Raw genomic sequence first — 144,179 nt, 5'->3', positions numbered from 1 at the left:
GTCCAAGAGATCCTTCTTCACGAATCCACACCAGTTCACGAAGAGACTCATTGAGAAAAGCAATGGAGAACTTAGTGTCCCACAGAAAGAGCTAGAGGACCATTTGAAGGAAACCTATTCGGACCAGTAACGTCAGATACCAATGCCTAACATCGCAGGTTTAGTGAAGCCAACTCAACCAGGCGTTAAGTTTGAACTTGCGCAACCAAAACTTGATGAAGTTGATAAGTTCATCAGCAAAGCTAGATCAGCTTCTGCACCTGGCCCAAATGGAGTTCCATACAAAGTCTACAAGAAATGTTGTGAACTTAGAAAATTCCTGTGGCGGTTGCTTAGAGTTTTCTGGAGACAGGATGGGGTCCCTTTGTCATGGAGTACTGCAGAAGGTGTTAACATCCCAGAGGAGGAATGCTCCAGTACATTAAGCCAGTTCCGTCCCATCTCGCTGCTGAAAGTAGAAGGAAAGATGTTTGGAATCTTAGCAGAGAGAATTTCGTCATTTGTGCTTGAGAACAGTTTCGTCAATACAACAGTATGAAAGATTGGAATGCCAAGGTTCCCAGGGTGCTTAGAGCACACCAGTATGATACGGCATACCATACAGGTATCCAAGAAATTGAGAAGGGATCCGAGTGTTGTATGTCTTGATCTGGCAAATGCTTAAGGTTCTGTTCCGCATGCGCTGATTGAGTTTTGCCATGGAATTCACGTGGATTCCCGAGAAGGTGAGAAACTTCATCATGCAGTATTACAGTATTTCCGTATGCGACTTTCAACAACACAGTACACAACCACATGGCAGAGGTTGGAAGTTGGAATACCAATGGGCTGCGCAATTTCTCCAATCCTGTTTGTGCTAGCAATGGAAGTTGTGATTAGAGCTACAGAGAAAGCAGGACCTGGTGTGGAATTGGAAGGTGCAGAAGAACTACCACCAATACGAGCATTCATGGATGACCTTACACTCCTTAATCCAATTACAGAGGCAGTAGAAGGTAAGCTGGAGCAGCTTATGGAATCGGGAAGGATGAAGTTTAAGACCAGGAAGTCGGGGAGCCTCTATACTCAGACGAGGAAAAGCTGACCGACTTCCATTTCACTCTTTGTGGAGAGGAGATTCCAACTGTTCAGGAACAACCAGTGAAAAGTCTTGGGCGCTGGTACACAGAGGAATTGAAGGACACGATAAGAGTCAAAGAGACAGAACAGCAAGTCAATGAAGGTCTGGATACCATCGGCCAGGAAAGTTGAAACTGTGGTGCTTGCAATATGGTATCATACCACGAATCATGTGGCCACTCAGTCTACGAGGTAGCAATAACTCATGTGGAAGCAAAGGAGTGGAAGATCAACAACTTGCAGCACTAAGTTGACTGTTCCAGTGTGTTCTCTTGTTGCAGAGTTCAAGGTGGCCAAGGCAAGATCATTTATGACCCTGAGAGACTCAAAGAACCCGTAATAAAGAATACCCAGTCAGATGTTAGATCAGGGAGAAAGTGGACAGCGAACTTGGCAGTTGAGGAGGCAGAGGCAAGACTTAAGCACAAGGAGATGGTTGGTGCAGGATGGTGCTACCCAGCTAGGCCGTCAGGGGCTTGGTTGGACTACGCACAAATGGAGGTCCTCTTCTTCCGACTAGGAATGCTGAGTGCTGGTTTCGCACGAGATCAGACAGTCAGAAGAGAAGAGACTGGCTACAGTGACCAACTATTCAGAATTGAGAGCAGATGCAAGGATAGAGGGCGGAAGGCTTCTTGCTACTCCTTCGAAGTTGGCTGCCGTGGTTTTGTTGCACTCTCTCCGAAGTGGTTGCGAGATCTAGGCTTCAACAGAAAAAAGATAAAGTCAGTTAGAAGGGCAGCATCAGCGGCTGCAGAATCATGATAATCGTGGGTGTGTTTCAAGTACATTCAGAGTAGATAATCTGAAAGTGAAGTGCATCAGCAGTATCCTCAGCCAGATCAGCGAGCCACATCAGTCAATTTAAATAAGGATAGGATTGCACCAACTTGCATGTTTCGTTGCCTAGGTAACACAGCAAAATAGGTCAAGATCAATAGGCCTCAATGGTACTTGACCTATTTTACTGTGTTTTACCTAGGTAACGAAGCATCCTATATGGTGCAATCATATCCTTAATTGAATTGTTTTATAAAAACGAACAATTTGACACCTCTTTTGGCAAAATCTGAGCCCTTCGATGTTTTTGACCCCCAGAGCCAAAAACGTGACCTTTTCGGCTATAACTCAAGAACGGTACGTCCTAGATAGGTCAAACTATACATGTGAGCCTGAGGATGTCAGGCTCACATACTAACTAACCTATTCCACTACCCCAACACCCTATCCCACCACACCCTGACCCCACCTCATGTACTACGGTACCCTACCCCCATTCCTAAGGCCCTACCAACCACTACTCCACAGAACCTCTGGCTGTTATGTCCCCGGTTATGTCACTATAACCCATATGGATCTCCAGATAATCTGCTCACGAGTTAGCTTGATACTCACAAATTATGCAAATTAGCTTCTTCATTCGCATATTTTACGTTGAAAATCTAAAATTTGGCTACACTATCCCCAACAAGTTACGTGACTGTAATCCATACGGAACTCCAGATAATCTGTTCACTAGCTTATCTAGTCCAAGTTGAGACCCTCTGGTCATGTTACCCCTACCAAATTTCATCATAGCATACAGTTTTCAAGTTAACTTGTCCACAAGCTTTTAACCAATACACAGACATGAAATTATGCAAATGATCTACTTCATTAGCATATTTTGCATTGAAAATCTAATCAGATCAAGACCCTCTGATCATGCTACCTCCTACCAAGTTTCGTCATTTCACTTACGGTTCTTATGAGAACTTGTTCACAAGCTTTTATATGCCGAACGCACACCCCATACACCATTGTGACTTTTAAGTCTCCATCTGATTGTACATTATGGTTTTAAATGGAAGTAATTGAATTAACGTACTTTAAACCGAATCAGTGTCGTAACCATCATGCAATAGAATAAAAACATTCTCCAACCTTTATTATTATTTATATATCCTTCTTTATTCTTCATTTGTAAATAATTTGGCAAAAATCTATAATTTTTACATTAACAATTTCAAAACATACACATGATTTAACAAAAACAACACTTCGATAATACAATTAAGGCATTTAACATGATTAAGTCACACATACAAATCTAGAATTAACATAATTTTGTCACAATACTAGTTCAGGTAGCACCACCTAGCAAATAACCCCCTAAAACAGGGCATCCCAACCTTTCTTGCCACGCCCCAAATTTCTTGAGAAAAATAAGCTGTGACCCACAATATACAAATGTTGTTAGTTACTGAAACCATTATGTGATAAAAAATATGTGACGTGTCATGTCAAAAGGAGACACTTTTGGGCAGGTTATCAATTTTGAGGTTTTTGCATATCTTAAATATAGAGATATTTTGTTCCATAATACCGTTTTCCCCAATGAAATCGGACATTCCTAAAGCGAAGATATTGAGTTTGTAAGTTATAGTATTATAAAATTGGAAACTGAGATATCGGCCTTTAAAAAAATATTATTGACAATGTTGAGAATAGGAATTACTTAGAAAAATGTCTCAAAAAATACAAGATGCCAGTTATATTCCGGTTTAAAACTATCAGACAATATTTTAAACATTAATAATATCACAAATTTGCAACAAACCCAAATTGTGAAAAAATCTCCCCGGGCAGATTTTTGGCTATTTCTCCATTTACGATCCTGCCCAAAAGTGTCTCCTTTTGACATGACACATCACATATGTGCCTGTTTATTGATGTGCTTCCAAAAATAAGAAAGCGGACCCATATTTAGCCTATGCCAATTTTCCAAGAAAATTGAACCCATTTTATACCTGAGGCCCAGATTTTTGGCGAAATGTTTCAAAATTTCACGATAATTTTACACGTTTCAAACAAATTTTGAAACTTGGGCTACAGTCAGGTGAAAATGTGGCATTTATTTTTCAACAATTTGAGAAAATTACTCATTTTATACCAAAATTGACCCAGAAAAGGTCATTTGTTTTCTTTTAATGGATGCAATAAAGGGGTGCAATAAAGGGGTGCAAAATAACAAACAAGTCAAATTTTTCAAATGCACTTTTTTAATTGATAATAATTATGCCAAAACATTCATCATTTTGTGCTTACAAGTAATCTTGAAAACTTGACTCTGTTTTCTTGTCAGCTTTTCACACTGATTTCAATTTATTTTGGGCAAAACTTAGACCATGGGTACTACAAAAGATCTATAGTTTTCCTACGTCAGCAATCCCGCTCCAGTCCTGCACCCTCCCCCAAACTCAATCCTGGTAATGCTCCTATTGATGGATCCCTGTGACGGATCTGCAGCAAAAACAGGAATTTTAAAAGGGACACATATTTGTGACTTGAAGCATTATGTTACCATACATTCTGACTCTAAAATAAAAATAACAAAAAAATGTAATTGCTTTAGGTTTTCAGTCCACCTACAGGAGACAAACCTCATTGTTTTTAGCCTATCATACTTGCCTGGAAACTTACTTGTTCTGTAACATGTTTCTTCATTCCCCTTAAAATTTAATATACACAAGTCATATTGTCTACATGTGACACCATCGATCTGTTCCTACCACACCAAAGAGAGGCAATTGATAAAAATTTAGGTATCATCAACTTACATGTACATGCACTGTGCACATAATATTAAAAGTTGTGTGACCATATCACCAGCCTTGTCCCCCTCCCCCATCGAAACTTGAGAATTTGGTATCAGAAGTGGGCTCATATTTTTCTCATTGCAGTGAAGTTGATCGCTAGAGACATGTTTTGGAATAGACGGTGTGAACAAAAACCTGGTATAAAGTGGTAACCACCAACACCTCGAGTATGTCAATCCTATGGGGCACTGTTACCCAGGTTTTTGTTTCTCACCCAAACCGCTGGAGCAATTTTGTACATTGGTTGTTTCATGGTAAAGTTTGTTTGGTTATATAAGGTGGAAATTATTCGACTTTTTTTTACTGCGCGCGTCAATGAAGTCCCAACTCATGCTCCCTTATATTCACATTTCGTGTGTGCTAGTCACGCATTATGCAACGCATCTAGCGTAAGCACTGCACCCAACAGCGTGCACACCACTCTATATCAATTAAAAGTCTTATTTTTACCACCTTATATAAGCCAAACAAATTACTTTGGGCCTCAATAAGGTAGAAAACATGTTATCAAGAAGTCGCACCACCCACCGTTCATGAATTTCTCCCATCCATAAACATCATCAATTGTATACTTGGAAAAGTGCAAAGTTTTGAGCTTTTTATAATGCCACTTTTCCTACCTACAGGTACATGTACTTGGTTTTTGCTGAATGCTTAGTTCTTTGTCTGACTTTATTTTATAAAGAATCTTTTTTAATAATTCCCAGAATCAAAGTTGATGCGAATATACTTCAGTCATAGTCACTGCGTAGGAACCATGCCCAAATCGACATTAAATAAGTAACTTCAGGCTTTCGGGCAGGCCTTTAGTTTGATTGGCTCAGATATTGTATCACATGTACAAATAGTTCACATGCTTCCGACAAGCTTGAATTCCACAAACAAAATAATCTTGAATTTGTATGTTACCTATATGTCACCATGCCTACATGTACTATAACACTAACACCACACACACTAATCCAAGCAAGGCAATCAAAATAGAACAGTAAATTTGCACATATAAAAATAATATTATACACAAATCTTCACCACAATTTTCTGTCTTCCTCATAATACCAATTTCATGTAGTGATTTATGCAAAAGTAATCTATCTTTAGAGAAGTATTTTCACAACCAGTTTTATCAAGCCAAAATCTTGTATATTATGTAATTGTCCTTTAATGAAGTGGGCTTTTCATGCATTATAATCTCGATTTCAAAATGACAAACAGGCTATACAGTGTAATCATATATTATTGTGATCACAGAACATTGCCAAATAGTATGCAACTATTAACCATCTGTGGCAGAATCCCTTAAAACAGAGAACGACATTATTGATTTTTTTACCAGGCAAAACCATTTTTGCCTTGGTCAATTCTTGCGCACGCCATATCACGTAATGCACTTCACATGCTTAGATAAGGACGGTTTATAGCAAACTGCTATTTGGCACTATGCAGAATGGATTAGTGCCAGAATGCCCTATCTACATAGCTGCCCTGTAGACATTTGACAATTTCTGCAGTATATTATACACAATCTAAAAATATGACATCTGGCAGCTATTGCAGATAGGGCATTCTTGCCCTAAACCCTGATATGATGTGCCCTTACTTTTGTTTGCTGTATGGTCAGACAAAACTCTCTTTGACATTCAGGTTAAGAATCAACTTTCTGCAATCAACATAATCTTCTGTCACTAGAGATAGAGTACCAATGCATTAATTTTTATTACACAATGTAGGCCAAGAAAAGAAGGTTTGACTCAAATCCACAAGCTATTCTAGTGTGTACCCCATGTGCTGTGCATTTTTTACAGGTTTTTTTTTATTAATTTTTTTATTTAAAAGAAAAAAGTAAGAAATTAAAGTAGCCATGTAACGGCATAAAATAAGAAGTGGGTTAAAAACACAAACATACACAAAATCCCACGTAGCACTTAGCTTGTTTTTCTAACTAAACAAAAAAAAAATAAAAACAAAGTAAAGCACATAGCTTTTTGCAAAATGTTTGAGAGTCAAACCTTTTATTTTGGCTTTAAGGGGTACTACACCCCCTGATAAATTTTGGGACTAATTTTGCATTTTTCTCAAAAAAAACTACACACTGGACACAAAAGTTATGTATAGGTGCAAGGAATCTTTACTTCACTGAAATTCCAGTGATTCAAGGCAAGTGGTTCATTATATGTGTTAAGAAATGAGGTACATTCTAGCGGTACCTCTTTTATTATCATAAATTTAACGTACCGCTTGTCTTGATTCACTGGAATTCAAGTGTAGTAACTGGATTCCTTGCCCCTATTATACATAGCTTTTGTTACCAGTGTGTAATTATTTTTTGAGAAAAATGCAAAAATAGTCACAAATTTATCAAGGGGTGTAGTACCATCTTAACAGTATATATTTTATGATATAGCTTTGTTTTTATTTATAGATTGTCTGAGTATAACCTTCAGTATATATAATAAGTACATCACTCATTATAAATAATTTAACATTTACTTGTATCACTGTTCATGTTAGGCAAAGTTACCTAAAAAACAAGACACAATGCGACAGATTTACATATTACACAATAAATTGAGGCCCACACTCATCCCTGCACTCCATGTAATTGCCAATGCACATGTTTGTCCCCAATTTAAAAAGAGGGTATTTTCAGATTAATATAGGACTTGCAAAACAAAACATAATTTTTCAAATAAAATTTTTTTTCAATTATTGAAAAAATAAAAGGGCATTTTTCATCCAAGAGTCAGGTGAAATTTAATTAATAATAATAGAAAGCTTGCAATTTCCGAACGTGTCATCTATTCAAAATCCCGCCACAGGAGAGTGCTTTTGAATAGATTCCATGTACATGTACATTCGATATGTACATTAGGAAATCGCAATCTCTCTACTATCACCCCCGAGTTCTTACTTGACAAAAGAATGCTTTGCCCTGTAAATTTTTTTGAGGGTAAATTATTACATGTATTCAACTTGTCTGCATTGACCAGTACTTCGCGATGGAGGACATATGTGACGTGTCATGTCAAAAGGAGACACTTTTGGGCAGGTTATCAATTTTGAGGTTTTTACATATCTAAAATATAACGATATTTTGCAACACAACGCCGTTTCCCCCAATTAAATCGGACATTCCTGAACAAAGATATTGAGTTCGTAAGTTATGGTATTATAAAATTGGAAATCAAAATATCGGCCTTTAAAAATATAATTGACAATGTTGAGAATAGGAATTACCTTGAAAAATGTCTCAAATAATACAAGATGTCAGTTATATTCCGGTCTAAAACTATCAGACTATATTTTTAACATTAATAACATCACAAATTCGCAACAAACCCAAATTGTTGAAAAATCACCCCGGGTAGATTTTTTGGCAATTTCTCCATTTACGATTCTGCCCAAAAGTGTCTCCTTTTGACATGACACGTCACATATTATCATAATTTTAATAATAATATGTCGAACTTTGCTCTGTTGACCTACAAAGACAACAAATTTGGCTCCCTTTGATTCCATTTGATTTGATTCCATTTAGGTACAAGTTGGGACATGTGTAAACATTACAAATATGCAAAAAAATCAGGTTTTAAAAAAATTAACCAATTTCATATTACACATAAGATCGTACATTATGGCTTTAACTCCCCTGTGTGACTGATTAATGTCTTCCATTGGGTGTAAATGGAAAGGGACATCTGGGGGGGGAAGCAGATATTGTATCACATGTACAAATAGTTCACATGCTTCCGACAAGCTTGAATTCCACAAACAAAATAATCTTGAATTTGTATGTTACCTATATGTCACCATGCCTACATGTACTATAACACTAACACCACACACACTAATCCAAGCAAGGCAATCAAAATAGAACAGTAAATTTGCACATATAAAAATAATATTATACACAAATCTTCACCACAATTTTCTGTCTTCCTCATAATACCAATTTCATGTAGTGATTTATGCAAAAGTAATCTATCTTTAGAGAAGTATTTTCACAACCAGTTTTATCAAGCCAAAATCTTGTATATTATGTAATTGTCCTTTAATGAAGTGGGCTTTTCATGCATTATAATCTCGATTTCAAAATGACAAACAGGCTATACAGTGTAATCATATATTATTGTGATCACAGAACATTGCCAAATAGTATGCAACTATTAACCATCTGTGGCAGAATCCCTTAAAACAGAGAACGACATTATTGATTTTTTTACCAGGCAAAACCATTTTTGCCTTGGTCAATTCTTGCGCACGCCATATCACGTAATGCACTTCACATGCTTAGATAAGGACGGTTTATAGCAAACTGCTATTTGGCACTATGCAGAATGGATTAGTGCCAGAATGCCCTATCTACATAGCTGCCCTGTAGACATTTGACAATTTCTGCAGTATATTATACACAATCTAAAAAGATGACATCTGGCAGCTATTGCAGATAGGGCATTCTTGCCCTAAACCCTGATATGATGTGCCCTTACTTTTGTTTGCTGTATGGTCAGACAAAACTCTCTTTGACATTCAGGTTAAGAATCAACTTTCTGCAATCAACATAATCTTCTGTCACTAGAGATAAAGTACCAACGCATTAATTATTATTACACAATGTAGGCCAAGAAAAGAAGGTTTGACTCTCAAATCCACATGCTGAAGTTGGTGTAAGCTATTCTAGTGTGTACCCCTATGTGCTGGGCCTTTTTACAGTTTTTTTTAGTTTTTTTTTTTCTTTATAAAAAAGGAAGAAAGTGGCCATATCGCGGCATAAAACAAGGTTAAAAACACAAAATCCTATGTCTTAGCTTCTTTTTCTAACAAAAAAAAAAGGACAAAAATAAAAATAAAAGAATAGCATATGACTTTTTTGCAAAATGTACATTTGAGAGACAAACCTTTTAGGGGCTGTGCAATAATTATGAGCCCTGGGGAGGGTAAAATGGGGGGGCAAGAATTTTTATGAGCCAAGAAAGGGGGGGGGCATGTATCTAGACCATTTGAGGTTTGAAAATTGTGATCCCCAAAATTTGGCATGCACAAGGGGAGGCAAAGAATTTTTGGCGGGCCGAGAGGGGGGGGGCAAGCAATTTTGGGCGAGGGGGGGGGCAAGCGATTTTTTGGCCCGTTCAAAAATTGGGGACTCATAATTATTGGACAGCCCCTTATTTGGCCTTTACAGTATATATTTTATGATATTTTGTTTTTATTCATAGATTGTCTGAGTATGACCTTCAGTATATATAATAAGTACATCACTCATTATAAATAATTTAACATTTACATGATATTGTATCACTGTTCATTGTAGGCAAAGTTACCTACAAAACAAGACACAATGCAACAAATGTACATATTACACCATAAATTGAGACCCAAACTCATCCCTGCACTCCATGTAATTGCCAATGCACATGCTTGTCCCCAATTTCAAAAAAGAGGGTATTTTCAGATTAATAGGACTTGCAAAACAAAACATAATTTTTCAAAAACGATATTGGTTTCATTATTGAATAAATAAAAGGGTATTTTTCATCCAAGAGTCGGGTGAAATTAATAATGATATCACCCCTGAGTTCTTACTTGACAAAAGAATGCTTTGCCCTGTAAATCTTTTTGAGGGTAAATTATTACATGTATTCAACTATTGTCTACATTGACCAGTACTTCTTGATGCAACATCCATGTATTGTATTATTTTCATTGGGCTATTCCAGCTCAAATCCACAACCCCTGTGGAAGACATGGCCTTAATCTCCCACATAGGGGGTGTAGATTTCAAATGGAATCGCCCATTCAGGTAGCCTCATTTGAAATATACACTTAACTCCCCTGTGTCACTGATTAAGGTCATGTCTTCCATTGGGGGTAAATGGAAAGGGGCATCTTTCAAACAGTGCTTTGTATTTTAGGTGAAGGGGTATTGTTAACAGGAAAAATCATCAAATCAGCCAAATTTGCTACATTGTAAAAACAGGGCGTTTATCACCAAACTTTTTGCAAAATGAGATTTGTTTTCAAAGTTCAGGAATAAGTATGTGTACCCACAACTACATGGTATGCAGGAACAGGGACTCAAACATGCCTATTAATTAACATCTTTTACAATATACAAACTTTTAACAAATACATGCAAGACTTCCTTGCTTATGATCATTATTGATCAACATGTATACACTCAATAAAGGTGGTCCTTTACCTGCTATAAAACAGCAGGTCAAGTGGTCGCACTTATTTTCTGGAATTCTGTCAATTTTATACATACATTTTGTAAATGCTCATATCTTTTCTCAGTTTGCATGTAGTTGGGCAGGAAAAAGTTCCTATGTGTCATTGGCCCCTGAACAGGTATAAAACAAAACCTCTTATGTTACCTCTTGGCAGTTTTGTTTTAAGCATGTTCAAGGGCCACAAGTACATATGAGGTGTTTCCTGCGCAACGACATGTATTGCATATTCAAAGATCACCCTGTTGATACAACAGAAGAACATTTAATTTTACACGAGAGGGAAGATGTGTAGCTGTATTTTGTTTTTCCAAACTCTCCTGCATGGTATTAGAACACAAATCTGGTTTGAGCCAAGAGAATTTTGTAATTACACATCCAAAAATACCATGTTACACTAGCTTTCAGAAAACATTGACACTCTCTTGTTCAGATTTATGTATGCGACCTATATAAAATGAGTGACATACATACATAGAGCTTCATGAGTGCCGCTCTGCGTATCTTTGACACATAATCGGCCAATCAGAATACCAGTCTGTTGCTATAATTGCGCGATGATAGAATCAGCCAATCAGAACTTAGCTTCTGTGTTTACAACTTTACACAATGTACGCTCACTACAAACATGAGAGTGCCGTTCTTCTCTGAAAGCTAGTGTAGGTTTTGCACTTATTTATACTGTACACATTTTTTTTTCAATTTCTGTTATCCATTTCCATTTCATTTCAATTTGAAAATTGAGCTTAGGTTTTTTTTTTTCACTTGTGTACTAAAGATGAATTCAATTCTGTTCAATGATTGAGCAACCCACTTTTCAGTTCAAGTATAGAGGTTTTTTTCCGTAAATAAACTCCTGCAATTGCCTGAAGTACAAAAAAATGTAAATAACCCATGTTTCATAATAAAAACAGTCATATTAAAAGGCAACCACTTATGTTTATGCTATTAGTATTTGAGAGAGGAAGCCCTACAGTACCAAAGCAGTTCTTCTGGAGTGAAAGGTGCTAATTGATGCAATAATATTAAAACATCAATTAGCATGTGTAAAATTCAGAGATAACCTTTTCACTGCTTAATATGATAACCAAGCAGGTGTGGTTCACCCCAGAAGAACTACTCTGGCAGGGCTTCCTCTATAAGTAAATGTTTATGTTTCCTCAAATTCAAACCTGAAAGATGAGTTGGTCAATTCTTGTACATGCAGGAGGCTGACCTTACACATTTGACCCAAGTCTGAAATCTACCTTCTGAATATATTATTACTCCAAGGTCTTGGAATTTTTCAAAGCTGATGTATTCATCTACCACCACATTTCTGAACTATAGCTTCTCCAGTACAAATTACGCCACGGTCTTGGTACCTTGCGAATCTTAAATCCCGATAGCACCCAATTGTTATCATGCAGACCAACCTGACAACCGACAGCATCTTCATCCAACGCAAAACAACACGTCCAGTATCTTCTCCCAATATGTCCATTCTTGTAATAGATTTTTGGATGCCACCGACAAAGCGATACATCTCCGCGGGCATCGCGTATCTTCCCGCATTGATAGCATGGATCGTCCCGGTATCCATCCGATTCCAACCACCGCGAGTCGTTACCGACTATATTATAGCGTTCAATCAACCATCTAAAGTCTTTGCATGTGCATTTCAGGGCGGCAAGGTCACGGGTGCATAAATAACCAAATATCTGTGACACAATATACGTTGGTAGATATCCTAAAGGATAGTCTTGAATCACTTCTCCATTCTCATCTAGCTCAACATCACTTTCCTCATCGTCGCTGATATCAACATCACACATCACCAATGGAGATTGAAGAATCAAATAACGTAAGGTCCCAACTTTAGCTCGGTCTAAATACATGCGGTTTGTGCGACTCACCGTCTTCTCGTTGCTTTTGTTGGATGCCCAGCTAGACCTGTATTTCCCTTCCTCCCCATTTTCTTCTTTGCTTGTCTCCTCTTCTGATGATGCAATTGATGGTGGTGGAGTAAGATTTATATCGGCACCGCTTAAGTAAACAGTTTGTGTTGGTTTCTCCCCAAACACTTCTCCATCACACAAAAACATGTATTGCTCTTCTTTCATCGGATCTTGATTCTCGTCACTGGCAGAGCATCCTGATTTGTCTTCCGGAGAAGCAGCAGCTCCACCATCAGCAGATAAACTCTCCATACATTCATGCTCACCATTTCTCTCATCCTCAACTATTAAGCCAGCGATATCTTCCTTTTGTTTGACCTCATCTTGCTGTGATGGTGTATCAGTGATAGCACTGCAGGTTGGTGGAGGCAACAGCAAGTCTCCAACAGGCAAAGATTCTGAGGCGCAAGCAAGATTCACTTTCACACAATTTTCAAAGATGACAGCTTGCAGTGGTAGGTCTGGAGGTCCATGCTGACAGGACGAGTCATCCGTACTCCTTAATGATACTTGCTCTTTTCTCACATCACTAACTGGTGGTATCTTCTCACTACACTTAGGTTTCACACTAGGCACAAGCAAAACTTTACTTTCTCTCTCATTGACATCAGCAGCATCTCCAGATGCCAGCAATGAAGGTGCCCGCTTTGTGATCACCTCCGTTGTTTCTTCCAATACCACTTCTGCAACTAACTTATGTGTTAACTCTTTACACATGGCACCAATACTGTTCTTTTTCGCTCCTGCAGACGGTACAGATATCATAGGTGATGCAACAGAAGCGACTCTGATATCGATACCTGATGCCGATTTGTTACCTTCTACGGAGGCACAAGTTGCTTCTTCCAACTCGCATTTTGGATGGCTTGTGCTGGCATTCTCTGGCAAGCTGTTAACATCTTTATCACTGATGGGGACTTCTTCCATGCCTGACAGGTGCACCTCACCCACCTTGCTCTGATGGTGTTCAACTTCAAAATATTCATCACCAGATGGCATTTGACCATTTGGGTTTGTCGGTGAATCGAGTGGTTCTACAACATAGGGATCTTCATGTCCATTATCTGTATCTGTTGCTGTATCAATTTCTTTGTTTGTTTCTTGGTCACTTTGGCAGTCCTCACCCTGTGAACGTGCAAGCGCCACCACACATTTATCTAAAACTTGCGTAGATGTGCTGTCAAGTGGCACTTGTTGTTCTGAATCTTGCATACATTTTATATCTGCTTGTGACGATTTCGTCACCTTTTGTGAAGATTTCGTCACCTTTTGTGTAGAGTTTCTTTCAACATTCAATACATTAATATCATTTATATTCGGAGTACATTCTGTGTCACTTTCTGATGCTTCCTCGGCAAGTTCTTTTTCATTTTGTGTTAGTTCATGATCTACAGTTTGCACCCGTTCTTTGTTAGTTTGAGTAACTACTTCATTATTCAGAGTTGTGATATCCATAGCACCATATCTACCCATATTATTTTGAGGAATGTTTGTTTCACTTTCTTCAACATTTCTAGCTATATTCTCCTTGCTCCTAGTTAAAGCACTGAAGCAACTAGGACCGTTCAGTTTGATATCCTGATCATTACCTACAGAAGTGAGTTCTTTACATGTAGCACCTAATAACTCGCTAAATTGTGGAGTTGCGTCATCAACATCGTTTACCAGATGTTCCTCTCCTTCTGTTTCTCCGCTTACATGGAGATACACTGATGAACGCTTAATTTCTTTACAAACTTCAGTCTCTTCTTTCATTTCTAGTTCCTCTTTTGTAGAGTCTATTGCATTATCAGTTGGATTATCGGTTACAATGTTAGTTTGAGATTTTGTCTCTCTCTTGCAGACGTCTGCTTCTTTCAATGGGTGTGGTCCCTGCGTAACCCGATAATCTTGACTGACAATGTTGGTACTCACAAGTTTCTTTCCTGCAACTACTTCTTTCACAGAGTTGTACTTTTCTACTTTGCTTATTTCGATAGCACCATTTATACCTTGCTTTGATTGAACGCTCAACCTGAAGGAATGTTCGGAGTTGCCAACTTGCTGAAAATACGCACCAGGCTTGTCAAAGTCTTTCGCATACTTCTGTCGATCACCGTGTAAGCTATTGAAAGCTTTCTGCACAGATCCAGCGGATGGTGCCGAGTCTGCCAGCGAGTTATTTTGAACAGTTTGCTTTTGTTTGTTCACATTCAAGTGTGCTTCGTTGACTGCTCGTTTACGAAACGTCTGATTGCCTATGCTTTCTGGACCACTATGATATATGGAATGATTTTGATGCATGGAATGAGAATTTTCTGATGCCATATATGACATGCTACCAAATCGATCTTGAGCCCGTTGCAAATTTATCCCTGGTGGTGACAAGAATTGGCTTCTTTCATGGTTGTCATTATAACTGCTGTAATGGGATGAGGGCGCTCTTGAAGGCGGCTCATGGCTACAGCCATGTTGACATCTGTTTGGGTAAACCGATGGACCAGATTCAAATTTAGATGGCACCCAGCTGCACCCAGGAAAATAACGTGCTACAGGTGGTTTCCGGCAACACTGGCAAGAATCTGCTGGCATGTTGGCATTGCGGAGATGAGAGGGAAGAGGAGGGGGTGGTGGAGGAGGTGGTGGTGGTGGAGGGGAGGAGCGTAGTGGGGAAATGGCATCGGAAGGAAACTGGCTTGGGCATGGTCGCACCTGTTGAAGCTTTCAAACACCGAAGCACCAGGAGGAGCAGAGTGTCTCGACTGTTGGTCCCTCTTTCTGGAATGTTGGCAACAGGTGGGGGCAGATGTATGGCAAAAGTGTGCAGCGGAGTGTGATTCTGTGTGATGACGAGGCCCACATCTGTTGCAGTTTGGTTGATCTGGTATCCTGCATCTGCATGATGATGAAGGGAACATATTTGCTTGCTGTAAACCAAATTGAGATGGTAACTGGTATCCTGGTTCCGGCTGATGTCTTTGTTGGCTGCTGTTTGAGCAACGGCACGGAGCATTGTCGTCCGCTGTACAGCATCTTTCCAATGCCGGATGATGATTACCGCAACTCTGCTCACGATGTGGTGCATTTCCATTCGCATCCGCATTGCTCAATTCATCATTATTTCTACCCGAGCAACTACAATCACAATGTTGGTGCTGCCCATTCCAATATTGATGATACTGTGAAAACTGCTGGATAGAAGCTACGTACTCCCACAAACCAATCAGGCTGAGTACCCCTGGATGAACCCACTGTTTATCACCGCTACATGTACAGTTCTGACATTGATTCGCTGGTGGTGCATCGCCAGCTGCGGATGAGTGGGGCAGCCATTTTGATGGAATGGATTAAAACCTCCACTGGCAACACTATGGGCATATTGTAACCATGGTAACACATGAGGGGGTGGAGGTGGTGGAGGGGGAGGAGGTGGGTACATGGACATGAAACTTGGTGGCCTTCCAAACCCGCTATTATTCGACGAACAGCATCGTTTACTTCTGTCCACACCATGAGGCACGCCTTGCTGCCGCAGATACCAGTCCATTGGTTCCTTGTTGCATGGTTGGGCAGGAGGAAGCTTCTGTCCATCATTATCATTTCTGGTCTTTGGCACACAGGCAATGCTATCTGCTCTAACTATTGCACTAACATTTGGCCCAGCACCAGTTTTGTCTGGTTCAGACACCGTTACTTGCCGACTAGTACCTTCACCCTCCATCTGTCGCTGCCCTTCAGCATCCATCTTGTGAGTCTGGTATATATTTGTGACTTCTTGGCTAGGCTTAGTTTCACATCTTAGTCTTCAATTACCGACTCATCTCATGTTAATCTGCAAAGAATCAGAACAGGTTAAACTGTTGTTAATAAAATGTCTGTATCTTTTCAATCATTATATATGAGGGTCATTCAAAAAGTTCTACCTCCACTCTCATATCTCACTAATCTCAGCTTCTGCAAATAATAGCCATAGTATCTTGCATAATTTGTGAACAAATTTAGTCTCAATAACTTTCTTCAACTGTTGTACATTGTAGCCAAAGTAAATTGAAATCAGGATTCAGTGCCACAGAAATGGAGAAAATCTGTAAATGCACATATATCTACAAGGAAAACATAGGTACTGATAGACCAATTTGAAGTGACCATAAAATACCAATTGATCACTTCAGATGGCTTAAATTGAAGCTAAGGGTTGGCACCATCCTGTAAAAAAATGTAGGTTTGACTCCTTTACTTTACCTTTTTTTAAGTATTTCGAATACATTAGTTGCCATCAAAAGAACATGAGTCTACCCTGTTGTAAACTATAGAAAAAATATTAAATTTGTGGACATCGTGGAACATTCAACTACGCTTGTTACTCCGCGACTAATCATGCTAACTACACGCCAAGCATACAACGCTACTCTCGGCGTCCATATAATAGCGAGGCTATCTGCGTACAACTGCTTACTACGCACAGCCACGCAAAGAGTATGTTCCATGATGTCCACAAATTTGATAATTTTTCTACAGTAAATACAGGAACTAGTGTAGAGACCCATTTGCAATAGCTGCCTGGTAGACATTTTGAATTCTTGTACACATCTCAAAATATGACACTTGGCAGCTATTGCAGATATATAGGGCCTTTTTGTAGGCTTGGGCATCGTTAGTCTTTCGCATATCATGGCCAAATCACGAATTCACCATATCAAAAGTTCACTGAATATCACTGTTATATACGGGTGCAAAATGGCTCGGCAACTGCAGCAAGCAGTGATGAAGGAATTGTACACAAATAAACAAGTACAAAACATACTTATTCAATCCACTGCCGTTGTTCAAAACAGGTTCTATATCCAAAATGTTATTAAAACCAGTATGAATCCATTTGCGTATTGTACACTTGCCATATTTGTAAATGTAATCGGCAGCACTTGCGAGATTTCACCACAAGCGCCCCCATTATTGTGCATAGTTTCCGCTATTATATTGCATTGCATGATGGGTAATGAACATTAAGGTGGTTCTATACCCCCTGATTACATTTTTCTCAAAAAATAACTACATACTGGTAACAAAAGTTATAATGCATATTAACAGGGCCAAGGTATTAGAGGGGCAAAGAATCCAATTACTTCACTGAAATTTCAGTGATTCAAGACAAGTGGTTCATTATATATGTTAACAAATGAGGTACATTCTAGCGGTACCTCTTTTCTTATCATAAATAACGTACCGCTTGTCTTGAGTCACTGAAATTCCAGTTCCTTGCCCCTATACACATAACTTTTGTTACCAGTGTGTCATTATTTTTTGAGAAAAATGCAAAAATAGTCACAAATTTTATCAAGGGGTGTATTACCACCTTAAGTCCGTTGTGGCCAGATGCTGGATGGGCGACCAATGAACATTAAAGCCATATTATAACATTTTCATACAAAATAGATTAGCATTTCTTTGCCATAAAATGTTAGTTTTTACTGTCAGATATATCCCCTTTTATTTTTGAGCCGACCAACTACGGCAAAGAAAATAAAATTGGAATTACTACCAGCGCATATGTCGCCAATACGTACCACTCCTTCGGTCATGTTATGGTACGACCCTTTGTTGTGTAGATCACCGCCCCGCACGCTCTGTACGTACTGTGTGTTAATTTCATGTTAAGCGTACACTTACAGTCCCACAGAGGGTCAAAATTAGAAGTCCTTAAATTCATAAAATTTTTTTAGAACTTCATGATGTACCAAATTCAATTCCAAAATATCAGAGCGTGGGATCATCAATAACATTGTTAAATTCATCACTAAAGTTTCAATGGGAAAATGCATGGCGTCTGGAGAGGACATTTTGTTTAACAAATGGGTCGAAATTATTTGCATTGTTCATCAGATGATAATACACAACTTCGGACCGGGCCCCTTACATGTACATTCTGGACCCGTGATAGCGGACCCCTTAAATTTGGGTTTTGCATGGCTTTTAAAAGGGTCCGGAAAAAAACAATACTGGACCCTTAACTTAAAGGCTTAATATTTTTGAGCTCGCGCTACCCCTGCCCAGAGAAGATGACAGACAGACACCCATGATATTAGGACGCAAAGGTGGAGTGTTTCTCACTAGCCCGACCAAGAGAATGTGCATACATGTATATATGAAAAAGTCCAGAGGAGGGCCATTAGATTTGTGAAGAACGACTATAGACGCACCAGCAGTGTTATGCATTTATCAAGTCTTTCCCGGCCCTGGGGACCGGGACATAGCGGGGAACATGCGGGACGTAGCCGGGATGTACACAAAATCATTGCCCATGGCCGGGAAGTTAGCCGATTTGGCGGGGATGTACAGTAGATCGTCCCCGCTATGCCGGGCCAATCATTCATGTTAGCAGGGCTTTTGCTGGGGTGTACAATTTTTTTCCCCACACTGCCGGGATATAGCGGGGACTTTCACGAAGAAGTCACACCATTAAACAACATCAGTACCCGGTACCGTATACCAAGAACTGCCGATTTTGACATGCATACTCTTCTGTAATGCACTATTCTCACGATTGTGGCGCTACAAAGCAAACTGAGGAGTGGGGTAATTACTTGCTATAAGTAACCAATATTATATTTTAAAAACCAATTTCGTGCATCTATAAATGAAAGTCTACTTTTTTTAAAACACTTTATTTTGTTTAAATCCTTGCGTCTGAGGCTTAAACATGTCGATGTCTTTTAAATTATCGGCATGCACTATTAAATCGGCCGTGTTGTGTACGATCACTGCTATCCAAATAATCCAATCAATCTTTTTTTTATTAGGCCTACAATGTCGTTCATTCAATAATCGACACAGGTATATTAAACTCTGCAAGATGGGCTGGAGCATAGCCGGGATTGTACATTGTTTTAACGCAAGTCCCGGCCCATGGGGTCGGGGATTTTGCCGGGATTGGCACACTGTAGCCCGGTTAGCGGGGCCGAGTCATAGCGGGGATGTACAGAAAATTTATGCCCGTGAGGCGGGACTTTAACGGGTCAGTGCCGGGATGTCACGCTGGCAAAATGTACTTCCCCGGCTAAGTCCCCGCTAGTCCCGGGTCCCCCAGGGCAGGGGAAAGACTTGATAAGTGCATTACGGACTTCATGATCTGAAATGGGACACACTTCAAGACAGAAGGGAAAAGGCTCGCCTCATAACTATACTAGAAACCCACAAGTTTACACCATCTAAGTTCTAACATCAGTCATCACCTGACCTAGTCCGAATAATCAGACCCAGAACAAAATATTAACTTCTGACATGATCCTGTTCTGGGTCTGAACTGTTTCCATATGAAATCTTGATGGCAAATTGGACAATAGAAGAAGCACATGGTTCTACATGACAGCTTTTAAATCCCTATTCATGTTACGTGAATCACGCTATTGTGGACCATCCTTCTGATACTTGAGTGTTTGGACAAGCGGAACGGTTTTTTGTCTACCTCTCTGTTTGTAAACAAACCAGGAGGTCGAAATCGTCCTCCTCGCCGAATACGAAAGTCAGTGTAATAGTACGGCACTACACCTGACCTGACCAAGAACACTACAGCCAGACGCAGTGGAACTCGCTGCCATCTACCACCAAAACAGCTCCTGATGTGGCCTCTTTCAAATTCAAGAACTTGATCAGCGGTAAGGAAATTGAAATTGAGAAGAAAATTTAAGTTATAAATCAACTTCTACATGTTCTATCAACAGGGTCTTAGCTAGAAATTGAGGGTTGCCCGTCATACGCGTCATTTGAATAAAACTGCCTGTCCTAATTTGACCTTCAAAACATTTATCAGACATCTATAGCCCATTGGGGGTTCAAATAGTTCAAATATGTGCTGATATGGCTTTCTCCTACAAATTTGGTCTACTTAAAAGGTCAATTAGCTTCTCAAAACATAAAATTTATAATATACCATCTGTCAAACTTTAGGCATTAATTTTGCCTGTCCCAGGAGCAAACTCCCCGTCTGAAATGACGGCCAGACGGGTGGCTAGCTAAGACCCTGTCTATCAAGCGAATCGATGCATGATCTGTACGCTGATAGCCACACCAGGCGTTTTGTGCAGTAGCAGACAAGACAAGACAAGACAAGACATGTACATGATTAATGCATGAATAAAAATAAGCTGACAAATTAAATATGACATGATTTTTTTTCATGATTTAATAAGCTTACTAAAATGAACTGTATTCAACCCCTTTACATTTAATTACAAAACATAAGATTTTCATATATGTTACATCGGGGATCTTCGCCTTAAACTGTACCTTCAAAACAAGAAACTGATAGCTTTCAGAGGTATTTTATGCAATTTCAGCATCGACAAACTGGCACTATTCAGCAATCTGCAGTTCACTCAGCAGGAACACTTCGCACTTCCTGTGTACAGAATATTGTTGTATACGTTTGAAGAATACGGTTTAATGTAGCTTTATATCCAGCAATTGTAGACGTAATAGTAAAAATTACATTCTTTAATCTTAATATTTTTTATTTAAATTTAAACTTAATGCAAATTTACTCTGTAAATGACGCAAAGAACAAGTTTTTGGAAATGTTCTGGGCATTGATAAAAAGAAGAAATTACTATAATAGTGATGAGCAAACTCTCAACCACCAAACCCAATTTATAGTGAGCGTATCGAAATAAATGAATTATTTGTGCCCTTCAGCCCACAGCTTCCAGCCCATAATTGATTGCATGATTGATCTGTCCATCATGCAGTTATGCACACAACACAGGGGCACTCACTGCACAATAGGCAATTGACCCCTACTGGTAGCGCTGTGTTGTAGATATAGGAGTGAACTAGTTAGCGTCATATAGGCTTATCAAAAAGTAGGCCATAGCAATTTATAGTAGGGTCTACTTGCTTTATGTTTTAATTACTTATCAATTCATGATGCAGTCATGTCTACAGTAGAATTCACCACGACCTTTGCAGGACTAAACCCCATTAAATAAAAGCTACCGTATTGAAAACAGCTCAACTGAAATCAGATTTTCTCTGGTACTAGGCCTACACATGTTTCTGTTTTACCTGTGCGGTATTGCAATGAGCTGGTAGGCTATTGATAGTTTCAGTATTAAAAAGTAACCGATTATAAAGCAAACGCAAGGTAACAATAGGCCTACTATGTGGGCTTTTGTTTAAGAAATGAGACGATAGTCTGCTTATTGTTAATAGTGAGGGAGTGAGAGCCCTAGATAGGGTGTCTGCTGGAATTAATTCCTCAATCGACAATTTTTGTACTGGTAGACGTGGCTTTAAATATTCAATCACATATCCAAAATCGGCCAAAATCCACCCTGGGCAAAAAAATCTACAGGCATTTGAAAATCACTATTTTACAGTAAAAATACACAAATCACGAACGTTTCCGACTATTAAGCCGCATTTACGCAAACATGGTTAACGCGTCCACGCTTACTGTTTTGTATTTGCGTTCGCGCAACAAGTGAGCGTGTTGGCGTTGCATACTGCGTAAACCAGAGCGTCACATCACACAACACGCGAAGTCAGTGTGTCTAATTGATCGTCATTCTTGAAAATGAGAAACATAACCTAATGATTGTAGACTTAACACGGTTTGGAAATAATTTCTTCATATTTTTTGGTGTTATCTGTCGTTTACATATCCTTCCTAAAACACAAAAGTGCGAATATTTCCAAACACCTAAATTAGCTACAAATTTAGGACATGTTACAAAACTATATTTTCTAGAATTTCAGAGAATACTTTAAATATTGGCCGGTTATTTTTCACACAGTGACGTTAACTAGGCAATCGCCTACGGTATACTTCTAACATAGTGTATGTATTTGTATAGATGGTCACGCGTCAATGGTGAGTACCGGGTAATGTGTAGGCCCTATAGGAAAACGGACATATATATATCACTGCAAAAACAGCAGAGCAACACTTAATAAACACTTTAACACTTCATAAACACTTGTTTGTACAGTGAAGGTATAGGGATGTTAATTTATAAACACCAAAACACGTTTAGAAATATGAAGATGTTTATGTTTTTTAACACAAGATAGTGTTTAAAAACATATTTTAAACACTATCTTGTGTTAAAAAACATAAACATCTTCACATATGCATATTTCTAAACGTGTTTTGGTGTTTATAAATTAACATCCCTATACCTTCACTGTACAAACAAGTGTTTATGAAGTGTTAAAGTGTTTATTAAGTGTTGCTCTGTTGTTTTTGCAGTGAGTAGGCCTATGTTCTTTTCAAAATATCTGAATTTTCAACACGGTACAAGCTTTTTAAAATCGGGGGACCATACATTTGTATGAGAAAGAAATCCTACCATCTGATGATCTGTCCAAAGGCTCCCGTGTTATTCCAATGCACACTTTGCTTCACCGGGCAGCCCTGGCTTGGTCGTATTTGGAAGATTGGTGTCACGAAACCGTAATAGGTACAAATTTAGTACGGTACTTTCTGTGAATCAAGTATGGCTTATTCTCTACATGTCAATCTTGAAATCATTAGCATAGTCCTTATAATAACGGGGGACCGCCTTGATGAGTAAATGACAGCAAAATACCCAAAACTCGGTCAGTGGACGGTGGAGCTCCGTCCATACATCATCCAATAGCAATTACATTATCGATTGGATTAGTCGACCGTGGCGGACAATTCGATCGCTCATATTGGTTTAATATTATCACGTGGTAATATTTGCATTGGACAATAGATTACTATAATGGTTTAGTACTGCATATATCGGTTCAGTAATCTTCACTAAGCGAGTTTATGGCTGGAAAGGTCACGGTGAATTTGCCGTGGACATAACTGCACTATGCCGGGGATTTATCAGATTGATTACTTCGTATACCATGTTTACTTGAATAAGATTGATTTTAAATTTTATTAACTGTGAAAGAATATGTTGTCTTGATTAAATAGGCTATATGTATTTTCTCTTTGATTTAGGGGCTGTGCAAGCTGAGAAGGGGGGGGGTAAGTTTGTTTTGACTATACCGGTATATCTTTAATGTTTTTAACTAAATGGTGTTAAAATTATTTGCTCGGACCTGTGATTCAAGATGCCGTTCTCACAAATTTCGTTTGCTGGGTGCCAATAGGGCTGTGGATGTGGTCCAGGAAGCTGTTCCATATTATTGTTATTTCACTCCAGAAAATTGATTTCAATTCTATTCAAATTCAATTCTTTCTATACCTGGAGTCTTCCTATTCAATTCCAATTCAATCCACCTTGCTTTAGAATTAATTCAATTCGATTCCAATTCAATTTGTCAATTTCAAAATCATTTCAATTCAATTCCAATCCAATGCAGTGAAATTAACAGCTAATCCATTTCAATTCAATTCTGAGCATTCATTTCAATTCCAATTCAATTCCAATTCCAATACAGTTGCAGTTTGTGTTAATTGACCAAAGGCACACTGCAAAATTGTGTCTAGAGATTGAACACTTTTTTGTCCTCGATTTGTAAACACATGTAAAATCTAAACACAAATGTCAAACTTCAAAACATTAAGTGTTTAATATCTAAACACAAGGCATCAAAATCAAATTACTAAACATGTTTAGCAGATAGCAATGTTTACAAATCGAGGACAAGATGGTGTCTAGAATGGTGTTTAATATTTAGACGCTGTTTTTGCAGTGCATGTTTTTAATGTTATACCAATTTTATAACACTTTAGTCAGCAACACAAAGTCAAAGTCAACAGAAGATACTTTATTGTAACTCACTTTTCACATTCAAACAATGCGAGTGATCCTTGACCTCTGGGTCCTATTTTATGAAACTTTGGAACTTCTTAGATAGGTGACTGACTTCCTAATATTTGTCTTAACTTCTTGTCCACCATGCACATCATTTTCTAAACTTAAGGTGTGTGGTATGATTGATAATGGGACCCTGTCCCCACACTGACCTCAAAGATGTCAAAAATCAAGGTTTTGATACTATTACCGGCATAGCCCCTACTTGTTACACCCAAAATCCTTGTACTTTTGAAAAGTGTGAAAAAAGCTGTCAAAGATATAGGCCTAAGCATTTTCTTTAATGGTTTTCTCAAAATTTGTTCAAATGTACAATGACATTTGAGCATAAAAATTAGGAGCTTGAGAAAATAAGGGCTTTATGATCAGTGCCAAAAGTTTGAGATCTTTGGCAAGTTGGGGGTCTCATACTCACATTATCGATCATATCAAGCAATTTAAAAGATTGGGAATGCTAAGAATCAATTTGCATCATGTTAGAAGATATTAGTGTCTTTATGAACATAGAACCTATAATTTTCCACATGACAAGAGAGACAGTTGATATTCTTCTAAAGAAAGATTAAGAAGAACTCCAAAAAAGTCTCAAAAAGTTGAACTATACCTGTGTATGAGAAATGATATCATATACTTTTAATTTTCTTCAATATAATTATGTGTATTTTATGCTATCATTTTTAAATGAAAGCTTTTCAGATTACTTACTTGCAATATGTTTTGTAACAATTTATGTTTATGTTTTGTACCAGTTTATGGTGACCACTGTTTCTTTTTATTTATCATGTTTAGTGAAAACAGTTTGCTTGTTTAAACAGAGCAGAACTTCATGGGGGAAGGGTACTTTTTACAGGTGGAATGATCTGGAATCACAGACATCTGCTTGTGAATTGAAATGCTGAATTGAAATCAAAGCTGAATTTCATTTCAATTCCACTTCATTCTTCATCACTCAACTTGATTTCAATTCCAATCCAATTCAATTCTTCATTGCTCACGATGATTTCAATTCCAATCCAATTCAATTCATGCCCAAGCCCACTCATTTCGATTCCAATTCAATTCCAATGCATTGAAATGAAAATCACCCAAATTTCATTTCAATTCAATTCGATTTCAATGCATTGAATTAACATTATTCCATATCAGTGCATTTTGCTATTGTGTAGAGTATTGAGGCAATCCTGTGTGTAATTTTGGTTAATTTTGATGGACAGGATTTTAAGATATGACCTTGTAAAAAATTCTGAGTTTCTTTTTTGGCTTAGTGTAGGCCTATATTGCTGCATGGTTGACTGTGTGTGTAATCAGTGGCGTCGATTTGTGGATGAAGAGGTCTCTCTGGAATGGGTTACGTTTTTGGCATCGAGAAAACTAAGAGGGGGGTGGTTACAGGACTTTGGCAGTTTTTTCATAGGGCATTATGTAATTATTTATTGTTACATTTTCAGAGATGGAACCGAACCGAGACTCTTCACTCTTATATGACAATTTTATGGCAATGATAAACCATTTTATTTTTTTACATTCGTTCAAGTTGGGATCAATATGAAAAAGTTTGGCCACAATATGAGCAGAAAAGTAGTAGCACAAAGAGCAATATTTGTTTACTACACGACCTTGTATTAGGCAAGCATGGGAAAACCCATTGTTCTCCCCATTGTTCACTCGTTATGGCTGATTGATTTCCATTGTTAGGAATTCCCCTGCACATCGAAAAAATGAGTTTTGATGATATTTATTATTATTTTGGATCAAAAAGTGCCACCTTTTTCTATCCACTAATAAACATGAATTTTATATCATCATAAAGATAAATTTCTCAAGAGTTTATTGCAATGCGAAGACAAAATTTAGCATGTTCTAGTGAAATGTTCTGAAATTATTTATCAAAAAATTTGCTCAAAAAACTTGAAAAATGCCTCATTTCCCATTGAAAATTGAAAAATATACAATTTTCCAAGTAAAAAGAGCCACCTTTTCCCAAAACTAAATGGATTCATAATTTATATTATTTGAAAGTAGATATATCAAAGTTTTTTTAATCGAACGAAGATATTTAAAAACATTTTTTCATTTTCCTGTAGTGGTTGAAGAAAGGTAGAAAACTCGACATTTTTTAAATAAAATTTCCTGTGTTAAAAAGACCTCGCTTTCCAAAAGTCTTCCCCAGGCCCCATACCCCCACCACCAATTTTAATCTCCCATAGAGGTCATAATTACCCGCATAATTTAATATTGCACAGCCTTTTCCAATCAATCATCATAAAATGTTAGTATTTTTCATTTCAAAAATGAAATTTTAAGGATAAATTCAGGAGAAGTTTGGCGTACATCAGGTCTGGCAACGGGGAAATATATATCAAACTGGCAACCCAAAACAATAGGCGATCACTGACGTGTGTTATGAAAAATAGCTGATACGGAAACATACATGGGTCGGTCAAAACAGTGGAATATTTCAATTTATGTATTCATTTGAGAGTATATATTTAAGTTCACAATAAGGTAAGTACAAGAGCTTCGTTTAGAACTTCGAATGGTGTTTATTACTGTTTTATTTGCCCATAACAAATGCTTTAATCTGCCGGTTGTCTGACCGCAAGATTGAACATGTTGCTGCTGTTGTTGATCAACATGGAAGATTTCCGGTACCCGGGAGTTTTATGCCCTTCGGAACTCGGGTTTTGCACTAAATTTGTCATGTATGTCCAAGCATGATCAATGTAAATGAAGTGGGAGCCGCTTTTAGCTTTTACCAGTCATGGATTCATTTAGAAAATAAACAGATAGCACCCTGCATGCCTGTAGGCTGTAATCTATATCCGTGAAGCTCATGAGCTGCAAATAAAACATGAAAATGTGGGTGAATCAACATCATGAACATGATCAATGAAGAATCAATAGGCCTAATTAATGCACAATGGCATGTTGAATGTAAATTGTAAACACATTAGGCTAATGAAGGTCAATGTTATGTTTAGCGTCACCCGCCCGCGTTTGGATTTTCTGGCCGCGTTTGTGATGCCAAAATCCCAAAACAGTTCATTATTTTGTATTTTGTACACAATTAGTTTCCAGTGGGGACACAAGCACAAATGCCAATGATAAATCAACCTATTCCAACATAAAAAAGAACTAAAAACAAGATTCTGTTATCAAATTGAACTATAATTGGCCATTACCCCAAGGAGGGCTGGTTTGGGACCAATAATGTGGACAGTCATTTAACAATTTATGGCCTTTTAAGTGAAAGCTGGTATAAATACCTGGATGGTGAAAAATATTTTTAATACAAATTTGTTGCTTCATATGCCTTCAAAAAAGGCCTACTGTTGATTAGAGTTGTTTTAATAGAATATTGGAGGGTATATAGTGCGACAAGTGTTGATGAAGTGGCTGCTATTTTGTAATTAATGAAACGTTGCAAAATAATGAATAATGAATAATGAAAAAGTTGCCTCATTGTGGTTTGAAAAAAATGTTACGCTAAACATAACATTGACTTTCATTAGCCTTAGTCTGCAAGGTAAACTTTAAAAAAACCGGGCAAAACAGAATTAACAGATGTGTCATTTATCAGTATGACATTTTCGTTATTGATGCTGCCATATTTTAACGTAATGCAGCTGTACTAATTTAGTAATTGCACCAGTTCCAATAATCCGGCCGGGAGTTCCAACAGGCATGACAGGTGCTGTGTATGTGTTTAAGGTGGTACTACACCCCCTGATAAAATTTTGTGACTAATTAGTAATTTTGCGTTTTTCTCAAAAATTAACTACACACTGGTAACAAAAGTTATGTATAGGGGCAAGGAATCCATTTACTTCACTGAAATTTCAGTGATTCAAGAAGAGTGGTTCATTTTAAAGGAATGAGATACATTTTAGCGGTACCTCTTTTCTTATCATAAATACCGCTTGTCTTGATTCACAGAAATTCCAGTGTAGTAATTGGATTCCGTGCCCCTGTCACTACCAGTGTGTTATTATTTTTTGAGAAAAATAGTTTCAATTTATCAAGGGGTGTACATGTAGTAGTCACCTTATTGTGCATTCACCTATCCTGTAGGGTTTTTTCCAACCGCCCTGACGACTGAATTCTTGGCCTATTTGAGTAAAAGTGGTCCTAGAACTGTGTCTTGGGGTACTCCAGAGTCCAGATCTAGTCCACAACAGTGCTGTACGGTGCAAAAGCTGATTGAGGAGCCAATGGCTCCTAACTTTAAAAATTTTCTTATTTAATGATAAAATATGTCCATGTTGAGACTAAGTTATTTGTCACATTTGCACTCAACTCATTACTTTTAATCTATGCCTAACACTACATCTTATTGACAACAAATAACAATACGGTACTCAATTTATTTTTATATAATTTGCATATTTTACAAGTACCGGAAGAAATTATGGAAGGTGTGGGTTTTCATTGCTCACTAGTGCATTTTTCTGAAAAGCGGCTTGTCAAATTCAAAACTTTTTTTATAAAAAAGGACTTGATGAGACAAAAAAATATGCTGAATAATTCATTGAAAATTGTGTGTTACTGTTTATGAGCTTTCTGTATTACTTTTAATATTTGACTGACTATATGAGTTTTTGCCACTTTGCTGGCAAAAACCGTATGTATACCCTAGCCAGGTGGGTGCGTAAATCTATATTTACGCACCGTATACCCTAGCCAGGTGGGTGCGTAAATCTATATATTTTCTTAATTAATGATGTATTTAATAAATAAATAAATAAATCATAAAATAAAAAAAATTCTAAATGGATTGTCGTAAATATTTCAGTTTTTAATATCATACAAAGTTACATGGCGAGAATCCATGGATTCTTGCAAAATTCCACTGGGATAATTTAAGGATTCTTGCACTTGGTTGCAAATTTCTAACCCTCTAACCCTGTCTGTAGCTTGGATCAAGTTGCACCCAGTCACCTACCCACCAAGTTTGAGGGCATGTGAACTGAGTACCTCCAAGAATGCAGTGACAGATCATGCCTCTATACCGGTATATGTATATGTACATGTAGATGAAATAAATATGACACCAAAATGGAGGATGTATTTTGACCCATATGGTTTGTAGTTTTGGAAAAAGTTTTTTTGCAAGTTTTTTTAGAAATGACTTGACTTGACCCAATGACACTGCAACTTATGACAATTTAAATTAGTTGAAATTCCTAAAATCCTTTTCAAACATTTTTAAAATGTCTTCATGCCTGCTGTAGGTACGGTACATAAAAATTGAAACATCTACAATCAAAATGGCGGAAGGTGGTTTTGATCCGTGTGAATGTATTTGGGGTCATGAATCGGCAATGAGACGACTCATAGACATGGTAAGTGATACACAAATGTTCTTCACCTTTGTTCCACATGTCTAATGCTTGATTCTCTGTTTTTGTCTCACTTTTAAAGATGGCTGAAGGGGGTTTTGATCCGTGTGAGTGTATATGCTCACACGAGGGTGCAATGAGGAGACTTATTAGCATGGTGAGTGGGTTGGATCAGAAACGATATCTTACACTTCCCACAAGGCATTCCTTCCATTTCATTTTCAATTGTTTGTATTGATTGTTATAAAATAGTGCAACATGGGTTGATGGTGAAAAAATGTACAATGAACAGAGCACAATCTTGCAAAATGTACTTATTTCATAACTATCGACCCATTTTTGGCCAGTCTGATCTCAAAATGGAAACAAAGGGAACCTGTAAAAATGTGTCGTTTGATGATATGAGGTGATACATGTACATCTTTTTGCAAAGGATTCTGGGAAGGGTAAGATATCTTCTCTGGGGTTTGATTATACCAGGGACCGTGTATAAAGGGACTGGAAACAGGTTATTGATAGCTATTGTCAAGCTATTGTTATCAGATTATCTTTTCGACCTTCGATTGTATGCGAGTTGCGCCGAGGGCGCTGTTTCAATTTTATTATTTACTCATGTTGCCCTACTAAATATAAAAAAACCATCAAAATATTCCAATATCTTTTTAAGTTTATGTAAAATTGTGTAAAATGTCTATCCTTTGTCGAACACAATTTCTGTGTAGCATGGAAAATCATTTAACATAGGATTTTGAAGGCAAAATGTGATAATTTTGTGGAGACAGAATGCTAGAACAAACAAAATTATATTTTTTCTGGAATGTGTACACCGCACGCTTGGTATTCCTGATTTCGATACTGAAATAATTCTTAAGATAATGTTCTTTGAAGATTTATGTTGGCATTTCTAGAGTCTGTCATTATAGACAACATGTAGGCTCATTTCGCAATGTACAAGACAAGCCACACGCTGTGTTGTAACTGTGCTTGGATTCGTACCAGGGTCTTTTGATCAACGTATTATTCATGCTTGCTCAACTGAGGATAATTTGTAAACCAGCAACTCCCATGGTACAATGGGTGGAAGCCATTTCCAGTCCCTCCATACAAGGTCCCTGATTATACTCTATATCTGTCCTTATTGAAGTATGAAGTGAGGCACGTTGTAACTTTTTATTGGATGAGTATTAGCCTTAAAAACATTCACTGTTGTAATGTGATTGGAGATTTGCCACTTAGTCTATAAGGTGGTACTACACCACTGGATAAATTTTGTGACTAGTTTTGCATTTTTCTCAAAAAATAACTACACACTGGTAACAAAAGTTATATACATGTATATATAGGGGCAAGGAATCCAATTACTTCACTGAAATTTCAGTGATTCAAGACAAATGGTTCATTAACTTCATTATATGTTTTTTAAAGGAATGAGTTACATTCTACTAGGACATTCTAGCGGTACCTCTTCCCTTATCAGAAATAACATGTATACCGCTTGTCTTGAGTCACTGAAATCCCAGTGTAGTAACTGGATTCCTTGCCCCTGTACATAAGTTTTGTTACCGGTACTATATTGATATTATTTTTGGAGAAGAATGCAATAGTCACAAATTTATCAAGGGGTGTAGTTCCGCATTAATTGCCTCTTGTTTTAATTCCCATTTGGTCTAATTAGTGGAATTAAAAGTTAGACCAAATGGGATTGGACCAAGTGGCATTTGCCTGAATAGGAATAAACTAAATGATTTACTCTGCTTAAATTTGATTTCATACTTCAACCAGATCTATAGAGTATACTCTTGCTGCTGTAGTTGTAGTGTATGTAAATGTATGTTGTTTTAATGTGCAATAGTGCATGCAGTAATAAAATGAACCCAAAGGTAGGTGTATTGGAGTCCACATGCTATGACAAAGGGTTGCTATGTCGAAGGTTCGCTATGTGACATGTTGAAAAGTGACGTTTGTTAGGCCTGTGTATTTTATTAGTTTCCCGCCACCCGCCCGTATCACCTTTTCAATTTGACCAAAACTTTCATTATTTTCATGAATAAAAAAGTTAATTATCTGAAAATTGAGATGGAAATAATCAAAGTTGTAGGGGTAGAGGATGTGGTAAATAATGAAAATTTAAGGATTACCTCATCATCAGAGGCGTAGCCAGCTTTCTTGGTCAGGGGGGGCACCATAAAACTTTGGAGGCACAGACGAAAAAAATTGCAGTTGCATCATACAATACATAGAGACTGTATGTCTTGAGCTTCCCGAAAAGGGCCTTATTGGGATGATGTCTTGCGGCGTGGCCTGAAAAAAATGGTATTTTACACTATTTTCGCCCATTATCCGGCTAAAAAAGGGCTTTGTTGTTACAATGTGCGCGCGTAGCGCGGAAAAAATTTGTATTTGACACTATTTTGGCCCTGAATTTTGCTAGAAAAGGGCTCCTTGCCCTTTTCTTTTCCTTTGCCCTCTTGATTTTCTCTTTCATTTTTTGTCAGAGGGCACTTTTTCTTTCATTTTTTTTTGTCAGGGGGCACTCTGCCCCACCTGCCCCCAGCTACGCTACTGCTCATCATGTTTCTAGTGATTACAAAATTGCTAATTTCTTTTTATTATAATAAAAACAAATTCAAATCTTTACTCAATCTGTTGCAAAATGTCTGTAATGATGATCTATGCATTAATACCTGATTTGAGATGGTCTTTCATCAACAATATAGGTAATAGCCATGTAAATGAAAGTTTTGACAATAATGAAATTTTCCAAAATAATGAAATTTTCCAAAATAATTAATTATATAATGAAATCATGACCTCATATTTCACAGAAAAAAATGTGACGGGAAACTAACCATTTCATTTCATTAGCCTATATCGAATAAGGTTTGCCTGGGCCTTGGCTATGGCAAAAATGGAGGTTTGGGGTAAGGGTTAGGATTAGATTTGACGAAGCGAACCTTATTTCATACTTGACATAACACACCTTATTTTCGACATAGCAAACCTTTAACTTGGGCTCTATAGTTAACCAGCATGTTTGATGCATGAGTTCCCATCTTAGTTTTCATCCACAAGAGTGATTTTGATTTTGCAGTTTTGATCTCTAATAATTGTCACACATTGCATTGATCTCACTTAGAACTGGAAATTCATTTTCAAGGGGCATTTAAGTGATCCACAGCATCATCCCCCACTTTTCTCAAAAAAGTTGAGATTTTTATATCACTGGAAACCTCTGGCTACATAATGTTTATGTACAAAAATTTCTTCCAGATTAATTCGTTTAGCAAAGATATCGTGAAATTTGAATTTCGTTCTGGTATACCAGAACAAAATTACAACACATTGTCTATGGAGTAGTGTAATACACATAATCATGCATAACTCGCAAACGCAAAATCGGAATCAACTGAAATTTTGGGAATAAGCTGAAAAATTTCATAAAAAGAGGATGCTAGGATCACAAAATCCTCCTTTAACTCATGAAAATCTTAACCCAGGAATCAAAATCAGCATCTTGGAAAAAACCCTAATTATTTATAGTGGCATATTGTGGTGGTGTGTTTGCGTTCACTTTTAATTTCAAGCTAAATTTAGATTGTACACATTTATGGATTTTATAGGGATTGACTAGTACTATAATGTACATGTTGGAACAAGAAGTAAGTGTAAAATTTGCTTGCCTCAAGGGACTAACTAGTCAATTTGCCACTATATATAATTTAGTAACTTATCATCAGGTTTCAGTTCATCGCCCTTTGAACATTGAAATATTTTAGATATATTTACGTGACCCATCATGGCAGGTTATATGAACAAACCATTGACACTGGTATATTGATGGGTCCACTTTCAAATTCTCACCAGCACACCCCTAACAAAACTAAACATATACCCTACCCCCGAGAGTAAAATTAAAATCGCATCCAAATTTGACTAAAACATTGACATTTAAAAAATAAAAACTTTGAAAACATTGAAACATACATTTTATGTTTGTGACCAGCACTGCACAATGAGTGCTAAGTCAACAAAATGGCTTTTCTTTACTTCAAAGCTTTAAAAACATACCTACATATATCATGTAGCGGTCACTTATAACAATGGCAGTGGCAAATGCTATATGATTTCACTGATTAAATGTAGGTTTGGTTGTAATTTTATCCCCTTTTAATCAAGAAAGTATTAAGTGTTAGAAAAATACTATTTAATTCCCCTTTCCTGAACACACTGATAAGTCAGTGTTGGAAAAACATTGATATTTTTCAATACATTGAATCATTGCAACACCTAAAACCAATGTCATTCATCACTTAAAACCAAAAATGCAGTTCTTTTAAAACTTGGTTCAGAAATCTAAATTTTCATTTTCAAATAACTGCCATGTTTTGATAGACATGTATATGTAAACTTAATTTCGTAAATGTCATTATGTGCCGTGTGTGTTGAGCGTACCAGCATAAATGCAGAAGTAATAAACAATCATGCTGATTGGCTAATATAATGTGTTATTGGTTAATTTTTATAATACAACTAGATGACAGACCAATTGTGCCTCAATTTTGTTCATATACATGTATCATGAAAATCATTGAATTTATCAATTTATTCTCCTTTAAAAAAAATACTAAGTGATGCCCCCAGACAATTTGTTTGTTCAGATCTTATAGTTTTTGTCAGAAAATCAAATACTGATCTAATTTTAGCTTACACAGTCTCCCCATCCTTCCTTCCATCCCATGTCTGTGTGTGGTTTTACAATGATAAAAATAGCATTTTGTCCTGTGTCACAACCTGGGGTACCTTTGTGTTACATAGTAAAAATATGAAATGGTTCAAACATTTTACCTACACATCTCATTTGAAGTTGTTCATCTTCCTGAGCATTTTGACACCTTTTTTTTGGAAATCGGTTAAAAAATGAGAGAGTCGGCAAAAACAATCACAAAGTAGGGAGAATTAACCCCACCTCTTTTTCCACATTTACAATCATTCTGAGCAGGTATTAGTCTTTTAAATGACCTTCTGTATTTATTTACTTGGTTTAGATGTCTGGGAGTCCATTTAGACATTTTCTTACTAGATTCAAATTTTTAATGGGGGTTTTAAATCAAATTTACGATATGAATCCCTCCCCCTAATCCTCCTCCCCCTAATTCTCAGCCACCCTTGGCACATTTCATGCCAAACGTCATAAGAAAATAATTTAAAAATATTTTAAAACAGGATAAAAACATGAGTAATCTAGAATAAATCAGCCTCAATTTAAGACCTAATTGAATCTTCTAAGTGAAGGAATACTCAAGAGACAGCGTTTTGAAATCCAAGCTGCACATCAAAATGTAACAAAGCCACCTTTTTGGGTACCCCAGTATATATGACACAGGATCATAAATGTGTATTTTCACAATATTATTGTTCCAATGGCTACATGTAGATCCTGAAAAAGTGTAAGACTGAAAAAATGAGTAATCAATAATACTTATGGGTGTATTGATTGCCTTACAAGCCTTTGTGGATTTTGAAACAAGAATTTACACTAATTAAATTTTACTCTGCAAATAGAATGAAATTAAAAAAGTTTATGCTGCAATTTAACAGGGAAAAGCCATTTCTCATTTTCTCATTTTACAGGTGAGAGTAAAATTAGAATCTCAACCAAATTTGACTAAAATTTCTGAGATAAGATGATACTAATGTTACCAAAACTAAATTTCATGTACATAAATACAAAAGAAGGGGAAAACCTTCCTCGTCCATCGCCATATTAAAATGTCGTTATAAACAGCTGTTGTATTTAGCTTGCTCACTTCACATAAACACGTACCTGCATAGATGACTGTGACCCAAACTAGTTTCATGTGGCTATTTGTGAGTGGTTGTCGGGAGTTAGACTCTGCGCCAGTCTCAGTTAACTAATGTATTCATGTTTACAGCGTAGACTCTGTACAAGTATTACCTCTTCACAGTAGCATTTAGAGGATGGTTTCGAAGAAAAACAGATGTAAATATACATAGTAGGTTTGACAGGGAATCATAAAAACAAAATCAGGAAGTTAGATGTTGATTGTAGTATGCTCAAGTTAAAATTTGGTCTTATTTTGAAAATATGTATAGAAAAAAACACAATTTGCTAGCATGACATAAACATTAAAAAATTTAGTAAAAGTGTTATGGCAATATTTTGTACATACATGTATGGCTTAACATTGGCATCAGCATGTTGAGAGAAAAAATTAATTGGCAAAATCTATAGAAGCTTTTTTTTATTTTGCATTTTTTTGTTCATTTACATTTTCTTGTTTTTGTTGTTTTGAAATCGCACTAAATGGCCCCAGCAGCTTTAAAGTGGAACAGCTAGTACTGTGTTATTTAGCATGAATGGTTACTTTTGTAATGTATTTGTATTATATGTTTTAACTTTAATTTAGGTACTTTCAGATCATTAACAATATTACTAACCACACTGTTTGTTTACCAACTCCATTATTAAACAGTCAATGCTATAAATTGCATCTGAACTGCATTTGGTGAAAATATGTATGATGTGTCATTCTTGGTTCTCGTGAATTATAATTAATGTATATAAAAATCGCATTCAATCTTCGTTTGCAACGCAATTTGATCCAATTAAATGCTAAAAGGATGTTTTGTTTTTCTTTTTTGAATATAGAATATCATTTTGTGCTCTTTTAGAATGTAGGTTTTAGATACATGAGCATTTTATGCAAATTTTCATATGTGCATCAATGCATGTGTTATTGCTTTGAATCTTTATCCTCTGCGGGGGGGCACTTGTATTCCAAGGTGGATACCATGCTCATCCATGAATTTCCAAAATGGACACTAAACACATATTTTTTCAGGAGCTTCCATAATCCATAATGCCCTAAACATTTATTTTGGTCATGTTTACTACCCTAAAAATGTGGAAAATCTATTATTTTGCCATTTTTGACACTAAATGATATACTTTATGATGTTTGATGTTCAAGGTGTTGTCAAATAAACCCTTTTTCTGATTTTTGATATTTTTGACAACCTAAATGATGTCCGCACACATTGCTTGCCCATGAAAAACTACCCTTTTTACATGTTTTGGGGAAGCGCATGATATCTACCTCTAGCCTCTACATGTGCCCCCCCCCCCCCAATTGTGGCACATGTATATTTTACCCTGTTGTGTAATATATTATGAAGTATAACCATGTTTATTTTTATTTCATTTCAGCTCAGAGATTCCCAAAACACTTGTTCAGATTCACAATGTGACTTACAGTGTAAGTACCTACACAATGTATACAGGTTTGTTTTTTTGTTTTTTTGTATTCCTTACCTGGACTAGGGGACCTCAAGCCCCAACCCTCACTTCTGAGCAAATAGAGAACAACAGTAAATACTTTTTGTTTTCTTTCTTATTTTCCTAGCTGAATGCTCAGTGAATGTTAATGAAATATACATGTAGTGCCTCCCAGTGGCGGCACCAGGATTTTTTTTCAGCGGGGGGCAAAGTGAATTTCAGGGGTTGGCAAAATCAACCAATCTTGCACAAAATTGCTGCAAAAAGGGGTTTTTGCCTCAAAAGTGGAGGGGGCAAGAAAAATATTTGAGGCAAATGCCCCCCTTGCTCCCACCCCTGTAGTGCCACCACTGGTGCCTCCAAAGCCAATATGTGGCACAATCTGGTCCATCAGTGGTAGAACAACCATACTGTCTTAAAAGTTCAGATATAATAAGTTCAGTATGCCCACTGCTGGCAATCTGACATTGAGAAGTGTAACAGGGTCCATGTTGAAATTTCAGTATATGAAGACCATATTTTGCCCTTCCGTAGTTCACAAAGCAGACGCCGCACACCCCTACCAAAATTTCAGTTGAGTTCCCCCCAGGCATGTGCCCCGGGCCTAAGGGGAACATTGCCAAGAGACTCAAAAAGGCTTTAAAGGTAGCCCATTTGCAGTTTAGGGGGACCATTTTGCAGGATAAATTTCATTGTTTTTCATAAAAAAACCAGGGCCTTGAATCAAGGCATTAATTAGCCAGAGGGGTGTCTCAGGGAACTTAATATATTATCGGGAATTGCCTCTCACGCATGATCGCACACAGTGAATGCCCCCGTCATACTCCATGGCAAGCGGCAACAGGCAAGATGTATTAACCAATGACAAGCTTCAATTGTGTCCGTTTGTCTGCAATGCGCGTGCGTCACGCCCCTCAGCGACAAAAGTATGACACAAGCATTTGGTCGAACCTCATCTCTAACATGATAACTGACATAGGTCAATATCCTTCCCGACATGCTTAGTAGCCAAGTCCGTAGAAGATTATTATTCTTGTGATCCACACACTATGTACACATAAATACATTTGGCCACATTTTATTATACGATAAATACAAATTTATTAAACATGGTAACACATATTCTCTAGCAATCGGTTATACGATGGAACTGGTAGGCATATTATAAATTCGGGATATTAAATATCTTCCTGACCAGCCAGATCAGCGCATGGTCAAAGACGATTCCTTACTAGCCACAGACCGTCCGCTGGAATTAGTTGAACATGAACCATTCGTTATAATGGCTGTTGGTGGGACCTCATCTCTCTACATCGATTGAAAAATTGTGATCTATAATCCCCGACATTGCTCTTATGAAGTCACATCCACCTGGGTGTCTTTAGGGTGTCCAAAATGGTCAAAAATACCTTATTTTACAAAATCAGGGTGTCCACTTCCTATTCACTCCATTATAAAAATCAGAATGTTAGGGTGTCCAAATTGAAAACAGGGCGTCCAAATGACACCTGGACACCCCTCTGGCTAATGTCTTGCCCTGAATTTTCATCTTCTCCCCCACACCATTTCAACAACCTGTGATTTTAAGCATAAGGTACATGTAACACTGTGCAATTTATTTTATTTACTTCAGAAGTGGTTTTTTTTCTTGCACCGCCAAACATATGGCTGTTGATAAAATTATACCTGTCATACCCATTTAGCTTTGAAGCATTCACAATGTGAACTACATTTAGCTGCGTCATAATTAACTCGGTTACCTAGCAATATCATGTTATTTCCTTTTTTATTCAAATCATAATATTAATTGGTTATTGGTTATCAAGCTAAACACAATAATATTTGAAGCCCAGTTTATTGACTCCTAAACAAATTAGCTGTAGTAAACATTGTGATTTTGGGAATTTCAAAATTTTTCATTTTGTGACATTGCTCACAGTTAATTTCCAGTGAAAAATACAAGATAAATATAATCCCATTTATTAACATTTTTTAATTAATGAATTATTACTACTATAAAAGGACATACAATATACCATTGCCAAGCCTATTTTGCTTATAAGTTAAAATTAAATATGTGATGTGATCAAGCAAAATCAGTTGGAAGTTGTGAAATATTGATGCATGTATACCCCTGTTAAAAATATTGGGTATTTAAAGACCCGTTCAGTGATCCCGGTACAATTGTAAAGAAATGTTTATAAATTGCTTAAAAGTGAAGGATAAGTCACTCAAATTGTCACAATTTGGTATTTTGAAATGAAAATTTGGGCGAAAAGCGGAAGAAAACAGTAGTTGACAAAGTTGAACCCCATTCGAATGCATGTAGCTAATACTGTATGTAAATTACAGATTCATGTAAATGCCTTATTTTGCCGTAATTATGGCTTTCAGTTGAAATTATGGCTTTCAGGCTATGTTAGCATATCAATGACAATGACAAAGGTACCAAAATCTGAATTTTGATGTATTTTTACGATCGTCTGGATGAGCAAATTACTGAATGGGCCTTTTTTAAACAATAAATAACATACAGATTTGAGTGACAAATCCTAAATCAACATTTGCTTGATTGAGTCGCATACATCGTGTACAAATGATGTTTGACCTGTAGCATAACAACATTTTTCTGCTTGGAATCAGTAGCTAGACATGTTGATTTCATTGGTCTTGTTACGATATGGGTCAGTGAGCACTTAGTATTGAATAAGTGGCCATGACCATGAGTTGTGTGTGTGTTCACGGTCTAGCGCTATTTCAGATAAGTTTTATGTAAGACATTATTGTCTGTGAAATGAACAAGATTGTGGGGGGGGAGGTGGTGAGGGGCATGCATGCTAGTGTGTACATGTATACATGCATGTGTGAGGCAGTGTGTATCATCAGGGGGTGGGGGTGGGCACTCCAACTTTGGAGGTGACGCGTATGTAGGACTGTTAAGAACCCCTTTTTCAGCGTCATTGTCACCCGAAGACCCCTATTTTTCCATTTGATCTGTCACCCTTATTTTTCAATTTGAACAGCAACTTTCATTTATTATGGATTTTGTTACTTATTTTGAAAAAACAAAGAAATTTTAAGCCATTTAGAACTAGAAATTTGATTTTCGAGGTTTTTGTGGCACTATTTCGGCTCTCAACCAAAGGTTCCATTTAAGAAAAGGTCATGTTCTCACCCAATGACCCCATGTTTTTTACATTTTGCTCTCACTAAATGCCAAAAATCATGCTCTCACCTAATTACCCCATATTTTTTACATTTTGCTCTCACCGAATGCCCCTTACTGCGAATGTGCCAACCCTACACCTATATCCATTTCATATTGAAGTGCCCCCCCCCCCGTATCATCGCCACAACTATTGAATTGGGTCTTATTTCAAGTAAAGAAAAACAAAAGAAATGGCTTGCAATTTGAGTTTAATGATTTTGACCTTTAGTGCTATTTTTGCATGGAATATCCCACAAAATCCTTAATACATGTACGTCGTTATATAATAATAACCATCCATATAATTGGAAAACAGTCATTTGCGGATTTTACACAAATAAATCATACACATATAAAAATTAAAAATTGCTATCTATTTTTTGTTTTGCTTTGGGAGGAGCTGGTGAAACAATGAAAGTTTATTGATCATATCACAATTGTAATTGTTTTCTTGCTGGTACTGAGAATAATACTAGCATTGTAATTATACAAGCCATTATAATCAATAATTCTTGGTGTACGGTATACATGTCAGTTGTCATACTGTACATGTGTAAATCAAAAATATAAAACAACCTTTTAGATGGTGGTAATGAATTTTTTTAGGCAAACAAAAAATTATAAAAATGAATTAAAGAATTACATATGCAAGAAAGATACATTCAAAGAGAGAAATTATTTCATTTGTTTGTCTTTGTGTGTATGTGTACATACATTGTACTGTGATTTCCTTTTTCTTCCATGAGGCAGCTTCACTGTTGAGGCTCTTCATTTTGTGTTTGAGAAAGGCTATGTATATCTTCTAGCTTCACTGGTTATGCATAGTATGCAGCCTTGAATTATTTATGTAATATGTACAATTGTACATGAATGCACATTATATTGTATCTTTGGTCTTGTGGTGTTATTTTTTATCTGCTTTTCATGGAAACAAAAAAATATCATTACAAGACCAATATAATCAATATGTTTGCAGATTCCAATCGAAACACATGGCCAACATTAATTATTATTTTTATAATATAGGCAAATCCAGCTGAAAGTTTTTGCTAGTTTTGTGTTAAATTCCAGTTGAAATTTGTTCATTCCAGTTAGATAATGCATATTGCATATACATTGCGTAATGTACCAGTGGCGTAGCGTGGGTCATCATATTGGGGGCGCCGACCATGATTGGGAGGCAGCGGGTCTGATAGGGGTGGGGAGATAGAAGCTATTTCTAAATTTTCAGATCGATTGGGCCATCATTGGGGCCATGTGCCCCCAGTGCCCCTATGACGCTATGCCACTGTAATGTACACACCGAGTGGCGATCCTTCGACGTCTGAGGTTTGCCACATGACAATAGCGTTCTTTCATGCGCGTGGCAAGGGTAATTTCTACATACCAAAACAAAGCTCCACATTGGCCTAAAACTAGACTATTTTGTTTGGAATTCCAAAATATTTCACGCCTTTGCCACTTTTTATGGATGAAAATCATTGGATTGGATCTGAAAAAAATGTAATTGTTGAATTCGGTTGGAATTTCAAAATATTCCACAAGGGGGTGTGGTTTTCAAATTGAATAGCCCATCTCATCCCCATGTATACAATGTGTTCATCTCTGTCTGTACTAATATTGTCAACTTCCATGGTTTGTTTCAGTACCCGGTCCTGACGCAAACCAAGATGGTGGGTATTTCATGATGATGATGATGATGGGATGGTTGGTATTAGCTCTTGTTTTATTCCTGTTTAGACCAGCTAGTATGAGAGGACGAGGAGATGACAAACCAAGCCCATTAAATCAAGTAAGATATATACATATTGTCACAATCACTGTATTCGGAAGAAAAGGGGACGGGACAGTTTACCCCCTTTTAAAGTAATCTGGTATATATTCATCATTAGGACGTGGAAATGCCTTACCAAAACTATAATCTTGGTAGACACCAAAATCTGTAAATAAACTCCTCAACAAAAGTTTGGAAAGTTTTTTCAAGCATCTGTATCTCCAATTATTTGTGACATATTCATATCGTGTTGCATATCACTGGATAGCTACAATACTCCCCTTTACAATGACACCCAATTTGAAACAACAACATTTTTCACGGCTGAGTACACGCCTTGTGAATGTAGTGGGGTCTCAAAATGAATTTGCCAAATTGACCATTATTCTGTGCTCAAACAAAGCTAACCACTAACCCCAATAGCAGGTGGAAAAACCACAGGCAGCCACAATAGTCAGGCACCTTCTCCTGAATGCTGCTCACCGACCTGGTTACAAGTTACTGTGGGATGGAATTCCATTCTTCCACAAGGATTCGTCGCAGGTCATTCAATGTGGTTGCCTATGTGCGTCTTTGGCACGCACAGCACGATCACGCTGGTCCCACAAGTGTTCAATCGGGTTGAGGTCTGGCCCCCGGGTCTGGCCTGATGGCAGGCCATTTTGACCCTACTCCCATATTTTGTAGGTAGTCGTTGACTACCGTGGCTATGTGGGGCGAGCGGTGTCATCTTGGAGGATTGCATTACACTGTAGGTCCCAGATTGTGAAGTTATGGGATTGCAGCTTGCTGCACAGAATAATGGTCAATTTGGCAAATTCATTTTGAGACCCCACTACAATCACAAGGCATGTACTCAGCCGTAAAAAATGTTATTGTTTCAAATGGGGTGTCATTGTAAAGGGGAGTGTTGTAGCTATCCAGTGATATGCAATACGATATGAATATGTCACAAATGGAGATACAGATGCTTGAAAAAACTTTCCAAACTTTTGTTAAGGAGTTTATTTTGCAATTTTGGGAAATACCAAAAAAATTTTGTTCCTGATATTTTCCAACTTTGGGTCGGCATTCATTTGTACAGGAAAACTATATTTCCCCATTTTTAGAAATCGGGGTAGGTCAGGTCCTTAGAACATGTTTTCCTTTTTCGTCGCCTAATGTGTTAGTTTGTGATAGTTCATGAAATAAGTCATAAATCATTGTTTAATGTCAAAACAAATGGCAGGCTTGGTACATGTACATAGACCCTTCATCAGCCATATCATACTTGTAGATATGGATATTATTTTCTGTAAAAAAAAAGAAAGGCAGTTGTTGGTAAGCACTGAGTTTATGTAACTTGCATATTACTTGTGCCTACATGTATGTACATGTGGATAACGGATTCAGATACCAGAACAGGTGTTTTTTAGATGGTAACTGATGGTTATTACTAATTAGCTTTGATTGATGCAGTCATAACATTGATAATTGCATATTTCAAACTGTGACCACCACATCCACCAATATCTGTGCTGTAACTTTGCATTGTAATTATCCTTATGCATGACACTTCTTAATGTTTTGCTGTTTAGGTTTAGAAGACAGATTTTGAGAAATTTGTGTGTATTACAGTAAATGTGGACCTTATTTTGTAAATAGAATGTCAAAGAAGTAACAAGTAAACCATAAATAAATTCATCAGGATTGTCCATAATACATTATTAACAAAAGTTCTGTACAAATCCAAAATACCGAAATACTTTTGGATTTGAACTTTTGTATTTAAACAAGTAAACCACTTTGTAATTTTGTACTTTACTTTGTAAAATCTAATTAATGTCAATTTGTACTTTATATAGAAAGATTTTCTTTTGATCTCGATACAAAAATATTACCTACTACAATGTAGGTAATTTTAAGCTGTTACTACTACAGCCTTCGTCAGAGGAATTACTTGTTCTCTGAACAAGCACTGAGGGCGCTACAAGTTACCAAATGTCTATGACTGTCCTAATCATTATGTCACACTCCAAGATAGGGGGGGGGTGTGCCCCCAATCGATCTGAAAATTGAGAAAATCCCATGGCCTGGAAAATTGCCAAAAAATGGCTTGTGCCCCCCCCATTAGACCCGATGCTATGGTCGGTGCACCCACCCAATATGATGACCCATGCTACGCCACTGCTCCAAGAGTGTATGATCAGGTCATTCTGCTGACACCTTGATGAGAAATTAAACCTTTGTTTGAATATGTATTGCATATGTTGAGGAACACTGAAAATTACAGAGGTAACTATTTTTGAAATCAAGAGTTAAAATCTTTCTATATATGGATTACCAATACAGATGAACTTTCATGCTAATTTTGTACCTTTTCTTTTTCTTTCCTTTACAGGATCCTGGTCCTCCACCAGCACCCCCTGTAGACTAAACCTGATGGACCAAAGATGAAATTCTTGTCAACGTGTTGTCGTATCATGTACAAAAAATAATAGTTGGGTTTATAAACATATGGGACATAGTTTCATTATAATTACAAGTCTTTTATTGATCAATTTCCAGAAATCAATATTAGAGTAGACTGAATCATGTTTCAGCACACTTGACTCATGTCCCTATGGTAATTGCTGAGGGTAATTGTTTAATTGGGACAAAACCATGTGAAAAATCATGGAAAGTATATTTTGATGGGAATAATCAATAATTAGCAAATGGCGTAGATATAGATAATACTATGGCGATTTACTATTTTACATTATATTTTATGTAAAGAGATTGTAGACTTGCTTGACAAGAGGAATGCAATCACACTTCAAGATAAATCTAAAGGCTAGTATATGTACGAGATAATGGATAGGGTCATTTCCCAACTTACAGTGAACAGACATCTCTGGTGTACCCTCAAAGGCTCATGGGATTTACAGAAAAGGTGAAATCTGCCCAAGTCCCTAAATCTTGATCACATGACCAACTATGTAATTAATCTTAACTGTTAGGTTGACTATAATCTTTTGCAAGGTTCCCATTAGGTGGAGGCACCGTATTTAAAGTTAGCTTTGGAAATTTCATTATTTTCTTTATTTTTCACCCAGGGTAAATATCCAAAGCTAATGCTAAATACAGTGCCCCCGCCTAATGCTTTTAAACAAAAGCAATCGCATATACATGTACAACGTCACACATGTGCATAAGACCTTGTCTTGTGCAAAATAATATGTGCTAGGTAGTTAAAAGGAAATCTGCAAAACATTAGGCCAGGACTCATTTTATTGCATTGAAAATGTTACAACATCTGTTTTACTTGAAAACAATTAGTAACGTGTCTGTGCATGCCAATGATTCATTGGTCATTCAGATTGGAAAAAGAGTACCAATATTTATAATCACAGCTTATAATTGCAACAGTTTTATATTGTTTTGCCAGTCTCATGTTTCATTGGTGTGACAATATAATTTATTAATGAATACTGTAAAGTTTCTAATTAATAGTATTTTTTTTAGTTATTTGACTATTTATTAATTAATTTAATTATTTATGAATTTTTGTTTTCGATATATTCTGAAGTGTGATTGTATACAGGTACTGGATAGCTGATACATATCATGTGACGTGATCTTGTCCAATCAAACCAAAGTGGGCAATAATGAAATTGAGATACAGGCAACTAAAAGCACAAAATACAATAAAAACAAGGAAATGAGGATATGAAAAGTTCATAACTTTGCAGCTCTCTATACCAGTGATGTGGAAATTCCAACATTGATAAGTATATACTTAGCGAGTTAGAAAATAAGAAATGGTAACTTCTCAATCATTACGTTTTGTTACCTGGAGATATTTGATCATGTCTCTCCTCCTTTTTCAACCAAATCGAAGGTAATAACTCTTGTAGTGCGGGATCAATATTTAACCACAAATTGCCTCAGGCAAAACTCACATTCTGGGAACTACATGTAATTATACCACACAAGATCATTTTTATGTAACTCATTGACCCATGTGTGCAATATACTGCCTCTAGCTATAATGACAGCCTGGTGATGTGGTCAACTCATTGACAGATCCCAACCTCAGGAGGGAATTCAATTTTTGATGAATTCTCTTCAGGTAGTGAAACGTAATATTTCAAAATGTCTGACTTTGGTCTGGGTGGACCAGATCATGCCACATATTCATCATCAGCTATTCTTGGCCTGATCATAAAGCGTATTTATTTTTCTATTTACACGACACTATCAGCTTTGTAACAATTTCCATTGTTATGGTCAATCGACTTTATATGTAGAGGGAAATGTAAATTATAAATGTATGGGACAGCTACATCAGATGTTTAAAGGCTGATGGTAAAGTCTGTTATTTTAGGTAGCCATACTTTTACCCTGTCATTTTAATTAAGTTTTGTTAAGTTATAAAACTTCCAGGTGAGCTGCACGTGACTCTTCTGAGGTTTTTTTTTAAGATAGCTTTGAGCGAACCATGTAAGGAAATATTAGAAGCCTTTGGCATTGCCAAGTATTGATGAAGAACTCTTCTATGTACTTGGGTAAAATATTTTGTGCCTTCATAAGCACATTTAAGTAATTTTTGTGTTTAAAAAAAGGTGTGGGTCAAGGATAATTAAGAAATAAAGGTTTTAATATCAATATTATTTATTAATTGAATCAAGGTATAATTTGATTTGTTAAAATAATAAGAAAATTTAATAGTGGGTAATTGCCACTGTAAAAAATCATTTTGGGTACTGTAAGTGGGTTAGCATTTTTTTCCTGGTTGAAGGAAAATATGCACTTTAAGTAATAGATATGATTGTCGAATTCAATGTATATATTTTTTCTAATATTGTGATAATGTTAAAGGAATTATTGATAAATTTAAAGTTAACCACTTAACGGTTATAGGATGAACACATTTCATTATGGTGTTGTTCAAATATGGGCTATTCCAGTTGAAATCCATACACCCCCAGTGGAAAGCATGACCTTAATCTTCCACACAGGGAGTGTGAATTTCAAATGGGATTACCTGAATGGGTGACTCCATTTGAAATCTACACCCCCTGTGTAGAAGATTAAGGTCATGTCTTCAATAGGGGGTGTATGGATTTCAACTGGAAGAGCCCAATTCATAATTTTGAGTGAAGAGGTTTAAGTCAGGGTGGGTGAGGAGGCAGAATGTATTGGGGGTTGGTGCAGGAAGGCGCTATCTATAATAGCTGCTCTATAGACATTGGGCATTTTAATGCATTCTATTGTACACATGTATCTAAAAATATGACATGACACATGGGAGCTATAACAGATGGGGCCTTTTGGAACTAACCCTTGAACATTGAGGTTGTAAGTTACAAATGTTTTATTATATATTTATATATCATGTTTTCACTTACCATGTTTAAGTCTCAGCGCACTTTGCCAAACTTTAAAATCATGTTTTCTAACCCTATGTGTCCAATACATATATTTATACACCATTTGAAATCACATGTGTTTTGTTTATTGAAAACTGTCAATTAAGTTCTGTGATCAAGAGTAGGCCTAATTGGAGTGAATATGAGTCGAAGTATGATTGTGAAGATATCATTCATCCAGGTAGTAACAACTATGAAATTTATGATTGTAAACTGATCTACTGGACTTACTTTTTTTGAGTCAGAATAGTTCACATCCTATCCCGGATGCATTATCAGTCCAGTAGATCAGATTAAAATCTTTAATTTCATAGATGAAGCAAATAAAAGTTTACCTGCTAAATTCAATTCTCATGAAAGATTGAAATCAACAAAAAATGTTGGACAGATATAATTGTACACAGATTCATATTAAAGTGAATGGTATAAGACTGTGAGTGGAAGACATGAACATGTTTTAAGACAGGTGTTTATATCATTATTGCAATGTAGATCTGTTTAAGTACAAGTGGATATTTTCCCCCTTTTTGCCATCCTTTGCCAACTTTTGAACTGTTCCACTGGTTTTTAGCTTCCTGCTTGGAGTGTGTATGAATGGAAAATAATTTTTGTATGAAATTGTCCACTTGTACAGTATTGTACATGTGACATGTGTGGGTGTAAAATCCATAAGGTATAATTGCTAATAGCGATCGATAGGCAAAAGTGATGCATGCTGGGAAGGAAAAGGGCTCAAATTTGCAATCTTGTTTGACAAATTTTATAGCTTTTGAGCCCTTTTCATTCCCAGCATGCGCCACGTTTGCCCATCGATCTCGATCAGCAATATACCTTATAGAAAGAACACAATAATTATTGGCTTTTCAAGTTGAAATCCATAATACCCTCTATGGAAGACATGACCTAAATCCTATACACAGGGAGTGTGAATTTTGAGTGGAGTTATCTGAATGGGTAACTCCATTTGAAATCAACATCCCCTGTGTGAAGATGAACATTATGTCTTCCATAGGGGTATATGGGTTTCAATTAAAATAGCCTAATACACCAGGAAGTAACCAATCTGGTCATGGTAAATTAATGTAATAACTTGTTTCAATGATATGACATCTTTCACTCAGTCTTGTGCATGGCATGTATCAATTGTGCTGCCTTTGTATGCAGACATGTTCTAGCAGTTTGATTTACTTCAATAATCTGATTTAATACTGAAGCATTCAATGTGCAGGCTGACATCACTGATTTAATAATGTACTGTGAACTACATGTACAACATAACAACCAACTCCACACATATAAATATGTTATAATTTTTTTGTATAGGAACACAACATTCTTTGTATTATACTTTGTATAAACTGTATATCTAAAAAAACTTTTAAATAAATCATGGTGATTATTTTCTATTAAATCGTAATATATATCAATTCCATTCTGTTCGTATGAAAGTGAAGTATACCATTGATCTTTATAGAAACCAGGATTTTCATCAGAAACAAAGTTTGATATTAAAGGAGGATTTCGTGATCCTAACATCCTCGAAAAAAGCTTATTCCCAAAATTTCAGTTGATTCTGATTTTGCGTTTGCGAATTATGCATGATTATGTGTATTACATTGCTCCATAAGCCACTGTTGTAATTTCATTCTGGTATACCAGAACGCAATTCAAATTTGACGATATTTTTGCTAAACGAACTAATCTGGAAGAAATATTTGGTACATAAACATTATGTAGCTAGAGGTTTCCAGTGGTATAAAAATCTCAACTTTTTTTAGAAAGTGGGGGGATGAGGCTGTGGATCACGAAGTGCCCTTTTAAATTCAAAATCAAGACTTCTCACAGGGGGGAGCTGGCCCTATACCTCCCCCTTGACGTCCTTGTTATGAGGCGAAACCTAACTATAGGCAGGTTAATATATGTTTTTGACATGGACAATAATATGATCCAAAAATAATATTTTCCGAATGTATAGGTTATGTTGAAAATCCTGGTTTTAAGTATTATGGTTAGCAAGTGAGTGTTTAGATTGTGTTGGAATATGTTTTATATGATCAAGTGATGTGATCAAGTTAAAGCCATAATGTGTGATTTGCTCCACAGTGATGCCCTCAATTTTTCCTAGAATATCTACTTTTTGCATGATTGTATGCCTAATGTGGTGTACTAAAATACTATGTAAAAGACTAAGACTGCGTTTTGATAATTAATCCCTGGCTTTATTCACCTATTCCCCCAGAAAGCTCCACAGTGAAGCAGCTTTTCTTTCATTTTACATCATTATGTCTGCTTAAAATGATAAATATACCAGTTGTTACTATTATTATGTAATAATATGTGACACAATCAAGGGAAATGAGTCGGATGTCGCTAATATTGATTTTGAGATATTGGCAAAGAAAGTGTTAAAATTGTTTTGTTTTATATTGTTTTCAGCGATTGATAAATTGACGTAACTTAGCGAAGAATAGTCGTATCAACATGGGGTTTTCAGTTTCTGAAAGCTCTAAATTTCCTCTTTAGAAACATATGTGAAACTCATTTTTGACCAGGGCCGACATGTGACTCATTCCCCTTGATCATGTCACATATTTATAAAAGAATAACAAAATTAAAATTTGACTGAAATCATACATTATGGCTTTAAGGCTGCCAAGGCTGAAAAGCAATATTTTGATAGAAAACCTGATTGTTTTATTGAACAGAATGGACCTTTCTCTAACATTCATTAAAACATAGTTTATGTTTGGTATCATGCTTTCATGCTATTGTTATGTCTGCACAAACAAACCATTGGTAAAAGAATATTCTTGTAATGGGCTATGTCCAGTTGAAATCCATATGCCTGCTATGGAAGACATGTCCTTTATCTCTCACACAGGAGTGTAAATTTCAAATGGGGCTACCTGAATGGGTGACTCTTTGAAATCTTCACCCGCTGTGTTGAATGTCTTCTGTAAGATGGTGTATGGAATAGCCCAATATTTCAAGACAATAGCATGATTGTATTAAATGTTGGTGAAATGTATCTGTATTGTTAGGTATATTCAATGTTAATAATAAAGTTATTTTATTTCAAGTTTAAATAAAGGGTTATATATTACATCAAAAATGTAAGTCTCAATCTCAAAGTCTGTTTTTCAAAGTTGTCACTTTGCCACTTAAAGCCTGCAACTATTGTGGAAAAAGGGTTATTCCAGTCCATACATTCCCTGGAAGACATGACCTTAATCTTTCCACACAGGGAGTGTGAATTTTTAATGGGGCTACCTGAATGGGTGACTCCATTTGAAATCTACACCCCCTGTGTAGGAGATTAAGGGCATGTCTTCCAGATGGGTCTCAAGACCTTGGATGGAACGTCACATAAATGTAACGTACAAAGAAAGCACTGCTTATAATATGTGAAAAATAAGATTCATAACATCGTGTATTGATACACTCCTCAACAACAGTTTGGAAATTGTGAATACTCTCAATCATCTGGGAATCATACAATGAGAATAATTTCAATCTATACGCTGGCAAAGTTACGTAATAATCGGATTAACTACCATAGCAATAGGTGAAAACAATTTTTGAATATACCGTGCTGCACTGATACTTTCACGCGGTACCTCTGCATTGAACCATATCATGCTGATCACTTGCACCTGTAAGATTAGAATCTTTGAAAAGACCAGTATTGTGTTCAATCTATGATTGCAGACATACACAGGTGATTAGTTCAACCTGCTTGTAGTGCTGCGCGATATGTTCAAAATTGTTTTCACCTATTGCTATGGTAGTTAATCCGATTTATTACGTAACTTCGCCAGCGTATTCAACCAGATTAATCCAAAACGTACCTTGGAGCAACCAACGTTGCGGTTAGTACCACTGACATTTAGCCGAGTTGTGATGTTATACGCCTTGAGACCCGATCAGAACTCTACCTCGCCAAATGACGTCATCGGGTCTCAAGGTGTATAACATCACAACCCAGCTGAAGGTCAGTGGTACTGACCGCAATGTTGGGTGCTCCAAGGTACGTTTTGGATTAATCTGGTTGAATAGATTGAAATTATTCTCTCAAATGTTTGGAAAGTTTTTTCAAGCATCATTATCTCATATTATTTGTGACATGTTCATATTGTGTTTCATATCAATGGATAGCTACTTTATTCCCCTTTGACACCACATTTGAAACAATCACCCTTTTCACGGCTGAGTACAGTCTTGTGAATGTAGTGGGATCTCAAACAGAATGTGCCAAATTGACCATTATGATTATTCTTTGCTCAAACAATAATATAGTCAACTTCAATAGGGAGTTGAAAAACCATAAACAGCCACAACAGCCAATCACAGCATCCTCATGCTGCTCACCAGCCTGGTCACACGTTGCTGTGGCATGGCATTCCATTCTACGACCAGGAATCGTTGCAGGTCATTGAATGTGGTTGCATTGTCTACTCTGTCACACAGCACGACCAAGCTGGTCCCACAAGAGGTTTAGGTCTGGGGTGATGGCAGGCCATTCCATTCTCTCTACTATATTCTGTAGGTACCATGGCTCTGTAGGGCGAGCTTTATCATAGGTCCCAGATTGTGGAGATATGGGATTGCAGCTTGCTGCACAGAATAATGGTAAATACGCTGTTTGAGACCCCATTATATTTACAAGAAGTTTACTCAGGCATGTTATGAAAAAGGTGATTGTTTCAAATTTGGTGCCATTGTAAAGGGGAATAAAGTAGCTATCCATTAATATGTAACGCGATATGAACATGTTACAAATAATCTGAGATATAGATGCTTGAAAAAACTTTCCAAACTTTTGTTGAGGAGTTTATAATGGCACGCGTGCAGTTGGGCACAGCACTTTACGCTAATTGCCAGGCCCTGATGGTAACTTGGCAAACTGGGAACTAAGAACTGATTTTTGGACATTATGTTTTGATGGATCCAAGTGTGTGAAAATATTGGATCCAACACATAATAATGATAAAATTGGATGCTTTACCCCCAATATTTATTGGTCTCGCTATGAGTTGTAAAATATTGGACTCGACTACGTCTCGTTCAATATTTTAAAACTCATAGCTCGACCAATAAATATGGGCTCAACCGATCCAATTTTATATCAAAATTGGTGCTTGATGAACTGAAATTTCAACATTTTTGTAGGGGTCTGTGAACTGAAATTGAGCCAAATTATAGGTTTTAGAGCAAAGAAATTCGATTTTTTTTCCAAACTTGAGCTCAAGAGCTAAAATTTTCAGAGTTTCGGGCTCAATAAACTGGAGCATGATGCAAATGTAAGGAACTGTCGGAGAGCCTGAAAAAGGCACCATTGACCGCCGCACATACCCTCAGCACCTTTACACGTGAGTGACCCCCTCCACCCCGAGAACCACCCACTCTACGCCGGTTCCGAATGCCCAATATGAGATCGGATACGAATAGAATACCGTATCCAAAACCAGAGACCATGAAGATCTGTAAAATTGTTGATCCGAGACCTGGGACGGGTTACCGTTGGATTCTAGCTGGACATTGTTCACTTATTTTGAGCCATTTTCCCGATCTTCTTGCGCACGATTTAACATCAAACTTATCATTCTAACAGTCCTGCTCATTTTTTACCCTTACCTATACAACACCTGTGATGCGACACCGAGAAACTAAATACGCTAGTTGATTGCATTAACTACTATAACCTTTATTTATCTACTTCATCAATATCATCTATCTTACATTTAATTATCATACATCATCATACATTGATTAGCGTTATACTTAAAGGGGCATTTCGTGATCCGCAACCTCATTCCATCACTTTTTATAGTCCTGTATCGTCATAAACCCTATATGCTATGTCATTGTGATCATATCCCTAATCATAATATTATTATACATATCGTATCCTATCGTATCCTATCTATTCTTTTCTATTCTATTCTATTCTATTCTATTCTATTCTATTCTATTCTATTCTATTCTAAACACAACACATTTAAGAAACTCCGCACTTATGTTAACCCGTACACCAAAACCTGGTCTTAATGTTATGGCAATTTGATTGATAGGTTCGTGTGTAGAGTCTTGTTAGATCCAATTTGATACCAAATTTGCTACCAATCAAATTGTCATTATAACAAGATCGGGTTTTGGTGTAGGACGGCTTACATAAGTGCGGACTTTCTTTACGTGATCTTCTATCATATACTATTTTTTTATTATCCCAAAATAATTTTATATACATAAAATTTATTCCATTCTATTCTATTTTATTCTATTCTATTCTATTCTATTCTATTCTATTCTATTCTATTCTATTCTATTCTATTCTATTCTATTCTATTTGTTCTTTATTCTTCCTGACTTTATTTAATACAATTTCACCCTTTCCTATCGTATCTACACCCTTCCTCATACCAAGATATAATCCCATGCTATCCGTAAACTATATAGACCCTCACATAACAAATTGATTTTACTGCTCACAAAAAGTATCCGTACACTTACAAAAACAAAAGCAATATCTTAAAGACATATAGAAGCAAACTATACACTACCAAGTTTTTTGTTTGTTTTTACATACATTTTACAATGTTTCATATTCAATGTTTTCTGACGCATGTTTACTGACAAACCTTATCAGTCATATAGGCTATCTAGCTAAAAGGGAAACACACCTCAGAACATGCTAATCGAAGGGCCAAACCTCAAAATTGTACATTTGCATTGCACCCTGCGTACAAACTAAGTACATCTCGTTAAATCGTTTGCTTATAGCATATGACACAGTAATTGCTTGGTATACTGTTGATTTACTTGTGTCAACTTCAAATCCAAGATGGCGCCCAAAACGGTCACGACCTTTACATACTTCAATATTTTGATCATAAGTTTCTATATCAAAATGTGATTGGTGTCATTGAAAAGATAAATAATATTTCTACATTTTGATACCATTTTTGTACATTTTGCATTTTATTGCATATTTCAAAAAATATTCGACTAATCGAATTCTTTTTTTCTTCAGAAAATTGACTTATATCCAGATACTAAGTAAGTGAAACTTAAAATAATATATCTTGCACCAAAGTAACATTATACTGTGTCAAGGTTTGAAAATGTGTTTATCTGAACTGAAATATAACGTGACTTCCCGATTCTAGTTTCCCGCTAACTTTGACATCAAAATGTAGAGATATTATTATCTTTTCAATGATACCAATCGCGTCATGACCAGGTATTGATTTTGAAAGGTATGATCGAAATATTGCAGTATCAATTTAGACACCACCTTGGATTTAGAGGTGACAAAAGTAAATGGGCAAGAGTACACCAAGCAAATATTGTGTCATATAATGCAATAAGGAAGAGAGAGAATAAACGAGTTTATACACAGGGTGCAGTGGGACTCAAAAACTAAGCACGTTTTGAGGTTTGGCACTTCGATTATACTCTGAAACCCAAACTGCTTCAACACATTCAGAACAAAATAAACTCCAAGCGGTATAAACACATGAAAACCGTATGACATGTCGACATAATTTCTTGTAATAAGAGTATAGAGAAGGTATGTGTCTATATGCCTATCATTTTCTCAAAATTAATTTGTGGAATATCCATCTGCTGTGTGTCGGAAATCTTTGGCTCTTGTTCCGACACTTGTCTTTGCTTTCGATACTTTGATATCACTTCTGCAATCGTGTACAAATAAGGATTTACAGCAGAATTTATAGGTAAAACACAAGTCACTAGCCACGCATAGACGGAAGCGGGTAAAGTGATAGCTCGAGTTTGTACTAAAATGCCGAGAATGATAATGGGAAACCAGCATAAGAAATCTGTGGCAACTATAGCTGTTACCTTCATGGTCATTCTGATTTCTTCTTTCATGTAAGTTCCTCCTGCTCGTTTAAAGGACGTTTTTACGATTCTAACGATTTCTATATAACATGCAAGTACAATTAGGAAGCATGCGCAGTTAAGGCCAAGGAAAAGTGCTGTGGAGTAATACAAGCCAACTGCAAAACCGTGGGACTTTGAGTAAGAGGAGGCAAGCCAAAAAGAAACTTTCTCCCACTGTTCTGGTTCAAAGTGATGCTTTGTAAAAATCTCCTCCAAAGACAAAGGCAGACCAATGCATACGTATGAATTATCATAAAATTTGAAGTTTTTCCCTGCGAGTACAGATGGGACCAAACCTAGCGCGAAAGATAAGATCCACATTAACGCAACAATAACGAAAGTGGACCTGATTCGATCCTTTTTCGCTGAATCGGGAAACTTGATACATATGAACCTATCAATGCTTATGAAAGTCACAAAAAACACAGACGCTTCGCTTGACATGATGGCGACAGTTCCTGCAAACTTACACATACCACCAGTTCTCCATGTTTCAGATCGCATTGGGAAATGATCTCCAAAATGGATATCGGCACATGCAATGATCACCATGTAGATACCCATGAGGAGATCAGATATTGCAAGATTGCTGAGTAATATGGATTGTATTCTATTCACCTGTACATGCCTTTGCTTCCAGATTAAGACAAACAAATTGCCTAGAATTGCATTGAGACCAATAAGCCAAATGACCCCTACCAAGAACCTATCCGATAACAACCTCTTACATGTAAGGTACTCAGATCTATCGTCTTCCGCGATGCATTTGACATCTTTAGGTGCATAACATTCACAGATTTCATGTTGGCTTACCAGCAAACGTGTCCCATTTGTTATATTGGCAAATGAATCAGCCGTCACATCAGTCAAGGGATTATGGGCTGCACCAAATGTCTCCAAATATGGTATGATTTCAGTTTTTGGTATGTCCATAAACTTATTAGCTGATATATCAAGAAAAGTCAGATTTTTTAGAGTCTTAAACAAATCACTATCAAAACCGCGGAACTTATTTTCGTTTAAGCGCAACAGTTTCATGCTGGTATGGATATCAAATATTCCTTTTGGCAGTTTCTCAAAATGATTATGGTGCAAAAATAGTCGTTCCAAACTCTCCAGATCTTGAAAGATATTAACATCTAAATCACTCAAAAGATTTCCACGGAGTTCCAATGCAATCAAATTTCTGAGATTTCGGAACAAACCAATAGGTAATTCACTCAATGAATTGTTTGTTAGTCGGATGATTTGGATGCTAGGTAAACCTTGAAAAATATCAACATCCAAATAATCTAGCTCGTTGGTTCGTAAGGATAGTATTTCTAAACTTGACAGCCCATCAAAGATATCAACAGAAAGATTGCGCAAGAAATTGTAATTGAGATTTACGTTAGTCAAGTTAATCAACCCTTTAAATATGTCTTTATCCAATGATGACAATTCATTCTTATACAGATAAAGTATTTGAAGATTATCTAAACCTTGAAATATATCTACAGGTAACTCTTTTATGGTATTGTTGTTGAGGTAGAGCTCGGTAAGATTATTCAAACCTTGGAAGATGTTACTATCCAAGGCTGTTAATTGGTTGGTCTGAAGACTCAATTCACTTAAATTTTCCAAATCTTGAAACACATCAGCCGGCAAGGAGGTAAAGAAATTGTGATTCAAGGTCAAAACCGTCAGATTAATCAAATTCTGAAATAAAGCCCTCTCTATTGTAAGCAAATTATTGTTATCAAGTCTCAGAATGTGGAGATTTTCTAAATCTTTGAAGAAATCAGCAGAGAGTGTATCATTAAACATGTTACCAGAAAGGTCGAGTTCTTGTAGTTGATTGAGACCGAGAAAGAAATGCTCGTGCAAACTAGTCAAGAGATTTTCATCTAAGATGATAACTTCTAAATTGACAAGATCTCGAATTAGTCGTACTGGTAATTCACTCAACTTATTTCTAGAAAGATCCAGACGTTTCAAGTTAACTAGACCCTTAAATAGATCTTCACTGACAGATTCCATGTTAGTTCTATTAAGCAACAACCACTGTAGGTTTGTCAACCCATTGAACACACCAGGTTGTAATGTTACCAGAGTATTATTGTAAAGGTAGAGTCCTTGCAGATTGGCCAGATTGGCAAATGCATTGACATTGATATTGACGATACGGTTACTTGTAAGATTCAATTCCGTGATCTCAAGAGGATATACCAGCAAAGATGTATTTGTTGCCAATGTATCTGCATCCATGCACTGAAAGGCTGCCTCACCCTTACTTATGGTAACATTGCAATCAGATGTAAAGTTTACCCTACATTGTCCTGTTTCGTTCTTCATAACACTCCATTCAAATATACACGTGCTTTGGCTGTTGTAGCCTGTCACACTGGCACAATTTTGAGGACTGGTTTTTGTACATTCTTCCGAGGATCCTGTTCCTTGTTCGCTTATCAGGAGACTAGAGTTACTTTGAAGATTAACTTGCATGGTATCTTCCTGAAATACTGTGCTACATCCTTCTGAACCTCCTTGGATCGTCAAATAACGGTTCGGACAATCTAATGTATCTGTAAATCTTTCAACGTAGAAGAAATCATTTTCAGAATTGACCTTTGTTACCTGAATCTGAATTTGGCGCGCTTGAGCAGCGCTTACTTGCAGACTACAAGTTTGTTGAAGACTGCCACTGACAGTCACCCGATCTGGGTTAGTGTTGTCCATTAAACAAGGTTGGGTTATATTATTGTTGATGTCTTCGTCCCACAAGGAGGTCACATCCAAACCTTCTGCGACCATTTGTTGCACTGGTAACATCATCTGCTGCAGAATAACATGATGGTGGAAGGTCACACTCAGGACGAAGATGAAAAGTTTACCAATGCAGCTGATGGCGTCACGGCCAGCCATTTTGTGATCTGCAAAAGAAAAAAGAGTCCACATTAGTTTGAAACAATGTTATACATAATACACCTCGATTAAGAGTTTTATAATAATTAACCGCTAATTGGCAAAAACGCTTTTTCACTTTCCAGCTATTCCAAACTTGGTTGTATCTTCCCTTTAATGTTGGCTTGCCAATGTGCCATGCAACCAAATGCCCCATAACCCGGGGCATATAATGATACTATCCTGTTTTAAATCGATGTAAAACGTGATCTTTTCATCCATATGGGTTGAACATGTTAAACATATTGAAAAAGCAGCAAAGTAATTTGAAAAATAAATTGTTTGAATTACCCAATTTGTCATGCATACAGTTGCTTCGGTAATGTGATGTGCAGCAGAATTATACCTAAAGAAGAAAAGTTTGAAAGTGTTCTATCAGCGCTTAATAGGTCAAGGGGACATTAAAGGCCAGACGAGCGCAAACTTTCAAGGCACTTGTGCAACAATGCATACATCAACATGCCTCACTATCTTCTATCATGAGTATTTGCGTGTTGCTTTATCTATTCAGGTTATATACACATACATAGCACATACATGACAAAACAGTTACATACTTTCGATAAAAGAGTGAAAAATTCACTCTCCAAAAGAGTGAGAAGTTGTGAAAATCACTCCAAAAGAGTGAACATCACTCCCAAAAGAGTAGAACCTACTGTTTCGATAAAGGCTATATAAGAAAAGTCTAAGAAACATTACTCTTTTTCGGGTAATGTTCCTTAGAGAGTGTTCAAAAATATTATTTTTGGGGGTGGAAAAGTTGGAACCTCCGACATCAACATTTTTAAGATCTCCCTAAAAGGGTGGATTTTTATCCCCTTTTATGGTATACATTTTTGACCCCTTAATGTCCTAAAAAATAAAATATATGTTATTAGCTAAAAATGACCATTTGTGGTTATTAGGCACCAGAATCAATTTTGTTTGATCTTTGGATCTACCGTCAGTGCTGCTTCGATGCTTGTTATTAATGAACTAACGACTAATTAATCAGAAATAATGCTATATTTATACGTTTTAATATCAATATAGGCAAAGATTTTTATGTTATCAAATTATTGATCATGATCAAATGATTGATTTCATAAATAATAAGGATCGAACAAGTATCGATGGTCGATCGAATTATCGAACTAATTTTTCTCTATTGCCTTACTCATTGGAGTTATAGTTGTTACATGATATATACATCCAAAGTGTAAATTGCGCAAATTTGGTTGATTTAACTTAAAAGTACACAATTGAATACTTGACATTTATACGAGCGGAGCGAGCAAATTTTGTAATGTGCATACCTTGTCGTACATTTTACCCCGTATTATTACCCTCGATTTTTTTGGTTCCCCCTATTAAGGGATCTGGAATGAGCGTTTTGAGCGTTCCGATTGAAAATTTTGACCTTTTCATATTGAAGATATGGATTTTTTCCCAAAAAATACCTAATCCATATCTTCAATACGAAAGGTCAAAATTTTCAATTGATCGTCGGCTTTTCATCCCACCTACATACACTTTAAGTATAAATCATCAGATTTATAAAGTTTACTTCGAGTACTGTTAAATATCAAAATATCAATTTTTAATCATTTGCCATAAAATGTGTATTACATTGCGAATTTCAAAAAATCAAAATTATTTGATATTAGAAGGACATTCTTCGTATTCAGAATGCAATTCGATATGTCTGATGTGCTCTAATGCCCCACAATAAATACTGTCCAAACGTTCATACCCCATCCCTTAAAGGTCCGTAACCCGATCGACAGCATCATCCCCCGATTTTTTTCATTGTTGATGAGGTTTTGGTATCACATAATAGATACTATTTTTCTCATTCCTATCCTGAAATTTGACGCTCCAAGTCGATGTATTTCCGGAGAAATCATGAAACACAACGGTTTTTACAGGTTACCAGTTGTTCGCATTTTACACGACACGGGAGTTTTGGGTAGTCATAGAATGAAATCGGAATAGATTCGGAAGACTTCACCCCAGTACCAATTCGCCCGCAAAAATACATCAAATAGGCCCCCTAATGTCAAACTATAGATGGCGCTATAATGATATAAAACAAAAAACAAAAATAAAGAAATACATAAGAGGCGAAATAAATAAGGAAACATGACCTATATTGTCAAGCATGATACGAGGAATATGAAAAAATTATGAGAGCACCTCCCCCCCCATTAAAAAATTAGTTAAAAAATAAAACAAAGAAAAATCATAAACATGTGAAAATGTGCATCATAGCTAAAAATAAAGAAATAATTAAGCGAAGTAAGTACAGCATGGGCTATCTTGTCAAGAATGATAATGAGCGCAGTGATATGTAATGTTTTTTAAGATTAATCAGTATGAATAGAGGGTATAAAAGTGTACAGGGGCGAGCCGGTTTTCAGTGCCAAGGCGAACACTTCCTGTTTCCACCGGGACATGCGCTCGGCCGTTGTCTCGGGATGCCTGACCAGAATGCAATTCACGCGTACCACTGTATTGGCTTGCTAATATGCTAATTATTCACATTTATGCTGAAATTGTTCCCGTTTTCTCACATAGATTGATAAAGGGGACAATATTTGACATTGTATGTAAGTTTGAAGAGAATCCATATCCTAAACCGATAGGTTAAGGACTGAATTTTTTTTATACCTTTTTAGGAGCCATATTTTTTGATCCCCCTATATTTTCTTTCTAGCCCCACCACGTTTATGAACACTTCTTTATATCTTGCCTTGAAAAAGTGGTTTCCACTCTTTTAGGAGTGAGTTTTACTCTTTTGGAGTGATATCACTTTTCTCAGAGTGAGGTTTTTTCCCACAATTTTACATTAAGAGAGTACCGTATATGTTATTGGGCCTCATCATATCATTTAGTTAGGGTAACGAGATGTTTGATATACATGGTCATTAAATTTTATATATTGTACAAATATTTACAAAACATTACTATTGTTGTTACTATAATAAGCTTAAAAAGAAACACCCTTTTCTACAAAGGGATGAAATCACAACTCGACCAGAGGTTGACCAGCGGTTCGGTCCGGTTTCCATTGTTTAGTAGGCCTACAATGTTTTCAAACAGAGCAATCCAATAAAATATTGTGCTTGTAATTATAAGATGTCCCCTTGAAATAAAGTGAAAATAAAGAGTGCTTTGTACTTGAATCCGTGGAGTAGTTTGGAAATTAGGTATTTTTTTAAAATTCGCTATTTTAACATGAGGATGGAGTTGGTGTAAAATACATGAAGCAAAGTGAATGAAGTATAAACTTCACTCCCAGAATAACTTTCCTGCAACGAATGCGCTCAAATCGCCCCCAAAATTACTATTTTGAAGCTACATGTAATGAATGGTCAAATATGCAAAAATGTGCGCGAGCGCGTTAATTTTAATAGTCAAAATCATACATATTAATTTTGTGTAACCTGAGTGGATGATAACTCGTCGAATATTGGGGAGTTACCCCCCCCATCTACGCCTATATGTGTATCAGTACAAAATAAATAACATTTATCATGTTTATTTGGGTAAACAATTTGTATTCAGAAAGAAGAAATGTTATAAAGTGGCAATGAGTGTGATTGTAAGCTACGATTAACTATTAAGCTTACTTACCTGGTGTCCCGTTGAACTCCTAACAGTAAAAAAAGCTGACGGTAGCAGAACGATTAATTCAGTTACTTGGCCAGTTCAAAATCAATGCGCTTATAATCTTCTATTGTACTTTATATCACCACGATCATGTTGTAATTATTTTTCAAAAAAACATCCCTTATTCGTAGTCAGCTGTAAGCAAAATATACGTCGATGTAACTGAAGATTTTACCACCGTTCTGCAACTACACATTTAAAAACAGATTTCCAAATCTGTAAATGGCATGGTAGGCTATATCACTGTATTCAGACAGTTCACAACACAACTTAAACTTTAAGGCACATGTTGAATAAGTATTAAGGATTTCTTTGAATGAGGCGTACCTGGAAGCTATTTTTTGGACGTGGCTACACGATATTTGGTAGAGGGTTAAGCCGTGATTGATCCGCGCAGTTTTGCTCTTGGCAACATCGCCCCATCTGAACTGGGCCAAGGTACACACTGCAAAGTGCATTTGCATTATGCTGCTAAGTTAAAGCCATAATGCATAACTAGAGCTAATTGCGCATACACATATACGCGACCTTAGCAATAGCTAATTAACTAGGCCTATGGCTAATTAGCCCAGCTATCTAGAGGCTATCTAGCATGCATGCATGTATTAAGGCATATAAACAGCCAGCAGTAGTATAATATGCTGATTTTACTGAGAGGTCTTTTTGAAATGCACTGTAATTTGAAATTGACCATAGGGACAATGGGAGCAAGGTTAATTTGTTAGCTCACCTATAGCATATGTGAGTTCAAAAGGTCCAGCAGTTTGGTGTAATTCATTGGAATATACATGTATAACTAGAACAGAAGTTTGTAGTATCATATAATTAGGCCAAGTAAAATAAAAAACATGTTTCAAGTCCGGGTTTTTGTAAAAAAGGAGGAAGAGGGGATTTTATTTTATATTTTCATGGCAAAATCGGTGTGAATACCCATAATTTGAGCTGTTTTAGCATACACAATAATGACTGGAAAAGGAGGAGGCCTCTTTTTATTTTTGTTTTGCGGATATAGGCCGGGCCCTCTAATTTTCATAAAACCTTCCAAAAGTGTTTCTTGTATATTAGCAAGGCTATAGAAATATGTCTGCTTCCTTTTTTTTGAAAAGTTATAACTGAATAAATATATAATTGAAGAAACCTCAAAAAAGGAAGCGGGAGGGTACTTGAAACATGTTTAATTTTTATTTGGCCTTATAATTATTAATTATATTACATAATTATTTTCCATAGTTGTGAAATCATTTTGTTAACCAAAATTATTCAATATTCATGTAAATATTTCTGTGCAACTTTGGTCATGCGCTATTAGAGTGCGACTTCCTAAGGTATTTTTCTACATACCGGAAGTAATATCTGCATGACCTTTGACCCCAATGGATGAATACAATGTGTAATGTTATCATGCTATATTATAATTTGTGGAATGACTTTAATTAGCATTTTTAGTAACAGAACAGAAAATCACATCAGCCATAATGACCTTCGTATGACCTTTGACCTCAAGGCTAATGCATGTGTCAAGTGACATCATCTTGCAGTGTAATTCGTGTAAGGAGTAGCAGTTTTAGTAAAAATAACAGGAAATAACATTTTCGGCCATAATGACCTTTCCATAACCTTTGACCTTGAGTTGGTCACGTGACATTTGTGCCACCAGCTATTGGTCCTGATGACAAAGTAACATTGTTGTACCATATATATTTGCGACAGCAGCAGCATTTTAGGGTATTTGGTCATATACCGGAAGTATCCCTTAATGACCTTTGACCCCAATTCTGGACAATAACTTTTAGACACTGGGTATAGCTAATGCATGTACCCAAGTGCCATCATCGTGCTGTATAATTTGTGGAAGAAGTAGCATTTTAGTGAAATCACGTTTTTGGCCATTGACCGGAAGTGGATGACCTTTGACCTGAAGTTGATCATGTTTCATTTGTCCCCCACCCAATGGTCCTAATGACCAACTATGGTCAACATGGCTCAAAGCATATGGCTACGGTGGCTCATTATAAGATTGACAGAAAGAAAGAAAGAAAGAAAGAAAGAAACAAAGAACTTGACAGAAACAGACCTTAGCAATTTTGCAAATTGCTAAGGAAATATACGATCTTTTAAAATTAATTTGGTCATTTTTTATACCTGCTTTTTTGGTATATTTGTAATGTTTGCCATGTCCTAAATTCAATGTACTTATAGGAAAAGAGACCAATTTTGAATTAAGATAATAAATCCACATATATAGAACTCAGCGTTTAACGACATTATTTCGGCCTAGAAGGGATAAAAAAAACCTTCCCTGCTATTACTAAAAATGTTTTGATCTGTTTTGGTAAAAAATATTAAATAATGATGATAAAAAAAATGACGGAAACCATACAATATGACTTTAATACTACCAACAGTTTTACTTTGTGAATTTATTATAAGAGCGAGAAGTCGAACAGAATATAATTTTTATGATAATTTTATAAAAATGTATGACAATTATTTTTTTGAAGAGTTCAAATCCAAAAGGTACATACGGCCAGGTGTGCAGGTGTAACGAAATTGAACTTGTTTTAGAAAAAAATACCTGTTTTATAGCTTCTAATATAATATTGTACCTAGTTTCAGTAATTTTCACATTTCATCACACCTTTCTCCAGCACGTTTGGTACCGAACAAAAATAACAAAATTAAATTATATTCCCAAAAATAAGATCAAGATAGTATATAAAAACGCCAGACAAATATTAGAAAAGGGCTTACTGGCGTGTACATGTACGCAATGTATATAATATAGGCGCTTATAATGATCAAAATACTAGTAATGCCTTAAAGGAGGATTTCGTGATCCTAGCATCCTCTTTTTATGACAGTTTTCAGTAGATATCCACGAAAAAAGCTTATTCCCAAAGTTTCAGTTGATTCAGAATTTGCGTTTGCGAGTTATGCATGATTATGTGTATTACACTGCTCCAAATTGTTGTAATTTCGTTCTGGTGACATTTTTGCTAAACGAATTAATCTGCAAGAAAATTTTGGTACATAAACATGTAGCCAGAGGTTTCCAGTAATATAAAAATCTCAACCTTTTTTGAGAATAGTGGGGGGATGAGGGTGTGGATCACGAAATGCCCTTTTAAAACCGACTTTTCACACAACATCCCTGGTGAAGACTTAACACAAATACCATATGCGCCAGATTTTCAGATTTAAATCTAATTTCATAGATCATGTAGATTCTCAACATCATCACTCGATTATCGGATATCAGATCGGGCCAAAAAAATAAACATATTTGTTTCGAGTACTGCCCGCGTGCATGTTAGTAAACTGCACTGATTGCCTTTTTTTTAATAAATTTTTTAAAACCACACATAAATTTCGAAAAGAATACCAGCCTATATATTATTGGTCACAAAATAACTAAAAACAAATCTTATGCTTTTTACATATGTACATAAGTAATACATGATATATTAAAAAAGCTTGCATTGTTTTTCAAATGAAACGTTAAAAAGATATAAGTAGATATATTTCCCCCTTATATATTACCAATAGACGAGTCGATTTAGTGTTTGTGTAGACAAAATTGGAATACCAATGTTTTCGCTTGCTAGTGACTCTAAACACCCTCCTGAACAAACCAAAAAGGACAAAAAAGGACATTGGTGGAAAAATATTAATTTGCATACCGTAAAACCCCGTCTACAAGGATATACCTAAGAAACGCCCTCAATAAAATTGGTTGCTTGTTGTATTTGGAGTTTGAGCAAATATATACTGGCACTGGGTGGCTATGCATTCCATCTAAGTATGTTGTAACACCAATCAATTGTATTGACATAATAACGACTATTTCGTATATCAGGATCGTATAGCTCAATTGATAGAGCGTCAGACTTTGGAACTGAAGACATGCTGAAGAGAGCATGGTCCGGGCACCGGTTCCGTTTTTTCATTCTCGTTTAATTTTAACTTTTTGACATGTTCTTTTTATCTTTCTTCAAATCTACCTTTCTACTTTTAATTTTAGGTGCGTTTTTTTTTTTTTTTTTTTTTTTTTTTTTTTTTTTTTTTTTTTTTTTTTTTTTTTTTGTTTTTTTTTTTTTTAGTTTTTTTTATAGTTTTTTTTAGTAATTTTGTGGTTTTATAGAAACTAGTAAAAGCATTTATTCTAAATAATAGCGAAACCCACGGCTAGACAGATGTGTTGTAACTACTTGTCTGTCCTCGTCTTTGCAATAAAATCCTATGTTGCATCTTTGTGCCATCCCAATTCTTGAGGTAGGGTGCGTTTTTGGCTTAAGCACGATTTTGTTTCTACTTGAAATGAAATCAAAATAAATATTGTTCTGTTGCCACAATTGCAGTTTTTCAATAAAAAAAAAATAGATGAGGAATAATAATTATTCCATATTTGAATCTATTGTCCCATCAAGAATAGAGTGTCTTCAAAAACTTCAATCAATTCATCTGACAAAGGAAACTATTCTGGTCATTCAATTTTGTTTCGCTTGCACCTGTTATATCACAGGCGTTGGTAGAGAAGGCACACTTCTCTTGTCTTCACCGAAGTAGTAATGTAAACACTAACATGATTAATTACCATAGCTAGCAATGGACATACACTATTTTTTGTTCCACTTGAACCCATACTATAGGCTATTCGCTGTCGATGTGACGTAATTAATCGGATTAACTACCATAGCAATTGATGAATACAATTTCGAATATATAGCCCTGCACTTCATCGTTCACGTGGCACCTATGCATTAAACCATAGTTGTCAAAGAAATGCTAATCACTCGCCATGTAAGATTAGTATTTATGAAAAGAATGGTATTCAATCTATGTTTGGTGACATACGCGGGTGATTAGTGCAATCTGCTTGATGGTAGTTATTGCGATTATTACGTCACTTCGACAGCGAATTGTAGTATAGACGAATCCAACAAGCCAAGTGATGGTCAGAATTTATTCGGCCATTAAACGCTGGTGAAGTTGCGTAATTAATCGGATTAATTACCATAGCAATAGGTGAAAACAATTTTGAACATATCGCGCTGCGCTACAAGCAGGTTACACTCATCACCTGTACTGTGTATGTCTGCAATCATAGATTGAATACAATACTGGTCTTTTCAAAGATGTTACAGGTGCAGCATGATATGGTTCAATGAAGAGGTACCGCCTGAACGTATCAGTGTATAACGCGGTATATTCAAAAATTGTTTTCACCTATTGCTATGGTAGTTAATCCGATTATTACGTAACTTCGCCAGCGTATTGAATAAAACAGGAGGATGTGAGCAGGAATTTACTATGATATTGGGAATTGCCTGTCACACTTGATCGCACACAAGGTCGAAGGCAATTGGTCGGACCTCATCTGCTCAGAACATATTGACCCAGGTCAGCATACCGCCATATCCTTCCCGACATGCTTAGTAGCCAAGTCCGTAGAAGAGTGGATCCAAACACTATGTACACAAATATACATTTGGCCACATTTTATTATACGATTAATACGAATTTATTAAACATGGTAACAAATATTCTCTAGCAATTAGGTTATAGATGGAACTGGTAGGCATATTATAAATTCGGGATATTAAATATCTTCCTGACCAGCCAGATCTGCGCATGGTCAAAGACGAGTATCAGACCGACGCAAACTGGCTTAGTCTCCACATCAGCCAGTTTGGTTCCGCCCCTCCACTGGGAGCGTAACCTGTGTAGGAGGCTCGGTCGGACCTGGTCGGACCTCATCTCTCCCCATCGATTGTGTCCTATAATCCCCGACATTGCCCTTATGAAGTCACATCGCCCTGTGATGTGAGTTCATAAGGGCAATGTCGGGGATAGGTCACAATCGATGTGGAGAGATGAGAGGTCCGACCAACAGCCATAACGATTCAACTAATTCCAGCGGACGGTCTGTGGCTAGTAAGGAATCGTCTTTGACCACATGCGCAGATCTGTCTCGTCAGGAAGATATTTAATATCCCGAATTTATAATAGGCCTATGCCTACCAGTTCCATCGTATAACCGATCTGCTAGAGAATATTTGTTACCATGTTTAATAAATTCGTATTTATCGTATAATAAAATGTAGCCAAATGTATATTATGTGTCACACGGTTTTCTGCTGAACCACTAGCAGGCTATGTTACCACATCTATGACAATGACAAAGGTGAATTTTGATGATTTTTACGATCGTCCGGATGAGCAAATCACTGAATGGGTCTTTAGTTCCTCCTCTCCTTATCCTGCCAATATTATATGAATCAAAGAAAAATAAAGAAAAATAAAATTAAACAAGAAAAAAAAAGACAAAGAAAAGAAACAATAAAAGAAAAACAATAGAATAAATTAAACTAAATATGAAAAAAAAATGATCACGAAAGGAGTCTTTAGAAAATGCAAGAAAATATAAATGAAAAGTTTGAACAATATTTTGTTTATAAAGGTTTGTGTGACCGTGATGAGGCTCGAACTCACCATCTTCCGATCTAAAGAACCAAAGTCTTATGCCTTGCCAAGTGAGCTATGCTCGTGAGATGCGAAATAAAGATAAAATAATACATTGTATACCTGCTTGTGTCGGTAAATGATTTGCTCAAATTCCATAATGATATAATATTGTGGAGGGCGCTAGCGTGAAATATGCTATCATCACAGTCGCTTCTATTCCTTATAGACGGGTTTCTACGGTATATTCAAAATGGCCGCTATTAGGTTAAAATTTTCGAAATTGGGCGAATATGAATAAAAACCATCTAATTGTATTCATCTCGTTATCAGGATTCAGAAATTGACCAATCTCCGGGTAAAATGCTTAATTTTGGTCTCCACCATTATCTACAGGGTTAAAAAAAAATGCTCCGATTTTGATCAAAGTAGTCTCAAATTGTTCCACTTACAATGACATTTAAAACAAGGAATAGTTTGCTATATCTCAGGTCTTCTGTTACCTGGGTATAACATCACAAAATAGGTCAATGTTTACATGATTCAATTGGCTTTGACTTTTTTGCCCTGTTACCCAGGTAACGAAAACCCTGAGATATGGCAAACTATTTTGGTTGAAATGTGTGTCCAAGCCGAATAATTTGATACCACTTTTATCAAAATCGGAGCATTTTTGATCTTTTACCCCTGCGGACAAACCTTCATGAACTGTACATCGAAGATAGGTTAAACTATACTTTTTCTGAATCCTAATAATGAGGGGAATACAATTAGATTTGATTTTGGATCCGACTTGAAGCCGCTCAAGCGCCCATAACTCGACCAAATGATATCGTAGAGCAACAAAAGAGGTATCAAAATGCGCAAGAGAAAGCTGCGCTTTATATACATTAAATAAGTTTTTGCTATATATTTCAGTTCCCGATATATCTGACCATCTATAATCGTTTCGATACTTTCTGGGTTGAATTTAGTTACTTGTTAAAATAAAACTGATACTATTCATTTTGATAAGATTGTCTGTTCAAAGTGCTAATATAACTAATCAAAATGAACAATATATCTCATCAAAACGAATAGTTAGGGATCAAAAATACATGAGTAGGAATTCTATTCAGAAGTGTAAGAACTATTTTGATTGGTTACACAGAGGCCTATTATTATCATTGATTTAGCCAATCAGGGTTATGGTAAGAATAATCGACTCGCTGGAAGATTGTAAAGAGATCCAAAACCTCTACTTTGATTGGTTATTCAGATGATTATATCATGCACTTAACCAATCAAGTGGAAATATAATGTAAAGGGTCGTTGGCCTTTTTCTTCTTTCAATCTGAGTAACTATTTGTTTAATCACTTATTACAAATATTTGTCAGCTAGTGTTCTTCATTGCATAGTTGGCATTTAAATTTTAGCCATTATTTGTTGTTGTTCTTTGTTTGTTTTTTTGCCCGTTTTAAGATGTATATGAAAAGTGCTCAAAAACTGTAAACCAATGTCACAAGGATATATCATGTAAATTATGTAACGGTTATGTTCATAAAAAGTGTACTCTATTAAAACCAAAACAATTAAAAGTTCTAAATCCCAAGGAATGGATTTGTCAGAACTGCAGTAGGCCTTCTGATAATTGTGACAATTCAAATTCTGACATTGAGGCTGAAGTATACGATTTAAACCAGTCCCCCCACGTTAAAAATATAAAAGATGTAGACCTAGAAAAATATGATAAGATGATTTTTAATCCCCTAACACTGGATTGCAATTTTAATAATAAAATTATAATGATATTGTAAACAGTGCAAACTGTGATATGCACGAATGCTCATATGTTACCCCTGCACAGTTCTGTTCAGATCCTGATGCAAGTCGTGGAAAATTTAATATACTAAATGCCAATATCAGAAGCGTGTCAAAATATCCCGAAAAACTCAAAAATTGTTTAAATACATTGGACCAAAATTTCAGTGTAATTGGTATTTCCGAGACTCATTTGAAAGATAAACCTCATGATTATTTTAATATTCCTGGATACAATTTGGAATATATGAACAGGACTGGTCGGGAAAAAGGTGGTGTCTGCATGTATGTTTCTGATAAAGTAAAGTATAAACTCAGAAAAGATCTTTGTCATGCCAATTCAAATTTTGAATCTTGTTTTATTGAAATTGAATGTAAATCTAATCAGAATGTGTTAGTGGGAGTATTATATAGAGCACATACTTCAATCGATAATTTCATTGCAGACATTGACCCTATTTTAAAGAAGTTAACTTTGGATAAAAAACATATTTATATTATGGGTGATTTTAACATCGATTTACTTAAAGTAGACAGTGACAGACCTACTCATGATTACCTTGAACTTCTTTACTACTATTCATTAATACCTACTATTTATAAACCAACAAGAATCACAGAATCAACTGCTACAATTATTGATAATATCCTTACAAATAATGACAATATTATCAAATCAACAATTATGATTACTGACATAAGTGACCACTTTCCAACTACTTTATCAACCAACCTCGAAGTAGAAAATCAAAAGTGTAAAACGAAAGACGTTATATATAAAAGAAATCATAATAATAAGAATATTGATAAATTTAAAACAAAACTATCCGACGTTAAATGGGGTGAAATTCTTGATAATATTGATGCAAATGATGACTATAATAAATTCATTGACACCTTTAATACGCTTTACGACGAATGTATTCCGTTAAAGAAATGTACTGGTAATAGAAGAAAAGAACCAATATCGCCATGGATTACGAAGGGATTGTTAAAAAGTATTAACAAAAAGAATAGTTTATATAAACAATACATTCAATCTCCAAACGACAAACAATTTCAAATATTCAAAACATATAAAAATAAGTTGCAAATGCTTATTCGAAAATCAAAACGCAAATACTTCTTTACCAAGTTTGAGCATGCTAAAAATAATATGAAGCAAACATGGAAAACAATTAATAATATTATTGGACGAGGAAAGAAACAATCTGCACAGAGCAAATTTAAAGCTGAAGATGGCAGTTCTATTACCAATCCTAAAGAAATATCAAATCAGTTCAATGACTTTTTCGTAAACGTAGGCCCTAAGCTTGCATCAAATATCCAAAACACAGGAAAGCAATATTTCGCTTATCTCAATGAAAACAAGACCAGTAATATGTATATGAAGCCTATTGTTGAATCCGATATTGTAAAAATAATTGATAAATTCGACATAAACAAAGGTGGAGGCCATGACAATATTGGCAATCTAATCATTAAAAAAGTGTGTAATGAAATTGCCAAACCTCTTAATGTGATATTTAATTTGTCTATATCTACTGGGATTGTTCCTGATAAATTAAAAATAGCGAAAGTCATACCATTATACAAAAAAGATGATGCCGAGGCATTCTCAAACTATCGTCCAGTTTCTCTCCTACCGTGTTTTTCAAAAATTCTTGAAAGGTTGGTTTTTTTTTGATGTACGGATTACATTGACAATAAGCAAATCCTTAACCCCAAACAATTTGGCTTTCGGTCAAAACATTCCACCTTTATGGCTATAGAGCAAATGGTAGACAAAGTTACTGCAGCAGTTGAAAGAAACGAAACAACTATTGGAATATTTCTGGACTTATCAAAAGCCTTTGATACAATCGATCATAACATACTCTTACATAAATTAGAACACTATGGTTTTCGTGGTATTGTGTTAGAATGGTTCAGAAATTATCTAAGTAACAGAAAACAATATGTTTATTATAATTCTTATGAATCAGAATCACACGATATTATATGTGGTGTTCCACAAGGATCAATCCTGGGGCCACTTCTATTTATACTCTATGTTAATGATATAACTAATGCATCTAAAGTACTCGAATTCGTCCTTTTGCAGACGATACCACCATTTTATACTCCCATAAAAACGTAGAACGCCAGACAAACCTTGTTAATGAAGAGTTAAAGGAAGTAAGCAATTGGTTTAAAGCTAATAAATTGTCAATTAATGCTACCAAAACAAATTACATGATACTTGGCACACCCAAAATGACATCGATGAATCAAGACCTGCAAATCACACTAGATCACACGGCTTTAGAAAGAGTGCATCAAACTAAATTCCTTGGTGTACTAATAGACGAATGTCTCACTTGGAAATGTCACATAGATTGCGTATCTAGAACAATTTCAAGAAATGTCGGTGTCATGAATAAATTGAAACATTTTGTTCCAAGTCGTATTTTATTTACACTTTATTGTACGTTAATATTGCCTTATTTGAATTATGGAGTACTTTTATGGGGAAATACATGTAAAACTTACTTAAATAAAATTGTAAAAATTCAAAATGGGCTATTAGAACGGTGGCAAACGTTCACTATAGAGACCACACAGTGCCATTGTTTGCTAATTATAACATATTAAAAGTTGAAGATATGTACACACTGGAATTAGGTACATTCATGTACAGGCACTCTATAAATGAGCTGCCCTGTTCATTTGATAATTATTTTACCAAACGTTCTGACATACATAACTACAAGACACGATATGTAAATGACCTAAATCTAACCAAAAATAAGAAAGTCTTTTCTGATCATGCTATACGTACAAGAGGTCCCATTCTTTGGAATTCTTTAGATAAAAATCTGAAAGCTTCAAAATCTGTTAAACATTTCCGTAATCAATTCAAAACAAAACTGATCTCTAAATATAATTAATCTTTTTCGTGAGCACCCCCCTTCTCCCCTTCCCTTGTCTTTTGGTTATGTTATGTAATGTTGATTTATTTTGTTAATTTCATTTGATTTCAGGGAAAGGCTAACTTTCAGACCTTTTTGGTCTTCCAGCCTTTTCCTCCATTTGTACCGTGTTTTTATATATTTTTTTGTAATGTCTTTGATTTTTATGGAAATAAAATATGAATGAATGAATGAATGTCATTTAATAACAAATGTAATCAACTTGAATAATCATTTAATATTTCTTAAATTGTTACCCACTTTTATTATCGATACACCCACCCACAAGTTCCAGTGAGAAGGGCTGTTTTATGGAGGGGCAAGACAACTTTCAAGGGGCCAAATTTGACAAAAATCATCAAAAATTGGCTTAAAAGTACCAAAAGGCATAAAATGTTAAATATCAGGGCAGTCAGCATCACACGGGGGAGGACAAGACACAGGGAGGCAGTACCTTCGCCCCCGGCTACGCCACTGCTATGAGGCAAAACCTAACACCACTTTTACTCACGTGCACGGTTGCTTGATGGCATGTAAAACTGTAGTCATTTTAAAGTAAAGGTGAACCCTGATTTCGCTATTTATCTTAAATCTTGCTTGCATATTTACAAGCGGTAGACACTTGTATTATGGAATTCGAACATCAGAAAAAAAGACTAACCAATGTCAAGGAAATACTCAAAAAACTTCATGAAATTTAAGTAAGGAATAACTCATATTATTTGGCTAATTTAAATTGTAAAATATATGTAAATAGCGCCCTCAATTTACACACAAATATACTGTTTATAGAATAAAAATTACCACAAGAAAGAAAAAAGAGATGAATGATTTAATATATAAAGAAAAATCTATGTTAAAATATGGCATTGTTCAGCTCTAGAATTGAACATTATATAATGTTTTATTAGAAAAATTGATTAATGATACGTCACACAACCGTGGGTGGAACTGGTGGTGTATCGAGTACAGGGTGTATCAAAATGATTGTCACCCATCAGTAACACAGGATCCGCATAATTTGTTGATTAATGTCATACACAGTTATATAACAATAACTTATGGTAATTACAGAGAATGCAATGTTGCATTTGGAAGAAGCATGCTTTTTAATAAACATCCAACCTGATGGGTACCAATCATTTTGATGCAGCCTGTATATAGATTATTAGATTCTAACTTCCATGTCCATTTATAAAAGAAAGAAGCATTCTGAAATCTACAAATAGCAACAATATGAAAATACAACAATGATAATGAAAATCACACAAGGCAGTGCATAATAGTGCACCAAACTAAACAAAATATGTATCGTGAGGGGAGGGGGCTTATAAAAATGATGAAATCAAAGTAGAGAATTTACACACATATGAAGTCAAAACTCACTATCCGAAACCTGAAAGTTAAAATGTTTATTTTATTTAGCTATTTCATGGCATTTCGTTGTACAAGTGGATTGAAAAGGGGGTGGTAATGCAATTGTCACTTAAAATCAATTTGAAATTAAATTTTTAAGTGATTAATTTCTAATAAAAATGATTTGTTTATTGGGTGATAACTTACTAAAATGTTCTTTACCATCAACATTAATAGTAAAGAAAGCAAGACCTTCCAGGTGTATTCAGTTATTGTTTATTTTGACATTTAAGGTTGGTCTTAATTCAGGAATTATGGAAATTTTCGGGCCTCACAACTGCGAAATTGTTGGTCTAAAGTATATAAAAGTAAACATGACAATGATTTTTTGGCCCAAAATCCCCCCCAAAAACCGGTTTTTTTGGCCCACTTCTTTTTCGTCAAACGTAACAAAAATATTCTTGGGCCAAAAATTCTTTTTTAGTAATTTTTAAAAAGCTGGATAAAAATATCTAGAACCCTTTTTTTTTTTTTTTAATCTTGACCAACTTCACCCAAAATATTTGAAATTTTGGCAAAAATCGGGCTTTTTTATGATTTTTTTGAAAATTAAGCATTTTTTGCCCATTTTTGGTCAAAATTCCAAATAATAATAATAATAATAAAGAAGTCTATAGCTGTTCCAAAATCAGTTCCAGACCCTGTTTCCAGACGAAGATTTGTATGTTGTTACAAGGAATTTAAAGTAATATTATCAAGTGACCCACATAAAAAAAAAGCCAATCTGCATTCTGTTGCCTGCAAATGCCGACGATCAGGTAAAAATTCTAAAAGGAGCGTGATTAGATATTCGCGTTAATTTCATTATAAGCGTAAAACGCATTGAAAACGCCAAATTGCAGTCACAAAATATATAATATTAGTAAATCACCAAAGCAAATGGTAACGTAGGTATGTGGAAAAGAACTGCGATAACAATAACAAGCTATGTGCCCAAAGAGTTGTCTTTGGCATGTCGCTTTTTTGAAATATCACTAAAAATATCAAATTTTGGAAAAACGCCCCAAAATTTAAAGCAAACACGAACCTTCCAAAATAAATACATATTCGCACTCGGCGGCCCCTGTGATTTGGGGTAACTCGTTGCTTCCCCTCTCCAGATACCTGTACTTCAAGTTCGCCCATACCCCACGCTTTAATGATTTCAAAATGCATTGGATTTCTTTCCAATTTGAAATCATTAATAAACTCTGTCAGGAAAACAAACTTTACACATTGAAGACACAAAATGTCATTTTTTAAAGTCAACCATGAATGATCCTAGCATTTAACCTTAGGTCCGATTGTTTTTGCCCAAGGTTATAGGAAAAAGAAAAGGTATTTGTCTATATGCCTATCATATTCTCTAAATTAATTTGCGGAATATCCATCTGCTGTGTATCGGATATCTTTGGCTCTTGTTCCGATACTTGTCTTTGCTTTCGATACTTTGATATCACTTCTGCAATCGTGTACAAATAAGGATTTACAGCAGAATTTATAGGCAAAACACAAGTCACTAGCCAAGCATAGACGGAAGCGGGTAAAGTGATAGCTCGAGTTTGTACTAAAATGCCGAGAATGATAATGGGAAACCAGCATAAGAAATCTGTGGCAATTATAGCCGTTACTTTCAAGGTCATTCTGATTTCTTCTTTCATGTAAGTTCCTCCTGCTCGTTTAAAGGACGTTTTTACGATTCGAACGATTTCTATGTAGCATGCAAGTACAATTAGGAAGCATGCACAGTTGAGACCAAGGAAAAGTGCAGTGGAGTAATACAAGCCAACTGCAAAACCATGGGACTTTGAGTAAGAGGAGGCAAGCCAAAAAGACACTTTCTCCCACTGTACTGGTTCAAAGTGATGTTTTGTAAAAATCTCCTCCAATGACAAAGGCAGGCCAATGCATACGTATGAATTATCGTAAAATTTGAAGTTCTTCCCTGCGAGAACAGATGGGACCAGACCTAGCGCGAAAGATAAGATCCACATAAACGCGACAATAACGAAAGTGGACCTGGTTCGATCCTTTTTCGCTGAATCAGGAAACTTGATACATATGAACCTATCAATGCTTATGAAAGTCACAAAAAATACAGACGCTTCGCTTGACATGATGGCGACAGTTCCTGCAAACTTACACATACCACCAGTTCTCCATGTTTCAGATCGCATCGGGAAATGCTCTCCAAAATAGATATCAGCAGATGCAATGATCACCATATAGATACCCATAAAGAGATCAGATATTGCAAGATTGCTGAGTAATATGGATTGTATTCTATTCACTTGCACATGCCTTTGCTTCCAGATTAAGACAAACAAATTGCCAAGAATTGCATTGAGACCAATAAGCCAAATGACCCCTACCAAGAACCTATCCGACAACAACCTCTTACATGTAAGGTACTCAGATCTGTCGTCTTCCGCAACGCATTCTACATCTTTAGGAGTGTAACATTCACAGATTTCATGTTGGCTTACCAACAAACGTGTACCGTTTGTTATATTGGTAAATGAATCAGCCGTCACATCAGTCAGGGGATTATGGGCAGCACCAAATGTCTTTAAATATGGTATGATTTCAGTTTTTGGTATGTCCATAAACTTATTAGCTGATATATCAAGAAAAGTCAGATTTTTCAGATTCTTAAACAAATCACTATCAAAACCGCGGAACTGATTTTCGTTTAAACGCAACAGTTTCATGCTGGTATGGATGTCGAATATTCCTTTTGGAAGTGTCTCAAAATGATTATGGTGCAAAAATAGTGCTTCCAAACTTTCCAGATCTTGAAAGATATTTACATCTAAATCACTCAAAAGATTTCCACGGAGTGTCAAGGTAATCAAATTTCTGAGATTTCGGAACAAACCAATAGGTAATTCACTCAATGAATTGTTAGTTAGTCGAATGATTTGGAGGCTTGGCAAACCTTGAAAAATATCAACATCCAAATAATCTAGCTCATTGGTACGTACATTTATTGTTTCTAAACTTGACAGCCCATCAAAGATACCAACAGAAAGATTGCGCAAGAAATTATAATTGAGATTCACGTAAGTCAAATTTGTCAAGCCTTTAAATATGTCTTTATCCAATGAGGACAATTCATTCTTATAGAGATAAAGTATTTGAAGATTACCTAAACCTTGAAATATATCTACAGGTAACTCTTTTATGGTATTGTTGTTGAGGTAGAGCTCGGTAAGATTATTCAAACCTTGGAAGACGTTGCTATCCAAGGCAGTTAATTGGTTGGTCTGTAGACTCAATTCACTCAATTTTTCTAAGTCTTGAAACACATCAGCCGGTAAGGAGGTAAAGAAATTGTGATTCAAGGTCAAAACCTTCAGATTATTCAAATTCTGAAATAAAGCCCTCTCTACTGTAAGCAAATTGTTATTATCAAGTCTCAGAATTTGAAGATTTTCTAAATCTTTGAAGAAATCAGCAGAGAGTGTATCATTAAACATATTACCAGAGAGGTCGAGTTCTTGTAGGTGATTGAGACCGCGAAAGAAATGCTCGTGCAAACTACTCAAGAGATTATCATCTAAGATGATAACTTCTAGATTGACAAGATCTCGAATTAGTCGTACTGGTAATTCACTCAACTTGTTTCTAGAAAGATCCAGGCGTTTCAAGTTAACTAGACCCTTAAATAGATCTTCACTGACAGATTCCATGTTAGTGCTATTAAGCAACAACCACTGTAGGTTTGTCAACCCATTGAACACACCAGGTTGCAATGTTACCAGAGTATTATTGTAAAGGTAGAGTCCTTGCAGATTGGCTAGATTGGCGAAGGCATTGACATCAATATTGATGATACGGTTACTTGTAAGATTCAATTCCGTGATCTCAAGAGGATATATCAGCATAGATGTATTTTTTGCCAATGTATCTGAATCCATACACTGAAAGGCTGCCTCACCCTTACTTATGGTAACATTACAACCAGATGTAAAGTTTACCCTACATTGTCCTGTTTCGTTCTTCAGAACACTCCATTCAAATGTACACGTGCTTTGATTGCTGTAGCTTGTTACACTGGCACAGTCTTGTGGACTGGTTTTTGTACATTCCTCAGCGGATCCTGTTCCTTGTTCGCTTATCAGGAGACTAGAGTTACTTTGAAGATTAACTTGAACGGTATCTGCCTGAAAAACTGTGCTGCATCCTTCTGAACCTCCTTGGATCGTCAAATAACGGTTCGGACAATCTTGTGTATCTGTAAATCTCTCAACATAATAGACATCATTTTCAGAATTGACATTTGTTACCTGAATCTGAATTTGGTGTTCTTGAGCAGCACTTATTTGCAGACTACAAGTTTGTTGAAGACTGCCACTGACAGTCACCCGATCTGGGTTAGTGTTGTCCATATAACAAGGTTGGGTTATATTATTGTTGATGTCTTCGTCCCACAAGGAGGTCACTTCTAAACCTTCTGTGACCATTTGCTGAATTGGTAGCATCATCTGCTGCAGAATAATATGATGATGGAAGGTCACACTCAAGAGGATGACAAAAAGTTTACCAATGCAGCGGAAGACGTTACGGCCAGCCATTTTTGTGATCTGCAAAATAAAAACGAGTCCACATTATATAGTTTGAAACAATGTTATATTACATACCACAACGATTTTACGACAAGCCTAAACTAAGTGAAAGGTGAGGCGATAGCGCCTCCCCTGATCTAAGCACCCTCTTTACAAAAAGGCTCACACATACAAATTAGCTTTTTGATTTTTATGAAAATTGCACATTATATTTTGAAAAATAGATATATATGTCATGCAATAGTCCAGTAATAAAAAAGAGAGATATTATGCTTTTAATTGTATATGTCCGCTTGAAATACAGGGGGTGTTTGGTACTCCGAATACTCAGTGATTGATATGTAAATCCATCGAGCGGTTTAAAAATGAGGCATTTTCGTCATTAAAATTCTCAATAACAAAATTTTATTGTTTTTACTGTGCCAATAAATAATTGTTTTTCATTGCATTCGAAGATTTTCAGTTTTTTGTAGTTTCGCAATCTTTGGAATAATTCCGTCTGCTTTCCCTGTGGGTTTCTTCTGATCACCACTTCGGTGCCACCATTTTATGGACATCTTATCCAGGCCAAATAAACTCACTGACTCCAATACTGAAGCCTTCCTTCCGAGTATTCTCTGTACAAAAACCTCACCTTCTCTGCAATAAGCTGCAATAGAATATTTCTTACACTTCCGCCATTTTAAGCTCTTGTAACATGTGTACGTTATTACCAAATTGAACACATTTTAACTGTATCATGACAGGAATCTTGACATATAGGCCTAATACCTAATGTACATTCGATAGGATCCGATTGAGTGGTTACTCATTCTTTAGAAGAAACCTCTATTTTAAGGATGTTGCAATACTTATGTTTAGTGTGTGTTCAGAGGCGTAGATTTATTTTTGACATGAGCGATGGAGTTGGTATAATAGTCATGAAGTCTAGCGAATGGAGTATATATATTTCACTCCCAAAATAACTTTTCTGCAAAAAATAATGCGCTCAAAGCGCAAAAATGTAGAGTTTTGAAGCTAAAATGTTCAAAAGTGATCGTAAACTGGAACAAATGCCTGCGAAGCGCGCAAAAAGTTGCAATTTTAAAATGAGGTTAATTTGGTCAATATCACTCGCATCTAAGCCAGTAAGCATAATGTGTATATTCCCAGTCTGGGAACAATAATCCCAGTATAAAATGAATAATATTTATTTAGGTAAAACATTCTGTATTCAGAATGAAGAAATGTTGAGAGTGGGTACGAATATGACTATGAGCTACAATCAATTTGAATAACTACATTTATTAAGCTACTTACCTGGTTTCCTTTTAACTCCGTAGCAGAACCATTTACGTGGTTACTTGGCTAGTTCGAACTCAGTTTGGCTTATAATGTTCTATTATACTTTATATCATCATGATCATGAACATGCTGTAATTTTTTCACAAAAACATCCCTTATTCGTAGTGTAAGCAAAATATCCGTTGATGTAACTAAAAATTTGAATAACCACTGCTCTGCAACCGCACATTTCGATGAATGGTATCCTATATATCACTGTATTCTGACATGTGTCAACGTGAAGGCACATGTTGAATAAATATTAAGGAATTCTTTGAATGAGGCGTACCTGGAAGCTATTGTTTTTGGACTTGGCTATACTATAAGTTTGTCAAGAGGTTAATCGGTTGATCCGCGTAGTTTTACTCTTAATGTAGCAACATCGCCCCATTTAAACTGGGGGCAAGGAACACACTTCAAAGTAAATTTTTGCAATCCACTGGTAGATTAAAGCCATAATTGTACGATCTTTTAAAATTAATTCGTCCAATTTTAAACCTGCTTTTTTGGTATATTTGTAATGTTTTCACATGTCCCAAGTTCATCGTACTTGAAGAAAAATAGTTTTGAATTAAGATAATAAATTCAACATAGAATTCAAAGTTAAGAAAAGCTGCATAATTTCGGGCTAGAATAAGCATAATCTTTGGGTAGGGGACATCAGGTAAGTGGAGATATTTGAGATCCTAAACAGTGGCTTCGGAATCGGAATATTTGAAACGGCGAGGGGGTGACAAATCCAAATTTTGTTGACAACATGTTCGGGGTTCGCGATTTATAAGAAAATTTGACAGAAAATAGATCAAATGTCCATTTTCCCGGTATGGTAACATTTTTTTACTTCACCTGGAATTATTGGGGGCTGTAGGGTATTCGATCCCCCTCGTACCCAATTTATTGGGAGGGCTGAGCCACCGTTATCTCCCGATTCTGAAGCCTATGCTAAACGAGATATATTCTAAACCAGCTCAAAGCAGGGAAACACTCACTGAAAATGGGGTAAGGGTATGTGCAATACCGCCATGTTGATCTTACTAGTCACACAATGACATCAGTTTTCAATAAATTTCAATTATTTCCTTATATATTGTAAACAATTTAGAATGTTTTTGACCTTTTCGTCTCAAAAATACACCATTTTGTTTTTTGGCAACGACTATCTCACTGAATGATCCGCCTTCAATTGGCCTTCTCAACCAATCGTCCCATTTTTAATGTCATAACTTTTTTCAAATCCTATTGCAGGTGATTTCCCGACCAGATTCAGATCAACGCAAACAAATAAAAGATTTTGGCTGGCCATTTTTGGCTTACCCTGGCATCTTTTTCGTTGCTCGATGTGAAAGGTTATTCTGCAGGCTTAATACATCTAATGACAGACTAGCCCGATAGATATTCTGTCTGGAGATAAGAATACGTCAGTAATAATCAACAGACGGCAATGCACAATCTTAAAGCCAGCCAGCAAGGTAAAACAAATGAAGTTTCAGCAACCGCTAAAATGATTTGTATAGAGTTATCTGCAATATTGTTTTGGTAAGATTATAAGAGTGAATCTACCGTTGCAGGGACATACTGTGACATTGCAAGTTAAAGATGACTAATAAAGTATGAGCCAAATGCTTACCATGCTCTGATCGATTTGTTTAGAGTTGTTGTCTCCAATCGTCACCGTGTGTATTTTCGTCAAAGAGAAGCCTGCACATTAGTTATGTTGGAAAAGCTCATTGATGATAAGCGGATACTGTTTCGCCCCGGTGCTCGAACGTGAAATTGTGACTCTTAAGCACGGGCTCTTAGGTTTGTCGACATTGTAAAATGTACAGACAAGTTGTTCCTGCAAGTTGACGAAAAAGTGTAAATCTACCGTTGTAAGACCATATTGAGACCCTGCAAGTTAAAGGTTAAGACTTAAGTATAAGACAGAGGCTTGCCATGCTGTAATCGATTTTGTTTAGAGTTGCAGTTGTCGCCAATCGTCACCGTATGTATGTTAGTCAGAGGGAAGCATGCACATTAAATTTTGTCGAAATATGCTCAGGAATGATAAGCGGTTACTGTTTCACCGTCGTGGTACAAGAACGTGGAATTGTGGAATATGTGATTATTTTATTGTGGCATCATAAACCGGATTGTTCACACAAAAAACCTATTTAGATCTTAGAACGATCCAGCCATGTACTTTTAAACTTTAGACTTAGTTGTCAGATCGATTTATTTCGCAAATAAATAGTCATTTCGTTTTACGATAGCCGTGTATTGTGGCATCTCATTTTGAATTAAATGAGGCTTGAGAGCATTCTTATGACGTAACATGTATCACGTATGAATATACGTCTGTCATCAAAATGGCTGTTAGATATGTTTCTACGATCATCTTCTTGACTTTGTCATGTTACAACATTATATTCTTACAACAGGTGATATTATCTTCACAGCCTTTAACTGCACATGGAATGACATTTACACCATTGTGGAATGATAATGATGACAATAACACCACTGAATCCTGCTTTCTAGATGACACAAATGCTGAAAGATTATTTTTCCAGGGAAGTTCTTATAGCACTTGCAGCCTTCAGGTGTCAGCATCTAATCAGCGCAGTATCGTCATTGAAGTACCTGATAATTTTACCGCTGACAACTTCTTTTACGTTGAAAGATTGGATGTGGTTACAGATTGCGCAAATAAGTATGTAGCTGTAACGGGAGAAGCGGAGTCATGTAGTGTAACGTTTACGGAAACTGTGCAAATAAATGTACTTAACGGTAGCATTACGATAACGGAAGCGAAGACGTCTGACAACGTTTGTCCAGAATTTAATCAGAACAGTGCATCCAATCCTGTATCAAACCATGCAAGATATTGTAGTAATATTAATGGATATAAGAACAAAACAATATGTAGTATTGAGTTAGGTTTGTTTTTTAATGCAACAGGGTTGTGTAGATTTGAATTTGAGTCAAGATGTAACGTAAGTTTAGGTCAAAGTGAGGTCACATTCCAGTGTCCAGAATCAGAGAAGATCCTGTTGGTCTTCCCAGATAGCATCAACGAATTAGACCTGTCAAGCAATGGTATTAGTCATATTGAGCTAAACGCCTTTAAAAGGTTATCTAACCTACAAGGACTTTATCTTCAAAATAACTCTTTATATGACTTACAACCTGGTGTTTTCGATACTTTGCAAAATCTGAAGGTTTTGTTGCTAAATTCAAGTAGGTTAGACTCATTGAGTGAAAATATATTTACGAAGCTAACCACATTGACAGACCTTTACCTTTCTAACAACATGCTCAGCACATTACCAGAAAAATTGGTCCGAAATCTTGGAAACCTGCAAGTGCTAACACTGAATGGAAATCTGTTAGATACAATTAATCGTACATTTCTTCAAGGTCTAGGTAAATTGCAAGAACTGGACCTTTCAAACAACATATTTTATACACTGCCTATTGATTTGTTTCAAGATTTAGAAAACCTTCAAATTCTTAGACTTGACAACAACCAACTGGTTTCATTAGACAGAAATTTGTTTCAAAGTTTCAGAAATCTAACCATTCTGAATTTAAACCATAATTTGCTTTCCGCGCTACCAGTTGATGTGTTTCGTGGTCTTAGCAATTTGAATGAATTGACTCTGGAACATAACCAACTAGGTTACTTAGCCAAGGATACGTTTCAAGATCTAGGTAATCTGAAAATTCTGTACCTAAATAACAATACCTTTAACGAACTACCTGCTGGGCTCTTCCAAAATCTACAAAACCTTGAAGAACTTTTACTCAGTGATAATCAACTATCGATCTTAGATGAAGCGATTTTCAAGGACTAAAAATCTTACCTATCTTAATCTTAATGATAATTTTTTCAGTAATTTATCAGTCGGGTTGTTTCAAGGGCTAGATAATCTGGATAGGTTGTCCGTGCGGGCAAATCAGATAAATGCCTTAGACATTGATATATTTCAAGGTTTGGACAGTTTAACAATTCTTCAACTGACGAATAATTCATTGACAGAATTACCTGTTGGTCTGTTTCGAAACTTGGACAATTTAATTGCATTGACAGTTCGTGGTAATCTATTGACTGAATTAGATGTCGATATTTTCTCAGATTTACACAAATTGCAGCGTCTACTATTGCATCATAATAGATTAAGAACGCTGCCAAAAGGGTTGTTTGATCCCCTAACAAATTTAAGATTGTTGAGAGTGAATGAAAATCAGCTTAGTAACTTTCCAGATGATACATTAAAGAATTTGAAGAAACTGACCTTCCTTGATATATCGGCAAATAAGTTTGAGAACACTCCAAAGACAAATGTTTATCCACAACTGACGACTTTTGGTGCGAGTCACAATCCATTGTCTAATGTTGACCGTGAGTCCTTTGCCAATCTTACCAATGGTACAAAGCTGCTCGTGAGTCAACAAGAGATTTGCCAATGTTATGCTCCCGAAGATGTTGAATGCATTGGGGAAGATGATAGGTCTCCATACCTTACATGTAAGAGGTTGCTATCGGATAGGTTCTTAGTAGGAGTCATTTGGCTTATTGGTCTTAATGCAATTGTGGGTAATATGTTTGTTTTAATCTGGAAGCAAAGGCACGTACAAGTGAATAAAGTACAGCCTATATTACTCAGCAATCTTGCAATGTCTGATCTCCTTATGGGTATCTATATGGTGATCATTGCATCTGCTGATATCTATTTTGGAAGTCATTTTCCAATGCAATCTGAAGGTTGGAGATCTGGGTCTATATGCAGACTTGCCGGAACCTTTGCCATCTTATCAAGCGAAGCGTCTGTGTTTTTCGTAACATTGATAAGTATCGATCGGTTCATATGTATCAAATTTCCCGATTCAGCGAAAAACGATCGAACAAGGTCCATATTAATTATTGTTGTGTTAACATGGATCTTCGCATTGATGTTAGGTCTTGTTCCTTCATTGTTAGCAGGGAGGAACTTCAAGTTTTATGACAACTCTCATGTGTGCATCGGCCTGCCTTTGTCTCTTCAGGAGATTTTTACAAAGCACCATCTAGAACCCATCGACTGGGAGACGGTTCCATTTTGGTTTGCGTCATCATATTCCAAATCACACGGTTTTTCAACTGGTCTGTATTACTCCACTGCACTTTTCCTTGGTCTTAATTGCGTATGTTTCTTAATAGCTCTAATCTGTTACATCGAAATCATCCGCACTGTAAAAATGTCCTTCAAGAAAGCAGGAGGAAGTTTCATGAAAGAAGAAATCAGAATGACCATGAAAGTAACGGCTATAGTTGCCACAGATTTCTTATGCTGGTTTCCCATTATCATTCTCGGCATCTTAGTACAAACGAGAGCTATCACTTTACCCGCTTCGGTCTATGCGTGGCTAGTGACTTGTGTTTTACCTATAAATTCTGCTGTAAATCCATACTTATACACGATTGCAGAAGTTATATCAAAGTACCGAAAGCAAAGACAAATTTCCGGACAAGAACCTAATGTCTCTGACACGCAGCAGGTAGATGTCCCACAGTTTCTTGCTTCTGCACAACTGTAGAAGAATTCATATGCAAATTGCATGAAATTGAATAGTTTATGAAATTTGAGTTTGTACGTTATTTCACGTAATAATGTAATAATGATCTATAACATGTAGAATTTGGCTGCTAAATAGCTTTAATGTGTAAATAAAATACAATTATTACATAAAGTTATAGATAAGGTATTTGCTATACAAAAATACCTACTAAACCATCCTAGTTACCGATTAATATCCACTAAACCATTTAGCGTAACAGAATCCAAAATATATCTTTTCCCCGCCTCTAGACTTGTTTGATTTACCTTTAATGTCTTTGGACTAGGGTCAAATACCTACGCTAAACATTCTTATCATATCAGTAACCGAAGTTCTTACTTGTGTTAGTTTCAACAATACTGTTGCCTTTGTCAACACTTGATGATGAGTGATTCCTACTGGCAACCGACGCTAGATGTATCTCCAGCGGAGGTCTTGGTATTGCCAGTTGTTTTCCATCTGGGGATTTTCTTGATCCCAGTTCTAGAAACTCATCAAAAATGGGAGATAGTTGATACTGTCCGTCGTCTCTGATCATGGGGGTCCTGCTCCTCTTCCTAATTTGTTTAGCCTCCTTTATCCAGCGTGTGAATCGTTCTTGTTCAGTACCAATGATCTCAGCGTCCCCCCATCCAATAACATGATTCTTGTTGACTACATGATCTGTTATTGATGACTTAACTGTTTGTGAGGGATTCTTTTCAACCTGCTCTGGTGGCCAGGTGTGTGTGCTGCTAAACCTTCTCCACTTCTTTTTTGTGTTCCTCAAACCGCGAGTCGACCAGTGGCGTAGATTTCTTTTCGCCATTGGGGGGGGGATGGGGTTAGAAAATATTTCTTGAAGTCAGCACCTTTTGGCGACAAAATAAGGTTATGGTACAAATGCGGAGCGCGAAAAATTTAGCACTTTTTAGGTTGAAATGGCCAAATATGGGGTTAATTTGATTGGAAACCCATATACAGGCGTCAACATTGGGGGGGGGGTGATTGTATGGACCATCCCCCTGGCAAAATATTGGGGATAAATCCCCCCCATCCTCCCCCAGGATCTACGCCTATGAAGTCGACTACTCAACTGGCAACACCAAGACCTACGCTGGAGATACATTTAGCGTCGGTTGCCTGTAGATAGAAATCACTCATCAAGTGTTGACAAAGGCAACAACGTATACAAAGTATGTGCAATTTCTGGATCAGATAAAAAGAACATTGGTTACTGGGTTTACTCTACCGATCCTGATGAATTTGCTCAATCTTAACAGTGTTATCATATATATGTTATCTGTAACTTATAGTATACCAATTGTAGTAGTAGTACATCTATAGCCTACTCATGCATTATTTCATTAATTATTTTCAGACTGTGCGGCGCTTGTAGGCATACACGTGACGCCAATGTCATGTTAAATGCGTGACCCGATTGTGGTCCGATTGTAACACATCGTGTGTCCTACCTCACATTGAGGATCATCACCCAAACATTCTTACTGGCCTGCATTCTTATTCCACATTTTTAGTAAAATTGCACAGTGATTTTGATTCTACAGGTTGTCACATAAAAGTACAATATTGTCGAAATATTGTACGCGTAATGTGACATGTACGGCGTTTATGCATCGCCCTTCGCTGTGTGCTGTTGGACGAGGAGAACATAATGAAGTTCATAGCCCTGGTCAATTATAATTTAAGGTCTTCCACGAGACGCATTTCAAGAAATCACAGTGCGCGATTTTGAATAATGGGTCGTGGAGGTAAAATGTATATAGTTATATTTAAATTTGAAATATAATTATTGATAGATACTGGTACTGAATATACCGTGAAACCTCGTCTACAAACTTACAGGGTGCTTCTGATGAAAGCTAAATTAATCCAGGCACCATTATGGAATAATTACCGATCCAAGCATATACAAACAAGTATTATTGTAAGACCAATCTATTGTATTGGCATATTTCCGCATGTGTCGTATTAATCTAGCTTTCATAAAAAAACCTATAATTATATGCTTGTAGACGAGGTTTTACGTTATTGTAGTCTGTAGATCAAGATCATACGTAGGATAGATAATACTCTGGATCCAATATAACATCACTTTAAAGATAAATGTGCATTTTGTACAGTTTCCTGCTTTTGAACTTGTGTGAAATATTAACTGTTTTCCTAATTTTTGTTCCTGATAAAGTTATGCTCGACTTATAATTGGCCAATGATAAAGAATGGAGTGCACGCAGTTGGGCGTAGCACTTACGCTACTTTCGCAGTGCATAATGCGTGTCTGGTGCGCGCTTATGTGAATTTACGCGAAGGTAATTGGGACTTTATTGACTTAAAGGAGTATTTCGTGATCCTAGCATCCTCTTTTTGACATTTTTCAGTACATATCCATTAAAAAGCCTATTCCGAAAATTTCAGTTGATTCCGATTTTGCGTTTGCGAGTTATGCATGATTACACTGCTCCATAGACAATGCGTTGTAATTTCGTTCTGGTGCACCAGAACGAAATTCAAATTTCACGATATCTTTGCAAAACGAATTAATCTGCAAGAAATATTTTGTACATAAACATTATGTAGCCAGAGGTTTCCAGTGATATAAAAATCTCAACTTTTTTTTGAGAAAAGTGGGGGATGAGGCTGTGGATCACGAAATGCCCCTTTAATTAACAAAAACCGAATAATTGTCGCAAATTATAAGTCGAGCAAACTTTAGATATTGTATTCGCATCCCATGACCAGCAGGGGCTTACGAAGGGGGGTGGCAGGAGGCAGATTACCCTATCGAAGCTTTACAGCTGTACAGCTTAACATAAACAAAATATTTAATGACCAGGTTCCCCTCTAACACTCCTAGAAAAACGTTCCAAATAAAACCTAATAAGGTACTTGTGCTGTATGTAGAACCTTTCCGGAACCGAATGGGTTCTTCAAAAAATAACAATTTGAATTTGAGTTTCTTTCAGAACGTTTTTCTCTGAAGGGTTCTACATACAGGGCAGCCAAGAACCCCTTTTCTATATAAACTAATAATGTAGAAACGCACAGACTGGTTACATCCAAACCTGAACACACTTTATCCTTCCTTGATTCATTGCTTCTCTGCTACAGTTGACACAGCTGTCCCGCCTTCCTCAGGAATGCGCTGGTACCAGACCGAGTCATGTACGCCTTCGTTCGTACTTGACAGTCAGATCTGATGTTTCAACTAGGCAAGACGTCATATAAAGGATCCTTTATGCCATACTTGTATTTTCCTAGTCGTCTCTTTTCAACCTAACTTAATTAATCCTAACTCTATACTAAATCTTACATAATCTTACAAAGCAAAACCACTGCGCATGCATGCATCCCACGTGACGCATGCATGCATCCCACGTGATGCCATGATGCAGTCAGCCTAAATACATACGCACGCTTTTGTTGGCCGGATCAGTGATAGACCCTTGGTTACCGGTCGGTTTTTGTGCTTGGCGCCTGAGGGGCTTAAGGGTCGAATCCCGTGAGTGCAACTGCCAAGTAACTTCTTTGTTCATCTTTTCTCTTTGTTCGTTCCTTCTTTCCTTTCCAATAGCCAAAAAAAAACATTTTAGCGTTAGGGTTATAACCATTATTTTTTGTTTGACGAGCAAATTAGAGAACAGTCAAATACTCGATGGCTCCAGGAAAATAATCCAGCAGTTGAATGAATGCAACATAAGTACATTCAGTAAATGATTACTTAAATTTACGCATTACAATATTCCTAAACTCCCGATTTCTCCAATAATAAATAGTAACATTAATCCACGAGAAAGAAAATAAGATGATCTGGGACATCAGAATCACAGGAGGTGGTACTCGAATTGCGAATATTGTTTCACAAAGCAGCACCACTGATATCGGTATCCACACAATGGCCATGCCAATAGTTATCAGAAGGAATGTGTGAATTCCCTTATTGTTTGCTGATGGTTGGTTGTGAACATTGCCTCCATAATGTGCCAATTCTCTGACAATTCGTCGAGCTTGGCTTTGAGCAACATGAAGTAGCTTCATAACCATTAGAATTATTATACCAATAGGTAAACTCGTAACAACTAAGAAATAAACGATGAAACTACCGTTAGTAATAGAGAAATCAACAACGCAAGTAGCGAAGCGGTCGTCAAGTTCAACGTAAGAGGCAGATTCCTTATTATATTGACCTGGCGTTAAGAGAGAAAAAAGTATAAATAAACTAACCCAAAAGGATGTTATTATAAAGAGAATCACTTTAGCACGTTTAAGTGTCACAATGGATTCATAACGAAGCGGTCGCGTACACGCAATAACACGTTCTCCGTTTATTGCAATAAGTATAAATAGATCCATGAAAGGTAATATTTCCACAATATTATAATGCATTATGCAAAACAGTCGACTCTTGGTCCAGTTACCGGCTACTGAAAACGCTACCATTGGAAGAAGTGCGAAAACTCCAAAACATAAATCAGTGACGTTCAAAGATATGAGTAATAGTCGAGTCACTTCGTGGATTTTGTTCATCCGCTTTAATACAGCTATGCTTATTGTATTAATGAAAATGGTACAAACTGCCAAGGCTGCGAAGATTGTAGCTCGTGTCCAAGCAAAGAGTGGAGACACAGAGTATGCGGAATTCTGCCAGCTCAAGGTTTGGTTCACAAAGTCTGTAGAATTCTTCATTTCTAGCATTGTCTAGTGTGGAACAGCCAGGATGTAGTGTAGTGAAGTACATTAAGCGAACTCCTCACGTCGCGTCGATCTACATCACAATGTGACTTATATACCTTTATCTGTCTCCTTTCTCTCGCTCGCGCCAATATTACTAAGTAATGTGATCAAGCAAAATCAGTCGGAAGACGGAAATATTGATTTTGAGATATAGCCAAACAAAGGAAGTATTTCCTTTTGCTTCCTATTGTTTTGGAAACTCTTTAACTGCTCATATCTTTTGAACTGGATGTTCACTTTCAATGGGGTTTTCTGCAAAAGGTAGCTGTTTAAATGTTGTTTACAATTCTATAAGAAACTGAAAATTGAATTTGTCCGACTTAAGACTGATTTTGCTTGATCACACCACATATGACAAATATTATACATTAAATTTAATAGATATCAGGTAAATACAAACATACAATATTGATTTTGCTTTAAAAATGACCCCATCCAGCCAAAATAAACATGATAAAAGGCGTGTATCCTATTAATTATTAGCGAGTTAATAGCATTTTCAAAGAAAGATAAATGACATTGAACTTAGTGGAATGCTAATGGTTAAGTAAATAAATTGTTTTGATCGATTATTAATGCATGAAGTACTATAATTACGACCGCCAGTATATTAGTTAGAATAAATCCCTAAAGATGCAAACACACTATTTCATTGCTATATGATCAATTTTTTTACTGTCAATAACAATTAATAGTCATTAGTCGATACCAAAAAAAATGGGCCCTTTTGGATGCAACTACTGCGAATTATATATAAGTACAGATTTGGCTTTCCGTTGTAAGTAACACTATCGTTCAGGCTATTGATTCAATTCTAAATGTTTTAACGAGTTCTTTTAATGGATGGAAATGATATGGTCATATTATGTATATATTCATATTTTTGTTTGTGATAGAGTGATTTTTTAATATTTCTTTTGTAGAAAGGGATCATGTTGGTGCCGTTTGCTTACTAAATAACAGTAGGTAACGGGAATCTTTCCTTTAGTAGCAGATTATTGCAATACTTTAAAGTTTAAACATCTCTTTTCAGAGCCACCAATTAGTCAGTATCCGATTAACGGCTAACGTTACAGATCATTGGTTATTGCGTAGGTGACAATTCACAATGACCACGATGAATATATCAGCAGAGAAATATTTTCCATATTGTATATATTGCAAATTGACATCAACGTTGTATTATTGTGAAACATGATTTCAACCAACCTGTATGTTGAAATCGGATTTAAATTTCAACGTTGATATACAATGTAAATACAATGCTGTATCATTTTAACTTGATTCTAACCAACCTATAGCTTCACGATTGTTTGAAGTGATAATTTATTAATAAAACATTATATAATGTTCAATTATAGACCAGAATAATAGCAACAGCTATCACACTAATAAACTGTATATACAAATGTATTTTGTAACAATTTTTAACATATATTTTCGTTTCTATATCAAATTATTCACCTTTTTCTGCTTTTTTGTGGTAATTTTTATACTATAAACTGTACAAATTGTGCAAATTGAGGGCGCTATTTACATATATTCTAAGCTTAAATTGTTAGTGATTTGTGGCTGATGTTCTAATATCATTATACAAGTATCTACCCCTTGTAAAGATGCAAACAAGATTTAAGTTAAATAGCGCCATTATTGTTCAACTTTTCTTTAAAATGACTTAGTTTTACAAGGTTGAAATGAGGTTGAATGAACTTCGACGAAATCCTAACCTGTGCCCACTGGGATAATTCGTGACAATTTGCCCTGATGTCAAAGCTAAACCTAACAGAGTGCTAGGTTTATTAGTATCATTCCTGTCCGATAGCGATAGCATCAGTTTATTCCAAACATAAACCCGGAAAGTTTGATACCCACATCGATCATTGAATAAAAAAATAAATAAGTAATTATTTAATACGTATTGCAATGTTTTGGAACTCTCGGAACCAAGACGGTCGTCAAATTCATTCGTCAAAAGTAGCGAATTGTTTCGTTCGATTGTGATGGTGAAACGAATGAAATGAGACCAAGCAGGAAAGCTTTACTAATCCAAGATAGTTATAAATATTAGTATTTTAAGTGTCACAATAGATTCATATCGAAGCGGCCGCGTACATGAAATAACAATAGTTGTTTGAAGCAAATCGGACATACGGTTTTCATATATTTATTTATATATTATTTGTATCTTATAGTTTTTATCAATAATCAATATATTTGATGAGCTAACAGGACTTGATTATCAGTACTCATAAATATGTAATATTTTATGCCAATATTTTACTAAAAACAAGCAATGTATATTAAAATGAACTTTTATTCTGCAGCATTTTGTCTTCAAACTTAGTCAAAGTGTTTATAATATGTTTTAATATATTAATGTTTAGCCGCCATCTTTTTTGCATGGATTTTTTTCATCCGTTTCAAAACAGATACTCGAACATCTTAGGACTTCTTCTGATGAAGATGTGTGTCACACATCGAAAATTCAAGGTTAGTGAATTTTTGTGCTGAAAGTCAGTTTAAACTTTTGGAAATTATTTTATTGATGAAAATTGTAAAAACTGCCAAGGCGGCGAAGATTGTACCTCATACCATCAGTATAGTGGAGACAAAGAATCTGCGGAACTCTGCAAGGGTTGGTTTACAAAGTGTGTAGAATTCTTCATTTTTAGCTTGGAACAATCAGGATGTATAGTGAAATGCGTAATCTAGCTCCTCACGTCATCATAACATTATGACATGAACTTATCTGTCTCTTTTCTTTCGCTTGCTAATTTTGACAAACTGTCGTATGACGAAAAATGCAGTTTTAAGAAAATCACATTTAAAGGTTTTTTTTTTTCAATTTTTGAAGACCCACTGGAGAGCACCAAAGTAAAATATGTTTATTATTATCAAAGAATATAATCAATAATATATCTGTCTTTGTTCTCAACATAATACAAACTTTAATCACTAATTAGAAGTAATTAATCTGCAAACTCATACGACAGAAGAGCGTGGCGCAATGGTTAGGGTACTTGCCTTTAGTGCACGAGGTCCCGGTTCGATTCCCGGCGGTGGCGATTTGCTGGGATATTGACTTGGAAAAAAAGTCTGAAATTAATTGGCAACTTCTGTAGATTAAATTCAGACTTCCGTTCTCCCATGGTTCATTTAGAATTGGGTAAATGAATCATGAAAGTACTCCGTCCTTCGGAGGGGACGTTAAGCCGTCGGTCCCGTGTACAGAGAGCCATACCTTTACATGTATCTCGCAGCCAGTTTCGAAAAGAGTAGGGTGTTAACCCCTGACTGTTCCCAACCCGTCCCAGTGTTCAAATGGACCCCAATGGAAATACGTTTCAATAGAGGCTTTCTTGGGTTATCCAGGGTTGTCAAAACCCGAACAATTCAAAATCAAAAAGTATGCCAAAACATGCACAATTTGACAACCTATGTATTAATAATGATACGACAGTATGGCAAAACAACAGGCAACTGCAGTTACACGGTGGCACAGTGGACAGTATGTCAAAACACAGAACGCAGTTTTTTGGAGGGGTGATACATAAAAACCATGTCGTATCACACTAATTAGTGCCATATCTCATTAACTAATTACATTTAGGTCTCAAAACGTTGTGAATATATAGAGTTTCATTCATAGAATTGGAGAGTTTATAAACTCATTTTGCCCAAAAATCGTCATACGACAGTATCTCAAAACAGCGACGAATATTATATGGCATTGATTTTCCTCTTTTGTCAGAGGAAAAACATTTATTCAAATAACAGACGAAACATTCATGTTTATAATACACGTACATAATCTTAATTTCATAGTTATCAGGTAAATTCATAGTTATCAGGTAAACACAAGCATATTACATTGATTTTGCTTCAAAACAAATGACTTCATGCAGTCAAAATAAAAGGCTTGTATCCCATTAATAGCAAGTTAATAGCATTTTCAAATAAGAAAGCTAATTGACATTGAGTTTCATTGAATGCTAATGGTTAAGTAAATAAAGTGGTTTGATCAATTATTTATGCCATGAAGTACTTCGAATTATGAAGGCCATTAAATTAAGTATACAAACAAACAAACTATTTCATTACTTTTTGACTGTCACTAATATCTATATTAACTTTTATATTTATGACGTGTGTATTGAGGGAATATCCATAAGTCAGTTCCAAAGCATTACTAGCAAACGGGCTATTTTTGTATGTGACCTAAACGGATTGGGACTGTCAGAGGTGTACCCAACTTTCTCGGAACTGACTTCGAGTCACAGTTACACATATAGCTACATAATGGCTTACTCTTGTAAACGTAACAACACGGGCGAGTTAGAGTCAGAGATAAACCTGACGGAAACTACTCTCTATTCCAGAAAAATACAGCACAAATTTTTTTGGATTAAAAAATATTACCAAGTTCTGCAGAATGAAACATAGCTCAATCCTAATCATTCATTTAGTATTAACTTGAGGTAAAAGCCTCAGTGTATTCCGAACATAAACCCCATCGATCATTAAATATAAAAAAATAAGTAAGTGATTATTTAAAGATACGTATTGCAACGTTTCGGAACTCTCGATTTCTCCAGCAATAGATAGTAACATTAATCCACGAGAAAGAATAATAAATTACCTGGGCCATGAGTATGGCAGGATTTGGCATTCGAATTGAGAATGCTGTTTCACAAAATAACAAAAGTAATCCTGGGATCCAGACAACGCCCATGCCGATAGTAATCAAAAGGAATGTGTGGATTCCTTTATGGTTTGATGATGGTTGATTGTGGATATTGCCACCATAATGTGCCAATTCTCTAGCAATTCGTCGAGCATGGCTTTGAGCTACTTGAAATAGCTTCATAACCATAAGAATTATTACCATCACCGGTAAAATCGTAGAAACTGACAAAAAAGCAACGAAATATGGATTATCGAACGAGACTTGGTTAGAAACACAGTAACCAAGACGGTCGTCAAATTCAAAGTAGTGGATTGTTTCGTTAGATCGTGATGGTGAAACGAAAGAAATGACACCAAGCAAGAAAGCTATACCAATCCAAAACAAGACAGTTATAAGTAGAAGTATTTTAGCACGTTTAAGTGTCACAATAGATTCATAACGAAGCGGCCGCGTACACGCAACAACACGTTCTCCGTTTATTAAAACAAGTATGCCCAAATCTAGGAAAGAAAATATTCCAAGCATATCAGAATACATTTTGCAAATGATAATAAATTCTTTACGAATCCAGTTCCCAGCTACAGAAAACACTGCCATTGGCAAAAGTGCAAAGACACCAAAACATAAATCAGTGATGTTCAAAGATATAAGTAATAAGCGAGTTACTTCATGGATATGTGTCATCCGCTGTAAAATGACAATGCTCATCGTGTTAATAAAACTGGTGACAGAAGACAAAATTACGAGGATTATTGCTCGTGTCCAAGCAAACAGTGGAGAGACAGAATCTACTGTAGTCAGCAAGGTTTGGTTTACAAAATCAGTAGAATTATCCATGATTTGAGCTGGCATAGATTGATTCAATATCCGTCAAGTTTTCCTGCCCGTTCGCTAATACGCGAGTTCGAACCTTCTTGAACCAGCGAGGTATATTACTAGGGGTTGTCGTTAACATAAGCAAATGATTGTTTTTTACCCTCTAGGAGCTCCGTACACAGCCGCTACAGTTATGCTACTCGAGTGAGTTTTTGTGGGTTTTTTTATCGAGCAGTGCGGTGAAATTACCGATTTATTTCCATTTATTGTATTATGTAAAGATTAGCGGTCGTGTTCAGTGGCGATGTGCCCCTCCGATATAGACCTCGAATGAGCCTATTTTCTCTTTCTCTGTTTATTAATTACTTTGTCACGAACATATTGGTGTTGTATATTGGTGTTGCTGCTAGTCGTGAAGCTCATTAAAAACATAATAAAACCTTCAAATAAAAGAGTGGCGCGTGTTATTTATGTATCCCTTCTCCTTCATACAAATAAGCCCTTTCTGAATGCGTGTTAATAACAACGTTGGATATTATTCATTGTTTTGTCCGGTATCCACTGATTGCATGCAAAACTCCTGAAGAAATCGGAACTGACGAGTTATTCATTTGTACATTGTTTTTAGGTTCGAACCCCTGTAAAAATTGGGTTAGCTTGAAATTCCCATGGAACTTACTGCTAATTATATCTTTGTACCCGTACGAAATCTGGGGAGCTGATACTGGCTGTGTGTAGCGCACTATAAATCGCTTTTTGTTTTATTCCAGTTGAAATCCATACACCACTATGGAAGACATGAACTTGATCTCAGGGGGTGTAGGTTTCAATTGGAGTCACCTATTCAGGTAACTTGTGTGGAAGATTATGGTCATGTCTTCCATATCATGGATGAATGGATTTCAACTGGAATGGCCCAATCCTTATTCTCCGGTGAATCCAATTAAACTCACTTACGGTGGTTGTTTGAAGCAAATCGGACATACTGTTTTCATAATAATATATTGATTTATATATTTTTTGTATCTTATTATGCTTTATCAATAATCAATGTAGTTGATGAGCTAATATGACTTAAAGTCAGTGCTCATAAATATGTAATTTTTGCCAATATTTTGCAGCATTTTGCTTTGAATCGTAGTCAAAGTGTTTATAATACCGTAAACGTTCACCTAATGGCGTTATGGGCTCCCTTGACATAACTGCAATTTTAAGTACAAACTAAAAGTACCCTCCCATAAAAATGTCACCAGCAAATAAGGACACATATGCATGCCCTTCTTAATTCTTGTTGGGATTTTTAGAGGAGGGAGCTCTCTATTTGCACATGAAATATTATCCCAAGGCAAAGGAGCCCAGGTGAACGTTTACGGTATGTTCTAATGTATTATTGTCTAGCCGCCACCTTATTTGCACATTTGCATAAATGTTAATTAATTATGCAAATTAGGGCGGTTATCTAATTAAAATCAATTAATTCTCTGGAAATCATTAGGAACAATTTGACTTAGCTTGAAAATCGTATCCGATTAGCTTCAAACAAAAAAACATATTTATAAGTGAAGACCTGAGCGCAAGAAGCCGTAAGTCCACTTGGCCCCTCAACATGTATACACTAAAGTTACGTATAGTTTCTTAGGGTTTTATAATGTTTAATACATATTCCAGGGTGAAAACATCATGAAAGGTTGTGAAAGATTTGTTTTGGCCCCTGAACATGAATAAGACATTATCAAACTATACCAAACTATACGCAACTTTAGTGTATAAATGTTGAGGGGCCAAGTGGACTTACGGTCTTCTTGCGCTCAGGTCTTCAAGTGTACTTTGCTCAGAGGATTTTCCAACAGAAAAGGAGAAAAGATGAAAAGATGGGACATCAATATAACAGGAGTTGGCACTCTAATTGCGAATGCATTTTCACTTAGCATCATAACTGATACTGGTATCCCCATAATGGACACACCAATAGTTATCAGAAGGAATGTATGGATTACTTTGATATGTGCTGATGGTTGGTTGTGAATATTGCGTCATAACTAGACTATGCCATAGTCGATTTTTGTTAAATAAAAGCATGTTATTAATGTTAATCATGATGAAAGCATTCAGTTGAACTCGAAATTATACTGATATTTATTACATCAAAATACTAGTATAAAATTGTTATGAAAAAGTTTATATAATTATATTAGTGACAGTAAAAGTAAAGTGTACGTAGGCTTATATTATTGAATGCAACATATCATAATGTCATAATTGTATTAGCACTTCAATACTGAACAATTCTGATTTTAGAATCTGCCAGTTTATTAATCGCGAAATTCCAGGTTAAAAATCGACTATGGACTTTCAATTTTAAACGGAATTTTGAACGGGCAAAGTCCCTGACACTCACACTGTCAATCATACCTGTTTATCAATCAAATTTAACCGCAAGCAAATACAAGACGCGCTCATGCACTTACTGACGCGTTCATGCAATTACACAACACAAAGGCCGCATACTTGTGTACCATATAGTTATTAATGGTAATGACAGGTACCCGGAGGATTTAAACCATAACGAGATCTGGGCGACCAATCACAAGCCAGATCCATTTAAAGATGCATTACATCATGGCCAATTTTAGTAGGCCAGATTTCCGACAATCTCATCCATAGAAGCTCATAGACAGCCGTGTAAAGCATGTAAACCGCAATCCAAAGTCAGTAGTCCACTTGGGAAGCTAACAAACAGAGGGAGTAGGGTGACTGAAAATATCAGATTTGAAAATCTATCAGTTGTGCACACATTAATTAAATCAGAGTTTTAAGCTTAAATACAATATCCAGAGTATGCACAATAATGGGCAAGTGGACTACGTGGTAGTCTACGTCATAACGCGTCAATTCTAGAGAAACTCGTCGAGCTTGGCTTTGCGCTACACAAAGAAGCTTCTTTGCCATTAAAATTAAAGAATTAAACCTTGACTGTCTTTAGAGATATCGTAAAGACATGTGGCAAAGAGGTCGTTAAGTTTAATGTAAGAAACATTTTTCTTATTCGGAGTAAAAAGTAAACACGAACTAACCAAAAAGGAGGTTATGAGTCCAAGAGAATCAATTAGCAAATTTAAGTGTCACAGTGCATTCATATCGAAGAGGCCGTGTACACGTAATAACACGTGCTTCGTTTATTGCAACAGTTAGTATAACTAGATCTACAAAGGGTGATATTTGTATAACAGAATGCAATATGCAAATTAGTCTACTATAAGTCCAGTTTCTGGCTACTGAAATTGCTGAAACTGACAACCTAGCAAACACAAAACGTTTTCGACATCATTCGCAAAAGGTTATAAAAGGTTGTCAGAAAACGTTTAAATGTCGGGTTATATAAAGGGTACATTAATGGTATATAACGTTTTCATAACATAAAAAAACATTTGTTGATAATCTACTGCCCAGCAAACACAAATGTTTTACAGAAAACGTTTAAATGTTGGGTTATATAAAGGGTATAAAAACGTTTTAATGACATTCCAAAAACATTTTTGAAAACTTGATACAAAACATTCTAAACAATGTTATTTTGGGGTTGAAAAAATATTTTGCAGACATGTTTTCCCAAAATATTTGCAATAACGTTTTAAAAACGTTTTCATTACCTTTATATAACCCGACATTGAAATGTTATTAAAACGTTTTGAAAAAAATATTTTAAGAACATTTCTGTGTTTGCTGGGTGCAAACATTTTAACATAATGTTATTGAAGTATTGACAAAATATTTGGCAAAAATGTTTGCAAAAATAGTCTAAACAACAACAATTCGAAAACATTTTTAAAATATTGTTGTAGTGTGTTTTCATACAAAACGTCTTAAAACGTTTTCATGACCTTCATATAACCCGACGTTTTAATGTTATTAAAACGTTTTTACCTAAACCAAAACCCAAAATATAACTTACTTAAAACGTTTTAACGTTTTTGTGTTTGCTGGAAAAATACCAATTGCAGAAGTATACTCCACTGCATACATTGTACGTCGGTTATATAAGAGCAAAGAGCGAGTATTTCGTGGATATTTTTCATTCCCTTTAAAACGGTAATACTTGTTGTATGAAAAAGATTTAAAAAATGTATGAAAATGCGAAGATTGTAGCTCGTGTCCTAGCAAACCCGCGGATAAACATAATCTACTATACTCTACAATGCTTTATCTTGTTGGAAATGTTAAAAAGAGTATATGTATACATGTATATTAGTGTGATAGTTGTTGGTATTGCCCAGGTCTAGATTTGAACATTATATAATGTTTTGTCAGAAAATTTAATAAATGATCACATCAAACAACCTTGTTCTGAAGCCCATACAATTATAACCACACTCGGTGAGGTTTTGTGCTTTTTCTGGTGGAACATGTATGCAGTCGCATACAATGAGCATATTTTCCCTTTATTTGTTCTTTAACTAAATTGGTCACGAGTATATCACAGTATATTGGTTTTACTACCAGTCGTGAAGTTCATTATAAATATAATAAAACCTTCAAATAAAGGAGTGAAGCATGTTATTATGTACACACTATGTCAAATTTTACAATGAAAGAATGAAACATTATTATTGATGTAAAACTGTTTCAACTATATTACATCTTCCTTTACCCAAATAAAACCTTCTAATTCCGATCGGAGATCGTCGACTTGGGGTGGGTAATATCGACCATCTCATACCATACTTTTTTCAACCATAATGTAATACAGATATGCTGCTTTTCACATGTTCTTTCTACGTATGTTTGAATTTAAGGATAACCACTCTTTATAAAAAGACAATAGACAGCCTGATTCCCTTCGAAAGTTTTGTTTTATAAAGCCCTTTGAAATCCTTTGGAAATCGTCGGTCTGGGATGCAGGGTGATCCAAAGTTTTCAACCATATTTATACAGACATGTTGCTTTGCACACGTTGTCTCTATGTATATTTGAATTTTAGGATCATGATATTAAGAGATAACCACACTTGATAGGATGATGATAGATATTTTGATTCCCTCTAGGTGTCCCAAAGTTGTATAAAGTGTTATGGTCACTAAAATGACCCAGGCCAAAATCACCTGTTATCGAGTTCACTCAACACGCAAACACACTCTTTTTTATTATACAGAACAACTCATGGGTATTTATTAATTAGTGCAGTATGGCTATTAATAAAATCCTTATAAACATCTCAAAAAAAGTAACTAACCCCCTTAAATAATGACCAAAAACGGGTGATTGTATTACAAATCTGTCAAATGCGTTGGAAGCAGAATTTATTTCTGCACATTTTGACACCTCATTTGCAGCAATTGACTAAATATTGACATCACAGCGTACATTTAAATCAATGTAAAGCAGGATTTGAAACTTGCAGGTAAATTGTATTGATTTTGTATTCAGTGTAAGGAAAGGAAATCTGTGTAATGATATCTGAGTGTTTTTGTATTGTAAAAATTTGTATGTAAATGCAACTTTCAAATCTGGACCTCATAACATTAAATTGACCGGTGTTTTATTGTTTTCTGGGATATCGTATCAAACGAGGTGTCAAAATGCGCAGAAATAAATTCTGCTTCCAATTCTGCTTGTAATACAATAGCCCCTTTTGAATAATGGCCATTATTTAAGGGGGGTATTTTTTTTTGTAGATGTTTATAATATTACAGCAGTTACTTATAAATTACTACCAATATTTCTTTATGTTATGGTTACTTTGCTAAGCCTGGAGACCTTGGTTAGCTGACGTTCTGATGTGATTCCTTTGATGGTCTCAGTTCTCGACCCATGATTCGGCAAATGTCCGATATCCTGTCTACCCCTGGTCTACCACAGTCTCAATCTAAGTCCTGAAGACTATGCTAGTGTTTTCCAAAAGGTTTTCTATGTTGACCAGTATTTGCATTGACTTTCTAGAATGTTCCAATCAAGTTCAGAACATGTGAAAACTTACATCTGATTACAAAATACATAACCTTTAATGAATAGTATGCAATATTTTGGAGGCACGTAACAAAAGCCAAACAAAGGTGTTATAGGTTTATACTTCTTAATATCCGGCGGCTAAACGCCTGAATCTTCCATTCAAAATTGCTCCAACAACAATTAAATTTTAAGAATGAATGTACAAGAAATAACTATAACGGTAATATAAAGATGCGTATTGCAATTCTTCTAAACTCCCGATTTCTCCAGTAATAGATGGTAATATTAATCCACGAGAACGAGAATAAGGTGATCTGTGATATCAGTATAAAAATAGTTGGCATACGAATTGCGAAAAGTGTTTCACAAAGTAACTTAACTAATGCTGGGGTCCACGCAACGGCCATGCCAATAGTTATCAGAAGAAATGTGTGGATTCCTTTGTTGTTTGCTGATGGTCGATTGTGAACATTTCCTCCATATTGCGCCAATTCTCGAGTAATTCGTCGAGCTTGGCTTTGAGCAACACTAAGAAGTTTAAATATCATTAAAATTATTACCACCATCGGTAAAACCGCATACACCGAGAACATTACAACGAGAAACGGAAAATCGGATAGGAAAACACAGACACCTTGGTGGTCGTCAAATTCAACATATTCAATGTAGTTATATTGTGATGGTGCAACAAGTGAAATGAGGCCAGAAAGAAATGGTATACCAATCCAAAACAAGACAATTACAAATATGAGTATTTTAACACGTTTAAGTGTCACAATAGATTCATATCGAAGCGGTCGCGTACACGCAACAACACGTTCTCCGTTTATTAAAACAAGTATTCCCAAATCTATGAAAGGAAATATTCCAAGTAGACCAGAATGGATTATGCAAATAATAATGAATTCGTTTTGAATCCAGTTCCCAGTAACAGAAAACACTGCCATTGGCAAAAGCGAAAAGACACCAAAACATAAATCAGCGATGTTCAGCGATATAAGTAATAAACGAGTTACGTCATGGATACCTGTCATCCGCTTTAAAACAACAATGCTCATTGTGTTAATGAAAATGGTAAAAGTGGACAAAAATGCGAGGATTGTTGCTCGTGTCCAAGCAAACAGCGGAGATACATAATCTACTGTAGTCAGTAAGGTTTGGTTTACAAAATCCGTAGAATTCTCCATGTTTTGAGCTGGAATAGGTTGATTCAATAATTAATTTTCCGTCGAAATCCAGAGTTTTCCTGTCAGTTAGCAAATACGCGAGTTCGAAACTATATTCGAAAGTATATTAGGGTTCGGCTTGAAAACAAGAATTCATTGGTTTTTACGCTCTTGAAACTCCGTGAGCAGTCGCTGCAAGTTTAATTACAATTCGGTGAGGCTATTGTATTGTGTACGTAATCATACGATTAAAGATCGTGTTTGTATGATGCTTTTGCAATGGCGACGTGTTCCTCCCACCTATATCGACTTTTTGCTCTTTAATTTACATTTTGTCACGAACATATCACAGTAGTGGCTTTGCTATCAGTCGTGCAGGTCATTACAATCATTATTAATCCTTATAATAAAGGTGTGGTACATGTCAAATTTTTACAATACTTTATTATTAATATGAAACTGTCAGTCTTAGTAATTTCTCCCTTCAGTCCAACAACAAAGCCTTTTGAGAATGTGTATAAATGGCAGCATCTCATAATAGTTCCTTATTTTTTCATAAAGAAATATGAACTTCCACCAGTCGTAATAAACCACAGATAAACAAGATTGATCCAAAGATGCGTATGTTTATTATCAGTGCCGTGAATTCTTCAGCAGAAATGAAAACAAAACTTGCTTTGACATAATTAAAACAGTAACAATCTACTTTTGATTTGCAAATCGGGAATAATCTAAAAGAACGCTTGACAGGTTAGTACTTATACGGTGGCGAATCAGCTGAAACCCAAACGAGTTCCAAAGACAATGACAAATGATTGAATGAAAGACATATAACAATATTGTAACTTAGAGATACGCATTGCAATACTTCTGAACACCTAGTTTTTTAAAAGCAATAAATAATAACATTTATCCACGAGAAGGAGAACAAGCTGAGCTGGACCGCCAATAACAGGATAACAAGAATTGCGAATGGTGTTTCGATAAGCAGCACAACTGATGTCGGAGTCCACGAATTATTCAGATTTACTACGTAATCACGAGTAGCGGCACATCCGCACAGTGGCGTAGCGTGCGTCATCCGATTGGAGGGGGGGCAACGGTTTGATTGGGGGCACAAGCCGTTTTTCGGCCATTTTCCTATGGGATTTTTAAAAATTTCAGATCGATTGGGGGGCACGTGCCCCCCGTGCCCCTATGACGCTACGCCACTGCATCCGCATATATTTACATTGATCTTCATTATGTACATCATATACATTAAACTTAAAGCTAGGTTAAAGTGTCGCGTTAAAACACAGAGCATTGAATGTGACTCGTCTTATTATACCATCGATACTGAATTCATCAATCGTTATAAATTCTAAATTAAACGATATTACACCTTTGGTTTTCACCCACTTTTTAAAACTCTATTGTACAATCAAAAGTCTACCAAAAGTATGTAATTCAATGTGTTTCAACCACAGCATTTCCAGCTTTCTAGTATGGGTCTAGTCGAAGGTCCCTATTGGTAGAGTTCAATTACAACATCTACAGGCTGTATCAAAATGATTGGTACCCATCAGTTCTGGTGTTTATTGAAAAACCTGATTCTTCCATATGCAATATTGGATCCTCTTGAAATGCCCATAATTTATAGATTGATAAACTTTTATAACATTCACCTATAAATTAGATAGATTCTATGTTGTATTTTGATATGACAGTCTTGTCCATAATCACTGGAAACTGATGGGTACCAATCATTTTGATACACCCTGTATACGAACTAAGTTCACTGTTTAGTGGCAACGCATGCAGTTTTCCTGGTGTGCTCTCCCAAATATACTTCAGTAGTGATCTCGAAATCCAAGATGGCGCCCAAGACGCCTTGAAATGATGACAATTACGTTTTGATCCTCGACAAAAAAAATACGTAATCTTACCGTTATTGGGCCATTTTTATATTATTACTAATCGGTTGCAGGTAAATTTCAGTGTGAATTTGAAAGTTTGACAACCAAATCGATCATTGAATGGAAAATAGGTAAATTACTATTTAAAGATTCTCATTGCAATGTTTCGGAATTCCCGATTTCTCCAGGAATATATAATAACGTTTATCCACGAGAAAGAAAAATAGACTAGCTGAAACAGCAGTATTACTGGAGTTGGGAAACGAATTGTGAATGCTGCTTCACAAAATAACAAAACTAATATTGGGATCCACACAACGCCCATGCCGATAGTAATTAAAAGGAATGTGTGGATTCCTTTGTTGTTTACCGATGGTTGATTATGCACATTGCCTCCATAATGTGCCAATTCTCGAGCAATTCGTCGAGCGTGGCTTTGAGATACAAGAAATAGCTTCATAATCATTAGCATTATTATCATAACCGGTAAAATCGCAGAAACCGAGAAAAAAGCAACGTAAAATGAATCATCGTACGAGTAATCGTAAACACAGACACCCCGACGGTCATCAAATTCAACATGTTCAATGTAGTGAGTTATTGTGTTATATTGTGATGGTAAAACAAGTGAAATGAGGCCGAAGAGGAATAATATACCAATCCAAAACAAGATAGTTATAGATACAAGTATTTTAGCACGTTTAAGTGTCACAATAGATTCATATCGAAGCGGCCGTGTACACGCAACAACACGTTCTCCATTTATTAAAGCAAGTATACCCAAATCCATGAATGGAAATATTCCAATTAGACTAGAATGCATTATGCAAGTAATTAATTCGTTTTGAATCCATTTCCCAGCTACAGAAAACACTGCCATTGGCAAAAGTGCAAAAACACCAAAACATAAATCAGTGATGTTCAGAGTTATGAAAAACAAGCGAGTTACTTCGTGGATACTTGTCATGCGTTTTAAAACGACAATGCTTATTGTGTTAATGAAAATGGTAAAAGTGGACAAACAAGCGAAGATTGTTGCTCGTGTCCAAGCAAACAGCGGAGATACATAATCTACTGTAGCCAGTAAGGTATGGTTTACAAAATCTGTAGAATTCTCCATGTTTAAACTTGAATGTCGATCCCATTAATTTTTACCGATACCCAGAGTATTCATAACAAATGTGCGAGTTCGAACCTTCATGAATCAGCTAGCTATATATCATAATTTGTCTTTCAAAACGAGGAATTCATTGATCCATTACGGTCTTGGAGCTCCGTGGCAGGATTATAATTATAACTCGATTTATTTCCATTTATTTTAAACGTACGATTAGCGGTCGCTTTTGGACGGTGCTTTTTGCAATGGCGATGTGCCCCTCCCACCTGTATGGGCCTTATACAATGAGCTTATTCTCATTTCCTTTGCTCTATTAATTTCTTTGTCACGGACATATTACAGTATATTGGTTTTACTACCAGGCGTGCAGCTCATTATTAACACACTGAAACCTTCAAATAATGTCAAATTTGTACCATGAATTATGAAAGGTGTCAAACCGTACGTTTCATTCATTTGTTTACAACGTTAATCAATGAAAACGTTTTATATTTTATTAATAGTTGTCGGATTATTATTCCAAGGTTAATTAAGACATTAACCATGTTAACATCAGTTAATATCGGGGTGGTACCAAAATAGCAGTTTGCCTCCTCGCTTGTTCAGAACACCCTTCGTACTTAGGGACCGTTCATTATTTCTACCGGAGGGGGCGGGAGAATATACAGATGATTTTTGTTTCCAGAGTGTATTCACATAATGTTGTAGCATTCCTGTGCTTTTCAAGTTTGAAGTTGGACATGTGAACACCATAACGCGATTTAAAGGTATTTTCTGTCAGTCCACAACCTGGTCTCTCAACTAAATTGCCGTATTATGGTCAGTTTACAAATGATCATAAACTAATTATATTCGAGAGTTTACGTGTATTAAACGTTTCGAAAACGCAGATTATTTATATAATTTGTTGCATTACATTTACAAGGTCTTAACATTCAGGAGGTAACGCAAGGTTTTAACATTAAGGTCAAGTTAAAATGCCCATTCCGTTGTAGACAACCCTTAAGGTTACGCATTCCTTTATTGACCTGCGGGGCAATGATATATCGGAACTCCATTAGTAAAGAACTCAACTATGAGAGTCTCCAGTCTCTGCCCTGTCGGGCCTGCGGCCTTGATTTTTTATATTGGTACTGGGGCCCATAAAGATGTGCATTGCAATATTTCTAAACTCCCGATTTCTCCAGTAATAGATGGTAATATTAATCCACGAGAACGAGTACCAGGTAATCTGCGATATCAGCATAACCGTAGCTGGCATTCGAATTGCGAACGCTGTTTCACAAAGTAATACAACTAATGTTGGGGTCCACGCAACGGCCATGCCAATAGTTATCAGAAGGAATGTGTGGATTCCCTTGTTGTTTGCTGATGGTTGATTGTGAACATTTCCTCCATATTGCGCCAATTCTCGAGTAATTCGTCGAGCTTGGCTTTGAGCAACACAAAGAAGTTTAAATATCATTAAAATTATTACCACCACCGGTAAAATCGCAGACACCGAGAAAAACGGAACGAGAAATAGAAAATCGGACGAGAAATGGTAAACACAGACACCCCGATGGTTGTCATATTCAACATTTTTAATGTTGTCATATTGTGAAGGTGACACAAATGTCATGAGGCCAATGAGGAATGTAAAACCAAAGAAAAACAAGAGAATTATAAATATAAGTATTTTAGCACGTTTAAGTGTCACAATAGATTCATATCGAAGCGGCCGCGTACACGCAACAACACGTTCTCCGTTTATTAAAACAAGTATACCCAAATCTATGAAAGGAAATATTCCTAACAGACCAGAATGTATTATGCAGATAATAGTGAATTCGTTGTGAATCCAGTTCCCAGCTACTGAAATCACTGCCATTGGCAAAAGTGCAAAGACACCAAAACATAAATCAATTATGTTCAGAAATATGAGTAATAAGCGAGTTACGTCATGGATACGTGCCATTCGCTTTAAAACGACGATGCTCATTGTGTTAATGAAAATGGTAAAAGAAGACAAAATTGCGAGGATTATTGATCGTGTCCAAGCAAACAGTGGAGAGACAGAATCGACTGCCGTAAGCAAGGTTTGGTTTTCAAAATCCGTAGAATTCTCCATGTTTTGAGCTGGAATAGATTGATTCAATTAATTTTCCGTCGAAACCCAGAGTTTTCCTGCAAATGAGCAAATACGAAAGTTCGTACCTTTGTAAATCAGTTACGTATATCAAGATTGGTCTTTAAAACAAGAAAATCATGGTGTTTACGCTCTTGGAACTCCGTGAGCAGCAACTGCAGTTATAATTACAACTCGCTGATGTTAATGTGCTGTGCGCTGAAATGATCAATTTGTGCTTTTGCAATGGCTATGTGCCCCTCCCCACCAATATAGATCTTATACAATGAGCTTGTTCTCCCTTATCCCTATTTTTTGCTTTATTATTTGCTCTGTCACAAACATATTATATTGTATATTGGTGTTGATGTTAGTCGTGAAGCTCATTAAAAACATAATAAAACGTTCAAATAAAAGACGGGTGCGTGAGATTTATTTGTCCGTTTCCTTCATACAAATAAGCCCCTTCTGAATGCGTGTTAATAACAACGTTAGATATTATGTCATATATGTTGTTCGTGATCCACTCTTGATTGCATTCATAACTCCTGAAGAAATTGGAATTCCAGTTGAACTCCATACACCACTATTGAAGACGTGAAATTGATCTTCCACACAGGGGTTGTAGGTTTCAAATTAAGTCACCCATTCAGGTAACCACATTTGAAATTCCAACTCCCTGTGTGGAAGATTAAGATCATATTCTCCATAGGGGTGTATAGATTCCAACTGGAACGAGCAATCCTTAACCTGTTGTAAACATTGCCTTCATAATGCGCAAATTCTCTAGTAATTCGTCTAGCTTGGCTTTGAGCCACACAAAGTAGTTTCATTACCATTAGAATTATTATTACAATAGGTAAAGCTGCATTAATTAAGAAATAAACGATGAAACAACGGCACTGCTGTTTAGAAACTCCAATGAAGGCCAGTAGCGAGGCGGTCGTCAAATTCAACATTAGAGATTCCTTATAATAGAGATGGAGTAAAAAATATAAACAAATTACTCACAAAAGAGGTTATTACAAAGATAATCACTTTTAAGTGTCACAACGGATTCATAACAAAGGCGTGTCCAAGGAAACATTGGAGACACTGCATCTTTTGTACTCAACAGAATGCCTATTCTGCATATGATAACAGATGAGTGCCAGCGCCACCACTCTAGGAATATTAGACTCTATCCAGAGGAAAGCCGTTTGAATCATAGGTGTGAGTGAAGAGGAAGCAAGAACAATGCTGAACATCACATCTCTCCATCAAAGACGTCAAGTGGTTGCAGCAATGGTCCTCTACAAAATTCACACCAGCTTGGGCCCCACCAGATTAGATCAGAAGGCACTGCTATCAAAGCCATTTGTAGTCAGAAGAACTACCCGGTCCAGCTTGTACATGCCTTGTCATGCTCTCACAGTAACAGTTTCTAGAACCATATCTACTGGAAGGATCTTCATCCACACTGCAGTTCACGTTTGGAATAGCCTATCAGATGGAGTAGTTGGAGATATAGTCGACGCACCATCCTTCAAGATCAGAGTGCATATTAAAACATCGAAGTTTTCATGTCTGATGCTTAGCTGCTGTGAACTACTAATTGGCCCGTGTGGTTGTCTTTTATAGTGCCTAGGTGCCTTTTACACAAACCCAGAACTCAATACTAAAGATGACGAAAAAAATGTCTGCTTTATTTTGTTTGTGAATTTTATTTTCAATTCCCTTCACTAATTTGCGTGAGGCTCACTCCTTTCCCTAGATATGGGTAAAATTACATGGTCTTCTACAATATTTGGGCCTTCTTGTCTTTCCTTTTCAGTTTTCGCATCTTTCCGTTTTCATTTTACTTTATTCTGGTAAAGCTATAGCCTAGCAACGATAAAAAAATACCCACGTCTCACGGTTGTTTGATGTATATAGAATTGGCTTTATTATTAACTAAATGCAAACTATAGATGGTGCGATTTATCCTAAATCATATTTCTTTATTTGCAAGGGGTAGGTGATTAATACTGCCATTACAACAGCTGGAATAGATGAAACAAGCAACAAGGAAATTTTATAAAGATATTTTATCAAACAATAAAAGGAGTTGTTTGTATTAAACGCTTGAAAGAGTAATTTCCAGTAACTAAATAGCGCCACCAATTTTGTCATTAATAGATACATTTTATATCCGAAAAAGCTATAAAAATGCTATAAAAGTGAACAACTTTGTAAAAGAGGGAAAATTAAAGTTGAGAATGACTCAAAAGCATCTGTATACATTAGCATGATATCACATTTAGCTGTTCAGGCCTAAAATTTGGTTGTACATAATCATGATGATGTTTTGTTTGAAAAAATAACAAATTATCCCATCAAACAACCGTGTATACGTCTGTATCAGTATACAAGTATCAGTATAAGCATCTGACATCAATCTTTATGCTTGGAAATCTGTGGTTCAAAGTAGGCAATAAAGTGTGTAAAATGAATTTGCGATCAATATAACATTTATCTTCTCTGTGTACAGTCATGTAAGCCTAAACTTAGGGCTAGCCTGAAGTGTCGCATGAAAACACCAGAAGTGTACCGTCGATACTGAATTGACCACTCGTTATCAATTCTAAGTTAAGTGATACCACACCTCTGCCTCTCATCTACTTTCAACTGCATGTCCAACCTTGACGTAATTCAAGGGTGTCAACCACGGTTACAATTTCTAGCTTAATAGTATATAATAATCAAAGGTCCCTATCTCAAAACGTGCTTAGTATTTGAGTTTCATTGCAAGTTCTATACGAACTGGGTTCACTGTTTAGGTAAATTGTGTGGCAACACATACAATGTTTTTGGTGTGCTCTCCCACATATACTTCGGTGATCTCAAAATCCAAGATAATGTCTAATCAAAATTCCTTTAAAAGGAATAGGGTGGGCAAATGAAAAAGTGTCAAGAGAAATGAAAGAATGAGTAAGTCAAGTTCACAATTAAAAACAGGAAAATATGACACAACATCGATTTCCAATAGGGAATAACACAAAACGTATAAACAAAGTTAAAAGAGTTTTAACTTTATACGTTTATACGTTTGTTATTCCCCCATTGGAGGTTGTGTCATATTTTCCCTGATTTTAATCTGATCTATTGCTTATCCTTTGTTCTCTGCTGGTCAGTTGGAACAGATTTTCCGTTTTTATATAACCCTTCACATCATAACACAAGACGTTTTATGTTAACATTTTATATAAAACATGGTTATAAAACTTTTGTAGATAATAGTTATTTAAAACATTTTCGTAATCATACCTAGAGTTTGTTTTTATCATCAGATAGAAAGACTTCTGCTCATCTTCTGTGGTGAGACAACAGGGCTGGGGTATCATTCCATATCAAAGTTTAAAAATCTGTCATATCAATTTCCTCAATATGTTGTATTGCAACTTATGAGGGGAAATGTTTGATTTTACAATATTTCGATATTATTTTTTAACTTTGTAACTTTATTATGATTAACATAACTGTATTTCAAAGCGTCAAACTATATCATTATTTTGTCCCAACAAAAATAATCCAGGGAATAAAATATTCATTCATATGTTTATTTATTTTATTCAACCTGGGCCATTTCTACTGGTGCATATGCATTCTAATAATTTGTCTATAATACCTTATATAAGCACTATTTGTCACAAGATTTGAAAAGTAAATAGCGTATGTACACACTGAACACAATGCACATACAAGCTGGCCCTTGCTCTATGAAAAAGGGATGTTTATCCAGGACCAATTACTAGTACAAATGTAATTATCCCCTTCAGTCAAATTCACTCCAGGCTAGACTAGGGCACCCCAATGATAAACCACAGTAGACAAGCCAAAAGATAGAAAATTGTTATGTAATAATGGTATTATGGGATATTTTTACACCATTTTGATAGCTCTATAATTGGGCATCAGCAGGGGTAATTGGATAAATTTGTGGGTTTGATAGTAATTCCTTTTTGGTAGAGCAACCAGAGTATAGGCCTACATGCCGAAGCTGTCAGTATAAAATGATATATATGACCTTCACGATGCTATTAATTTAGCCCAAAGATTAGGAAAACTAGGAAAACTGGTGAACTGGTACTGTTCAAATAAAAACATCTGCAAATTTTCTATTACTTAAATAATTATTTTTGTTATTTCTTTTAATACAAACACATTACTGCCTATGACGACTTTATCGTATTACTTACATATCAAAATCAAGTAATAATTACAAAACTCGCCGTAAACTATCACCTCTGTGGGTGTTTGGGATATAACCGGCACGAATATTTTCTCAACACTGCGGCATGTGAAAAAGTAGGTCAATAGTCAGAGAATACAGGGTGGTGCGGCACGCCGCACCCACCCAAAAAGGTCGACGCCATGACATGATAACAATACGTGATCATATCGTGTTTGGGGTCATTTTTATACCATGGCTAATTGGAAAATTTTCAGTGAGAATTTGAGGCATTCAAGTTTAATTGTTTCAGTTTGTGCTGAGCAAAATAGAAAGTTTGATAACCAAATCGATCCAAATTGAATAAGAATTAGGTAAATCATTATTTAAAGATGCGCATTGCAATGTTTCGGAACTCTTGATTTCTCCAGCAATAGATAGTAACATTAATCCACGAGAAAGAAAAATAGATTATCTGAGACATCAGTATTACAAGAGTTGGGAAACGAATTGCGAATGTTGCTTCACAGAATAACACAACTACTATTGGCATCCAAACAACGCCCATGCTGATAGTTATTAAAAGAAATGTGTGGATTCCTTTGCTTGCTGATACTTGATTGTGAATATTGCCTCCATAAAGTGCAAATTCTCGAGAAATTCTTCGAGCATGGCTTTGAGCTACATTAAGTAGCTTAATAACCATTAGAATTATTACAGCCATCGGTAAAATTGCACAAACTGAGAAAAAAGTAGCAAGAAATGAATTATCGAACGATAATTCGTAAACATTGCAATTACTCTGACGGTCGTCAAATTCAACGTAGTGAATTGTTTCGTTATATCGTGATGGTGAAACGAGTGACATGAGGTCAAAGACAAAAGCTATACTAATCCAAAACAAGACAGTTATAAATATAAGTATTTTAGCACGTTTAAGTGTCACAATAGATTCATATCGAAGCGGCCGCGTACACGCAACAACCCGTTCCCCGTTTATTAAAACAAGTATACCTAAATCAATGTAAGGTAATATTCCAAGCAGATTGGAATAAATTATGCAAATAATATTTAATTCGTTATAAATCCAGTTCCCAGTTACAGAAAACACTGCCATTGGCAAAAGTGCAAAGACACCAAAACATAAATCAGCGATGTTCAGAGATATTAGTAATAAGCGAGTTACGTCATGGATACCTGCCATCCGCTTTAAAATGACAATGCTCATTGTGTTAATGAAAATGGTAAAAGTGGACAAAAATGCGAGGATTATTGCTCGTGTCCAAGCAAACAGTGGAGAGACAGAATTGACTGTAGTCAGTAAGGTTTGGTTTACAACATCCGTAGAATTCTCCATATTTTGAGCTGCAATGGTTTACTATTCAAAACACAGAGTTTCCCTGTCATTTAGCTTATTCGCCAGGTCAAATCTTTCATGAATCAGATAGGTATAATAGGGTTTGCCTTTAAAACAAGAAAGTTCAATTGTTATGCACCTGAAGCTCCTTAGGGCGTGATGATTACCGGTCCTTTGTTTGTATGGCGTTTTCCAATGGCAATATGTTTTCCTGCCAGAGTTTGAATATTTTGTGAATCAGCTACGTGTATCAGGGTTTGTCTTTAAAACAAGCAAATTACTGTATTGGTCTTTCCGCTATTGGAGCTCCATTGTCAGACCCTGCAGTATAATTACAAATCGCTGATGTTTTTCGTTCTATGAGCTTGAAACTACTGGTAGAACATGTATGCCGTCTCATACAATAATCCTTTTCTCCCTTTCGTTGCTCTTTAAATATATTAGTCACGAACATGTCACAGTATATTGATTTTGCTACCAGTCGTGAAGCTCATTATTAACCAAATGAAACCTTCAAATAAAGGAGTGGTACATGTAAATTAGATACGAATTTGTCAAATTGGTACTATGAAAGAATGAATTATTATTCAATTATAACACACTTTCCTTTACATAAATAATATATTAAACGATAGGAGGATAGCATGGTAGTGTTGGAGACCTAAAAAGAAAAAAAGCACTAGCCTAGGCAGCTTTCTGGAAACTGGAACGCCTTTGGAAAAGTCCATCCCTGCCAATCGAAACAAAAATCAAGCTGTTTGAGACAACTTGTGTTGCTGTCTTTCTGTACGGGTGCGAGTCATGGGTAATCACCAAGGACATGGAAAACAAGATCAACATCCTTTGCAACATCTTGCTACAGATTGTGGATTGGATTTCTAAATGAAATCATCTACAATCTATCTGCCCAACACCACTCCACTGATTGCCAGAGTCAACATCAACTCAAATTTCCCGGCCATATACTGCGTCTTGAAGGCTACGAGCCTGTGAAAGAATATGCCCTTTATATTCAACCACATGGGCAGAGGAAACCGGGATTGCCGCGCACACTGTACAACAGTATGTCCAGCACCTTCTGGGAGATACTGAAGGGATGCTGCAGCTAAACAAATTGTTTCGCTTCCCAGATCGCAATAGTTGGAGAAGGCTGACTAATGATGATGATGATGATGAGCATGACCTCAGAGCATTGGGTAATAAAGTGAATTCAGATTGTAAATCGTGATCAAAAGGTGGGGGATTCAAAATGTTCAACCATATTGAATACAGACATATTGCTTTTCACACGTTCTCTCTGTGTTTTTGAATTTACGGATCATAAACGAGTTCTGCCTCCGTCATCACAACTTTGTTATCTTACGTACCAGGATATTGAAAGTATCCATGCTTATACTCTTAAATATTGGCTACAAAATAAAAATTATTGATGCAAATGTGATTTTTGGTTGTTAAGATGTGTTGGTTAGAGCGAATACAGTTTGGTTCTTCGGAAACGGTCTGAAAAGAAAGGCCAAATTTGATTAAAGAGGTTGCCCACATCTATGTGGGAATCATTATAGCCTTATTTCTGACAATGATTAAATTGCCCTATTTTTGTTGAGATAATTTAATCAATATCTAGTATAGTTTTACTGGGTATCGTGTCAGAATATCTTCCATATTCACCCTGTTCCGTAGGTTCGTGGCTTCGATCGGGTGAGCATTTTCCTCAGGACTGTTGTTGATAAGTAAATGACGTGATTTCATATTTCTAGTCCAATAAAACAGTACTCATTGTGGACGTTTCGAAGTCTAGCACACTTCTTTCTCAACACTGATGTTGTTGTGACGATCTTCTGTTAATACTGGTTGCTTAGCAACGTGGTTGCCAGTTGGTTTTCCAAAAAGATCGTCAAATGCGTGACTAAGCAACCCGTATCATCACTTCATTTATTTTTCTGTCAGAAATTGTTCCGATTGTTGGACCGTCATTGTCATAGCCCGATTTATCTCACGTTCTGTTTACATTTTTTTCAGTTATCTGGAGTCAATTTATACTAAATATCAATTAATTGAAAGTAAGATGATCACCTTTGCGAAATCTACCGCGGTACATATCGATATCGATGCTGAGATTATTCGACGCTCGTCGTATGTACTAGTCAAATTGAATACCGTCCACCCCTAATGGGCAATTCTTACACGTGTAAGAAATGCTATGGCGAAATTTCATTGGTCGAAGAAGAATACGCGTAAGATGATTGGTTGTTTGGGGTTTAAATATGGGTATTTTATTTATAATTCGTCAATTTAAGCAGCCCGCTAGATTCTAAGTCGTATAAGATGCGATCTCACACGTACAAAATCCAAGATGCAATCTTACACGTGTAAGATGCCATCTTACACGTGTAAGGTTACATGTATAATCTTACACGTTTTTTTGGTCCACTTGGCCATTCATAGTATATTGTTTCCGAATCTTCAAAAGGATGCACACGGAGATATTGGAGAGAGATGTTTATTCCCTGAGTGCTGCTACTAAAATTGAATCCTGGCTCGCGTGTACCTCAAGAACTATATACGGAAACAAAAGTCTTTGTGACGTTTCCGCTGTACCAGGGACCGTGTATGAAGGGATTGGGAACCGCTTCCACCCATGGTACCATGCAAGTTGCTGGTTTACAAATTATCCTCAGTTTAGCAAGCATTAATAATACGTTGATCGATAGACCCTAGTACGAATCCAAGCCACAGTTACAATACAGCGCGTGGTTTGTCTTGTACATTATGAAATGAGCCTACATGTATTGCCTATAATGATAGACTCTAGAAATGCCAACATCATTTTTTTTTTTTCGACGCTATGCTCGAGGGCAACACGTGTCTTAAAGAGCTCGTGTAAAGTGCACCCTATTTCGGCGGATAGTTGTTGATTTCGGGCCAGAAGGTGGAAAGTCGTCTTTAGTGGATCATAGGGAACATTTTGAGTGAGTTTGTATGAATTATGGATACTCTGGAAAAGGAGAGAAAGCGGCAAAGAATGTCATCATCACCAGCGAAGTTAGACGATGATAACCAAGATGGCGGATCGTCCCGTACATCAAGTATCAGCGGGGAGCATGATGATACACGAGAGGAGATAATGACAATAGCGGAGATGGAGTTGCTTTCTACGGACCAAAAACTGAATATGATTTTGGCAAAGGTCACAAGTATGGATTTGAAATTAAGCGGAAGATTAGATAAGGTAGAGGAGAAAACTAAAGTGACAGAAGAACATATCGTAGAAATACGAGAGGAGATTGATAATCTGAAAAGAAATGTAGAGGATCACGCCAATCGCCTGCGGAGAAATAACGTTATTTTCCACGGGATCCCTGAAGGAGCTGAGGGCACCAATGCTAAAAATTGTGTTAACTTTATACAATCGTTCATGAACAACCACATGAAAATTGAAGACGCAGAGACATGGGAAATTGAGCGTGCACACCGCTCTCCATCAGGTTCTCAGCATGGCCGAACAAGGCCCATTTTTGTCAAATTCCTCCGCTATGAAAATCGCGTCGAGGTATTGAGGCAAGCGCCAGAGAAGCTGAAAGATAATGAGTTCAAGTTTAGAGGCCAAAGCGCAAGAATATATGTGTCAGATGATGTGACTTATATAGTCAGGCAGGATCGCAAGAAACTTACGGAACTTAAAAAAGCAATAAAGACAAAGTTCCCCAAACGCAAAGTTTTCATCCCGCCGGTTGTGCCAGCGATACTGTTACGGGAAAACTCGGCGGGAGGATTAGTGAGAGTAGCCCTGGGAACGAAATTGAACACTCTGGATTAGCATTCGAATTATGTGCATGGAACTTACTTTGGACTCGCATCGTTTGATTTCGTTGAATTTATCTTGGACTATATACCGGGATTTTTTAATATTTACTATGTTGCTTTGGACAATTATGGTGAAGAAAGTCAACCTGAAGAACGAAAGTGTTTTCTATTGGATTTTGGTAAGCAAATCGTTTGTTTAGAAAATGACTGTATTAAAATACCGCTACATCGTTTTGCTGGTATGGAATTTCATTGACATTTCGCTAAAGACTTTAAATAGTGAAGTCCGTGCTTGCACGGGATTCGGACTGATAATGTGATATAAATGCGGTCTGTATTCCGCTTTGAAGACTGTGTTGATAAAAGAATTTGAACACCTGTGTTATTTATTTAACTCTGCCGGTAATAGTTTTTGTGGTAGTAGTTGTTTTTGATAACCTTTTTTGGTAGTAAATTGATTCGATCCCGAGGAAAAAAGAATGCTCGGTTTTTGTGTGAGGAGTACCCTAACAATGGTACGCATACGGTGCCCGTGTATTGTGCCCGAAATTTGCTGGCAAGTAACCCCTGGAGTGAGCCCGCCGAAAGTTGGGTGTGACTTGAGGTACCATCTAGCATAACACTCGCCTCGTGCCGGAGGCATCCTGTTTGGGGTTTTTTTTTCGAGTATGGCGTCAGTTAGAAAATCGGAGCGGTCGAGAGCAATCTTCGATTTCTGGCCATTTATTGTTAAGTGTATTTTGTGTAAATATATTTCCTATAAAAACCTCTTGCATATATATGAATGTTTTATGTGTTACCGAAATGTAAACGATATTAGTGAAGCTGACATACAATATTATTATATATTGTTTTGCACGATTGAGATGGTATTATTATGTATAAGGATTCATGGATGACAATAATTTAAACTTGAGTTCATTGTCATTGAATGTCAAAGGTATTCGTAGTACTAATAAGCGCAGAAAAATTCTCGAGTGGTTGAAAAGAAAACACTGTGACATCTATATGCTTCAGGAGACATTTTGTACTAAAGAAATGGAAAAATATTTTAAGTTTCATTGGGAGGGGGATACAATTTTCTCCCATGGATCAAACCATAGTAGGGGAGTGGCCATTTTGTTTCGCAAGGGATTTGAGTATGATATAATTTCCAAGTATGTGGATGTCGAAGGAAGATATATTATTTTAGATATGAGGATTCAGGGCACACCAATTTTGTCAGTTAATATTTATGCTCCTTGTCATAAGAATAAAGATCAAGTCCCATTTTATAATAGATTGACAAATACCCTGTTTGATTTATATAATGAGGACAAATTCTTAATCATAGGGGGCGATATGAATATTTTAATGAATTTTAATTTGGACAGACAAGGTGGGAATGTTAGAAGTGGCTCTGCTGCTGTTGATACCGTTAATGATATGTTACAAAAATTTAACTTGGTGGACATTTGGAGATTGCGGAATCCAAATTTAAGGAAATATACATGGCGTCAAACAAATCCACTCATCCAAAGTCGTTTGGACTACTGGTTTATTTCAGACAAATTTCAAGACTAAGTTAAAGTATGTGATATTTGTCCTGCCATCAATACTGACCATTCATATGTCTATTTAAAACTCAATTCAGATCTGAGTAAGAGTAAGTATGGCCCATCATATTGGAAATTTAATGATTCTTTGTGTGAGGATGTTATTTATTGTAATAAACTTAAGGAGAAGAAATTGGAGTGGATTAATAAGTATGATACTATAAATGATCATAGAGTACTTTGGGAGTTAATTAAATTTGAAATTCGATGTTTTACACAAAAGTATTGTAAGGATAAGGCACGAGAAACAACGGTAAGAATTAAAGAGTTGGAGAAAAATTTCAAGATTGCAGAAGATTTGCTAAACAGCGATCCTACTGACGAGGCAAAAACTAGTTGGGAGAACATCAAATCTGAGATCGATGAACATTATGCCTCAGTCACACAGGGTATTGTAATAAGATCAAGAGCTGACTGGGTTGAAAAAGGGAGAAAAATAACAAATATTTCCTCAATCTTGAAAAAACTAATAAGGTTAAAAGCACTGTTAGATGTGTCCTTAATGATGATGGTACAGAGTGTGTAGATAACGAAAGTATTCTAAAAGAAATTAAGAAATTTTACTCTACATTGTATTCTCCAAAGGAAGTGGATTTTAATACACCTCATGCTCATGAATTTTTGAACAGTCCATATATTACTAAATTATCTGATGATGATAGTAACATGTGTGAGGGAGAACTTTCCTATGATGAGTGTTATAAGATACTTTGTAAAATGAAAATTGGTAAATCACCTGGCAATGATGGTCTTTCTGTATTATTTTATAAAACATTTTGGGTAGAATTTGGTGTGTATTTAGTTAATTGTTTAAATGCTAATTATCGTATGGGTGAACTTTCAAATTCACAAAAGCAAGGAGTTATTACACTCATTTTAAAAGATGGTAAGGATAAACGCCGTGTTGAAAATTATAGGCCTATAACACTCCTTAATGTTGATTTAAAAATAGGTTCCAGAGCTGTCGCTGAACGTATCGCCATGGTAACACCCAAACTAATTGGCCCATATCAGTCTGCTTTTGTTGAGGGAAGGTACATTGGGGACTCTGTCAGGACTGTCGCAGATATGTTGTATTATACAAAAGATAAGAACATCCCTGGCATTTTATTGTGTATTGACTTCGAGAAGGCGTATGATTCAATTGACCATGAATTTTTGCATTTAAGTTATGAAAGCATTCAATTTTGGAATCTCCATTCAAAAAATGGGTTAAGACCTTCTATACCAATATCACCAGTTGTGTAATGAACAATGGAATGTCAACTGGGTACTTCCCCATTCAACGCGGTCTCAGGCAGGGCGATGCCAAGGGGGTGACACTAAACTCACGGTTGTTCTATTAAACACGCAAAGCAATGACAAATCCAGCTGGTTTGCTTGGTAGAAAATGAGTCCAGTTATTGATCGGTTATGAATATTCATGTTCGACCCCTTGATCATGTTAATTACGGTTGACAAATAAAGCCGCCATTCAGTATGCGAACTTTGTCTGTTCAATGCGAGTACCACGCTTGAAAGTGCGCCCGCTATACGGTCTGAGACCACTGACCTCTGCACCCGTAATGGCGGACTGGTATTTCCATTAGGCACCAGAGATATGTTTTTTATTGAAAGTCTGCTAATTTGAGAAGGGAATGACTTTTTACAATGGCAATGTCGAAATTAGGACTTGCTGTCAATAATGCGATGGAAATTCGAGAAGGTATGAAATACAAGTAGTATTTTAAGTCAAAATCTTTTACACCACATCTGACCGATCAGAAATGAAGACCACTTCATCCCTTATTCATATTTCTATCACCAAACGCCGTTGTGGAAATTTCGTAACCAGTGTCCTTGAATATTTTAAGCCGCTACGGCTGTTTTGACATAATATAATGACATTGTTATACTCGATTATATATCTTTGGGAATTAACATTTCTTTTTAAAAGCAGACCAATGGTGTTTGCTTGAAATGAATCTGATATAATTCAATATTATTGGAATTGAATTCTACCCTATATGCAGCCAGGGACGGCCACGCTGGCACCATCTATAGCTTCAAGCTGCTTCAGTCGGCGGAGCTCTGCACGTACAGACAATAAAAAGGCACGTAAATGTCACATTCTATAAACTTAATACATTTAATATCACCCCCATTGTTGTATAAAGAAATCGTGTACAAAATATACCAGTTTATACTATATACAGAACGGTGATTTATGCATCAATTAAACATGCCTGTACACTTCCACTGGTTCGAACAGGCTCCGTCTGCATGCCATGACTAGCGCCATCTATACCATCTGAGGCCAAATTTAAATAACAATACGCTATTTAAATAACAGTGCCGCTCATGCTAATGAGATAGTGCCGTTTCCTACCAATTATTCCATGGCGATGCGCTCAGCTGTCAGCTCTTTAATCTGGTTCTTCAAATTCTATGCATTCAGTTATACAATAGAGATGATATCAAGGGTATTCAAGTGGGTCCAAACACACAGGTGAAACTCTCTTGTTATGCTGATGATATGTGTTTATTTTTAAATGGAGTTAATGATGTTACATGTGTATTGCAGGTACTAAGGGATTATCAATCCCTCTCGAGTTTAAAGTTAATTATCATAAAACGGAAGCAATGTGGCTGGGATGTATGCGCAATAGTACGACAAAACCAGGGGATGTTCAATGGACAAATATTGTAAAGGTGTTGGGCATTTATTTTACGTATGATGATAATGCAATGGTTAATTTGAATTACAACGAGAAACTTAAGTCTCTTACGAAATGTTTGAATATGTGGAGAATGAGGATCTTTCTGTTATGGGAAAAATTGTTATCGTGAAAACATTTGGGTTATCTAAATTTTTGTACACTTCGTCCATGATTGGAATGCCAAATAAGATTCAAAAGAAGGTGAATGAAATTATTTATCAGTTCATTTGGAGTGGTCCAGACAAGATAAAACGCTCTGTAAGTTGTAGAAAGTTGAATGAAGGTGGATTGAATATGGTCGATTTAAAATCAAGGGTCAATACTCAATCTGTTATGTGGCTCAAACGCTTGGTGATGCCAAATGAGGCTGGCTGGAAATATATCCTTTTATCTTACTTGAATAAATTTGGGGGACAAAATATTCTCAATTGTAGTTATGATCCCAAATCATTATTTGGTATACTTCCTCCATTTTATTTTCAGTGTTTTTTATTGTGGTCTAACCTTAGTTTAAATAACCCAAAAAATGCTAAAGAGGTGTGTCAACAAGTTATTTGGAATAATTGATTTATTCTCATTGGAAATCAGTCTGTTTATTATGCAAAATTTGAGGAAGCAGGTTTCCACACAATATATGATTTCTTTGATGATAATGGGTATATAAAGAAGCCTGACTTACTTGGTGGGTGCAACTTTAGCGGCATTGATATCACCAATACCACTTATCAAATTAAGATCAAAATATATTTATTCTTGTTTCATTGATGATATCAAGAAAGAACCAGTGAGTCAGTCTTCTTTGAAAAGAGTATACAATCTTTCTGACAGTGAGTGTTGTAAAATTTTATTTTGCCATTCAAAACTACTCTTAATTCAAAATTGAGGTGGTTTCAGTATAGAATTATCCATAACATCCTTCCAACAAACGCCTGGCTTTTTAAGATTAATTTGAAGGACATTGATGTATGTACGTTCTGTCATAAAGAAAGGGAAACTATTACACACATATTTGCATATTGTGAAGTTGTTAATTTATTGTGGCAAACAGTTAAGGAATATTTTGATGTGATACCTGACCTTACAGCTTTTATTAAATTGTATGGTCTTATTGATACAGATTCGGAGGATTCTTTAATAATCAACCAAATCATCCTCATTGTGAAATATTATGTTTATAAATGTAAATGGGATGAGTCTAGATTGTCTTTTAATGCTGTTAAAAATATGATTGCTGATGTAGAAAAACTTGAGAATTATTGTGCTAAAAGAAACTGTAAAGAAGAATTTCACTTGAATAAGTGGAGCCCTATCATACATTTGATTTGAATATTGAATTCGTTGCTGGGTGGACGTGGTGGCGTGATACAGCTTTAATGGGCGTTGAAGGGACACAGTGAGGTATCGGCTTATATCTTTTACCTGATGCGTCACTGTGTAAATTCAGCGACTGGATCGCTTTTGCGTCGCTGCGTCTTTTCGGCGATGAATTAGTCTTATTGTTATCTCATTAATTGATTTTTAAATTTCGGTAACGTATATTTGTAATGTATTTGTAATATAATTTCCCATGTTTTAATGTGCCATTTTGTTGCAAGAGGAAAATAAAAGCCCTGTTTGGGGCATGAGAAACAAAAAAACATCAGAGAACGTTATTTTTTAAGAATTATTTCAGTATCGGAATCAGTATGAACAGAAAGCGTACACATTCCAGAAAAAATATAAATACTTTGTAGGGCAACATGAGTAAATAATAGGAAATCATATCCTCGGCGCAACTCGCATGTAATCGAAGGTCATAAAAGATAATCTGATAACAATAACTTGACAATAGCTATCAATCCGGTCCCTGGCTGGACTAACCAAAATGATACGGGAGAATAATTTCTAACTCGGGTGAATAACACTATAATTTGGATTTAATAATAAATAAAAATAGAAGGATACGGGATATAAAATATATCGCCACAGGAACAGTTTTAACCGGTTAGGGTTAGGTTTAGGGTAGGGTCAGGGTTAGGGTTAGGGGTTCGGGTTCTTTCCTGTCTTAAATGAGACATTTAACGCTTTATGCTTCATCATCTCTTCTCGAACTTCGACCTGGGTCCCGACATTTGACCATTTGCAGTGCCATCCTCCTGCCTTTATGCACAGTTTGCACTGTAACTCATAATACAATATGGTGACTTTACGAGCAGTTTGGAAGATTTGGTAAAATGTTCTGTGGTTAGTAAAAATGGTAAAAACATTTAGTGATACGATTGTCAAAGTTTATTTACGAAGTAAATAGAATGCATTAAGCATAAGTCTGTTATGGGGCCAAGACCCGCCTACTAAAATCACCATCATTGGCAAAAGTGTAAAAAATAAATCGGTGACGTTCAAAGATATGAGCAATAAGCGAATTACTTCTCTTATATTTTTATGTTTATTGAGTTGATGATGGTAAATATAACTATAACATGTTGAAGATTAATGCCCGCGTCCATGCGAACAAGGAATACACTGTATTCCTCATATTCATGATATTGTTTGATTCCTCATATTATCCATACCCTCACTTCTCTGAATCAATCAATCAAGTATTCAAACCAAGAATGTTTCTACCGGTATGTAAATTCGCGTTTCGAAACCTTGTGAACAGGTTGTGTATTTATTTCTTGCCATTTTATTTCTATTTTTACTGAACTGACCACTCGTTATCAATTCTAAGTTAAATTACAGACCCTATGGTTAGATGATACTACACCTCTGCGTCTCCCCTAGTTTGTAATCGTATGTACAACCGGAGTTTAAGCTTTAACTAAGCGTACAATTTCCAGCTCTCCAGTATAAATCAAAGCATATAAACAAAATGTGCTTAGTGTTTGAGTTCATTATAACATATATTCAAAATATAACCTATATAACCATATATTTTCTTGGTGTGCTCTCCGTAAAAACGTTGGTGATGTCACAATCCAAGAAAATTTCCAAAAAGGTCGACGCCTTGATATGATAACACTTATATTTTGATCTTCGCTCTCGACTACAATACGTGTATTGTATGTGGTATTTTTATACCATGGCCAAATTATCTAGCAAATTTTACAATGAAAAATACATAATTCAAAGCGTACAATTCTTAGCTTTCTAGTATAATTAAGGTTTGAGATCTACGAACTGGGTTCACTGTTGTCTTGGCGAGCTCTCCCAAAATACTCTTCAGTAATCTCAAAATCCAATATAATGTCCAAAAAGATCGACGCATTGACATGATAACAATTTTGACGATTACTCTCGACAACAATACGTAGTCTTCCCGTAAGTGTGGTCATGTTTAGAATATTGATAATCAGGTACAGGAAAATTTACTGTAGAAGAATTTGAGCCACAATTGTTCAAACTTGCTCGAAGCAAAAAAGTACTTTGATAACCACATCGATCATTGTAGTAAATACTTATTTAAAATACGTATAAATACATGTAAAACATATCTTGCTACTCCGAATTTGATCATTTTTTCTTTTTATTAACTGCATCGGTTTCGTTCGGTTTCTCGTCGATGGTTATTATAACGACATTTGGACACTAGCTCATTCCCCTTATTGATTGGAACGCATTCTGAATCGTCTCTAATACTGTACAAAATGTGAAGTTATTCCTCCATACACAGATTGTATTGACTAGAACTACGCCTATGAGTGTTAGAATATTTAAGGCCTTTACATGAAATCAAGTAGTTTCTTTTTTTTGTGTGTTTTTTTCTTTTACAGCCCCATACGTTAAGAGTTCCGTTTCCTTTTCGTAGCGCTCGTGTCGGAACGATTTGGTATGATTGTACCTAGTTCATGAGTTTTAAAGCTGCCACTTGAAGTTGCTAGCTGCCCCCCCCCCCCAAAAAAAAGAAACACCCGCAAACATTGCTTCCGATGCTCGCCGTACATAACGTACGTGCGTGAAATTCTGAGTTTATTTCATGTTTCATTAAAATGTATTTACATTTATTTTATTGTGGTAATGGACACTCTTGGTGCATTACTGTGACTCCTATGCTATAAGTAATTATTTAAAGATACGTATTGCTATAATTTGGAACTCTCGATTTCTCCAGCAATAGATAACAACATTAATCCACGTGAAAGAGTAAAAAAATACCTGAACCATTAGTATAACAGGATTTGGTACTCGAATTGTGAATGCTGTTTCACAAAATAACACAACTAATGCTGGGATCCACGCAACGCCCATGGTGATAGTAATTAAAAGGAATGTGTGTATTCCTCTGTTTGCTGATGGTTGGTTGTGAACATGGCCGCCATAATGTGCCAATTCTCTAGCAATTCGTCGAGCATGGCTTTGTGCTACATGAAACAACTTTATAACCATTACAATTATTACCACAATCGGTAAACCCGCAAAAACCGAGAAAAAACAACATAAACCCGATTATCGAGCGAGAAATCGTAGGCATCACATAAATTAAGACGGGCGTCATATTCAACGAAGTAAATTCTTTCTTTATATCGTGATGTTGAGATGAATGAAATTAGGCCGAAGACGAAAGCCAAACCACTCCAAAACAAAACAGTTATAAATAGAAGTATTTTAGCACGTTTAAGTGTCACAATAGTTTCGTATCGAAGCGGCCGGGTACACGCAACTATACGTTCTCCGTTTATTAAAACAAGTATACCCAAATCCATGAAAGGAATTATTACAAGCAGACTAGAATGCATTGTACAAATATTAATTAATTCGTTACTAATCCACTTTCCAGCCACAGAAAACACTGCCATTGGCAAAAGTGCAAAGACACCAAAACATATATCAGTGATATTCAGAGATATTAGTAATAAGCGAGTTACGTCATGGATACCAGTCATCCGCTTTAAAACAACAATGCTCATTGTGTTAATGAAAATGGTAAAAGTCGCAAAACATGCGAGGATTATTGCTCGTGTCCAAGCAAACAGCGAAGAGACAGAATTAACTGTAGTCGGAAACGTTTGGTTTACAAAATCCGTAAAATTCTCCATATTTTGAGCTTAAATATGTTGATTTAATTAATTTCCCTAGAAACTTTTCCTGCCAGTTAGCAAATACGCAAGTTCGTATCTATTGAGAAGGTATATTAGCGTTTGTCTTGAAAACAAGAAATCATTCCTACTTCCGGTCAGATGACCCAATTTCCCGCTACCAACCAAAACTTCAGTCGGCATTGAAGACCAGTGGATGCTGGTCGCAGGCCACCAACCTCCACAATGTAAGTCGTGAGAACTTTGTTAAATTTGTACTTTCTCGATAAGAAATCATTGGTCTCTTGGAACTCCGATAGCAGCCTCTGCAAGTACAATTACAACTCAGCGACGATATGTTATTGTTTATAAAACCATACAAATACCGGTCATGTTTGCATGATGCTTCTGCAATGGCGATGTGTTTCTCCCAACTCTATCGACCTTATAATTATTCTCACTTGCTTTACTTTAACATTAATTTTGTCTTGAATATAACACATTATAATAGTTTTGCTGGGAGTCGTGCAAGTCATTACAATAATAATGAAACCTTCAATAAAGGAGTGGTGCAAAAATTTAACAGTGAAAGAATAAAGCTTTATTATTAATGTGGAACTGTCAGTTTTATTAATATTCCCACTCTTTTCAACCAACCAGTTTTTTAAGAATGTGTGTAAATTGCAGCGTTTCAATATAGTTTTTATTTTTTATTTTGTCATAAAGTGGTATTAGTGAACTTGTAAACCCCAGATTATGGACTATACGAGAAACAGACAAATAAGTTAATTCAAAGACGTGTATAGTTTTTATCAGAGCCACGAATCCAAATAATCTATTTTTAGGTTGGTGTTTTGCAAAAGTTCATTCTACAAATCATATACTTTGAAAACTTGCTTAATTTATTGTTGTTAATGATTTATGTACGTTTTACAAAAGCGTTGTTGTTTCAGCCCTCTTTACAACAAAAACTGAAGAACCACAGGACCTACAAAAGTATACCTGTGATATTTGAATTTCTTCTACCCGCTCACTATGAATTGAGCAATGCAATTTTTGCTAAAGCTCACTACCATTCGCAAGATGCAGTGACCTACTTTAAAGCCAAACCAAAGTTTTACGATTCATACCGGCAGCGAAATCCCTGAAGTCAAAATGGCTCTTAATTTTTAAAAATTGATGAACAGCAAATAACTAAAATGATAACATAAAGATGCGCATTGCAATACTTCTAAACTCTCTATTTCTCCAGTAATAGATGGTAATATTAATCCACGAGAACGAGTACCAGGTGATCTGTGATACCAGTATAACAGGAGTTGGTGTTCGAATTGCGAACGCTGTTTCACAAAGAAACATAAGTAATGTTGGGGTCCACGCAATGGCCATGCCAATAGTTATCAGAAGGAATGTGTGGATTCCTTTGTTGTTTGCTGATGGTTGATTGTGAACATTGCCTCCATATTGCGCCAATTCTCGAGTAATTCGTCGAGCATGGCTTTGAGCAACACAAAGAAGTTTAAATATCATCATAATTATTACCACCATCGGTAAAATCGCAGACACCGAGAAAAAAACAACGCCATCGCCAAGAGAATCATTAGACGAGAAATCGTAAACACAGACACCCCGGCGGTCGTCAAATTCAGCATCTTCAATGTAGTGAGTTGTTGCGTTATATTGTAATGGTGAAACAAGTGAAATGAGACCAAAGAGGGATGGTATACCAATCCAAAATAAGAGAGTTATAAATATAAGTATTTTAGCACGTTTAAGTGTCACAATAGATTCATATCGAAGCGGCCGCGTACACGCAACAACACGTTCTCCGTTTATTAAAACAAGTATACCCAAATCTATGAAAGGAAATATTCCAAGTAGACCAGAATGCATTATGCAAATAATAATGAATTTGTTATAAATCCAGTTCCCAGCTACTGAAATCACTGCCATTGGCAAAAGTGCAAAGACACCAAAACATAAATCAATTATGTTAAGAAATATGAGTAATAAGCGAGTTACTTCATGGATACTTTTCATCCGCTTTAAAACAACAATGCTCATTATGTTAATAAAAATGGTAAAAGAAGACAAAAATGCGAGGATTATTGCTCGTGTCCAAGCAAACCAACCACAGTGGAGAGACAGAATCGACTGCCGTAAGCAAGGTTTGGTTTATAAAATCCGTAGAAGTCTCCATATTTTCAGCTGGAATAGATTGATTTAATTAATTTTCCGTCGAAATCGGGTTCGAAAAGCTTCGTCTTTAAAGCAAGAAAAATCATTGGTCTTGAAGCTCTTGGAACCCCGTGCTCAGCCGCTGCAATTATAATTACAACTCCGACGCTGAAGTTACAGATTTATTTTCATATATTGTTTACGTATACGATACGGATCCTTTGCAATAGTAACGGGCGCGCCCCACCCATCTGTGTGGGCGTCAAACAATGAGCCTATTGTCACTTTCGTTATATTAATTACTTTGTCGCGAGCATATTACTGTAAAATGGTCGTGTAGCTCCTTAAAAATATAAGTGGTACATGTCATTTATTTGTTTCTCTCCTTCACACAAAATAAGCCCTTTCTGAATGGTTGTTAATAACAACGTAAGATATTATGTCATTGCTTTTGCATAAATCGATGTTTGTTGAACTTGTCACAAACCACAGATTATGAACCATACGAAAAACGAATAAGTGGACTATTATGATTCCACCAATTCTTCAGACATGACAGGAGGTGGCGCCAGAAAAAAACCTGCTTTTAGATCATTATGAAAGGGAGAACCTAGTATCCAATTTTGATTGCATGCATAGTCTAGGAGCTAAATCTCATACGGGCTTCAGTTACAGATTGATTTCAACACCCATGTCAACCAATGTTTAATACCATGAGGTGTTGGGATATACCCTCTAGATCACTGCTAGGGGGTAGTGGACTCAAATTGTAGGGTACGTTTTTCGCTAGAGGTCACAAAAGGTCACCACAAAGGGGTAAAAAACTCAAAATGCTTCGATCTTGTTGAAAGAAATATCAAATTACTCGTCTGATGACAAGGATTAAAGAAATGTATAGTTTGTACTACCTACGACCTATCGTTATTGAGTTATTCGACAAAAACCTCATTTTTAGGCAAAATGGCATGTTTTTGGTTATACAGGAGTCAAAATTTCAACTTACTCTGATTTGGGCAAAAACGTTGCAAATTGCTCATCTAATGAATCAAGAAACGGTATAGAACTTTGTTTTCCAGGATTTTTCCTTTCAGGAGGACACGGCGGAGGCTACGATCGTTCTTTCAAGGTGGATACATTTGACGAAAATGGGCAAAAAAGAACTAAAACGTAAAATAACACAACGCCCAGCATCCGACAGCGGAAGACAAGCAGGGGGACAAGATGTCCCATGGGGACAGCTGTCACCTGTACCTCCCCCTTGGCTACGCCACTGCACCTCCCTGACCCTTCTCCTCTCCTTCCTCTCCCTTCCCCCCTTTCCCTCCTCCTCCTCCCATCCAGTTTTCTTACGAGACACAACCTGTGACATGTTGTCCCATAAAGAGTGGGTTCAAACACATTCCAACGAATATGGTGATAGTTTTAAATGTGCTTTCACCATCCTTCAAAGTCCCATCTTTTAGCTATACTTTGCAGTAATGAAGAGTTTATTTTTAAAACTGCTTTAAAGATATGACCTCGGATGTCAAAATGGTCGCAGGACAAGTTTTGCCATTTTCGTACGGCGCAGGCCACGTGCGTCCATCCGTGGATCAAAAGTGATATATGCATTGTATAATTTCACAAATGACATTCAAATTTTATATATTCGTTCTTGCATTATTGGCCAAAATACAGGGTGTCCCAAAATGATAAATATCGTGTTTTCTCCGGAATTGAGAAAAAAATAAACAAATTTCAATCAACTGTTTTTCGAAATGTAAAACCGTAAAAACTCGATAGTTAGCATATGTGCTTACTATCTAGCGCTTTTAAAATATGCAAACATGAAGTGCCCTATCCACAAAAATGTAAAGGTTTTTGAGCAAATCATCGATACACATAGTTATATACGAACAAGTAAACCTGCAATTTGTGTCTGAACCCCATAACTCAGTTGGTAAAGCGCCGAACTTTGATACAATTTAATGATTTCAAAAGCGCTCGATAGTAAGTTCATGTGATAACGAGTTTTTACGGTTACGGTACATGCATTGTAATGTGATCTACTTCTTCTTTGGTTTTTGTTTTATTTGCAGAACAGAAGTCTCAAAAGTCGTACATGTTTCATCACCATCCAGTGGCGTAACGTGTGGGGGGGGGCAAGCTGCCCCCGATCACAAAAAAAACTGGGAAGAAGAGCTAAAAATTGGGAAGGGGAAAAAGGGGGAAGAGAAAAAAGAGGGAAGAGAAAGGGGAAAGAAGAGAAAGGGGAAAGGGGGAGAAGGAGAGAAAAAGAGGGAAGAGAAAGGGGAAAGGGGGAAGAGAAACGGGAAAGAAAGAGGGAAGAAGATCTATACTACTTTCATTGTGAAATTTGTACTCTGAAACACTGATTTTTTAGCTTCTAATATGCCAAAAACCAGGAGCTTCAGGGGGCTCCGCCCCCTTGACCCCCGTCGGGGCTTTGCCCCTGGACCCCACCAGGAGCCCTAAGGCGGGCCTCTGGACCCCGCCCATTTAACGCTTCGCGGCAAGCCGCTCGCTATGCTACAACTTTTGATCACAAATTGGGAAATTTTTCAATCTTGCCCCCGGAAGGTCAGGTCTGGTTACGCCCATGTCACCATCGTTCATCCGCAGCTGCTACCGTATAACATATTGGACAAATAGTGAACCTTTTCATGAAAACCACTGGGATCCAGCCGTAATATAATTATAAGCGTTTTCAGCCCAGAGTTTCAACCACGGTTACAAGTACCAGCTTTCTACAATTAGTATATTCAAAGGTTCCCTCAAAACGTTGCTTAGTGTATGAGTTCCATTGCAACATCAATACGAAATGAACATTTTCTTGGTGTGCTCTCCCGCATATACTTTGGTGATCTTAATATCCAATATGGCGTCCAAAATAATCGATGCCTTGACAAGGCAACATTTATATTTTGATCATCGCTCTCGACAACAACATGTGATCACACCGTGATTAGCGTTATATTTATGCCATGGCCAATCGGGTACAGGAAATCTACTGTGATAATTTGAGCCACAATTGTTTAAAATTATTTCGGTGTCTGATAACCAAATCGATTATTAAAAGAAAAATATGTAGATAATTATTTAAAGATACGTATTGCAATGTTTCGGAACTCTCGATTTCTCCAGCAATATATAGTAACATTAATCCACGAGAAAGAATAATAAATTACCTGGGCCATTAGTATGGCATGGTTTGGCATACGAATTGCTAATACTGTTTCACAAAATAACAAAACTAATGCTGGGATCCACACAGCACCCATGCTGATAGTAATCAAAAGGAATGTATGGATACCTTTGTTGTTTGCTGATGGTTGATTATGAACATTGCCTCCATAATATGCCAATTCTCGAGCAATTCGTCTAGCATGGCTTTGGGCTACATGAAGTAGCTTCATAACCATTAGAATTATTACCACCATCGGTAAAACCGCAGAAACTGAGAAAAAAGCAACGAAAAATGAATTTTCGAACGAGAAATCGTAAGCATCACAGATACCTAAACGGTTGTCAAATTCGAAGTAATGAGATGTTTCGTTATATTGTGACGGTAAAGCGAGTGTAATGAGGCCAAAGAGGAATGATATACCAATTCAAAACAGAACAGTTATAAATATAAGTATTTTAGCACGTTTAAGTGTCACAATAGATTCATATCGAAGAGGCCGCGTACACGCAACAATACGTTCTCCATTTATTAAAACAAGTATACCTAAATCCATGAAAGAAAATATTCCAAGCATATCAGACAGCATTGTGCAAATAATAATTAATTCGTTATGAATCCAGTTCCCAGCTGCAGAAAACACTGCCATTGGCAAAAGTGCAAAGACACCAAAACATAAATCTGTGATGTTCAGAGATATGAGTAATAAGCGAGTTACGTCATGGATACCTGTCATCCGCTTTAAAACGACAATACTCATTGTGTTAATGAAAATGGTAAAAGTAGACAAAAATACGAGGATTATTGCTCGTGTCCAAACAAACATTGGAGATACTGAATAGACTGTAGTCAGTAAGGTTGGACTTACAAAATCCGTAGAATTCTCCATGTTTTGAACTGGTATAGATTGATTCAGGAATTTTCCGTCGAAACCTAATGTTTTCCAGCCAGTTAGCTATTACGCGAGTTCGAACCTTCGTAAATCAGCTAGGTGCTCATTTTTTAACATACGAAAATGATTGGTCTTTACGCTCTTGGAGCTCCGTGCACAGCCGCTGCAATTATCATTACAACTCGCTGAGTTTGTGTGTTTTTTTATCTAGCATTGCGGTGAAATTACAATTCGCCCAGGTTATTTTGTTGTTTACGTAACGATACGATTACCGATCGTGTGCCCCTCCGATATAGGTCTCGAACAATGAGCTTATTCTCCCCGGGCTATTCTCCCTTTCTTGCTTTATTTATTACTTTGTCACGAGCATATTACAGTATATTGGTATTGCTACCAGTCGTTAAGCTCATTAAAAACCTTCAAATAAAACGTGACGCATGTCATTTATTTGTCCCTTTGATTGTTTCTTTCTTTTTTCCTTTTTCCCGCACAAAGCCCTTTCAGAATGTTCGATATTATGTCCTTGTTATTAATCATACCATTTTAAAGACTGATCCTAAAATAAAAAATCTTATCACCATGTGTTCAGGTACGTGCTGAATATTCATCAACATTTTTACGTTGTTATTTTACCTGTGTGGCAGTACGAATGATTATGACGCACAATTAAGTATGTTTGATTTATATATTAAATGCCGCTACATGGCAGCGAGAATTAATCCTCCTCCATCAAGGATACCACCGCGGGATCCGAGTTCGTGATTCTGAAAATTAAAATATCAGATAAAACCATAAAAAAATGATGGTTTTTGCATAAAACCAGACGAGCAAATACATTGAAGGATGTTGCACTGAAGATCCTTTCCGGCGAAAATCCATGTGTAACAGTTGCATGTATCATGGAAATGATCCGTATACACAACGCTGCCATGGCTGCTGAATTCGACAGTCACAGAGTCACAGTGTCATGAGTGAAGAAAATACCAAGTCGGGAATTAAGAAAATCGCATTTCGCATTTGTTTTCAAACCACTCGTGAGCTTTGAGACAAATATCTGGGTTTTTTTAAACATTTTTCACAAATTCTTAACGTAAATGTACATTATTACCGGTCGTTTGCACGGTGCTTTTGTAATGGCGATGTGCCCCTCCCACCTGTATGGACCTCATACATTGTTCCCACTTTCTTTGCTTTATCAATTAGTTTGCCACGGTTTTTAAAGAAATATGTGCAAATTAATTATGGTATCTACCCACCATCTAATTTCAATATTTACATAAATAATTAATTAATTAGACAAATTAGAGCGGATAGCTAATTAATTGTATGTATAAATTATCTGGACGCAAAAGGGACACTTTAGACATGTTTGAAACCAAAATTCTGGCAACAAGCAACGGCTGGTTATTAATTAATGATTTCTTAAAGATGCGTATTTTATTTCTTCTAAACTACTGATTTCTCCAATAATAATGAGTAAGATTAATACATAAAAGAAGAACAAAATGACCTGTGCCATAGGATTTGGCACTCGAATTGTGAATGCTATTTCATAAACGCAAATGTTATCAGCAAAAATGTATTTAGATTTCCATGTAAACATTTGAGTAAAATTTGAGTAAAAAGGTCACAACTCAACAAATTGAGTACAATACTACTCAAATTGAGGAAATAATACCCAACTTTGAGCTCATATTGATCCAAAGTATTCAACATTGAGGGCGTTATTTATTAATATGAGCTCAATGTTAGCTATTATTTACTCAATATGAGTAATTTTCTATTCAATTTGTTGAGTTGTGACCTTTTTACTCAAGTTGAGTAAAATATTTTTAAGAGAGAAGGAGATTATGCTGGTTACTGAACAATATTTTGTATATTAAGGGGAGACGAGGTAGTGTTGGTCGAAGCAGTCAAAAAATCAATTTTCATTATCTAAATCAATATTTTATTGAAAATTAACACTTTGATGTTTTGCAGCAGTTCATTCTACGAATCTTATAGTTTGAAAACTTGCTTGATTTATTGTTGTTAATGAGTTATGTACGTTTTACAAAGTGTTGCTGTTTCAACCCGCTCAAGAACCACAGGTCCTACAACAGTATATATGTGATATTTGAATTCTTCTGCACGCTCGCAATGAAACGAGCAATGCAATTTTTGCCACAGCTGCACTGCCATTCGCAAGATGCTGTGAACTACCAAATCGTAACAGTTTAAAATAGTGTCTAACCTTACGGTAGCTCAGATTATACATATTTGGGCCTTCCAATTCATGACCACGGTACCCCTAGCGTCCAACATGTATCCGCACATCAGTTGAGAACTTCATTCCGTGGCTTATTATTAGTTTTATACTTGTTTAAGTTGAAACCCTTAGGTCATGCAGTCACCATAGGCTATTTAATAAAAGGCACTAAATCTAAGACGACTGTCAGCATCAGTTTGATCCTTCCGGAGTTTTTTGGTTCACATTGTTAGATTTCTCAAGCATCTCCTAAATTCTTGTGCAGTTGTTTTTGGATGTCACAAAGAATATGAAATAAAGTTCATCTGGAATTAAATAATTAGTTAAAGATGCGCTTTGCAATATTTCTAAACTCTCGATTTCGCCAGTAATAAATAGTAACATTAATCCATGAGAAAGAAAACAAAATGACCTGGACCATTAGCGCAACAGGAGCTGGTACACGAATTGCGAATGCTATTTCGCAAAGCATCACAACCAATATTGGAATCCACACAACGGCCATGCCAATAGTTATCAGAAGGAATGTATGGATTCCTTTGTTGTTTGCTGATGGTTGGTTGTGAACATTACCCCCATATTGCGCAAATTCTCTAGCAATTCGTCCAGCTTGGCTCTGAGCTACATGAAGTAGCTTCATTACCATTAGAATTATTACTACAATAGGTAAAACCGCAATAATTATGAAATAAAAGATGAAACCCGAACTGTTTTTGGAGAAATCGTAAACGCAAGTAGCGAAGCGATCGTCAAATTCAACGTAAGAGGCAGATTCTTTATATCGCACCGGTGTAAATGGCGTAAACAGGAAAAACAAACTACCCCAAAATAAAGTTATCACAAGGAGAACCACTTTGGCGCGTTTAAGTGTCACAATGGATTCATAACGAAGCGGTCGCGTACACGCAATAACACGTTCCCCGTTTATTGCAACAAGTATAAATAGATCCATAAAAGGTAATATTTCGATGAAATTAGAATGCATCATGCAAATCAGTCGATTCTGGGTATAATTTCCAGCCACTGAAAAAACTATCATTGGAAGAAGTGCAAAAACACCAAAACACAAATCAGTGATGTTCAATGATATGAGCAATAAGCGAGTCACTTCGTGGATTTGTTTCATTCGTTTTAGAACTGCTATGCTTACTGTATTGATGAATATGGTAAAAACAGCCGAGGTGGCGAAGATTGTAGCTCGTGTCCAAGCAAACTGTGGCGATACAGCATCTGCTGAACTCTGCAAGGTTTGGTTTACTAATTCTGTAGAATTCTCCATGTCTAATGCGGAACAGTCAGGATGTACAGTGACATAACCGACTCCTCACTTAATCATCACACATCATGATCTTATCCGTCTCACTCGTTCAACAATATATCTCGTGGATGAAGTTGATTTTGCTTTAAACTAATTACCTACATGAAATCAGTCAAATGGTGCGTGTATCCCATTAATCAATAGGGAAGTTAATAGCATTTTAGCCTCATAACCATTTAACTTATTACTACAATACTGCCCTCTCATGGCAAGAGGGCCTAACTAACAAATTGATCTTTATGAGATGATTGATTAAAACCACTATCAGTCTGCATAGACCTGTACAGGATAAACCATCCTAATGTGGGTATTTATTAGTGTTTGTGGGTTAGAATAGAAGTGTTTTATGTTTGAACAGGTAGATATAGTACCCATTGACCTTCCTGACGTGATAATTCAATTTCTCACAAAATGTTACTTAGGCCCTATTGTCATGGGAGGGCAGAATAGATAAACCACAAGAATTAAGAAATAAAAGATGAGAAATTCTAAACGAATAGAAATCGTGAGCGATATAATATATACTTGTCCTGCAAAGAACCGACCGGAAGAACCGAGAGGTTAGTGTAGTGGTCTTCTCACTCGCTTCTCACAACTACAGCCCGGATTTGATTCCCCCCATTGCCACATGTTTGGTTGCCGATCCATGCTCGTCCTCACAGGTTTTCCTCCGGGTGCTCCAATGTTCCTCCTGCTTCTAAAATCGGACCTCTTCCCATATCCATGTCCCGCCATTTTCGGTTGGCATCACTTTGATTCAGTAGCCTCTGAGCACTACTGGGCTTAGCCTAAATAAATATTATAAATAAAATAATATATAAATAAGTTAGAGCCCGAAAGTCATAGGTAACATCAGTTCGATCCTAAGAAGAAGCTTTGAATACAAATAAAGGAGTGAAAGCACATGAATGATACGATTACTTAAAGATGCGTTTTGCAATATTCCTAAAATCTCGATTTCTCCAGTAATAGATATTAACATTAATCGACGAGAAAGAGAACAAAATGACCTGAGTCATAAGTATAACCGGAGTTGGAACACGAATTACGAATGCTGTTACCAAAAATAAAACAACTAATATTGGGATCCACACAACGCCCATACCGATAGTAATTAAAAGGAATGTGCGGATTCCTTTGTTGTTTGCTGACGGCTGATTGTGAACATGGCCGCCATAATGTGCCAATTTTCGAGAAATTCGTTTAGCTTGGGTTAGAGATACATGAAGTAGTATTATAACCATCAGAATTATTACCACCATCGGTAAAACCGCAGAAACCTATACAAAAGCACCGACAAAGGCATTATCGAAGAAGAATTCGTAAACACAGACACCCCGACGGTCGTCAAATTCAACGTAGTAAGCTGTTTCGTTATATCGTGATGGTGAAACAAGTGAAATGGGACTGAAGATGAAAGATATACCAATCCAAAAAAGGACGGTAATTAGTATAAATATTTTAGCACGTTTGAGTGTCACGATAGATACATATCGAAGCGGCCTTGTGCATGCAACAACACGTTCTCCGTTTATTAAAACAAGTATACCCAAATCCATCAAAGGAAATATTCCAATCAGATTAGAATACATTATGCAAATAATAAATACTTCGTTATCAATCCAGTTCTTAACAACTGAAAATACTGCCATTGGTAAAAGTGCAAACACAACAAAACATAAGTCAGTGATATTAAGAGATATGAGTAATAAACGAGTTACGTCATGGATACCTGTCATTCGCTTTAAAACGACAATGCTCATTGTGTTAATGAAAATGGTAAAAGTGGACAACAATGCGAGGATTATTGCTCGAGTCCAAGCAAACAGCGGAGATACAGAATCAACTGTAGTCAGTAAGGTTTGGTTTACAAAATCCGTAGTAGAATTTTCCATATTTTGAGCTGGAATAGGTAGATTCAATTAATCCTGCTAGTTCGGTAATACGTGAGTTCGAACCTTCGTGAATCATTTAGGTATATTAGGGATTTTTAACATAAAATGATTGGTCTTGGAGCTCCGTGTACAGCCGCTACAATAATAGTTACAACTTGAGTGAGTTTTTGTGAGGTTTCTTATCGAGCAGTGCGATGCAAGATCCGATTACTGGTTGTTCAGCTGTTGCAAAATGATTACAATTCGCCGAGGCTATTTTATGTATTAATGACGATATATTAAATGACGATATGCCCCTCCGATATAAGCCTCATACGAACCTTTTCTCCATTTCTTTATTAATTCAGTACTTGTGTCACGAACATATTGGTGTTCCTGCCAGTCGTGCAGCTCATTAAACACATAATAAAACCTTCAAATAAAGGAGTGATGCATGTCATTTATTTGTCCCTTTTCTTCCCAAAATAAGCCCTTTCAAAATGGGTGTTAATAACAACGTTCGATATTATGTCCTTGTTTTGCATTAACAGATGTTGGTGAATTTACTACAGATTATGGACCATACGAAAAACAAACTGAACTACATTAAATATGCGTATGATTTCACCAATTTTTTAGTAGACATTACAGGAAGCGACACCTGGAAGCAACTTGCTTTTAGCATGTTTAGATCATGAGAAAAGGGACAATCCGGTATCACTTTTGATTGCATGCATAACTTCTAAAGAAATCGAATAGTTTCAAACGAAAGGCATATTGATCATTGTGCATTGTCCTACTCAATAAATCTGTTTAAAACATGCTTAGAGCATTTTCAAAATGTGTATTCCAGTAATATATGAATAAGCGGAGATTTAGATTCATTTCAAAGCTACTTATTAATATAATCAGGTGATGAAAGTAGTATGGGACAGAGGAGAACGTTTCACACTAAACAATGCATGGTTGATACCCGAGGGGGGGGGCACTTCAATTGGAGTGCCCCCCCCCCCCGGGGGGTTGATAAGTAATGATTAGTAAAAGATTCGCAATGTAATTAGAGTCATGCGGTAGCATGACCAGCAAGTTTTAAAAAACGACTGATAAAGAAGAATAAACAGATGCACCGCAAGACTATATTTACACGGAACAAAACGCTATTGTTCTATGATATTTTCGCTGGGTACAAAATATATCTAAAACCATGCTAAATCTTATTTACTGTCCAAAGTGTCATATTTTAATAACTCATTATTTCAAAAAGTTACACCAATCTTACAGTCAATGCGATTGTTTGATAATAACCAAACATTCTTGCTTTATTTCACGCGGTATTTCATAGCCAAAATTAGTGGCAAATCATAGCTAATCATACTGATATCCAAAATCTTTCGACACTGCTACAGCCATACATGGCTGTCACTGTCGCACCACTTTTTCAGATTCACTTTCAAATATACCCTAGCATTTTCCTGGATACCCTACATACAAATTCTGGATCCCATTCGCCAACAAATCAAGTTTTTCACAATTCTTTTATTCTTTCCGGACCACAGCATACATTCATATTAATAAATACTCCACTTTCACACCTCGTTATATCGGGACGTCCCTGTGGCGAAGCGGTTAAGGCCATGGACTTCTAATCCATTTATTAATTTTTGCTCAAGTTCGAAACTTCTCACAACTTTTTTTTAAATGTTTTATTAACCAATTTATTGTCATAAATCAAGAATAACACCATTTCGAACATCCATTGCTATTGTGATATTATATTTTTATTCATCAAACAAACATGTTTGATTTTTTATTCACATTTAGGGCCTACTTTCGCCATCCAGATGCTTTCACCATGCCTGACTATCATGACATCTTCGTCATTTAAAACCCATTTATCAGTGTCTCTGTTCACAGCTCAGACTGAAATTATATTTGGAATAAATATTATAAATTGTCACAAATTAATAATCACAAACCGCGAAAGATCGCAAACAACTGCCGCTGGATATTGAGAACCACAAACCGCGAAATTTGGATATCCAACTAGATTGCCTCGTAAGGCTACAAAGAATCACACACCACGGAATATGGATATCCAACAAGCTTAAACTATAAATTAAACTCCCGATAGAGGGCAGGGCTTGAAGGGAAATTAAAATCACAAACCGCGGAAGATCGCCAACAACCGCCGCTTAATAGGGATATCCAACTAGATTGCCCCGCAGGGCTACAAAGAACCACAAACCGCAAAATTTGGATATCCAACCAGACTGCCCGCAAGCCTATCGATTATAAAGAACCACAAACCGCGAAATATGGATATCTAACAAATTAAGACTTCAAACCGCGAAAGATCGCCAACAACTGCCGCTCAATATTGATATCCAACTATATTGCCCCGCAGGGCTATAAAGAACCACAAATCGCGAAATTTGGATATGCAACTATTGCCCCACAGGGCTTCAAAGAACCACAAACCACGAAATATGGATATCCAACAAGCTTAAACTATAAATTAGCTCCCGATAGAGGGCAGGGTTTGATGAGGGAAATTAAAACCACAAACCACGGAAGATCGCCGATAACCGCCGCTTAATAGGGATATTCAACTAGATTGCCCCGCAGGGCTATAAACAACCACAAACCACGAAATTTGGATCTGCAACTAGATTTCCCCACAGGGCTACAAAGAACCACAAACCAAAAAATATGGATATCCAACAAGCTTAAACTATAAATTAGCTCCCGATAGATGGCAAGGCTTGATGAAAACCACAAACCACGAAAGATCGCCGACAACCGCCGCTTAATAGGAATATCCAACTAGGTTGCCGAAGGGCTACAAAGAACCAAAAACCTCGAAATTCGGATAGCCAAGTATATTGCCCGCAAATCTACAAAGAACCACAAACATTAAAACACGATTATCTTACCTTGCCTTATGCGCATTTACCAGTTCCGACTTGAAGTAGGCCTAAATCGGACTTACTCTCTGTGTCTCTCTGGCATTGTCAACATTGGGTGTGTGTTGTTCATATTTACATTTTCTTTACATATTTACGTTGCCTTGAATAATTAAAGTATATTAAAATGTATATTGATTATTGTGTACGCCTCTTAACATTACAGTCACGCGTGACGAGCAAGTTTTAAACGACTGGTAAAGTTTTGTTTAATTATTTATTGTCATGAATCAAGAATAGCAACTTCAAACATCTATTTTTCGTTTTATTCGTTTTATGGAGCACTTCGTAACCTGATGACTTTCCAAGCTTGGAGCTGCTTGGCTACATTCATAAAAAGAAAAGAAATCTACCAAAAAATGTTGACAACGTAAAGAAATCAGCAAGTTTAAAAAAAACCACCTCGGCTCACTTTTTGAAACTTGGTTTTTTGAATACCAACAGCAAATCAGTGTTTTTATTTTATTTCAACAGAATACAGCGTTTCCAACAAGATTACAAGCCTACTTGTTATTCGTTTAATTCAATCATTAATCATGATTATTATAAAACAAAACACAATAGGATATTGGCTTACCATGCAAGACCAAGATAATAACCTTTCAGGTCGTTCCAGAAAGCTTACAAATTAATATCGCATATGCACATTAAAGATACATAACACTTCTGGAAATATTTTAGATTTATATAAATATGATAAAGTTTAAATCAGTACCTTTTACAAAATGGGACCAAGTTTCAAAAAGTGAGCCGATGTGGGTTTTTTTAAACTTGCTGATTTCTTTACGTTGTCAACGTTTTTTTGGTAGATCATTTTAAACTCCAGTAACAATTAGTAACATTAATCTACAAGAAGGAGAACAAAATGACATTGGCCATTAATATAATAGCAGGCATCGAAGCAGCATCGAAGATCGATCCAAACAAATTTGTTTCTGGTGAAACGGAATGCATTCATTCGTTCTGATAACAATTGCACTGCCGCTGTGTGGATCCCAATAGTTATGAAGAACGTTCAAAATAGTGTGGATCCCGTGCAATTGTTATCAGAACGAATAAATGAACTAACAAATTAATGAATCAAAATTAATGCTAATTTATATTGGTTATTATCAATCATTTAATTGATTTCTTAAATAAAAGGATCGACCAAACATCGATGGCCGATCGAAATATCGAACAAATTTGTTTCTATTTCCTAAGTATATATGCTGGTTATGCTGTAAATATTTTTCATTTTTGGTCCTTCCAAACCAACGACCCTTCGTTAGGCCCCTAGTTTTCAACATTTATCCGCACATTAATACTTGATAGCTTTATTCAGGGTTTATCGGTTTCATACTTGTACGTCCGACAAAGAATCGTCGGTTTTAAACCTACGGCTCTTCCTCCAAGTAGGATCCGTTTGATCCGAAGTTCAAAGTTTGATTTTCCTGGTTTGTGTATGTATAGGCCTTGTATAATTTTGTAAGTTTCTATAGTTTTTTCACTTCATGCCGTTAAGGCTCTCGAGTATCTCCTACATTCTTGTGTTGTTGTTTGTTGATGTCAAATAATGTCATATAAGTTTATATCTTACTTTACAATAACAAATAAATGATCGGGAATGAAGTAATAAGTTAAAGATGCGCATTGCAATACTTCTAAACTCCCTATTAATTTCTCCAGTAATAAATAGTAACATTAATCCACGAGAAGGCAAACCAAATGACCTGGGCCATTAGTATAACAGGAGTCGGCAATCGACATGCTAATGCTATTTCACAAAGCATCACAACTAATATTGGGATCCACACGACGGCCATGCCAATAGTTATCAGAAGGAATGTGTGGAGTCCCTTGTTGTTTGATGATGGTTGGTTGTGAGCATTGCTTCCATATTGTGCCAATTCTCTAGCGATTCGTCGAGCCTGACTTTGAGCTACATGAAGCAGCTTCGTTACCATTAGAACTATTACTAAAATAGGTAAAACCGCTACAATTATGAAATAAAAGATGAAACCAGAAGTGTTGTTAGAAAAATCATAAATGCAAGTAGCGAAGCGATCGTCAAATTCAACATTAGAAGCAGATTCCTTATATCGAGCCGGTGTAAATGGAGTAAAAAGTAAAAACGAAATACCCCAAAAAGATA

General features: G+C 36.3%; 5 protein-coding genes across 6 annotated transcripts; 3 read left to right on the top strand and 2 right to left on the bottom strand.

Annotated features, from left to right (window-relative positions):
• Positions 1–12,272: 12,272 nt before the first annotated feature.
• On the bottom strand, positions 12,273–21,298 carry LOC140165138 (uncharacterized). The gene is made up of 2 exons (XM_072188575.1): positions 21,184–21,298; positions 12,273–16,732 (listed from the first exon to the last, which is right to left on the bottom strand). The coding sequence occupies exon 2, from the start codon at positions 15,490–15,492 to the stop codon at positions 12,289–12,291; it is 3,204 nt and encodes a 1,067-aa protein (XP_072044676.1). The 5' UTR covers positions 15,493–16,732; positions 21,184–21,298; the 3' UTR covers positions 12,273–12,288.
• Positions 21,299–27,058: 5,760 nt separating this feature from the next.
• Positions 27,059–44,806, top strand: LOC140165137 (small integral membrane protein 14-like). Of its 2 annotated transcripts, none has more exons than XM_072188573.1 (5): positions 27,059–27,197; positions 30,114–30,188; positions 37,260–37,308; positions 42,183–42,328; positions 44,691–44,806. In XM_072188573.1, the coding sequence occupies exons 2-5, from the start codon at positions 30,114–30,116 to the stop codon at positions 44,724–44,726; spliced, it is 306 nt and encodes a 101-aa protein (XP_072044674.1). In that variant the 5' UTR covers positions 27,059–27,197; the 3' UTR covers positions 44,727–44,806. The 2 variants fall into 2 exon arrangements, with proteins under 2 accessions (XP_072044674.1, XP_072044675.1); XM_072188574.1 differs by lacking the exon at positions 30,114–30,188 and adding an exon at positions 29,924–30,034 and having other exon boundaries at positions 27,069–27,197.
• An 8,580-nt stretch (positions 44,807–53,386) lies between these two features.
• On the bottom strand, positions 53,387–79,388 carry LOC140163850 (uncharacterized). The gene is made up of 2 exons (XM_072187165.1): positions 76,955–79,388; positions 53,387–58,556 (listed from the first exon to the last, which is right to left on the bottom strand). The coding sequence occupies exons 1-2, from the start codon at positions 79,386–79,388 to the stop codon at positions 55,282–55,284; spliced, it is 5,709 nt and encodes a 1,902-aa protein (XP_072043266.1). The 3' UTR covers positions 53,387–55,281.
• A 3,633-nt stretch (positions 79,389–83,021) lies between these two features.
• On the top strand, positions 83,022–84,556 carry LOC140165136 (uncharacterized). The gene has a single exon (XM_072188572.1). The coding sequence runs from the start codon at positions 83,051–83,053 to the stop codon at positions 84,536–84,538; it is 1,488 nt and encodes a 495-aa protein (XP_072044673.1). The 5' UTR covers positions 83,022–83,050; the 3' UTR covers positions 84,539–84,556.
• A 32,594-nt stretch (positions 84,557–117,150) lies between these two features.
• LOC140164084 (uncharacterized) lies at positions 117,151–118,187 on the top strand. Its single transcript, XM_072187337.1, has one exon. It carries the CDS (start codon positions 117,283–117,285, stop codon positions 118,111–118,113), a length of 831 nt encoding a protein of 276 aa, XP_072043438.1. The 5' UTR covers positions 117,151–117,282; the 3' UTR covers positions 118,114–118,187.
• Positions 118,188–144,179: the final 25,992 nt, after the last annotated feature.

The sequence above is a fragment of the Amphiura filiformis genome, chromosome 11, assembly GCF_039555335.1.
Source record: "Amphiura filiformis chromosome 11, Afil_fr2py, whole genome shotgun sequence".
In the NCBI taxonomy this organism is placed as follows: domain Eukaryota; kingdom Metazoa; phylum Echinodermata; class Ophiuroidea; order Amphilepidida; family Amphiuridae; genus Amphiura; species Amphiura filiformis.
This window is presented reverse-complemented; position numbering and strand designations above follow the sequence as displayed.

Excerpts from the sequence above, each read along its gene's own strand:
- LOC140165136 (XM_072188572.1), top strand. The coding sequence starts at position 83,051 with ATGGCTGTTAGATATGTTTCTACGATCATCTTCTTGACTTTGTCATGT.
- LOC140163850 (XM_072187165.1), bottom strand. The coding sequence starts at position 79,388 with ATGGCTGGCCGTAACGTCTTCCGCTGCATTGGTAAACTTTTTGTCATC. Across the intron at positions 58,557-76,954 it reads ATGGAGAACTGGTGGTATGT|GTTTCAAACTAATGTGGACT; the intron begins GTAAGTTTGCAG and ends ATGTATAACATT.
- LOC140165138 (XM_072188575.1), bottom strand. The coding sequence starts at position 15,492 with ATGCCAGCAGATTCTTGCCAGTGTTGCCGGAAACCACCTGTAGCACGT.
- LOC140165137 (XM_072188573.1), top strand. The coding sequence starts at position 30,114 with ATGGCTGAAGGGGGTTTTGATCCGTGTGAGTGTATATGCTCACACGAG. Across the intron at positions 30,189-37,259 it reads TGAGGAGACTTATTAGCATG|CTCAGAGATTCCCAAAACAC; the intron begins GTGAGTGGGTTG and ends ATTTCATTTCAG. Across the intron at positions 37,309-42,182 it reads TTCACAATGTGACTTACAGT|TACCCGGTCCTGACGCAAAC; the intron begins GTAAGTACCTAC and ends GGTTTGTTTCAG.
- LOC140164084 (XM_072187337.1), top strand. The coding sequence starts at position 117,283 with ATGGATACTCTGGAAAAGGAGAGAAAGCGGCAAAGAATGTCATCATCA.